This window comes from Dermacentor silvarum, chromosome 2, assembly GCF_013339745.2.
Source record: "Dermacentor silvarum isolate Dsil-2018 chromosome 2, BIME_Dsil_1.4, whole genome shotgun sequence".
NCBI lineage: Eukaryota > Metazoa > Arthropoda > Arachnida > Ixodida > Ixodidae > Dermacentor > Dermacentor silvarum.
In genome coordinates, this window is record NC_051155.1 from 27729888 (window position 1) to 27874066 (window position 144179).

At 47.3% G+C, this 144179-nt stretch overlaps 2 protein-coding genes across 4 annotated transcripts in view; one reads left to right on the forward strand and one right to left on the reverse strand.

Annotated features, from left to right (window-relative positions):
- The first annotated feature begins 4675 nt into the window (after positions 1 to 4675).
- On the forward strand, positions 4676 to 96233 carry LOC119441379 (solute carrier family 52, riboflavin transporter, member 3-B). 2 transcript variants are annotated; one of them, XM_037705990.2, is made up of 7 exons: positions 4676 to 5318; positions 70385 to 70687; positions 72527 to 72723; positions 82953 to 83163; positions 87262 to 87498; positions 93361 to 93591; positions 95309 to 96233. In XM_037705990.2, exons 2-7 carry the CDS (start codon positions 70427 to 70429, stop codon positions 95495 to 95497), a joined length of 1326 nt encoding a protein of 441 aa, XP_037561918.1. In that variant the 5' UTR covers positions 4676 to 5318; positions 70385 to 70426; the 3' UTR covers positions 95498 to 96233. The 2 variants fall into 2 exon arrangements, with proteins under 2 accessions (XP_037561918.1, XP_049517176.1); XM_049661219.1 differs by lacking the exon at positions 4676 to 5318 and adding an exon at positions 50442 to 51111.
- Positions 96234 to 134951: 38718 nt separating this feature from the next.
- Positions 134952 to 144179, reverse strand: part of LOC119441380 (uncharacterized) — a 24039-nt gene continuing 14811 nt past the window's right edge. Inside the window, exons 3-5 of one of the 2 annotated variants that reach the window (XM_037705992.2) lie at positions 142463 to 142681; positions 139071 to 139280; positions 134952 to 135486 (exon numbers count right to left, since the gene is read on the reverse strand). In XM_037705992.2, coding sequence (XP_037561920.1) covers positions 135091 to 135486; positions 139071 to 139280; positions 142463 to 142681 — 825 coding nt within the window. In that variant the 3' untranslated portion in view covers positions 134952 to 135090. The remainder of the gene's footprint in view (positions 135487 to 139070; positions 139281 to 142462; positions 142682 to 144179) is intronic. The other variant, XM_049661221.1, reaches the window with a different exon arrangement.

The following is a 144179-nucleotide window of genomic DNA, read 5'->3' on the forward strand; positions in this document are numbered from 1 at the left end:
GAGTTTCCCACTTTGTGGGACCTCAGCCGTGCAGATTATACGGACACCGTCACAATCAGGGAATAGTGAATCTCCTGCAAAGAAAACAAAATCTCAGTCAACTGCTCGCTAGCCCAGTGAACCATTAATGTACCATAGATGTCCATAGAACATCATGTTTGAGACATTGCACACGTCCTATAGATATCTATATTTCTCCAAACAACGTTACAAATACGTACCATGGATAATCTAAGTCCCATCCAGATCACGTTGCTCTAACGTTGAAAGGATGTCGCAGCTGGACATAAATAACCTCTAATAGATGTTCTTTTTTGGGACGCAGGACGTCCATAGAACATCTAGTGGATCTTTCCTGCTGTCCCTATAATGAGCTGTATACCTGCGAGTGCCACAGTAGATGTACTATTGAATACAAATGAAATACGAACAGCAGAGTGTGTGGCCAAAACGTAACTAAAAGCACAATGTGTGGCGTCGGCCAGCGATGATTGTACACATGCATGTGGTTTCGATGCAGAGTGCGGGGCTGCTTGTCCTAGTGCGTATTACGTCACCTGTATTTTGTTGGAAGTTTGTATTCTCACCCCGCCATTGCAGTGCCATTCCTATCTGTGATTACTTTTAAGGTGGCTAGCACTGTTGTTGCGCATCTAATGCAATACATTTTTCGTGCTATTCAAATTACGATTAGACACTGGCAGCTTTGATGGTGGTAACAAAAGCAAAGCAATGCACGTTAGCAAGCTGGGTGCATGTCAGCTATATCACGCTACAGATGTAGCGATGGTGCTAGTCACCATAACAGTGTACTGCCAGGTGGGTATGGCACTGCCCGAGGAGAGATGAGAAAACAACTTTCGGACAAAATACGGGTGACGTTTATCGCAATAGGGCGAGCAGGGCTGCACTCTTCCTTGAGAACTATATCCCCACGCACGTGCACAACGACAGGCCGACGACATACACCGTATACCTTTAGTTATGCTTCGGCCACACGCTCCGCTGTTCGCATTTAATTTGTTTTCGATGGTACATCTGCTGAGGCACACTAATGGCACAGTTACCCACATTGTCGGCATGTAGCTGGTGACTTTGCTTGAAATGTTTTGTTAACGTGTAAACGTGTGAATGTGAAAATATAAACTGCAACACTTAAGGTGAAATCCTTAGATGGCTCAATGGTCGAAAATCCGATGTCCAGCGTCGCAGCACCAAAATTCAATGGCACCAAAATTGGGGATTGAACCTTCGACCTTTGGTGTTAATTAGGTCAAAGCGAATTAAGGCACAGTTCATTAAGATAGAGTTAATTGAGGCACTCTAACCCACGGCCTTTGTTGGGAGTCGAAACCACTTGGAGATATGGGCGAACCGGCCACATCTCCAAATTATCTCCAAGTTGGATTCCAATTGACATGGTGAAGGTAGAGTTGAACCCACTACCTTGGGTGTTCATTAGAGTGAAGTTATTTAAGGCAAGTTAATTACGGCAGAGTTAATTAAGGCACTCGAACTCTCGAACTTTGGTGGAAGTCGAACCCACGACTTTTGGTGTTAATTAAGACAAAGTTAAGATACAATTAAGGCACTCAGACCGTTGACCTTTGGTGGGAGTAGAGCCTGCAACCATTGGTGTTAATTATGACGAAGTTAATTAAGGCACAGGTAATTAAGGCACTCGAGCCCACAACTTTGGTAGGAGAAAACAATAGAAGTAACAACGCATGCGAATGACAAATAATTTAATTAATGCTTCATGAGTGCGCAGGCTTCTGCCTTCATCCTCTTCAGTGTTCGCTAAAGTGACTGTCAACTTTTATATATAGTTCTAGCGCTCATCAAAATGCGAAAACTGTGATGAGAAAACTGTAAATCCGCATTTTGATCATTATGCATCATTACAAATCCTGCAATGGATAAATGAAAAATAGTGAGTTCAGTAAGCACTAGGTAAAGCACACCTGTGAAACTCACAATGTCATACCAATGTTACTTCTTTATTTATACAACTGATAAAGCTTTATTACAAAAATTATCGGCCCCCAGCCACGCACATGTATGAAATTATTCATTACATGTTCTCGCTGTACACAAACAGGTTAAACGCGGATCTACTAAAAAAAAAAAAAAAAAAAAAAAAAAAAAAAAAAAAAAAAACGTAATCCAGAACAGATTCTTGAAAATTAAACTTTATTAAAACACAAGTAACGAGTAGGCAAAAAATGACTAACGAGTAGGCACAAAATGACTAGTAGGCACAGTGCCACAATTATAATTAAAAAGACTAAAACTGATTAGTAAGAGGTAGTATCACATACTAATTAATGACCAAAAGTGCAGGGCCTGCTTGCCAGCAGCTGCTTCTGGGGCCACCGGATTCAAGATAGAAAGCCAGTACTTTCTAGCTGCATTGAAAAATATATGGTAAAATAAATTCCACGCAAGCAGAATCCAGAGATGGAATGTTCATCTTGATAGGCAACTTGGTCAGGCAGCTTCTCAGATCACAAAAGTGCCAACAACATAATGCTGCCAGGGACTTAGATATAGGCATTGCAAACGAGAAATATCCCTGACACTTGAAGAGGAACGCCGGAAACCAAGCGATACAAACATGTGCGAAAATTAACCATCAAAACATTGCCTCCAGAACATTCCCGTAAGCGCTCCGCAAGGCGAACAAACGTACCACAAATAGCAGTCAGAAGCACAGCTCTAAATTTCAGCACGCAACTGTACAGTTCTGCCTAGTATATACGTACAGTACTTGGGCCATGGTCAACCGCACAAAAGTCGAAAAGACACAAATAAAGCACACGCTGCTCGCGCCCGTTTCGGAACATTGCTGCGCACTTGCATCGAGGCGCGTGTTGCTGAATTGATATCAGTGGCGATGCGAAGTCAAAGCTATTGCGAGTTCAAGCTTCTTTTTTTCTTTATAAACTGTCGTAATACATCAGCAAGTTAAAGGTTACGTATTTTCAACGGTGTACTAATAGATATAACTGAAAAATAAATTATCTTTGTATGAGAAAGAAAATGACGTAACCGAGGCCGAAAGCATAGCGAAAAAATGGCGAAAGTATTGGCTTTTGCGCGCGGTGTCCAGCAGCAACGTTACTAGACCTCTAGCAGTGCGTGCAAAGGTCGTGCTAAATTGCAAAATAATTAATTTAATGCTTTTGCTCTCCTAGCTTCCCATTGTTAGGCATTAGAGACAATTTGCTTGTATTTCTGCGGCATAGTGCGTGCATCGACTCATAACGCACAATGTACGATCAATGCACGAGAGCCTTGAATGTGCAAGAGATGTCCAAATCATAAAGACATTCGACGTCCTCTGGATGACCCTTGACTGCCACGTACTAGTCGAACATACTATAGATGTAAACTGGACGTCGTTAAATGTCTTGGATATTTGGTCTTTTGTGGTACATCCAATGTATATTTGTGGTTCACTGGGAGCAGACTACAAAAAAGTAGGACGTGTACAAATACATCTGATATCTGGTTGTTTCAAAGCAGTAAATGAATAGAGTATCAGCAAAAACCAATCACACTCATTGGTGTAGTTAAGTATAAACAGATCAATATTATCTCATGCATGTTTATGCAGAAAGTCGGTGCCGACAGCACGGCCATACAAAACTTGTGCGCACTCGTGATACCCCTACCACGTGAACCCTCTGGATCTGCGTTGAATATTTCGGGCGCAATTGAGCTTGTACCCTACCACACGAACGCACTTAAAGACACTTGTGTAGCGGCCTTCGATCAAGCTCAGTTTTCAACCGATATACATTTACCATGGCGATCTCTGTAATAACTTGGAAACGTGTGATACTTACCTGAAGCAAGGTACCGCAGTGTGACCTGCAGCACGGTGTAAGAGTATATTTCTTAAACCGTGGTTTCCGCTGATATAGAACGGCGCATAACGGTATCCTCCCTTCGTATGCGGGGCCCCACGCGCGACAGCACTTGCAGAAACTTCTCTCTGCTTACACGAAGCAGCCTCCGATATTCGTCGAGGTCACTCTTCAGGAGCTCTTCGTAGAGCAGGTTTTGGACCCCCAATTATTTCCTTCCCATTCAGTCTTTCCGCCAACAACGCCGTTTTCGTGGAAACAAATCAAAGTCCTCGTCAATCTCGAACAGAACAACAGCCATCACGGCCAAACTATGGTGGCTAGAAGGGGCCAAACGTCGCTTTTTGCTGGCCGCCATTTTGCAGGAAGAAACTCTCAAACCTGTCTGCTGCTAGCCAGCGCAGAGGCTGCGGTCGAGAGTAATCCGGCTCGGTGGCGCTGTCGTCTGCTAGGGCTTCGTCCGCCGTGTGGATGCGCCTGCAGCCGGACGGTCCGTGGCATAGTCGTCCGCGTCCGCTAAAAATCCGGATTCGGTCCTTCGTCTGGATGCACCATTAGCTGTGGCACCAAGTGCCTATTTATATCAGAGGCTCCGGCAACAGTCACCAACGCCGCACGCATTTTGAGCGAACGCGGGCAAAACGCCGATGGCGTCGACAGCAGTTCTGCGTGTCGCCGATGCTGCTGCATGTCCAAGTTTATACAGCTGATAAAGCTAATATCATTACTCCGTATAGCTCTCTACAAGTTTGCTATCACAACTGATGCTTCGCCTTTCAGGTGAAACTGCGACAACTTTTTTTTTTCGGTAGCGTCTGTTGCGTTTATATTGCCTGTGGCTTCAGCAGCTTCCGAAGATCTCGATCATAACGACTTCCTTGTAGACCTGACCTGGCTGCACTTAATGCTTCTGTCTCGATTAAAATTTCACACGAGCTACTGTGCGCAAATATAACTAGTTCTTTATCACTCGTCCCGGAATTGTAGTAGTTGTTTCAACACGTTCTCCCATACAAGCGCTGATAACGCGTACCTCTGTGCCGTCCTGCAGCGAGCGACCTAAACACCTATTAAAGTATTTTCTTTTTTCCATTTTGTCTCTCTCGAGTGTGCAAGTAACGCAACTGCGTCAGAATGTTATCTACGATAAGCCGCTCGGCCATTTGGCATTCTTCCTTTTTCAGCTGCCCGCTTAGCGAGATGGCTGCTCCAGTGCGTTTACGGCCGCAATAGCCTCAGCGTAAGCGGTCGCAGGCTTTCCCGTCTCCGGGTTGTGATTTTTACGTTTCCGCACGTTCTCTGGTGAGCGCGGCAGGAGCGTCCACGCTTTCTTCAAAGCAACCAGAGTCAGCATCATCCCTAGAAAAGAATAGCCACGCAGCACGAAGGCCGGAGAGGAGAACCTGCCAGACGTACTGTGAGCGTATGCGCGGACCCGACGTCACGGTGAGTGCCTGAGCGAAATACAAGGTGCCCCCCGTCGAGGATTCAGGTGATAATGCGCTGTCGGTAACCGATATCCCGCCGATAAGTCGACTGCGCACAGGGTGTACCTCATACGGTGACGAAAAGTACGAGATAGCGCTCAAATGGAGCACAAACTCTGCCATGAGTGGGCGTTCATTTATCTTGCGGTCGCTAGGTGCAAAACGTTATTTTCGTGCGGATTATCGCAATGCTCGTACAGCTCGTATTGCAGCAATTTATCAGACAGAGCTCTTTTGTGGAATCAAGAAATTAAAAAAGCGCAAATTCTTTCAGGCTGAACAGATGTTTTTCGATCTTTTGGTTCTGGCTACTTTTAGCTGGGGACCAAGATTCGGTTTCGCAATGTATAACAAGATGGCGCCGGCCTGTCTTTTTGTTCAGTTCTTTTTTTTTGTGTGTGTGTGTGTGTGTGTGTGTGTGTATGCGGGTGCGCTTGAAGATCTGCATTAGGATCGTAAAACATGCACGTGTTTTCAGCCTTATATCTTCGCGCATCATTTTTTCCGCAAGTTCCTTTTCGCGGTGGTAATGCTGATAGAACATCATGCGGATCCCACGCACTGTGGGAATCCATGTAAGCGAAGCTTTCTGTGCTGTTTGCGTTGATTGAAGATAATTGGCAGTGACGTTTACGTTTGTAAGCGTTTAGTGCAATACTAGAGGGGTGAGTTGATGTTAAACGTAGCCTTGCGGAACCCACTTGTGTTTGTCTGCGCAGTACACATAACACAAAGCGAAACGTGTTTGCTTGAAGTGGTGTTGTGCGCCATTGTTCATAGCCTTCGATATAGTTATCACTGTCATTGCCTCAAGCCCGTTATACCTAGTGGCACGGGCTGGGGTACTTTGGTTTCCTTTTTTTTTCTTTTTAACCTTACCATATGATATTGTCACGTTCTAGGAGAACAGACGACCTGAAGCGCGTCTTCGGCTTTCTAATTATGTCCCACATGTTGCAAGGTGTGGCATTATTCTCCCTCCTCGGAAGAGCATCGACTCGATGCTAAAAGAAGCACACACACTACAGGAAGAACGTAGAAGTACACGCGTGGAAGACACATGCACACACGAACGCTGGCTGACGCGCAGTCATAAAACGCAGGGCAATGTCACTGAGGCAATGATTGTCCACGACAAAAAGAAATAAAAAAAGGAATGGCATGGTCCACAAACTATGGTGGTTATGGAGTGCGGTAAGGTTTCAGCCGCACAACGTGCACAATCTCGGGTAGTGTCTTTCGACGTCGTGTAGGTTGGCTGCCGTCAGGAAGAACCTCGTAGTTGATGTCACTCACTCGCCGCAGCACTTTATAAGGTCCGAAGTACCGGCTGAGAAGTTTCTCGGATAGGCCTTTGCAGCGGACAGGAGTCCAGACCAGAACCCGATCTCCTGGTTGGTACTCCTGTCCGCTGCAAAGGTACTCCTGTCCGCTGCAATATATATATATATATATATATATATATATATATATATATATATATATATATATATATATTGTCACGTTCTAGGAGAACAGACGACCTGAAGCGTTGAGGCGTTGAGCGTCGAGTCCCTGACCGCCAGCTGAACAAACGCAAAAGCTCAGGCCCCCGCGCGTTGATCGGAGTAACTTCGTCTGCCTCTTCGCTGGCGCCCGTCAAAGCAGGTGCCGGCGCATGGCGCGTGGATTAGCGCGCGTCTTCGGCTTTCTAATTATGTCCCACATGTTGCAAGGTGTGGCAATATGTCATTGCCTCACAATGCGCAACGCATCGGGGCAGAAGCGTTAAACTTTAATTAAACTATGGCGCTTGACGTGCCGAGCCCACAATCGGATTATGAGGAACGCGGCAGTGGAGGACTCGTTTTAATGTTGATCACCTGGGATCTTTTATTCTGCACCTAATTCAGGGTACGCAAGCGTTCTTGCATTTCGCCCACCTGGAAATGAGTCTCATGCGGTCGAAATCGAACTCGCGACCTCGAGCAACGTCATTGCCAAAAGACTACCCCGGCGGATACCGAAGTATTGATTTGGTGGGCGGATGCTTCCACAATGTCGTCGAGACGCTGCGGTTAGTTAATGCGGCTTCGCGCCTGCACGCCCTACGTCAGTTATCCGCTTGATAACGTTGCGCGGTGTTTATTTTTCAGAAATGGTAGAAACGTACTGAGATTAATTTATTAAGCGAAGCTTTATAGGCTCACAAGTGTCGGCGGCGGTGGTGGTGGTCGTGGTGGTGTCACGCTGAAAAGTGGGCCGATCCTGGTGATTGTGCAGAAAGGGTCCAAGCTCAATGGCACATACCAGGGACCAAAAGGAAAGAGAGAAAGAGACCGGCATAGAAAGAGAGAAACAGAAAGAGAGAGAGAAAGAAAGATAAACAGAGAGAAACAGAGAAAGGAAGAGAGAGAGAAAGAGATAGAGGGAGAAAGAAAAATAGAGAGATAGAGAGACAGAGAGAAAGAGAGAAAAGGGGAGAAAAAAGACATAAAAAGAGAGAGAAAGAAAGACAATCACTACGAAGGTCAGATACGCACACGACAAGCTTCGCTTACCCCCATTTTCTCGACAGGGGAAGGGCTGGTGATTTTTTATCTACTTTGTCCGCAACTGTTGCCGTGTCTAAGAGTAGTGTTTCCTTGCTTTATTACGTCGCATTTTCCCTCCCTCCCCCTATGTATGCGATTTTCGAATGAATAGCGGCAAGAAATGAGTTCACTCATTTCGTGACTACGTCGCTTCTATTCATTCTCTGTCTCATCTCTCTACCTCCTCTCTACCCTTAAAATCTACCTTCCATCCAGACCGTTGCACAAAAGGTGAGAGCTGCAGTTCCAGCTATGCTTTTGTGGGGGTGTATGGATAATTACAGCAGTCAAGAGGGTATTGCGTAGACAGCCGGAGAACTCCAGAAGGCATCGTGGCGACGCGATGGCAAGGTCCAAACAAGTTTCTCGCGTTGCCTTTCCTCTCGGTCGTGCTGCTTTCATGCATATACGCGCTCTGAACCAACTTCTCACGCAGCGGGACAGCGGCAGCAGCAGCAGAAGCAGCAGAAGCGTAGATGTCGAAGGAAGAGGCAATGAAAACTTCGCTTTAAACAAAAATTAGTAATCCCTCCCCTGTCGAGAAGATGGGGGCAAGCGAAGCTTGTAGTGTGTTTCTTCGGTATTCCTCCGAAGGAATTGCACTGACGAGCGCCACGTTGTGCTCAATCCACAACCGGTCACACATTCCGGTTGAGAAACTCGCGTTGAAACCGGGCCATCCCACCGGGGAAGTTGGCGCTAGCGTTGCCGAGGCGTGCACCACCGGTGTCGGGTTCCTGGAGGGCTAGACGACGCTGACATGTGTGCTCAGCATCGCGTTCCCCCAACTCGTGGTCCGCGGCTCTTCGATGACGTTTCGCCTGGGCTTCGGAGGCCCTCACGCTAGAATCGGAACGTCGACGACGAGGCCTTTGCCGAGCGCGTTCATTCTGGATGGAGTTCCATGAAATTTCTTCAAAGTTAAATCTGTCCTATAGCTTTGATGAGCCAGATAGATGTAGAGAATCCTGGGAGCCCTTGCTACTCAACGAAGAAGAAAATGCTCAACGACAAGTCATCGGTCTCGCCCTGACCGCCGCCGCGTCCCAAGGGATCCCGGCCGATGGTCAGGGAGGATGAGTATGGGTTTAGGCTGAAGCTACTACCCCGTCATCTATTTGATGGGTGCAAATAAAGTCACTTCTCTCTCTCTCTCTCTCTCTGTCCGTTACATAATAGATTGAATGGCTCATACCCCCTTAAGAAATGGCTCTTACCCCCAAAAACGTGGCCTCTCCATTACGACGACCGAAGAGAAGTGAAATTATGCGCTGGTATTATTAGCGGCGGTGGTAGAGACATTTATTGCCATTGATGGTGGGGGCGACGCCCCCTACATGGCACTTGGGTGCTCCCTTACTGTGAGGACGCACCCTTACAAAGCGAAGGAGAGCCCTTGAAGTCTCCTGGTTTACTGCAAAGTTTGCATGAGGAGGGGAATTGGTCTGGGTATCGCGCATGTAGCAGTATAGGGTATGGGGCAGTCCGAGTTTGTAGTCGTCACCAGTGCCCAGCCTGCGCTATGGTGAGGGATGGGGCTGGTTGTGTGTATTCCATTCGTTCGTCCCGGTAGTACGAAAGGATATCACTGAAAGAAAGCAGGCGCTCTCCGGCCCGTAGAGGGGGCTCGACTGTAGCTTCCTGCCCGGAATGTGAGACCTCGGGCTTGGGAATGAGCATCCTCATTGCCAGGAAGGCCGGCATGTGCTGGCATCCAGATGAGGGTTATGGGGCGCCGGGGCTGCCAGAAGAGTAGTAAGCGAGCAGCGGTGTGGAATATGTAGCCGTTGGCATAGTTGAGAATGGCACATTTGGAGTCGGTCATAATTTTGGTGTTAGATGTAGAGATGAAAGTAAGCGCGATGGCTGCCTCTTCTGCCTCTGTTGTGGAGTTGGTGATGATTGAGCTGGAGGTTAGAAGCCTTGCCTGATTGTAGGCTATCGCCAGGGCCATACGGGAGCATGACGTATATTCTGCTGCGTCCACGTAGACCACATCATGGTCCTCGCTGAACTGTTTGTGGTGGGCCCGAGCCCTTGCTATTCTGCGGTTCCCATCTCGCTCAGGGTGCATGTTCTTGGGGATGGGAGGTATGTTGAGGTTAGAGCGGAGGATAGAAGAAATTGGGACACCGTCGGTAGGGTGTGTAATTTCGGTTAGGCTTAATTGGGATAATAGAGCGCGGCCAGCGGCCGAGTTAGAAGACATGTTTGTGCCGTAAAGGTGGCTTCTGTGAGTACCTCAAAGGTGTTGTGGACACCGAGTTTGAGGAGTCGGTCGTTGAATGTGCTGGGGGGAAGGCGTAGAGCCATTTTCGTGCAACTCCGCAGGAGCGAGTTTACCCGGTCTGTCTCCTTCTGTCGGAGGGGTAGGTATGGAAGGGCATATGGGGTGCGGCTTATGATGTAAGCCTGGGTAAGGCGAAGTGCGTTTCGCTCACGTAGGCCAGCCCGGAGGTTCGCTATGCGGCGAATAAGTCGGATGGTCTGTTGAGCGCTGTGTTTGGAGAGTCTTTATGACTTCTCCGTGCGCGCCGTGAGAGTGTAGAACTAGTCCTAGCACGCGGATTTTGGATACTAGTGGGATAGATGGGTACCTAGCGTAAGGGAGATGGAAGAATGACTGAATCATGTTGCTTGGGGCGGTAGAGAAAGAGCTCTGATTTGGAAGGGGAGCAGGTCAGGCCGCGCTCCTGTACATATGTGTCGATTGTATTTAGTGCCAATTGTAGATGTTGTTCTATTTCGGCGTCACTGCCGTGGTTTGCCCAGACAGTGATGTCGTCGGCGTAAAGGCTGAATGGTTGTTGGGGGTTTGAGCCAGTTGTTGGGGTAAGTGTAGAAGTGTTATGTATGGATAGGGTTGTCCTGTCCTTAAGCTGCTTTAGGCTTCTTACGTCTACTTGGGGTGGAGTCCCGCTTTGGGAGGCGGGTTGCGTAATAATTGCGCCGGAACTCAAGATCGCTATAGCGGTCAGAAAATCCTTGGGTTAGCACGTCGAATCGGTGATTAAGAGCAGCATTGTCTCGTATTATGTGGATAACCGTGTCTGAGGGTTGCACATTCCTGGTTGATGGGAGTGATAGCGTCCTGCAATTTTGCCTCAAAGCGAGCAGCAAAGGACTGAAGCAGGGTTGGAATGTCGTCTAGTGAGATGGGGGTGGAGGGAGGGGCCGTTGTGCACGGAGTGAATTTGTAGAGGGTTCCGTGTCAGCCTCCATTGCTAGCGAATCAGGAGAGGAAGTAGGGTTGGAGTGGCTGGGCAAGGTATGGTCGGTGGGTGGGTTAAGGGGAGGAGGTTGAGGTGCGGTTGGAACGGGGGTGGGTGAAGTGGTAGATCCAGTGGCAAGAGCACTTATCTGGGCTTCCAGTTTGGCGATGCATTGCTGAAGAGCGGCGGCTTCTGCTCGGGCTGCTGTAGCTTCTGCTTTGGCCGCCGCTGCCTCCTACTGGGATTTCGCCAAGGCCTGTTGTAAACTGGGATTCACTGTCATGGATGTCGTGTGCTTGTGAGAAGAGAGGGGCGTGTTCCAGGCTTGTTTCAATGGCTCTGTCCAGGCTTGCTTGTGTTGGTTGGGCTGGGTAGGTCCGGATGACAATTGGGGAAAACTGTCCCTGGGTGGAACTGATTCCTGCTGCTGCGTTTCTGCGTGGCTTACTGTTTCCGTTGCTAGTGAAGGTTTCGTCCCTTGCATGATCCCGCGCCGGTAAGGTGAGGGCCCTCACACAGAATGCACTTGGGCGTACAAGGAGGGTACTGTTGCGAAGGCTGTGTTCCACAGCGGGGGCAAACATTGATATTGGGGCTTGCGCATACGTCGTGATGGTGACCCGGCTGTCTGCTACTTGTACAGGCATCCGGACTGCCGCCGTATAGCGTGCAGCGGTGGATGGCTCCCATGTACTTGATGGACTACGGGACTTGCGTTTGTGTCGAAGGTGATTAGGATTGAGTGCGTCTTTCCCGTGGGTCGGGCTGCTAGTATGGTGTACTCCGGGTGTCTTCTGACCAAGTCTTGGTAGAGTTGCGTTGGGGTCTCGTCGTCATAGGTGTTTGTGATGACTCCTCTGGTAGCCCCCGGTGGGGGCGCCACGTAAGCCGCGCAAGGGTAGGTTTGGTCTCCAATTGCGAGGGAGGTTAGCATCTTGAGAGTCTCGGCTGTTGGGAAGTGTGTTGTTCCCATGGTGAAATCATTGTTGGTCAGGTGGGTGCGCAGGCAGAAGTCGTCCGGTAGAGTGATTCGGAGCTGGGTCTTCACTGCCTTCCTGATCGTCACAGCAACTGCATCAACACCAACTAACCCAACTTTCTTCGTGAATTACTCCTCTTGTGGGGAGGGGGGGGGGGCACACTTAGCTGTTTGGAAAATGTGCAGCTTGAAATTTCTGCGTTGCTACCTCTGACTGACAGCTGTGACGCAAGCAATATGATTAGGGTGTGACAAAGCGCGTACATCTTCTGTTACTGATCAAACTGCATGCCATAAAATCATTTGCCAACTCATCCTTGTTGGATGTGCTTTAAATGAGCTATAATCGCATTGCCAGCTTCTTTTATTCTGCATAAAAACAAACCTATAGCATTTTTTCCCGAAACTGTGAAGGTACTCAACCCTATATTGCATTAAAAGCTTCGGGTGATCCACTCTGAACAAGGGACGTACTCTCAGACAACAGCTTTTGGCTATATCACTGTCAGTGCGCGCTTATTGGCTGGTTAAACAATGCGTCACACGAAGGCAATAGTATTGCCGTAAGTGATTATCCGAGAATATGTCCCCAAGTGAAAATCATTGCATCATTAGGACTGACATGAGCTTTGATGGGGATGTGTGTGTCCATTATATGAAATTGCAGAAATTCAACACTGGAGCTCTTATTCACTCTGCAGTTTATGCGTCTATATGTGGCACAATGGTTCAACGTCGTCATACAGCACATTGATTATGTCCTTGCATGTGCTACAAACGACCCATCATAAAATCTTGCTGTCATGCACGAGCTTTTGTATACACTACGACTTAGGTGCATGCACTTTGTATGCAATTCGTAGTCATCGGCAAAGATCTCGTTGCTCATATGACTACGGTGCGTACACATCACACGCTATCTCGCACACCTCGTACATAATCTCGTTAGGTTGGCGCAGCACATCGCACTCATCTCGCACATGCATTCACGTAGCAACTCGCATAGATCTCGTACACTTCGTGAAGTCTGCGCAGCTCATGCGTACAGATCTCGCACATTTTCTACGATATTTCGTTGAATATGCGCAGCATTTCGCACACTTCTCGTCAAATCTGTGCGATATGCATACATCTCGCACAATTCGCGTACAAATTTTTCAATTGGTTTAGACCACAGAAACTAAAGACGCCAGAAGAATAGCGTGAATATAAGGTAGTTGTGAAGTAGTAAAGAGTGTGGTGAAGTACATTTCACTTGACTCTGGTTTCACTCTTTCTAGAGCCACATGTGGGAGTTCAAGTGACGTCACAATGGGTAATCGTTGTGGGTGTCGTTTACAGCCTCTCTGTCCAACCACCTTTAGAGCGTGGATGGGAGCCACAGTTTTACTTTTTCTTTCTTGTCCCTGCTCACACCCGCCTATTCCTTGCGCATACCTGCATATCCAGTGCGGGTATACGCCACACGTAACTAACGAGCTTAGGATGTTATTATTGCGATAGTTATTATATGGACCCTCCCAGCGGATTTCTGCCATTGCCGTTGCCGTGAGGTTCCGTATAAAGTACAAGGGCGATAAAATCGTCGCGCGCGCCATATGTTGTATGTGCGAGTGAAAGCGCGCGAGGGACGCGCGCTTTCACTCGCCCGAGGGTTTCTGCGGTCGGAACACGGGTGTTTCAGCCTAGGCATAGACAGCTTCGCTGTAAAAATGTCTCTATTGGAATTGTTTATTACCACGCAATTGAATTCGACTTATATATATTCGACTAATTCGACTATATATATATATATATATATATATATATATATATATAACCACCGCACTGAAAGACTGCGTTCACAATTTCGCGGAATAATATTAATGATAGCACAACCGTAATCCGTATTCTTTGACATTTTTTTGAAAATAGCCGGTTGCCAGAGTAATTATACTGCCTGGGTAATATCTTAGGACACAGTAATCTAATATCTGTCTGAATTTTATAGATTATTGTTGATCCTGGTATTTTTCCACACTTCAGAGAAAGCACAGGGGGAATTTATTGTTTTGTTTATTTACACGTGGAAATACTTAGTTAAGGGGGGAGGGAGGCTGAAAATGGGCAAGAAGGTAACTTGCCGCCGTCGTGGTTTATTGCCCTCATGGTACATTTTATCGTATCGTTGAGAATAACAACTAATCGAGCTCCTCGGAGTCCGTAAGTCCTTCTCTCGCCCTCTACCCTTCATTTGTTAAGAGAGAGGGCACAAATGATTCAGAAAGATTGGAGAACGTTCTTCCTGCAGGTATTGCACTGATCTCTACGTTAAAACATAATACAGATGAAGGAGTTAATATTTAGAAAGGGCCATGGCTGACTTTGCATTTTGATGAGTTCTCTAGCCAAGGTTCTGCCACATTATTATTTGGTCAGAAAGTCGTTCTGAACGCGTCTAGGCGTAAAGCACAACTCTGTGCTGTAGCATGTGGCCGGAACAACTCATGGCGGCCAGTACGTTCACCCCTCGTTGTTTCATGTTCAGTCGTTTCCCGTCGCATTCTTTATTGCATACTGAGCGCGAGTTCTTTTTTTGAGCGTCTACGTCGATGGATCTCAGCATTCAATACTCCACTTTTTGTAATGCAACCTCATACCACCCACTGCAAGGTCGAAATAATTAGCTTTGATATTATGCTCGTGCGTTATGTTTTGATAGTATACTCGAAGCCCCAAGTTCTTAACAGAGCCTTCATGGTAACGAGGCACGCGCTCGTGCCACTGCTTCCGCGTTTGTCGTCGTCGTCTGCTTCCACAGCTGGCTCTGTTGCCGCTAATCAGAGACGCCGCGTAGGGGCCAACGCGAGCGGATGCCTGCAACGTCGGCTCCGGCAAATGGTACGTGCTGCTCCTACCCAATCTCTTCCACGGCCACTAATCTGCTCGAGAAGCGACATAAGTACCTAAGGAAGACAGGGGAACCGCCCATTCCGGGCGAAATCCGACCTTTTTTGTGCTGAGAACGATTATCGGACCGAGACGCTCAGCTGCCCAGTTAAGCCTCGCCCTGACTTTGCCTCTCCGCCGATACCGCCGGCGACGCCAGCCGTTATGATAGAAGTAATGGTTGAAGGCCACACCATAACCGCACAAGAGCCTTCGTCAGACGATTGGACACGAGTGCTGTATAATGCGTACGCCGCCCGACCAGCCAGTTCACCGAAACCACCTCACCACTCCGGCAACTCTACCTCCGAGGCAGCTAACCCGAACGCCAGGAACGCGGCGCACGAGGCAGCAGCCGCTACCCGCAGCGGCAAGACGCCGGCCCGCCTACCACCTGCGACCAAAGAGACGCGCCTCACAGTGCAGCGTAGCAAGCAGCTTCCACCAGTCCCACCCAACGCTATTCGAGTGGTCGTTCGCCCGCGAGGTGAACTACGACTTCTAGACTTCCCAACACCTCGACTCGACCCATGGCAGCCTGGAATGAACTGAATGAGTTGCTAGAGCATGGTGATGTCACGACCATCACATCACCATGCTAGAGCCAACATCACCATGCTAGAGCATGGTGATGTTGGGTACTTTTAGGGGCGAAGCTCCTTAGGGTGTGGGTCTGTCCCTCCTCTGTAGTAAGTAGTAGTAGTAGTAGTCGTCGTCGTCGTCGTCGTCGTGGTAGGTAGCCACGTCTACTTTTATGAAAAAAAAATTCCGAAAGTTGTGTCCGTAGCGCAGAATCAAACCAGGGACCCCTCGCTTCCGAACGCGCGGCGCTAACCACTACGCCACGAAGCGCACATGGACACACGCACCACGATGACAATAAATACCCAACATTAACGAAAGACTGCGCGTTTCTAACGCGTTTGTTCTAGCGCGTTACGGCCCGTGTAAGAAGCTGGTGTAAGACGCTGTGGCCTCTCCGCCTTACCCCCGTATTCATAAACGCTGATGGCGTCGGCAAACGCAGTGCACGTTCCGGCATGTGTAAACGGCTGCGTAAGACGCTGTGGCCTCTCCCCCTTACTAGAGAGTACTGCACGTTTCTAACGCGTTTGTGCTAGCGTCCCCTTAAGCGGGAGATGGTGCAATTATAATGAAGGGCGCTGTTATAAAATAGGAATGACGTCACATATGGCGCGTGTCATTGGTGGAAGTCAATCATTCGATTTAGTGCGGCGAGACATGGCGAATTACACGGAAGATTCACGGTTTACCGATGATTCACTCCGGAGCTTCGCCCACTCATCATCATTGACCCCGTGGATATGCGGTGTTTTTTTTTTTTTTCACTCGGAGTAGCTTACGCAACCGTAATCTTTACCGCGAAACATGCCGGAGAAGGAACGCTGTAAAGGACACCCACAACGATTACACATTGTGACGTCACTTGAATTCACCACACTTGGCTCTACAAAGAGTGAAACCGGACACACTGGTGTCACGAGGGTTTTCAATGACGTCAACCCCTTTCGAAGCAGATGCAAACCTAATCTTTCACAGTTTCAAACCTAAACTTTTTTGTCACAGTTGTGGTTATATATCGCCCACCGTTGGGAACAAACTGACGTTCTATGATTTCCTAGAACAGGTACTACATTTCCTGAGCGATTCGTCCTCCCCCTTTATCATAATGGGTGATGTAAATATAAATATGTTGTCGGACGACATATCATCCAGAGAGTTTGCTGGTCTCCCTTACAAAAATGGGTTTGACCTTTCAGTCACCCGCGAGTCACCAACCAGTCACCCCAGTCACCTCCCTGTGGACTCGTCCTTCCTGTATACCTAGTCTGCAGATTTTCTGCAGACTCCGTGCAGACAGCCTGCGGACTTGTCTGTATAATTTGTGTGCACGCCCAGTGCGCGCGTGTGTATATATACGTATACGAATATATATATTCTGAACCATGATAGGTTTTATCATTAAAAAGCGGTTAGTTTTGCCATTTTTACATTACGAAAACTTTGCCACTCATTATTATAAGCACAGTCTGGCAATGACAGTAACCTAAGGCAATTAATTAATATTAATTGAAATGAGGTAATGGCTACATAACCTGCATTAAATACAGCAGTGGTACTATGGGTCGATTCACAGCCTGGATTTAAGCGTACATATATACAGGGTGCCACACAACGCCATGCGATCACCGTAAACACGGTCGCTTCTGGTGCCGGCCAACAGATGGCGCCACCGGGAGCACGAGAGTGCCGGCAAAATTACAGCTGCTACTACTTTCCCGTCTTCATGCTGTCGGCATGTCGGTACATGTGCGTGCGCGCTGCATTAACACCGGCCGATGTGTAGTTTATTGGTGTGTACGCTGTGCCGACAGAAAGTGTGGTCCTTTTTCTGTGTATTAGTGATCCAAAACCCCTGGGACCGCGTAATGTAGCGTGCAGTATCCTTCGTATGCTACGCCGATGATTATCGTAGTTAGGCCCGTCACACTTTCTTTGTTCCCGGCTCGTGAAAAGCCTCAGGTACTCTCGCTACGCTCGCATCGGATCAGAGTGTACGGAAGAATTTGTTCAAAGTCGTGTTATCACGTGCTACTAGTTCATCCACAATTCTACAGTGCTTACGCTGGATGGGCCGTAAACCGACGGTTCTTGCCGCGGTACCTGTACGATGGCGCGGAACCTGTGACACGAAGGAGCGGTAGCCGAGTACGCCTAAAAGGTAAGTCGGGCGCTTGCGCGAATTCTTGTATTCCGTGAAGTGTACATTGTTACATTGATCACAAGATGAATAGTAAAGCGACAAAAATGATAGATGTGCTTTCCGAATCTTCGTTGTTTTGTGGCAGTGCAGATATTGCATACAGTTTCATGAAAATTGCCCTGATACGTGTTGATGTTGGCTAAAGCTTTATCGTTTATTTGCTTTCTTCTATGAAGTGTGCTAGCGCCGGGGATTATTTGATCTGAATGGGCACAAAATTCAATCAGGAAAAGTTACCGTTTGTGTCCGCAATTTCTCAGCGAGAAATATTGTATACGTATTTCTAGAAGTACGTCGATGTGTTGTCTTCACGGCTAACGACTGCGTGAGATTGCACCCGATTGCTTCGTCTGACGCATTGCCAAATTTTAGCTTATATACAAATTGTTCTATTTATAGAATGACGTCAGACAGCCTGCATTTCTTGTGTTGCATGTCCTGTGTGTTCTCGTGAACTTGTAAAGGTTTCTGGTGTTACTAAGACGCCGAGATTTCGACAGAAATGTTTCTTTTTAAACTGAATTTTTTTTTGTTCTCTCTCTCCTGAAAAGGCGGGGGGGGGGGGGAGGTCTGTTTTTTCAGCGCATCGTTCTTTGGGACAGTGTTTTGTTGCGCCGCATAAAGAAATTAGGTTTTCGAACGCTTTTCATGTGCTAAATAATTTTCTTCATAGTACGATTCACACTTCACTTACTACAGATCTGCGTTTGAGTGAAGCTTCTGATAGTAGATTCATGTTTGCTGCAGTACCATTTACATGTTAAATAACCGCCTGTGATGTAATAATCGGCCATTTGCACAGCCAGATGCAGCTTCCTGGAGCTGGTTGTACGAGACTTTTCAGAATACAACATGATCTTGTTAAATCGCAAGTTTGCAGTTAAAACAGAGATTATAACAGTAAACTGAAATTTTTTATTGTTTAGGAAAGTCACGATTTTGGTGAGCCAGAGGCATCTCTACACCCCTTACGAACCTCCGGCTCTTCTGCAACCTGACAACACGGCAAAGCGTCTGATCTGCATGCTGCGACAAGGTGTGTACAAAACGGTCACGGCCACTTACACGTCTCTAGGTTTTGGGTGGTATAATTCATACCTGGAAACTTTCCTGAGTTGCCCGACAAAAAAGCAGGAGGGCTTTGGTTACCTTTATTGTTACAATTTTTTGTAGACTTCTAACATCCGTGCCTGCACAGATTCTGTGTTCTTAATCGTATTTTCCTAAGTAGTCAAAATTGCGTATTACATTTTTTTGGTGGTGCGGTGGGTATTGATTCCCATAATACTACAGAGAAAGGGACCTCAGAACAAAAAGCCACAAAAGGTGGTTTAAAAGTGTTTGAAGCCCGGAATTCAACATTCCGTAATCCGGCACTCTGGATTCCAATTCATCGGTATTCCGGGTCGTCACTGTTGACTTACCAAAATTCAGGAAATTGTTCAAGCTACGTAACCATTGTATTTTGCCAATATACGGCAAGACATTGTTCCTGATAGTGTTTCAGGGTTGTACTTCCCAAGATATGTCCCTAAATTATGTCTCTAAAATTCACTCTCTTTCTTTTACAGAATATGCATGCAGCAAGTTCAAGTGCGCAGACCTCCAATTGAAGAGGGCATAGGCTCCATGCTGCAGAAAATTGGGTCCAAGAGCGACTCCTCTTCCAAGGAATCAATTGGCGAGTAGATATTCTGATTCACTACTTCATCGTTCGTTGTGCTGGGGCAGGCACTGTGACACGCAAAGGTAGTGGAACAAAAACACATCACAAGTGAAGCGCGAACTGTCAACTGAGTTTGGTGAACAAGGAAGAACCTATACCCGAAGCCACTATCATCAGCTGGCTGCAGGTTATATGTGCTAAAAAGGTGGAGATAAGATAATCAGAATGAATCAAAACTGACAAAACGACCCACTTGAATCATATCGAGCCGATAATATGTTGGAAACTGAATGACCATGAGGTAGAGCCACAGACGGCTCGCTCACGCAGGCGTCAGCACCAGCCACAACTGTGTAAAATGATTCCCATATCTCTCGTAACTTTGCACTTGCTTCTGAGGAGGATTTCCGTGCTTTGAAAAGATGGTGTGCAACCGCATCTCGTCCAGTGCATAGCGAAGTTGCCTGTGCATTTACTAGGCTGGGAGCATATCTGTGATCCCAGAGCTTCTGATTCCAGCACCGGTTCACAATGTAAGCGCAGTTGCATGTCAGCGGTACTTTGTAAATGACTCCCGCTTTGAATGCAACATGTCCCCAATTTTTCATGTGCGAAGAGGCAGTTGTTTATAATATACTGCTCGCATGGAACCATGCTTACGTAGGATAAATGTGCTGGTGCTTGAATCAGAGTCTCGGTGGAGGAGAGATATACTTTCAGCCTAGTTTCAGCCTATCACAGCACTTAGCTGTGCACTGTACCAGATGTGGTTACACACCGCCTTTTGAAAGTACGAAAATCCTGTTCAGAGCAAGCGCGCAAAGTGATGAGAGAGATAGGAAAAGCATTTTGCATGGTTGCAGCTGTTGCTGCAGCCTGCGTGAGTGAGCTATCTGTGTCTCTATCTCATCACCTAACTAAATTTATATCATATTGCCTCTATATAATTCGAGTGGGTCACCTGGTCGGTTCTGATTCATTATTATTATCTTTTCTCTGCCATTTCTAGTGCATGTAACATCCAGCTGAACCTAGCGGCTATGAGTATAAATACTTATTCATTAAGTTAGGCTGACAGTTTGCGCTCCACTTGTGTGTTTTAGCTTCCACTAACTTTGTGTGTCACAGCACAACAAACGATGAAGCTAAACTAGAGCCTTTTTAAGCTTTGCTTACCTTACTCACTACTTCATTCCTTGGAAGATATATTCTTGTTTCGAACCTGGCAGCCATGAAGAAATCACAGACGAATAAAGAGTGCAAAGAATACTATTGTGTCTGCTATTTCATTGCATGCGTGCATGCATGCCAGTTCCCGATAGGTGGGCTACACAGATTCTCCCAAATGTCTGCTCATTTTCTGCATCCTGTGACCACAGTCTCGACAGACTTTCTGCAGACATTCTGCATCCTGCGGCTACACAGGCTCTGCAGACTTTCTGCAGAAAGGGTGTACCAATTGCCCGCTGGGAGGTGACAGGAAGTGACAGAAAGTCTGTCACCTGTCTGCACGTATTCTGCATCCCGGGTGACTCAGAGTCTGTAAGATTTCTGCAGCAATACTGCAACTTTTTTTGTAAGGGCTAATCAATTCGTTCATGTGCAAAAACGTAATCTCGAAACCCACGAGGCTAACGGCGCAAACGGCTACTTTGCTTGATGTATGCATAACCAATGTACACCCAACCGACTGCCTTGCGGGACTCTTATCCGCTGATATTGTCACGTACGAGTTTGATCATCTGCCTGTATTTTGCTTCATTCCTTACGCGCACTAGCAAGGGGAAGGAGGAAAAAAAGCTCAGCTTCGTAGTTTTCACGCAAGTGCATTGGAAAATTTCCGTGCTCTGATCCTATCAACAGACTGGTGATGTGTATTTGAAAAACAAGACCCAAGTGCCGCATACGAATAGTTCTTTCATAGAATGAATACGTGCTACGACCAAGCGTTTCCGTTGAAATTGTGCAATCAGAGGAGCAAAAAAAATAAGAAAATCCTGGATAAATGCAGCTTTGTTAAAAATGATAACAAGAAAAAACAAGATGTATCACTTGTTCGTAAAATGCAGGAGTGCGAAATTGTTCACCGATTTCAAAAATACAGAAATAAGGTCACCGGTGAATTAAAGCAAGAAAAAATTAAGTACTATATGAACGGTTATTTGCTAAAATAAAAAATGACCCTAGGAAAGTCTGGAATGATGTTAGAGACTTAACATCAACGAAAAGACAGAAAACGGAGATAAACATAAAGACAGCCACTGGCGTGCTGACAGGCAGATAAGCAGCAGCTGCTCTGAATGAACATTTCGTCTCCAGTACGCTTCCCGACAAGGGGGAACCCATGGCCACTTATAGAGTAAACAAATTCAGTCTTACTAACTCAGTGATACTTACACCTGTCGCACCTGCTAAAGTTGTGCAACTACTGTTTAAAGTAAAAAACAACGTCTCTGCTGGGTATGATGATGTGAAACCAGTACCAATGAAATATATTGCGGATATAATTGTACCTGTTACTGTTCACATCATAAACAGAATGTTTGAAAGCGGCATATTTCCCGATTGTCTAAAAATAGCACGTGTATGTCCTATTTACAAAGGAGGTGATAAACATTTAATGACAAATTTCCGGCCGATATCTGTCTTACCTGTTCTATAAAGGTGTTCGAGAGTGCCCTGAATGTTAGACTACAAACATTTTTCAGTAAATATAATGTAATCAGTGACATGCAGTATGGATTCCAAAAAAAATCTTGCGAAGCAGCTCTTATTAATATCCCACATAAAATAATAACAAATATTGAAAATACATTGTATACATTAGGTTTAATTGTAGACCTTAGGAAAGCCTTTGATTCAGTATGCCACAGTTTATTAACTAGCAAATTGGAACAATACGGTGTACGAGGTATCTTATTGGAGCTTTCACGACATTACTTAACCAATCGCTATCAATATGTCAGTATAAATAATGATGTTTCATCTTACGCTGAAATCATGAAGGGTGTTTCACAAGGATCAATACTTGGACCTCTCTTGTTCATAATATATATTAGTGATCTGTGTGACATTCCCGAGTCTCCTGAACTAGTTATGTGTGCAGAGGATACTAACATATTCTTTAAAGCTGCTACTATAACAGAGGTCGAATTGAAAGTTCAACAGAATAAGCTACAAATTAATTCTTCCAAAAAACAAAATATATGATATTTGCTCCTACTAATAAACCACGTAACTGCAATGCGGCTATTCTATTTGAAGATAGGCTGATGCAGCAGGTAAAATGTCAAAAATTTCTCGGAGTGTGGTTCCAAGAGGATTTGGCCTGGAACATGCACATCGACAATTTTGCTATGGAACTAAGCAGGACTGTTGGTTGCTTATACAGACTTAGTAGTCTGGTTCCTTCATGGTTGAAAAGTTCATTGTACTACGCACTCTTTTATTCTAGATTAACCTACTTCATATTAATTTGGGGCACAACTTCGCAAAAAAATTATAATAAATTGATAGTACTGCAAAAAAGAGTCTTACGTGCATTCGAGGGATATTATGGCCTTGTACAAAACTTTAGAACCACACCATTTTTATAAAACATTCTATGTTAAAGGCAAACCAGGTATATTATTACAACTTGCTGCAAACAAAACAAATCACAGTACATCCTGAATGTACCCACCAATCCGCACTACAGCCTTCGACAACATAACATCAGAACACCAAAAATAAGAACTAATTACGGGAAACAACTAGTCAGTTACCAGGCACCTTCACTACTAAATCGCCTACGTGATTTCGAAGATGAAATTATGGAATGTTCGAATGAATCATACAAAACTTTTCTTATTCTCAACAATATTGAGTTTGTCTGATTAGAACCGCAGTATAAATGGTCAGTCTTTTGTTTCTTTTGTTTTCAGGTTGTAGTTGGTCTGAAACAAGATATATCGTACTTTGGGTATTCTATCGGTTGTTCATATTTCTTGTAAGGCATGTTCTGTTTCACGAAAATAATATTCTGTCTCGCGACACTCCAGTCGATTTCGGTATATTTGTATGATACATGTTGCTGCGTACGGCCTGCGTGCCGAATTGTTGTGGGAGCAGAAGCCTTTGTCAGGCCACATGGCCTTTAGCTTCTGCTTCCTTTCTGTTGTAAACAGGAGAAAATAAACTCATTCATTCATTCATTCATTCATTCATTCATTCATTCATTCATTCATTCATTCATTCATTCATTCATTCATTCATCTTTACCAAAACGCGTCGGAGGGTGCTCCCATTGTTCACACGCGCCTTATCATCCATCATGTGGTTTTGATGCTAGTTTTGTGGCTTTTCTTTTGAAAACGAATGCTGAGCTGTGCTCTGTATGCCTGATTTAAAAGGAGATATGCTGTTTGTATTCAATATTTGGACTGGCGTTTTGCGCTTACGCCGACACAAAATTTTCCTTGGGTGGTAGAGGTATACAGCTTCGCTGTAAAAAGAAGGAAGGAAAGAAAGAAACAAACAAGCAAAGAAAGAAGGAAAGAAAGAATCCGCGTGTGCCTCATACCGGGGTCGCACATTTCAGCTTCGCTGGTTTACCATCTGCACAGGGTGCATGGGCGGTGAATTTTTTTATTGAATGCCTGCAAAAATTTCAGGAACAATATGCAATTGTAATTTCACTAATGTACACGCGACCGTTGTGGAGCTTTGCCCGCTTAGGCTTCTCGCAGCAAATCTTGTCATTAGGCAAACTTTCACGGAATACAAAAGGCTGTGTTTGAAGCACTGTAGCCACGTCCGGAAATCCAACTGAGAAGTTGGAACAGCAGTATGTTTCACAGGCCTTTTTCTTCCTTTCCTTTCTTTAAGGTCCATTCGGCGTGAAAAAAAAACAGGTGGCACATTCGTCAACAAGTGAAAAAGCGGAGTCCGGTTCCGATCCCAAGTGCCGAGCGGTTTCCCCTGAGCAACACAGTCTCTAAGTTGCTTTTGCAGTATCTCCATAGAATGCACCTACATGCTCATACATAATTTCATTGTGAAGTTGTGTCACGTAGCAATGCAAGTGATTTCACATGAAAAGATTCGTGCTAGTGCGGGAGATGTATTTTTGCTGCATAATGTAAATGTCATTTATGCTTTGGTTGGTCGACGTGCACGAGCTTCTCATTATGCGTTCCATTGCCTTGCTATTCTTTACCATTATAAAGAGACGCTTTTTTTTTGCTCTTCCAATCAATTTACGGGTGTTGCTGTCTTACCGAGCATGAAGTTTTTTTTAATTCTGCGTTTTATTATTTAGGCAATGATAAATGAGGGACATCTCAGCGACTCAGGGCATTCTGGCATTCTATGTTCTTACCATGTTGTTCCATTTCTTTAAAAATAAGGATTTTAAGAGGCTTCTTGCAGAGATCTATTCGTTATACTGAACATTATTGTCGAAAATAAAGACAACACGAGAAGGACACACATACCCACACAAGAGGCCACTACCAACTGATTTAATCATTCGTTTTCATGATCGCGACCTAATGATTTTAGTTATCAGTTTAATGATGACGTGTCTGTCAAAATGCTCGATCAATAAAAATTCATTGAGCAATGAACCTCGGGGAACCAAGGACTTGGTTCCCCGAGGTTCAATAAAAATGTCGCAGTTTCGCCCGAAAGGCAAAGCATCGATTGCGGTAGCAAATTAGTAGAGAGCCATTCGGAGTAGGGACAGTGGTTTTATCAGCGGCATAAACTTGGACACATTCGCTTTCTTACTGAATTGACAAGCATGCTGTCAGCGCGCACAAGGCAACATGAATAGATCACACTGAATGACCGCAGACGACTGTCAAAACGCTGGCAGCAAGCGCATCCGCCGCAGCGGGTGAAGGCTCGCGCGGTCTATCGCTTCAACGGAAACTGAGCGGCGAATGCACAGCGCATACAAAGGTCAGAGCCGTGTGGAGATAATAGACGGTGCGGGCGACTGCCAACGCAGGGCAAAGTGCAGAGGAGTTCTGCAGAGAAGTTGTTGGCAGAGGAGAAGCTGCCCCTCCCTCCCCCCCCCCTCCTTCCCGCGCTGCCTTCCCGCTTTCTTACTTTCGCGTGGGAGATTGAGTGGCAAGATACGCCTTTGGTGCCGGAGCACAGCTCATCCCCGCCTCCCTCCCTCCCATACCCCCACGGCCTTTCGCGCGACGGTCGCGTTTGCTTTCCGCCGTGCGCTCGCTTTTCGTAATAGCGCGCGGGGGTGTTCGCCCTCCGTGATAGCGCGCGTCCCCCGCGCGCTTTCCCTCGCGCATACGGCGCGCGGCGACGATTTTATCGCCCTTGGAATCTATACGGAACCTCACGGCGACCGCGACGGCGACGCCGACGGCAGAAATCCGGTTGAAGTGTCCATATAATTGCTATCGCAATGAAAATTTCCTTTAGCCTGCCTGACAAAATAGTGTGGACGTCTGTGATGCAGAATCTTTTAGTTTTCACTCTTTTTTTCAGATCTTGGGGTATTACGCGGTAAAACCCCGATATTATTACGAGGCGCGCACCAAGGCGGCAAGGGGGGGGGGGGGGGGGGGCTCCGCACTTATTTTGACCACCTGGCGATCTTTAACGTGCCCCAATGCGCGGGACACGGGCACTTTCTTTTTTTACGTCGTGCCCCTATCGAAATGCGGCCGCTGCAGCCGGGATTTGCAAGGTATATCTACGCATGGTAGCGAAACTGCATTAGAAGTCCATACGTCCTGCAACGGCGGCTTGTGGAAGCACGGCTGTGCCATTTACCTTTCGCGGGGCCAACTTCTGGTTGGAAAAAAATCAACGTTTGCTGTTCGAGGCTAGTAGCACCAAGTCATCGACTGTGCCAGCTCACATCACATGGCATGCACAAGGGCTCTATTCTGGACATTTCGCCATTTTCTTCAAGGCGTGACGTAGGCGCGACTCTAACAAAATGGCACTGATGGCCCCGATTTGCTTTCGTAACGTGACGCAAATTTGACGTTTTGCCTAATAAACTAAAAAGAAGGCACTGAATCTCACGTTCCTGATAAAGCAAAACAGTATTCCTACTCATTAAAAAATTAGGGGCAGCTTCACATAAGTGGTGCGAACATGGGCAAGCAGCGAATCTGGCGATACCACCTAGCTTTATCTCGGTTCGGCCAAGTTTTTGCGTGGTTATGCGTAGAGACTCGGTCACGTTTTGCGCAATATAACCCCGCAATCATCGACAACCCAAGGAGCAACGAACGCTCGGTTGTTAAAGTATCTGTATGCTCAAACGCTTTTGCTCGGTTTCGCGGGCTCGTAACTCCGGATCTTCTGCGAATCGCCGCCGCATCGGTGGCGCGATACTCGGGATCGGACCGAAGTCGTCTCACTCGCTCTCGAGTAGCGGCGCGGCACCTTTCGCGCCGCGCTTCCTCTTCTTCGGGAGTGACGCTCTTCTTCGGCCGCCCAATCTTAGTGACGTTGTGCCCGGCGCGGAGACGGCGGGGATTTTGTGTCGCCGTGGCGGCGACGCGAAGCTATATATCCCGTGGGACGGCGCAGTGACGTCACGGCTTAGCTCCGCCTCTGCGCAACCGCGGCAACCACTCCTGTACGGCGTTGGGACGTCTTGGCTCGGCAAAGCTAAGGCGAAGCGATGCGGCACGCGCGATGACGTCATGGCTCCCGCAGCTGTGGTGAGGCTCGGCGCAGTCAGCGCAGCCGGGTCGAAGCGTTGCTAGGCGAGGCGTGGTGACGTCATCGCAGGTTTTGCGGCGTACACTCGACGGACCATCCTCCGAGCTTAAACAGCTTCGCTAGTTCACAGGGTTATGAGCCATTGCGCTTGGACCCTTTCTCCACTACCTCAAGGATCAGCCCGCATTTCGGGCGTACACCACCGGACTACCTTGTGACTACCAGTGAAGCTGTCGGACTACCGGCAGCTCCACTGTTAATAAAGCAGCTGGCTCAGACCGCGCGATTATTCCGTCGAAAACGCTTCTCGGTTCTGTCGTCTGATGCGAAGAATGCATCGTCTGTTTTGTTAGGTGTGGGACTCTATTCTGGACATTTCGCCATTTTCTTCGAGGCGTGACGTAGGCGCTACGCTTACAAAATGGCACTGATGGCCCCAATTTGTTTCCTTAACGTGACGCAATTTTTACGTTTTGGCTATGAAACTTAAATTGAATGGCTGAACCTAACGTTCATGATAAAGCAAAACATTTTTCCTCCGCACTAAAAATAAAGCAGCTGGTTCAAAGCGAAGGATCATTCCGTCACAAGCGTCTCTTGCTTCCGTCGTCTGCTGCGTACAGGCTGTTGTCTGCTTCATTAGCTAGGATGCGTTTCCCACGGGAAACGGAATGTGTCATTGTATATTGGCGCAAAAGCGCTTCTTTTCCAGCTTGACATAGCATACGCGACCAACCATGTGGTGATGACCACACGTTCTAGGCTGCGCTGTCACTATCTCGCGAAACGCAAGTGACTCAGCCCGAGTCACCTGGCTCAGAAGCGGTCGAATGTCACCGATAGCGTTGCGCGCGCCACAAGTAGTCGCTTGCGCGACGCAAGTGACGGCGCTGCCATCGGTCGTTCCCTTCGCTGCTTACTCGCACCGTGTGAGGAAATAAGGCACCGCCTTGCGTACATTTCGTTTGATAAATTAAAAAGCCGCCGTTGTCATCAACGTTGGTTGTCATAACCTCTGAGTATGTGAGAAGTCATTAATCATAATTACGATACGAACGCAGCAGAGTGCAAAACTTCGCAGAATGTTTGTGTTCTTCAACCAGTATAATTTCAAATAAACGCGTTTTACCGCTAAGCTGTTAGCCTCTGGGTGGTCGCGATTTTTTGTCTGTGCTCCCCCAGAAACAAACGATGGCTCGAAAAGGACTTTTTTTAGCTTCCGCATAACATAATTATGTTTTCATTTATATTCGAATTACAATGCGATGGTATCATGTCTGCATACTGTGCGTAAACCGTACTTTACGAATTTTCTGACGCATTTTACGTTGAGAAATTGAATTAGTTCAACAACGCAACTCCCTCTAGCGGTTCCTGGGATCTAGAGTGCCACACAAAATGCACGTTCTAGCACACCGACAGTGTCATTCTTAGGATTTACGCTAAGCAAGCGTGGGAGCTACACGGGAGCTACAATTTCTCATTTACAAATATTGTGTTTAAGAGTCAATAATGAAATTATTTTGTGTATACTTTAATTGGCTACCTGTATGTTGCAACTTCTCGTGCATTCAATTCCCGCCACGTCCCGAAATCCAACTGAAAAGGCGGAACATGTTTCACATGCCTTTTTCTTCCTTCCTTTTTTTAAGGTCCATTCGACGTGAAAAAGAACAGCTGGTACATTCGTCAACGAGTAAAATAGCGGAGACGGGTTCCGATCCCAATGCCGAGTGGTTTCCCCTGAACAACACATTCTCTAAGTTGCTTTTGCAGTATCTGCATAGAACCCACCTCCATGCCCATATTTAATTTCATTCTGAAGTTGGGTCACGTAGCAACGCAAGTGATTTCAAATGAAAAGATTCATGCTAGTGCGGGAGATGTATTTTTCCTGCATAATATAAATCTCATTTATGCTTTGATTGGTCGACGTGCACGAGCTTCTCTTTATGCGTTCCCTTGCCTTGCTATTGTTTACCATTATAAAGAGACACTTTCTTTGTTCTTCCAATCAATTTACGGGTGTTGCTGTCTTGCCGATTATGGAGGTTGCTGAGTAATCAACAAGGTTTACTGTTTATGTGCCCAGATAGACATCTTAGGCCTCTGTGCGAAAGTGTATGTGCAAGACGACAATTGTAAAAGGCCAAGTCAAAGAAAAAATTTCTCGTCCACCCGGCAGTAGCCCTAGGTACGCGCCAGAAGTGGACATGTGCCAATGTGATGCAAGGAGTATAGAAGTCTTATATGCATTCAGACATCTTTCGTGCTTCTTTGTGTGGCGCCCATCTCATCTACAAACTTTTGCCTGGACAACCAGACGCCCTCTTCGTCCTCCTGACGCACACTGCTAACAGCTACAGGCGACAAGGCTATGTCCGTGTCAACCGCTACTGCTGTTCACTCGGTAGCTCTAACGAGCTTCGCCTCATTTAGATTCCAACACTGCGATGGGTCCGTCCATTTTTGTTTATTTCGCGAACGTTTCAGCAGGAAACGTGGCTCTGAACGATGCACGTGGTTTCTGTCTGACAAACTCCACCAACTGAAAGGCCGGTAACACGTGGCATGTGTGCTCCACGGCTGCTGTATAAGTTATCGTCAGGATTTTGTTTGCTTTAGTGCAAGCGCTAGCGAGAATGCGGAAGCCCTTCAGAGAAAGTGTAGCAGCGTGACAATTTATCCTGCAGCCGCCAGGCGTTTACTCTGGCAGCGTAGAGAAACAGAGAGGGATTCGCTTGGCTATGTGCTTTCGTAGGTTTCCATGGCGCAAAACCAAAACGATGGGCAGAAAGTACACATTAGAAGCGCTAAAAATGCCACAATAGGAACGCCGAACCTTCAATTTATTTTAAGTTCATGGCTACGCACCAGTGGCAATATTTGGGGGGAGTTTCAGCCCACCTGTACAGTGACTCGCAAATGCTTGCTAAGAAATCAGCAAAGCTTCGCATCAATATGTTTTACCTTCTTTTATATTTTAGTTCACCTCCCATATACAAAACGGACAGGCCAAGCTGTGAAGATAAACTAATTTGATGAGTTTTTACGAAGTTCTAGGTTTGTTACTTCTAGCTTGTGTTTAAAATAAAGAGCCAAAAAGGTGTGTGTCGGAGGTAACGTCTTTTTTTTTTTCAGAACATAACAAGCGATGGTGGACGCCAGTAATGTTTGATATCCATTGATTAAAGTGTGTGATTATCTAACGTTTGCTAGTGAACTTTAACTATATTTAGGGCTGATGATTCAATTACGCAATTGAAGCTCGTCAGTGCTGAGTCGTGTTGACTTGGTTGAAGTCCTGAGAACGTCAGTTTGGAGATGATCTGCCTCAAGCTCTCGGATTACTTTTCTACTTATCTCAGAATCGGGACTAATTCCAGAATCTAATCGCAGCAACTAATCCCAGAATCAGGATTCCCACAATTTATACACGTTTGAAAATCCCACAAGCTTCATTTTGGCAATTGCTAATCCCACGTTAAGTTTCCTTCGTCGCGACTTCTCGTCAGCCCCAGTTCCTGTAAAACTACCGCTCTGCAAAATTCTCGTCCGATCCGAACTAGAATGCGCTAAGTGTATTTGTAATCCTCATTCTGCCTTTCTAATCACATCACCTAAAGGCATCCAAAAACACGCAACTCGTTTCAAACTAGCATTTATTATTGCGATAGCAATTATATGGACACTCAAAAGCAGATTTCTGCCGTCGGCGTCGCCGTCGGCGTCGCCGTCGCCGTCGCCGTCGCCGTCGCCGTGAGGTTCCGTATGACGTCATTTGGAGATGAAATCGTCGCCGCGCGCCGAACGCTGTATGTGCGAGTGAAAGGGCGCGAGGGACGCGCTCTTTCACGGGGAGTGAACGCACGGCGGAGAACAAACGCGCGTTCCGCGCCGTGCTTGCTTAAGGGCTGCAGAAGTAGGCGTCTCTTTCCTCCTTTACAATCACCATATATGTAGAGCAAACGCGCCTTCTTCGGACGCGCGAGAGGCCGTGGGGGAGGGGGAGGGAAGGGAGGCGACGTTTAGCTGCGGCACCAAGTGCCTATTTATATCAGAGGCTCCAGCAACAGTCACCAACGCCGCACGCATTTTGAGCTAACGCGGGCAAAACGCCGATGGCGTCGACAACAGTTCTGCGTGTTGTTGCTACCAAAGCCGCTCACCTTACTTCGTATGACATTGCTGTGTTGCTATCGCATTCATTGCTTCGCCCTTAGGGCGAAACTGTGATATTTTTTGCTTCGCCACTGCGAGTGTCTCTACCGTAAAAATACAGCGTTATCTTGCTGACCTTACACTAAGACAAGAGATAGCATCAGTTGTTCTATTTCACAAGATCTACCACGTTAGTACTCCCCCCGAGGAAGTATTATTCCCAGAACCCCACTACATCTCATCTCACGTCGTGCACAAAGTCAAGGTCCACGTCCCAAGCTGCCGTGCAGACCTTCATTTGTACTCCTTCATGCTAAGAACAGCGTGCAGTTTGAACCACCTCCCAACCTCCAGTGCCAGCTTATACAGACCCATCATCTTTTTAAGGGCAGTGAGATGATATATTTTCCTATTCAATTTGAAAATTAAACAAAATTCCTAGAAACCGCCAGTTTCGGTTTCTTTTCTCAGGTGGATACTGTGTTGTGACATCATAACACAGTATGCGTTCACGTGAAAGCAGGACATTGCGACATTTTGATGCTCACTCCGTCTCGATCAGTTGACTGGTAGGCTGCTACTCGTTGTGACGGTGATGTAGTGCCATAGCGGACGTCGCAATGGTGTACAACACCGTAGAAGCGAAACCAGAACTGGCTGTAGAAGACCTATTGTCAATTGTTTTGGGCACTGTGAGGTTCGACAGTATATTTGCTGTGGTTTAGAGGTATACTGGACCCTCACGTATATAGAGCAAATCCTAAGGGGACTACAAAATATTGTGCGAGTGCCCCTTTAAAACCACACTCCCTAAATACGTTCAGACCGCTATTTTCGTCGGTAACGCCATACGTGCCATTGAGAGTGTTGAAATAAATGAAAAAATAAATAAATGCGCATTTGACACCATGCAAATAAAAGACCGCCTCCTCACCACTAGGAAGTCCCATGGCATGGATTTTTTAGCTTTGAAGTACACTTGTTAAAGTTAGAGCGTTGGAAGCGCAAGTGTGCAAAAAAAAAAAAAAAAAACTGCGAAAGCCTTTATAACTCCGTCGCTACCAGGTAGTTCGCGATACCGCTGTCCTACAGCTGCGGTTGATGCCGGCATATGTGAATATTTTTCACTTTTCCCGTGCCGTCGATGACATAGCAGGCTTTCCTTTAGGGCTGCGTGAAACCTGGCGCCGTCTGCCATACCGTGCTTTGTATAAGTCGCAGCGCCAACAGCTGGATGAGATTGCATGGTTGGCACTGCATGTTAGTTTGCTATAGCGTTATTACGCTCGAATTTTGGTACAACATTGATACAGGTATTCACGGAAGAATTCCTTGGATAACCGATACACGTGAGTCTGAACTTGTGGCCATGTCGTCGGTTCGTGATCGTATCGTGCGACGCGCACTTTCTTTTCTGAACGGTGCCTCAGCTCGAATGGTGTAAATTGTGCGGAAGTCTTAGAAAGGGTACGCCAGCTTCCTGCTGTGTTGTATCGCATGGTTTTACCGCTAGGAGCGAGAGCGGCGCTGCTAAATGTTCTCCAACAGGCAGGCAAGTCATGTGCACAGCTCAATTCACCTCTTAAAAATGAACTGGATGTAACCCGCGTACGCGCGCCATATAGCATACGTTATACCCGCCTAGTACACTATGTCTGTCATATAGTATACTCTGCGAGAGTGCTACGACCGTTCACCTGCGATCAGTTGTACCGGACAAAAGTGTTGCCGTCACCAAATGCGTTTCTGTTCTTCCTGGCATGATGGGAGAGGTAGTCGATCGTTATCCGTGTGATTGATGCAGGTGTTCGTAGTGCGCTCTGAATACAGCTTTGTTGCCATTATGCCGTCAATATTTCATTTTGCAACAGAGTACCGCTGCATTGTGCAGTACGAAACGACTGCGATAAAAAACGGGCACGTTTGCACTCGGTCGTGCAAAGCTTAGGCACAGCAAAACTGTCGATCCTCAAGTCTTACAGGCTGCTACTGCTAGGTATTAAGTTGGTTGCTGCTAGGTCTTCACCTGGTTTAACTTAACTACGCATGTAGGGAAGGTATTCTCGAGTGATCATTTTCCGAGTTACCTTCCCTTTTGCGACATTTCGCGTGACCAGCGCTGGATGCGTCGGCGTCTACGAGCGACAGCGTTCCTGGCATGCCAGAAACGTAGGCAGGCTAACCAAGGTTGGCACAGTGCCAAGAACGCTGTTGCTTGGCGACGCCGAACGCGTTGGAGGCTAGTCACTCGATATCTAGCGAAAGTTGACACGACTTGGCGCAGCCCCTTTTATGACAAACTCCGAGGCCAAGTGCATGCACACTGGGCGAAATGTATGCACAATTTACGGGCGGCGCGCAGCAGACGACACGCCGGGATGACGTCAAGGTACATGCGCAGTAGCGTGCAGCTGCCGGGTGCGCGGCGGAGCCGTGTCTGTTTCGGGCGAAGCGAGCGCGCACCTGCGCCAGCGGTTACTAGGCAACGCGAGGTGACGTCATCGCTACTGCTTCGGCGCATGCGCGGCTAGGCAACGCGGGCCGCGTCGGCAGGTCGGCAGCAGCTCTGCGCGTTGCCTCGTTGGAGCTGCTACAATTTGATGATAAGTGGTTCTTGAAGGAAAGGGAAAGGTTGGCGCTATCTTCTGCAGCCCTTGAGGTAGGCACGGCTCAGCGCCAACGGGGAGGGGTAAGTGGGAGCGAAAGAAGGGATAGAGTGGAGTCGCCATGGCTGGGCGAAGCAAAACCGGCAGGCATAGGCGGCACGTATCAGGCCGAGATGGAAGGCCTTGGTGTGCTGCAGAGTCTGCAGGGGTGTTGTGCCAGGCCGGTCAGGCCCGGGGTGGGGTGGGAGGCCGTGAGGCCTTCCCGCTTGTAGAAATGTCCTTAGAGGCGTGCGGATAGCCCTGACGAGTCAAGGAACTCCACGACGCCTCGAAGTGCAGAAAGGTGGTGTCGGCCGGGGAAGAGGAGATCTTCCTCCTTGCCAGAGGGGAGGCCCAGGCGGCGGAACTCCTGCAGGAGTGGGCCCCGCTGCTGGAGGTACGCCGGGCAGGCCAGCAGGAGATGTTCGATCGTCTCCGTCTTCCCGCAGGAGCTGCAGGCCGGGGACGTCGCTCGTCCCAGTCGGTAGCTGCGTGCTGCCGTCCAGTTGCAGCCGATGCGGAGCCGGAGAAGGAGCGAGGTCTCCCTGCGAGCCAGGCCTCGCTGGGGGAGTGGTCGTGGGGGGCATCCCAGTGCCACCCGTTTGTCTGGGTGGTGGGTCGCCAGGTGTCGCCGCAGCCTCAGTCCTGTGAAGTCGCCCTCCGTCACGGCCCGACTGAGGGGCACAGTGGTGTGGTGGGCGTCCTTCGCCAAGGGTGTCGGCTGCCTCGTTGCCCGGGATCCCTACGTGGGCGGGGATCCAGTGCAGGGACACCGGGTGGCCTGCGTCCTGCAGCGCTGTCAGCCGGGTAGACAGCAGTGCGACTCCAAGGCTGGCGCTTTCTGGCCTCTGCAGGCCGAGGAGGGCTGCTTTGGAGTCGCAGAGGATGGCCGCTGGTACCCCAGGAAGCTCCTCGGAGAGTAGGTCGACGGCCAGGTGGAGGCCTGCCACCTCCGCTGCAGTCGAGCTGGCGTGTCTGGGCAGTCGACACTGCCTGCTCTTCTGCAGGGCTGGTGCCGCGCAGGCCGCCGTGGCAGAGCCGGTGTCCGGTACCACCGAACCGTCGACGTACACCAGGAGGTGGTCTCCGAGGGTCTCGTCCAGGAGGCAGGCGGCCGTCTGCTGCAGGGCGCAAGCGGGCGAGCGCCTCTTCGAAATCCCGGGCAGCTCCGTGGCGATGGGGACAGGAGGCCTCTGCGGTGGGGGCAGCTGTACCGCATTCGGTGGTGGGTTGCCAACCACCTCCTCGTAGAGGCGGCACAGCTGACCCATCCTTGTGGAAGGCCGGGACTGGAGGCGACGCAGCAGTCCTCTGCCATCAGGAGCATGGTGGAGGCGGTCGACGTGCCTCAGCCCCTGCTGCAGGAAGAGGAGCGACAGGGGCCATGCTCCAGCCTCCGCAAGGGTAGCGGCAATCTGGGAGCTCCGGGGGACGCCCAGGCAGAGTCGGATGGCCGCCCGGTGCTGCAGCTCCAACTTTTCGAGGCGGCGTGGTGGCAGCGCCACCAGCGGGAGGGCGTACCGCAGGCGTGATGTGGCCGCCGCCTCGTAGAGCCGCAGGGCCCACTTCACCGAGCAGCTCTCTCCATGGGCAAGGAGCTGCGACACGGCCTTGCGGACCCTGATGGTCTGGGTCTGCATGACCCCGACTGCCGGTAGCCAGGTTAGCCGGTGGTCGATGCGCAGCCCAAGGTACGACACAGTCGTACTCCATGGGATGCGCACGCCTTCCAGCTGCAGCCGGGGAGCTGAGCGCCATGCCGCTGCTCTCGGGTGGACGAGGAGGGCCACCGTCTTCCCCGTCGAAACCGAGAGTCCGATGCTTCCCAGGTAGGCGGCCGTGGTGTCCAGGGCTCTCTGGAGGGCCAGGCACACGTGGCGGCTTGACTGCGGCGGTCCCCGCACCCACAGGGCGATGTCATCCGCGTAGATGGAGCAGCTGCTACAATTTCTATCTCTCTCTATCTCGCTCTCATTTTCTCTTTCCCTCTCCCGAGCATTGCGCGCGCCGCGCGCATGCTCTCCTTATCTTACCATGTCAACGCAACAAGTGCACAGCACGGAGAGGAGGTGGGGCACACGCCGCTCCGCGAGGTGGCTGCTCGGCAACGCAGTGACGTCATAGCTCGGCGAGGTATTGCAGCAGAGGCGGCACTTTTTACGGTTAGCTAGAACAGCTTCGCTGTTGAATGTGCACGTAGCTGATTGTTCGTTGGATCACTACCAAGTACTCGTTCTGGATTCCCCTCAGATGTCACTGAGGAGTATCAGTGCTAACTGTGAGTGACGTGGCAAGATAGTACTGCCTCGACAGAAGACTAAGACACCAGCCGCAGCCTGCTGGCGTTGCAAGGGCCTACATACGGTTTCATCCAGCGCCCACCGCGCTCTGGCAATGCTGTGCGCCGGCATCCTGCGCCCTTGGGAAACTTCCGGTAGCGGTTCCTTTTGCTCGTTTTTGATGGTATTTGTTCGCTCTCGCGCTCGTCCTGTGCATATACTGTGCATATACTGCATATATACACTTCAACCGGATTTCTGCCGTCGCCGCCGCCGTCGCCGTGAGGTTTCCTATAGATAAAATCTTCGCCACGCGCCGTATGCCCGAGCGGAAGCGTGCTAGGACGTGCGCTATCACGGAGAGCGAACGCACTCAATCACCCACGCGCAAGCAAGGAAGCGGGAAGCCAGCGCCGGAGGGAGCGCGGGGGGGGGGGGGGGGGCGCACTTCTACTCCGCCAACAACCGTGCTCGTCGCTCGCTCACCCGCCCCGTCTCTTATCTCCACACGGCTTTTACCTTTATGCGCCGTGCATTCGCCGCTCAGTTTCCGTTGAAGCGATAGACCGCACGTACATTCGCCCGCGGCGGCGTATGCGCTCGCTGCCAGCGTTTTGACAGTCGTTGTCTCCAGTCATTCAGTGCGATCTATTCATGTTTGTTTGTGCGCGCTCGCACCACGCTTGTTCATTCAGTTAGTAATAGTCGGGCCACATTTTCCAACGCACGCTACACATGCAATGCTGCCCGGATCGGCAGTACAGCACTACAGGTGTGTCCCTTCGCACGCGCTGCCCACGGGAAGCGCTTCTCATCAACACCACCGTTTCACACGCGCCTTCTCGTGGTCATCGAGTCTCTCTTCATGTCGGTCTACTTACGCCGCAGCACACCTGCTTACTTAATCAGCTCATGTTTACTACAATTCATATTGCTACCAAAGCCGCTCACCTTACTTCGTATGACATTGCTGTGTTGCTATCGCATTCATTGCTTCGCCCTTAGGGCGAAACTGTGACATTTTTTCGGTATATCGATATAAGTGCGACTTTGGCATCTTGTGTGTGGCGTAACGGCGAGTGACCGAGCAACGACTGTTTTCATTACGTTCACTCCTCAACGGTGTTTTGCTGGCTGTTGATGTTGCTGGCTTGAAAATGCAAGGTACGTTACTACGTGGAGTGGCCGGACTGCTATTATGCGGAATAATAAAAGTGCCACTGCACGATTGTTCTGGCCGTATGTCGTGTAACTCACGCGAGAGCAGCTCGACTCTCACTCCGAGCTTGCCCGTTCGTCCCGTTTCTTCCCTCGGCGTGGAACGCCATGCTACGAACATGAGTTTGAATTATTGTTTAGCGGGTGCCATGCTGCCGCCGTTTTATTTTAATGTTTTCATATCTGGGGCACGAGTGCACTTCCGCAGCTTTACTACCTAGGTACATGTGCGCATTGGTTTATCTTGTCTAACGTCCCAAATCGACTCAGGCTATGACGGACGCCGCAATGGGGGGCTCCGGATAATTTTGACCACCCGTGGTTCTTTAACGTGCACTGACATTGCACAGTACGCGGACCTCTAGCATTTCGCCTCGATCGAAATGCGACAGCCGGGGCCCAAACGGCGTCTTGCGAGTCAGCAACCGGGCACCGTAACCGCTGAGCCACCGCGGTGGCATCTGAGCATTCGTATCGGTATCGCAGAGCAGAATCGCAGAAAAGTTAGCGATTTCCGTGCATGCATGTAGTAAGTTTCGGCTACATTCTAAAACCATTTACGAATTAACGGAGGCCAATTATGGATTACAATCTCGTGCACAACACTACAGGTTTCATTTTCTTAGAAATGAGATAAATTCGTGAGCCTTTAAGTTAGTCCCATTTCAGTCGACCTAGGCTTCTTGCACTAAACGACTTTTGAGAACGTACAATTATTTGTGAATGCATATTGAAAAGCAGAAACAAGGCATATGACGCAGAAAACATGTGCATGTACACATGCACAGCTTACCACTTCATCCTCCATCTTGCAGCAATAAAAGTGCCATTGCGAAATGCAAAAACGCCCGTGTGCTTGTGCTGTAGGGCCCGTTAAAGAACCCCAGGTGGTCAAAATTAATCCGGAACCCTCTACTACGGCGAGCCTCATAATCAGAACTGGTTTTGGCACGTAAAACCCCAGAAAGAAGAAAAAAGTACCATTAAAGTTTTTTCTAGTTTTCGGCAGTCCCATTACCTGCCTTGAAGACAACAGTCTGCGTTCATTGCATGTCCTCACTAATATGCTCTGCTTGTTGCTCCAGGGTTGTAACTGAGGGAAGGTGTTTCGAGCCCAACGAAAACCAAAATCGCACGACATCATCGTCCAGCGGATCGGGCAGCTCTCTGCCTCTAAACATCAGCTTTTGGCAATACCGATCTTTTGCTTCTGTGTTAAGCGCCTGAAAGTAGTCGCTCGTCATCTCGACAATATTCACGATGTAGAAACAGCTCATCACAGATTCCACCAAGCTGCGCAAACATCGACACGCCAGCCTCACGTCGCGCATGCCTTCAAACAACATAGCCGGGAGTGCGTCTAGCTCTCCTGCCGGAAGTTCCGATGGGGCAACCAATCAGCGGCAATCGAGGTTTGTTTGTAAACACTAAAACCGTCAAAGAAACTCATGGGAGCGGACAAGACGAGAAAGAAGAAGATGGCGGGGTCCAAAGGTGCGCGCGCTAAACAAGCAATAAAGAAAAAAGAAAAAGAAATATCTTGATTTCGTTCACATCGAATGCAATATTGGCCTAGATTTATCGGAACCTGTAATTCTATCTTTTGGAGCCTCCATTATTGGATTCAGCCACAGAAATGCTTGCTTGGCAATCCAAAATTATCTCATTGAATCAAATCGATTACCATGATAAACTTATTGTCACCTTTGCCACCATAGTTTTCTTTTATTCATATATTTCTTTTTTTAAGCTATTATTAATTAGTGTTTTTTTTCTTTTCCTCTCACAAAATTTTCCTGTCTAAACTCCAGTATTCTATTCGTTAATTCCCTTGTTTTTATACAGCGAACATAACCACCCGATTCATGGCCAATCCCCCACTGTGGGTATGCGCCACAACCCACTCAGGACAACAACAACAACATCGAATGCAGCTGTCTTGTCTTTGTCTCGTTTCTGCGACATAGTGCCGTGACCAGGAACAGCGGCTACTCCTCTTCCAACTGGTCACCAACTACCAGGACAACGGACTGGCCACAGAAGACTGACGAAGAGGAGGCCCGGGAGCGAACCAACGGCAGCGAGACGAGACATCGACAGCAAGGAGTGGCACGGACACAGAGTGTGACCAAGACTCGGATGACGTCTCGCCGCTAGAATCTGTAAGCGACGAGCAGTTTCCTCAGTTATTCAAGAAGAACGGTCAAGTGATTTTGAAGAAGCAAAAGACGCTGAGAAAAGAAATAACAAAGTTAGTGAGCCATGCTGCAAAGAAACTGGAGAAAAATCAGTATCGTACAGCGGTGTCGCTGATAGCCAGCCAGATTAAAGATATCGCAGACTCGCTAAAGAAAGCGGACGAGCAGATGGAGCAGTTCATACCAGTCGAAACAGCTGACTCGGAGTTTGCGAAAACCACTGAGTACGAGTTAAAGATAATAAGTGCTCTCCACAGCATCAAAGCATCAACGCGTACCCTTCTCGGCCAGAAGTACGGGAAACAGCGAGGGCGCAACCCTACCTTAATGGCGAAGCTAGAAAATCGCTTCAAGCAACAATAGTGAAGCTACAAAAGCTAGAAACAATGATTTTTGACGGCGATAAAATGAGATGGCAGAGATTTTGGCGGCAATTTGAAACAGCCGTTCACGAAAGAACCGACTTGGACGAAAAACAGAAATTTACCTACCTTCTGTCATCACTAACCGGAAAAGCGGCAGCTGCTCTGGAGGGACTACAGTTTTCAGTCCGTAACTTTGGAAATGTCATTGATCTACTCACGCAGAGGTACGCAAAAGATTACATGCTGGTAGAAATGCATATGAAAGAACGAACTTCAATACAGTAGCAAGCTGCAACGACCATGACAGTTTAAGAAAGCTGCCACAAAAGGTGCAAGGGCACATACGTGGATTAGAATCCTTAGGATTGAAAAGAGAGTCCTATGCATCGATGTTGCTTCCGATCCTGAAAACAGCTTTGCCAATGGATATGTACATTGGATTCCAGTTAAAACAAAGAGAAGTGATCAGCAGATCTTCAGCACGAGATCAGAATATGGCTTTACCTCAAGAAGATATTCAGGCGCTTGATGAAATACATAGAAGATCAAGTAGAGTGCAGAGAGGAATTGTCGACAGAAAGGAGAGAAAGCTACGGCAACAGAAGTGAAAGTAAGCAGCCGACACAAACTGTTAATTTTAAAAGTACAGCTGCAAAGTTTTGCGCATTTTGCGAGAATACTAATCATTAGACTGATGATTGTAGGAAAAAGATGCCGTATGAAGACAATAAAATGAAGCTCAAGGAGGCAAACAGATGTTTCCGCTGTACCAGACTTCGCCATACTGCTGAAATATGTAAGGCAAACATTACGTGCAAGATATGTCGAAAATGGCATGCGACGTCTATGTGCCGAAGCAAAGAACTGACGGCACATTGTACAGCATCTACTCTTTGTGAACATCAAAATCAGGAATGGAAAACGTCTACTTGCCAGTTTATGAACATTTCATCAAGTGTTTTTCTGCAGACTGCAGTTGCATTGGCAGAAGGTAGAAGGCAGTCATGTTATTGTCCTTTTCTGCTGGAAACTGGCAGCCAAAGATCATTCATACTTTTCTGAAAAGCCTATCTGATAAACTTGGCTGTAAAGTTAAAGGAAAAGAGTACGATAGGCTCATTAGGAGAAGGTCAAAATGAAAGAGTCATACATTTGGTTTAAGTTAAACTGAAAAGTGCCTACAGTAGTGAAGAAGTGTTATTAGAAGCACTGGAGGTAGACATAGTTTTAAAAGACAGATTACCGTTCCTGTCTATATCACTGAAAAAGAAGTATGAAGAGGGCGGATTCAAGCGGGCTGACGGTTCACGTAGAAGCACATCGTGCATGTAAATCGGAATACTTATTGGATCAGACCACTATTGGCAAGTAATAACAGGCGGGATCCAAAGACCAGAAGCGAGGTTGACAGCAGCAGAAACCATGTTCGGCTGGACAGTACAAGGTCAAGCTATCAGCAACAATTAGAGAAGTGATATCCTGTCAGACTTCCATCGAAAGATAACGTGGAACTTGATGAAAACAAGAAAGTAGCTATGAACAGATTACGACAACTCACTCGGCGGCTACAGAAGGACGAAAGCATACTCTGGCGCTACGACAGTGCGATTAGGGATTATTTAAATAGTGGAGTAGCCGAAGTGGTCGAATAAAAAAATGTCACAGTTTCGCCCTAAGGGCGAAGCAATGAATGCGATAGCAACACAGCAATGTCATACGATGTAAGGTGAGCGGCTTTGGTAGCAATATAAATTGTAGTAAACATGAGCTGATTAAGTAAGCAGGTGTGCTGCGGCGTAAGTAGACCGACATGAAGAGAGACTCGATGACCACGAGAAGGCGCGTGTGAAACGGTGGTGTTGATGAGAAGCACTTCCCGTGGGCAGCGCGTGCGAAGGGACACACCTGTAGCGCTGCACTGCCGATCCGGGCAGCATTACATGTGTAGCGTGCGTTGGAAAATGTTGCCCGACTATTACTAACTGAATGAACAAGCGTGGTGTGAGCGCGCACAAACAAACATGAATAGATCACACTGAATGACTGCAGACGACTGTCAAAACGCTGGCAGCAAGCCCATACGCTGCAGCGGGCGAAGGTACGTGCGGTCTATCGCTTCAACAGAAACTGAGCGGCGAATGCACAGTGCACAAAGGTCAGAGCCGTGTGGAGATAAGAGACGGTGCGGTCGAACGACGAGCGCGGTTGTTGGCAGCGTAGAAGTGCGCCCCCCCCCCCCCCCCCCCCCGCTCCCTCCGGCGCTGGCTTCCCGCTTCCTTGCTTGCGCGTGGGAGAGATAAGAGACTGTGCGGACGAGCGACGAGCGCGGTTGTTGGCAGAGAAGTGCCCCCCCCCCTGCTCCCTCGGGCGCTGGCTTTCCGCTTCCTTGCTTGCGCGTGGGAGATTGAGTGCGTTCGCTCTCCGTGATAGCGCGCGTCCCCGCACGCTTCCGCTGGGGCATACAGCGCGCGGCGAAGATTTTATCTATACGGAACCTCACGGCGATGGCGACGCCGACGGCAGAAATCCGGTTGAAGTGTCCATATAATTGCTATCGCAATAAAAGTATACCGATGACACACTGCTACTACATGCCGCATCAGGCAGTATTAAGGGAAGATCGACAAACCACCAAGATAAGAATTGTATTTGATGCGTCTTCATCGTCGACAAAAGAGTTTTCTTTAAACGATAACCTCGAAACAGGACCGAATATGAATTGTGATCCGGTGCATATGCTGATGAACTTCCGAAAGCATCACATAGCAATGACAGCTCATATAGAGAAAGCATTTCGGAGATTTCAATACATGAAGATAGAGACGCATTGCGTTTTCTTTGGTGGGACAGAATTCGAAGTGGTATCGACGCAACATTTGTGACATGAAGAATGTCAAGAGTAACGTTTGGAACAGCTCCGAGTACTTTCTTACTTGCAGGAACTGTGCAAAACCACCTAAGCAAGTTGGAAAATAGCTTTCCGGAAACAATTAAGCAGAAGAAGAAGATCATTTACATCGACGACGTGATACTGGGAGCCAACTCGCCAGAAGAAGCCGGCAACCTTTATAAAGAGTCAAAAGACATTTTTCAAGAGGCGTCAATGACACTCAGAAAATTCAAAACGAATGAGCCTCGATTAAAGCGAAATATAAACATACAAGAGAAAAACACAGGCATAGAAACCTCCAGCCAGATAAAGGTACTTGGCCTCAGATGGAATTACGAGGAAGATAGACTATACATCCCATCTTTTGGCATAAAGGACATCGATACGAGCGGTCCAATTATGAAGAGGCAAATGTTACAACTACCAGCAAGAATATACGATCCCTTGGGTGTATTCACTCCATTCACAGTGACAGCTAAGCGAGAAATACAAAACATGTGGAGGAAGGGAACATTTTGGGACGACCCATTACCAGAAGATGAAACGGCGTGATGGAGGAACTGGATTCTAGAGCTACGATTATTGCAACACTTCAGTATACCTAGGTGTTTTGATATTAGCCAAGGCAGCCAGCGTCTTCACACGGATCTTCATTTGTTTTCCGATGCAAGCCCGTATGCTTACGGAACTGCAGCCTACTTGATAAATACCCACGAAAACCAAAAAAAAAAACAGTCTGAGCTACTTATAGCAATAGGACGAATAGCTCCAATGAAATAAATCTATTTTCCAAGAGTCGAGCTAATGGCTGTGACGCTATCTGCATGCCTCTGTGATATCAGAAGATTACATGCATTCCGAAGATTTACAGGAGACGAGGGCTATATTGCACCATTTACAGTGACAACGCAAGGACGTTCAAGTAGGCCAACAGAGACATCAATGGTACGGTTAAAGAACTACAGGGAGAAGTCTCCAAAAGAGCAAGTCGAGGAGATCAAATCAAATGGAAGTACATAGTAGAACAAGCGCCTTGGTGGGGAGGCTTTTATGAGCGGGTGGTACGAAGCATGAAATCAGCAATGAGTAGAGTTATTGAGAAAAAACTGTTATCAAGAGAAGAGATGCAAACAATAACTGAAGTTGAAGCTGTCCTTATTACCAGACCGTCGCCCTATGTAACAGCGAACCGAATGAGACTCTGCCTATTGTGCCGGCTGATATAAAAGGCGGAAAGCCTACGATCAAAGAGAACCGAAGGTGAAAAAAATGTCAGCATAGAATTAATGTGGAGAAATAAGCAAAAAAATCACGAAAGATCGGTGGGAAATAAATTGGAAGACCGTAGAGGCTTGGGCTAGTCGGTACATACTCGAAAGGGAAAACAGCGCGAAAAAACACAAGAAGACAAGAAGGGGGACACACACCAGCGCTGACTGACGACTGAATTCTTTCTGTACTGGCACAACTTGGCCTTGCACTACAGTGTTTGTGATCTGTGCCGTAATCCGGGACTTGACTTTTCGCAGTGCATGATCCGCAGACGCTACCATGACGCGTGTGCCCGAGAAATCTTTGAGGCTGCTCCCATTGCAAGGAATGGCGCGTCTTGCGTCAGCACTCCGTCTGTGGCCTTGTCTGACGCAGAACTAACATATCTCCGGAACCGTCTTAATTCGCGGGAAATCCAAATCTAATCAGTGTCTATTTTTTGCCCATGCGCAGTGATATATATACCTTCTTTTCTTTCTTTTTTCTTTTTTGGTATATATGTGTTCCTTTCTGAATAAAGAATTCAGTCGTCAAATCGCGCGAGCCAGGCTAGCGGCCTGGCTCGCGCGATTTAGTGGGTGTCTACCTCTCCTCGTATGTCCTTCCTCCGCCGCCAGCGACCTTCGGTCCTCCCTTTTCTTAATAAAAGAATTCATTCATTCATTTCCGAAGCAGATGACCGAGCTTGGTACTATATACCTAGTACAGGACAGAGGGCGCTCTTTAGCACCATTTTCGCAGCGGCCCCTGGGCAAAGCAGGAGCCCCATAAATGCTTAGCATATGCTATCACTGTAATCTTAGCAAAGGCGAAGGGCTGTTAATTTTCTAATTTTTCTAATTTTTCTAATTTTCATTACCTGCTTTTAAGTAGCGCCTAAGCCGATGACGCTTACACATAAGGGGGGGGGGGGGGGGGGGGGAGCAGGGGCGATGCGGATATGGGGCAAGTTTCAGAACCGCACATGACTGCTGATCTCTGAGGCCCCTAGGCGCATTGCTCGCCCATCATTTGCAAGTTGATGGGTGTTTCTCTCAGCGTACTTTCTCAGTGCGCACGTGATTTGAGCTGTTGCAAGAATGCCGCCGCGTTGCGTGGCAGCCGGGTGCTCGAATATATACTCGAACACAAGCGATGGCTGTGCAGTACGCAACGCTGAGTAAACCACGTCTTTCCTGTCCCAGCTTTCAGAAGGCATGCGTGCACCGCGCCCCAACAGGCAAGTGTCACGCGGGTGAGCCAGCGGGCGCAACGCATGTAAACTGCACTCGACGAAGCTGCACAAACTACATTTCAACAGCGCAGTGACTTACCTATGCAAGAGCTGCCTGCCAAACGCTGTCTCTGGTTGACTGTAGATGATGTAAGCCGCGATGGCGCACGAAAAGCAAGTTGTATTCAGGGGCGATATGCGCGAGCGACCATTTCCGCTAGTGCATAATCTTCGAAACATTTCGCGCGTCCCAAAATCGGTCGCGTAGAAGTAGACGAACGACCGTAGGCGTATCTCATGGGGGGGGGGGGGGGGGGGCTCCTCCACTGTCAAAAGGAATGGGGGAGGGGGCAAAGTATGCAATCTCCTCCCCCCCCCCCCTCACACACACACAATTTTGAAAGTGGCCGCTTTCGCCAGCACGATGAAATGGCCAACAAATGTACTGCTGAAGCTAAATTTTCTTTCTAATAGAGTGGCCACGCAAGTAATGCTTTTCTTTACTACGTTTCCGCTGCTTGGACAGCGAGGAGCATTGTCTTTTGTGCCTCCTCGGGACGAGCTGTAGCGGACGACGCGCGGGATTCGGCATTCACGTTCGCGTTGCGTAGGCCTGGCGCTGGGAAGCTCCCGTCCTAACAAATGTGAGCTTGCGTTACTTGCATCATGCCCAGTTGTTTTGGGACCGCTATATCCGTATTTGAAAGCACAATCAGCTTGATATATTGAACCTACGGGCCAAGGGGAGGTCCGGATAATCCAGAGGGGGAGGTCCAGATATTAGCCGTGCCCAACGACTTGCGTGCCTTATGAATTCGTTGAATTATCAAATGCGGCAACTATTTTAACTCCATCCAGAGATAGCCTACATAGCATTGCAGTCTCAGTATCTTATCACAATGAAAAGTCTAATCAAATTTCGTGCCTGTCGGATTTCATTGTGTAATCACGACTTATCGTAGACATGTTCGGGAAAATGACCGTGGTCAAAGGTGCAGTGCCATAATATCTACACTCTTACTTGTTTCCCGGCAGGAGCAAGAACAGTAGATATTTCATATTTTTAAGAAATAAGAGACACTTTTTGGAGACGTGTACCGAAAATTTTAACTGCGTATATGTTGCCTATGTGCTCGGAAAACAGGTACTGAATACTCGCTTTGTCCAAATTTTTATCCGTTACGCACGGCATTTAGTTGTTTTCCCCCGGTATCCTCGGTAAACTATGCGGGATATAGTGTTTATATTAATTCGAACTACAAAGTGATGTTCTCAGTGCCGAACGATAAATGTTTATTCTGTGTAGGTTCATTACCGCTTTTGTAGACAGTTACTCAATAAAGCGTTTCATGGTGTCATGCTGTCGCTAATCGAAATGTTTCCCAAACTCCTAAAACAACCGCACAAGATGCAGATTTGAAATTCCGCGAGAATACGGAAAGTCATAAGCGCCATGCGTTGCGAAGCTCTCACTTTCCTGTTATCAGGGCAAGAGTTCAAGATAATTACTATGCCCTAATTTTTTCATGCGTTTTTGTGCGCCCTACGACATTCGTAGTTTGTTTCTCGGCTGCCCTCGGTGAGCAAAACAAGGCATCTTGTTTATATCTGGGGAAAATTAGTGGCATGGTGTGGGTAATGTGTAGGCAATGTTCCCAATGGGTGGGTTGCCTCTTCCAATAGAATACGTATACAAGTCAATAGCGTTATTAGTCTGTTTTACGAGCGGTGTAAAAGTTAGACGGTCGTGCTGGCATAATTACAACTGCGACTGAGGTCAAATTTGGCGAACGTAGGGAGAGAGAGAGAGAAACAACTTTATTTAAATAAAGATCGTGCTTGGTCACTGTGGGTGGAGCCCCTCTTCCAGGGCCCCACTGGCTATTGCGGCGCGCCGGGCGTGGTCAAGGGTCGCCAATTGGCTTCCCAAGTCCAGTTCGGAAAGTCGCGCCTTCCACGACCAATTGTTTAGTGTATCGTTAAGTAGCGGCGACGCGGCGTCTGCCGGACGCTGCGTGCATTGATAAGTGATGTGTTCTAGTGTCGGGACGGAGTCGCACCATGGACATCTGTCGCTGTGTTTGTTGGGAAATATTTTGTGCAGTCTATGTAAGTGTGGGAGGTGTTTGTCTGTATTCGGCGCCAGTCCCTCGCCTGTCGCCTGTTGAGCTTGGGGTGAGGTGGAGCTTTGGATCGTCTTCCTAGTCGTTGTGCCTCATGTATGTCTCTCGGTGTGCTGCCGGGTGTCGGAAAGGCGTCCGTTCGAGCGGTATGTATCGCGGCTCGGCCTGTTATACCTCGAGCCAGACGATCCGCCCGATCGTTGCCTTCCACTCCGGTGTGCGCGGGACACCAGGTTATCCCGTGGTCCATTTGGAGGCTTGGTCCTAGTATGCGAAGGACCCCGGCCGGTAGAACTCCCCGAAGGAAGAGGCGGCAGGCGTCTTGCGAGTCTGTGAGTATATAAGCCGACTGGCTCTTGGCGTCAGCGTAGGGGGAACAATACGCCAAGTTTATGAGCGATGGTAAAGGCGTGTTGGTCAAATACAGCTTTAAAACAGTGTAGGCAAGCATTCGAAAGTATCACGCTGCTGTTTTTAGCTAGGCTTCCCGATGTCCCATGAGAACTCTGCGTTTCAGATATTTTATACTTTGAAGGAATAGACATCATTTTAGGTACAATGTATCACGTTGTTTCACGTTTATGGCTTATTTAGAAGCACTACGAATAATTATTCTAAAATCCTCACTTTTTTCCCTCTTACTTTTCATGTCATGTGTGATATATTAGGTTCACCTGGTGTATTCACTGAAGTAAAGGAAACAGCATCGTTATGTTTGGGGACTGTAAGGACAAGATAATGTGTGATGAGCAAGTAAAGTTCAAAATAGATGGGTAATTGCGGCTTTAGTAATAAATTACGTATGCAAGCACTCTACAGTGTTATGAGTGTGTCTAACGAGTGGGGAACAATTGAGCCCGCTGCCTTGACAGATCTGTAAAAGCCACCAATACCAACTGTAGCGAAAATGGTGGCACGCTGTGGAAACTACCTGTGCGAAGTTAAATACAGTTGGATCAAACACAGCCTTTGTAAAAAATGCTCATTTAATGTTACAGCATGTGATATGACAGCTATAAGCTGTGTCCCGACATAGTTGCATGTTACAACACGTTTATATTTCGTGGAAAGGGGAAGGGGTCACGGTAAGTGCATTGAACGACAATATTTTTACGTTCCTGGTCCAGTTAGAAACGTTGCAAATAATTACTCAGCCGTCATATTTTTCCTCCTATTTTCATGCGTCATAAGACTTGCCTACTAGGTTTCAGCGATGTTCTCTGTTAACTAAACAAAACACTTTGTTTATGTTTGGCGAAAATAGAGGGTGCGTTATCGGCAATGTGTAGGTAAACTTTAAAGACATAGACTGATTATGACATTTGATGTCAATTACGCATGCAAGCGATCCAGAGCTTTATGAATGTGTTTTAGGAACAACGCGGAATTTGTTTTACGAACAAAGTAGTGCCTCGAGCGGCCGGCCAGTCGCGCGGCAATGTTGTGTGTATTCGCGGGCGTCTTTCACGTTCGGAAAAACACTTTTATGTAGCACGTATTGAGCAACAGAAAGCTATATCGGGAGCTTAGCTTTATAGGCTCACAAGTTTCGGCGGTGGTGCTGGTGTCACGCTGAAACGTGGGCCGATCCTGGTGATAGTGCAGAAAGGGTCCAAACTCAATGGCACACACCAGGGACAAAAAGAGAGAGAGAGAGAGCGAAAGAAAGAGAGAAAGAAAGAAAGAGAAAGATGGAAACAGAAAGAAAGAGCGAGAAAGAAAGAGATGAAGAGAGAGAGAAAGATAGAGATAGAGTGAGAGAGAGAGAAACAAAGAAATCATCAGCCCTTCCCCTGTCGAGAAAATGGGGGTAAGCGAAGGTTGTGTTTGTACTAGACCTACTACTTTCCCTTTCCTAGTACTTTTCGTTCCCTTTTGTGGTACTTTTCGTACCCTTTCTTTCTACTCTTGTTTCCTTTTCGTGCATCTTTTGCTTCCGGTGCGTTGTGCGTTTCCTGCCCTCGATGCATTCATTTTATAAACGTTTATGTTTTATTACCGTGACATGTGAACTTTACGTTATCCTGACGAAGGTCAGATACACGCACGACAACCTTTGCTTACCCCCCTTTTCTCGACAGGGGAAAGCCGCATGCTTTCGGCTGGTGAATTTTTCTTGTTGCTCTACAATTTTCTCATTTATACTTTTCATCTGACTATTATAATTGAGAAGTTCATTAATTAAATATTTAATTAGGATTAGATATGTAATCAGACGAAATAAAAAAATAATCTTAGTATCTCCAAGCGACTGCACGCAACATTACCTTGGTTCTGTCCAGCTACGTGGCATTTGCATATTGTTAAGCGTTGGTGCATGATATATAGATCACCCTACATATATATATATATATATATATATATATATATATATATATATATATAGAGAGAGAGAGAGAGAGAGAGAGAGAGAGAGATCAGATCATTTGCGGTTTTCCCCTCCACTCTAGAAACAGTTGGTACGTACGCCACTGCGAACGACAGCATATATATATATATATATATATATATATATATATATATATATATCGAGAGAGAGAGAGAGATCAGATCATTTGCGGTTGTCCCCTCCACTCGAGAAACAGTTGGTACGTACGCCACAGCGAACGACAATCTTTCTGACACAACGCCCGAAACACTGTCACCAGGAGCCGCATGCTGTGTTGTCACCAAGGAGAACACGACGCAGCGGCCATCGTGTAGACGCGGCGGCAAGCCATGTAGCAATGCGATGCCGCCAGCGCGAAGTGGGCGAAGTGGCCGTGCCGAGCCTCAGCGGCCTCAGCTACTTATCATAATTTACTACAGATGGCGGTAGTTGTATGGTCGCTCGACGAGTCCGGCGTTTCCAGTGTGCCAGGTGAAGTCGGAAACGTCATGCCGGAGGCGCTAAAGTCGCTATAATTTACCCTGCGCTTTAAACTTTTAACGTCAGCCGCATCAGTGCGGTGACCAGTTGTTGCTGCAGTACAAGTGCACAAGTGCGCGGCGAGCGAGCGTTTTGTTGTTTGTCGAAGGTGCAAACTCAACACGCGCGCATCAGTGAACTGTAAGTAGGCCAGCATGCTTCTGGTGAGCCAAGCTAGCGTGCGATGCACTCTGCTCCAGCGGCTGCGTCCTGGGATAGGATATGCTCCAGCTACTGTTCCCGCGCCGCCAGCAGACTGTAGAGCGTCGAATTTTCTCCACGTAGTGTAACTGCGCCGCGCGTGAATCACATCCGCGTTACGGCGGAATATATCCCCGCACCTTTAGCTTAGCCACCCCAATGCGCTTTTCTTCTCCGGACGGAGACAGAACACATCGAGGCTATGCTCATTGAACGTACACAATGAGATGCGGAAAACCGGTTTGACTCTGTGAGTACCTCGCATTAAAATAACATCGCGGGCGCGCAACGGCGTTGGCACAGTGCACGAAGCAGCTAGCAGAGTATACAACTCTGTGGCTAGCGGACGTGCGGAACCTGTTCGCTAAGAAACGGGAACGGCATACAAGCAAGGGAAGCAGACGACCCTCGCTGGTTCTCTACAGTCAGCATAGTACGTCACTTCCGGTGAGTGGTAATGGCAGCGTTTCGTTTTTTTGTTTTTTTTTTCTCTATGAAAAACATCCATTTTTGCGAGCGTTTTGTGACGCACCCACTCGCACTTCATGCGTAAATTTTTGCAAAGAGGTTAAATTATCTGAAACGGGAACAATTTACGCGATCCAAAATTGCGTTGCAGTTGGCCAAACTGCACGTACGCGTGCCGGCGCGTGATAGCTCGCGCCAGTGCGCCTCAAGGCTGTTTCACATGCTGCGAGTGGAGCGAAAATAAGCGGTGCACTCGCACGCGTCGGAATGCGATTTTTAGGGGGCTCATTTCACACGATTGCGATTTTAACAATGCGATTGGTGCGACGCCCAGTGTTGCTTGCTGCCAGATTTTGTTGCATACGCCGCATAATTTTTAACATGGAATGAAATAACTTGTGCGTTACAACATTATTGATCAGTCTTTAATAGGAGCGAATAATAGGCGTCCTACGTACTTTAAAAACGCTTCGACGTCTAAATTTGTTATGGAGTGCGCAATATCGTTTCCTGAAGTTCAGTGTGAGGCGACATGGCATGGCACGGCATGGTAAGAACTTTATTTTGGTCCAGAGAAACTAGGGCCCGAGGGCAAAAGCCCCCAGGCTAAGTCGGTGGCTCCGCCCACGTAGGCACCGGTAGGCCAAAGGCTTTCCCGATGTCGTGAGCTCTCCGGACGGCCAGGAGTTGATCTTGGCGCCATGGAATAGGCAAACTGTTCTCTATCTTCTAAACTTTCAGAGTTAAATTTAATTACTCTCAGCGTCAGTCGTCTCTGCGTCCGTCGCAACATAGAATCCCTAATGCTCTTGCACTCATTAACTCATCGAACTCTTCTTCCCTTAGTACATAGTACATACATACAATTTCCGGAACGTTCCTCACCTAGGAGGTATCACCATCATGTTGCAGTCTATCGGTCACGAAATGATGCGTTAAATATAGTTTTTTTTCCCTTCAACCATTGAATATTGGAACTCGCTGCCGGGCGCCATTCGTTCTCTTCCGTTGGACGATTTCTTGCTTAAACTTGAATGTTGTTGATCTATTTCCTATTGCTGGTTTAGGTTTTTCACTCTCATGCTGCTTATATCTGGGCTTTTTTGTATCCTGTACAACTGTATACTAGGAGAATGCCAGCAAACTTGAAAGTAGAAAAAAATCGAGAAGCAGACATAAACAAAGTGACAGGAAGGTGGCTGGATTAACAACTGTTTGAGTTGTTGTTGTTGTTTGAGTTGTTAATCCAGCCACTTTCCTGTCACTTTGTTTATGTCTGCTTCTCGATTTTTTCTACTATCAAGTTTGCTGGCATTCTCCTAGTATAAAAATGTACCAACTAGCCCAACAAGCCACTCTCAAGTACAACTGTATAGTATAGTAAGTACAACAGCCCCACTCCTGTCATAGACCTGACGGGGCTGCAGTATGTAAAAATAAATAAAAAACGCTGTTCTCAGCTGGTCGCTCAGCGCTGTGTGCTATCTCGTTTGCCCTCTGTGTCCGTGTGGTTCTGCCTGCGCTACAACAAATTACAGGAGGACCTATCAACAAGCCCATATAGCTACCCCCCCCCATCGCATATGCAGTATTCACAATTTGGCTGCAGCGAAGTCTTCATGTCAGCGTAGAGATCCCTTCGCGCTACCCGAGCTTAGCGTCAGCTTCTGAAGAAAGGATGTGTGTATATTGCTCGTAATTGTGCATAAGCCATTCCTGCTTCTAGCCCTATTCTTGCACCAAACTTAGCAGCAAGCACAAACCCAAAAGCTCACGTCTGCCCCTTATAGGAGCCGCAAATCATCTGTGTGTGATTACTGAACGTGCGATGGAATTTGTGTTGCGAACTTAAATCTTAGCGCTCGCCTGGCTCGTCCATCGCTGCGCGTGTGCTATAATTATCTACAAAAGTTATCTCTGAATATTTCGGAAGGTGTAAAAGCCGACACCACAATTTTTTAGGAGCTGCAGTCACTTGTGTAGGTAGCATCACAGCATTCTAACAGACAGGGGCGTCGTCTACTTTGTCGTCCTGTGTATCGCACTGTTAGTATACTGCGAATCTGTATCAAGAAGCTTAAATCAATATGCTTGAGTACGTAGCGCGGCGGCGTATATCCACTCTGCAAACGTTAAATACGTTGTCAGGTTTACATTTGTATATTTATTAACAAAATAGAGTGCTAGAATTTTGTATTTGTAGTGGAAAGCGTAAAGTAGGAACGCAATCGTAACTATCGGCCAACCTTGTTGACATGAGCGTGCCTCTATCTGCTTCAGCACATTATCCTGAAAGTGGGGCTGAAAACCCTAGGTTACCAAAATTCTATGGAATTGGAGCAGTTGTTATGGTTCCTTTATTGGAAACTAAAACAAGCATCCCAATCTGTTAAGCTAGTCTTCTGGTTTACCTGTATTAGACCAATGATAGAGCATGCTAATTTCAAACTAGTATATTCTACAAAAAAATAATAGAGTGCAAGGAAAACGTCAAGGTACTATCTAAATATTGTATTCGCAAAATTTTATACCTGCCTGCATTACCCAATGGTCTAAAAAGTGAATCTGAATCCTTTCTTTTTTGCTGTTGAATAGTGGCTTGAATGTCATTAGCATACTACATATTGTGCTGAGGGAAAGTGTTCAGCATTGACAGTATCTCTAAGCTTTTATGTGAGCTTTCTTCATGAACACTATTGAAATAAGGCTGTCTAACTTTGCAAGTCTTAGAATCTAAACATTGCAAAATTTTTGAGGAGACCACATGGAAATTTTGAGCTACACAATAAAAAGTGTGCCTAAGTACAAGTACCGACTCAACACACTTAAGTGGTTCAGAGGCCGGCAGCAGAATGCAACAGCTTCCGTAGCTGCCACCTCGAGGTGTCTCCTAGGTTCCACGTATGCTTCTCCTATAGCCCGTGGACCCGGCAAGCAGCATGATCATGCGTGGTCTCATTGCAGTGTTGGCCTGTATTTTTTTCTGTGCAATAAATGGCGGCCGACTGATTCTGCATGTACATGTATTTAGCATTCGTGTGCATCTTATTAAGCGCATGTGCTTGTATCATCTTCTTAATTGTGGTACTTGCAGTGATATGTTTATTCTTATATGTTGCACTACAGTAATTTATTAAACTTTTTGTTGAAATGTACAAAATTTGGCCACCGAATAATGGCCAAGATAGCTATCATCGCAGAAAATATGATGCTGATCCAATGCAGTTGTTGGAATAGTCATGAGTCGAAGCTTTCACGCAACGGCCAATTAAAATATATAAAATCAACGGCAATGTGTGCAATCCTCTTTATTTACATCCGATGCGACAACGACTCCTACACAGTGTTTGCTAATGCACCGCACAGGTCACAACTTTAATACCGTATAATATATACATAGTTCGGTGAACTCAAACGTCAGCTCACTAAGACTTGGACCGACCCGTGAGGCTGAGTTTGTGTGAGCCATGGCTGAGTATAAATTTGGTGATTGTGAGTCAGAGCAAGCTCGGCTGAGCAGAACTTAGGTGAATATGAGCCAGAGCGAGCTCGGCTGAGTAGAATTTTGGGGAATATCTGTCGGAGCAAGCTGGGCTGAATATAATTTTGGCAGAGCTTGAGTTCGCGTGAGCTAGGCTGAGTAGAATTTTGGGAAGTCTGCACACTCATGCCATTAAATCACACCATGGAATGAAGCAATAAGCATCTGCATCCCGACCTATGCCTTGTGATACACCTGCACACTTTATTTATAGTTGTGGATGTACAGCTAGAACCATCCGAACTTGAAAAGATGCTAGCATTTGCAGGAAATGATGCAACCGGCTCACTTCACCACACAATTTTGATTTGCTTTTGCTTAAGGTGTTATCTACTCTTTAAAAAAACACCGCCCAAGCACTGCGAACAGATGGTTAACCAGCGAAGCTGAAACGTGCGGCCCCTGTCTTTAGTAGTGAGTTAATGCCGACGCTGTATTGAAGCGTTTCTCAATTATTGGTTACAAGTTTGTGTTTCTAGTGGAACGCAAGTGCCAATGGCGGGTGGATGCTGCCATTGGCACTTGCCATTTTTTTTAGTCCACCCCCACAAGATGTAGTATAATGTTGGTCTATCGCCCCACCGCGGACAAATATCCAGGTAGACCGTCGGATTAAATTTGTTTAGCTCTAATAAATTTGGATAAACGTTTGTTTGAACTTTTTGGAGGTCTGCGGCCTCCCCACCTTTGAGGAATTTATGGGGAGTTCCGTATCTGTATCAGCGAGATTTCTCACGCAATATTCGATCTATTGTATACAAATAAAAAACATTTACTTTTTGTAGAGATGCTTACTCACTATCTTAGATAAAAGGAAAATATAAAGTTCGAAGTATATAGCATCAGTGAACACCAGATGGTCCGAGTGAGTGCGAGTCAAAACACACGCTCTATCAAAACACATCTGGCGGCCGTGGTTGAAGTGAGGCCACATAGGTGTGATTATGAATCTGAGTGGGTCGAGGTGGCGTTGTACTGACAATAACGCTATTCATATTCAGCGAAAGGATAGTGCAAGAAAGATTAATTTCCTAGACAAAGATAAAAGAATATCCTTACTAATCCCGTTACCGCCTTTTTCTCACTCTCCGGCATCTTTGTCAGAGAAGAGAATCCTGGGACACTGGTTCAGACAGGACTCATCACATAAAGCTGCAAACGCGTTGCTGCGATTGCGGAGTATTGAGGTACTAGTTTGTTCATTTTAACGACTGTTTACTAACAGCGCAGCACAAAACGATAGCACCTAGCTGCATGTGTGAACCATGGTTTCATTCGCTCAAGATAATTGGAAGGAGCAGTAACGCATGCGCACGAGAATATATTACACTAAGAAAAGAGGTAGCGTCTGTGCCATTTACACGACCAGATCGTTGATTAGCGTGGAAATGCTCTTTCTGGGTTACGGTAATCGAAAAGCGCAAAAGGCGGGACATAAATTAAGATGACAGTCACATAGATGTGTTTGTCGTAGATGTATTCCCTTCTCCATGCACTAACCAGCCCAATTTAGCACACTATTGCAGTTTCTTCCTGGATTATATATTGCCTTTTGATCAATTCTGTGTGGGTGTGTGGGAGGGGGGACGGGGCGGATGCTAGTATGTATTGTCACCGTACGCACTTGCGCAATGGCTCTTGACCATGCAGTATATCTTATAACGCCTTAGGTTACAATATACACCTTGGTAGTCTGCGTTTGAACTTTCTTCATGTATCTCCTTGTGTGTTGTCCCTTTTCTCGGCTTGCACAATTAGTAAACAGTCCGCTACTTGACAAAATGTGAACTGTGTCAAAGAGTCTAACGCGCTCCATCGCCTTTATATGACCACCATTTTTCCCTGTACATATTCTATTTAGTCTCTACTTGTATGACCTTTAGTTCTCTTTAACGTCTTTCCGTGGCAGAAGGGAACCAGCCAGCCATTATTGCCGTGGCTAACCTCCCGGTCTTTCCTTCTCCTTTTCCTCCTTTTCTCTTGTCAGACTCCACCAGCCTCGAGGAGTTATTTACACAGGGCACCGCGCGAAGGACAAAAAAGCAAATTTAATGCGCAAGGCATTGTAATCGACTGCCGATTCCCCAGAGCGGGTGGCGCCTATTCACTGGGGAACAACAATACCGCAGCTGAGGAGAACAGATGAGTTGAGGAGAAATGGCGAAGTAAACGTTGCACACATGTGTTTTCATTCTTCAACATGTACTGATATAATCTCGACCGGGTGAGGTGGGTCGCCACCGCAGGAATCAGGAGACGGCGATGAAGGCGGGCATCGTGATGATGAAAAAATTAGAAAAGATTATATTCACTTCATTGGTACATGGTTTTGACTCTATCCGAGTCTCGAGCGGTTCCCTTAACATGGGGGCCAGGACGGCCTTAAATAACCCCTCGTGGTCTTGTGGTAGCCGATGCTTCCTTCGGGGAACTTGTGGAAGTGTCAGTCCTCTGTCGGGTGGTCAAGTTGACGACCTCCTCCCCCTAGGGTCCTCTCCTTTGGTAGCTCGCCTTTTTCGTCTGCTCAGGTCGTAGATGTGTGACGCTTTCTCGGGGATGAAGGAAATTATCTCGTCACGGGAAAGGCGCTCGGGTTGGTTTCCCACATTTGAGAGGTACAGTTTCCAGGAAGATCATAACCGCCTCTTGGGGATGAAGATAATTTCCCCGACACGGGGACGTGCGCGGGTTTGGTTTCCCGCAACTGAGATGCAGAGTTCCAAGCCGATCATAACAGTGCCATGTTGGCTTCGCTAACTCAGCAGTTTTTGATATAGTGTGGTTCAGGCGTAGTGGGTATAGGAAGGAGTTACCTACTACGACGACCGTCCCTGCCACTCTTTGAAGGACCCCGCAGGGGCGTCTGCGTAAGCAGGCGTTTGGTGCGTTGCGACACCACGTACCCGAGCACATGAGGGTTGGACCCTCCCGCGTGTAGCCGTGCGCGGCTTAGCCGTGTCCGGGGAAAAGGGGATCCTGGGGGTTGAGCCGATGCCGGGTGTTTGGACCTTTACGGCCCCTCGGCGGAGGCAACACACCTCTTTGGCCTCTGCTTCACGTAGACGGCACCCCCGGACTGACCCACCCGGGGAAAACCGGTGGTCGCCTTTTCCTGTCCCCCTCTCCAACCTTTTGCTTTCCTATCTCCTTTCTTTTACTCTCCTATCATCTCTTCTCTTCCGTCCCTTCCTAATTTTCACAGGCGGCTTGGGTTAACCTTGTGTATGTGCCCTCCCTTGGGTATAATATATTAGGTTATAGTGGCAATGTACGGTTGGCGCCTGCAGCCTTACGCGTTAAGTGCTGCAGCGTCCCCTAGTTGGGCTCCGTGGTGGGTGGCCGCCATTGCCGCCAAAATAAACCAAACCAGTATGGGAACGCCTGCATTTCCCCGTTTACTTGATCGTCACCCTCACAAGAGGGGACGCACCGAAGAACTATTAAGCTTATTCAGACCAAGAGAAATTTTCCCCCGTTACCAAGTAGTTCACAGTGAGAAAACCGAAAAACCAGCAAGAACCGTATCCCCTTTTCTAGTCGCAAAAGGCTTGACGGACGCCCTTGGCCCAGGTTACAAAGTCACCAAAATGGCGAGCGGGGACCTCCTCCTTGAGATCCGTGATAAAGAGCAGCACAATAAACTCAACAAGCTTGTGGCATTTGGAGACATTCCTGTTACCGTTTCACCTCACCGTTCTATGAATACAGCACGCGGAGTAATTTCTGATGCAGATCTCATTGACTTGTCCGAAACCGAATTATTGGAGGGCTGGAAAGAGCAAAATGTAACCAACGTACAGCGTATCATTATCCGACGAGACAATAAAGAAATTCCTACAAAACACCTGATCCTGACCTTTGCCACTTGCGATCTGCCACAAACAATAGAAACCGGATACACTAAGATAGCTGTCAGACCATACATTCCTAATCCCAGAAGATGCTTCCAATGTCAAAGATTTGGCCACGGCTCGCAGAGCTGCCGTGGCAGATTGACATGTGCGAAATGTGGAACCCAAGGTCATGCCTCAGACAACTGTGAAGCGACACCTCACTGTGTAAACTGTGATGGTGAGCATCCAGCTTACTCCCGGTCTTGTCCGAACTGGAAAAAAGAAAAAGAAATCATCACTCTCAAAGTCCGTGAAAACATATCGTTTAAGGAAGCACGCAAAAGGTGCTCACCATTCCACACGACCACTTACGCTGATGCGGCGCGTCAAGGGGCAGCGTCGCAGCGGCTATTGCCACCTGCCCAGCCTGCGCGCAGCGAGCTGTCGCTTGTGGCTCCTGCCCCTAGGGTGGAAGTAGCGAAGTCTACTCCACCCAACCAGCAAACAGGCCCGGTTACCCTAGGGTTGCCGGCACCACAACAGCCCTCGGTAGCAGCCTGCGCTACGCGTAACGAACCTGCAGGCCCGCCAGCAGCTCCCACGGTGGGTGCAGTCAAGGCTGCCTCACCCTCACGGGCCCCTGCTGGCGCAGGCAACAGCCGGCGCAGCTCAGGCCCAAAGGCAACCCCATCGACCTCCGGGATGATGGGCGCAAATGTCTCGTCCTTCGCGGCGAGACTTTCTCGTGAAACTTCTCGCTCGCAAGAGCGCGTGTCCGGCGCCTCACAAGAGGCAATGGACACCACACCCATCCTGACGGCGCACCAAGCGCCTAAGGAGCGGCGAGGTTCGCTCGACCGCTTCAGAAAGGACAAATCCCGCGTTACAGGGCCTGGAAAAGGTTCTGTAATCTAAGGCAACACTTCCTTTTTGTACACACAGCACCAATTTTACTTTCAGTATGGATATACAAATCATACAGTGGAACGTCCGAGGCATTCTTAGGAACCTCGATGATGTGCAAGAAATTCTCCACGAACACAATCCAAAAGTGCTGTGTGTACAGGAAACTCACTTAAAATCGGAACATGCAAACTTTCTTCGACAGTATGTTACGTTTCGTAAAGACCGCGATGATGCTCTTGCATCTTCAGGCGGTGTTGCCATTATAATTCAGAAAAGCATAGCGTGTCAACGTTTACCGCTGCAAACGCCCCTCGAAGCAGTGGCAGTTCGACTTGTTCTCTTAAACAAACTCGTCACCATTTGCTCGCTTTACATACCCCCACATTACCGCTTACACAAACATGAATTCCAGTCCCTAATAGACGAATTACCAGAACCTTATCTTGTTCTTGGGGATCTGAATGCACACAGCGGACTGTGGGGCGACTCTCGCACCGATGCTCGAGGCCGTCTAATTGAAGGCTTTCTTTTCTCATCCGGTGCATGTCTGCTAAACAAAAAAGAACCTACATATTATTGTCTTGCAAACAAAACTTTTTCTTCTATAGATCTCAGCATAGCTTCTCCATCCATATTTCCTGAACTTGAATGGGAAGTTATAAACAACCCTTACGGGAGCGACCATTTCCCCATACTGCTGAGAACACCAAGACAATACGAATCTCCACCACACGCTCCCCGGTGGAAGGTCGATGCAGCGGACTGGGAGAAATTCCAAAAACTTACCAGTACGCTCTCGTGGGCTGACATTTCATCAGTCGGAATTGACGGTGCCGTCGAATATTTTACTAATTTCATAATTGATGCAGCTTTTAAATGTATTCCCCAAACAAGTGGACTTTCTAGCAAACGCCGTGTTCCGTGGTGGAATGAACAATGCCGGAACGCACGTAGGCAGCAGAACAAAGCATGGAGGCAGCTTCGCGATTTTCCTACTACTGAAAACCTCGTCAATTTCAAGAAAACAAAGTCCCAAGGTAGGAGAACGCGCAGACAAGCCAGAAGAGACAGCTGGCAAAAATTCTTATCAAGCATCAATTCGTACACGGATGAGGCCAAGGTTTGGAACAGGGTCAATAGAGTAAGAGGGCGACAAACACATCCGCCTCCCCTGGTACACACGCAGGGAGACAGCCTGGAGGACCAAGCGAACCATCTGGGTGCACATTTTTAACATGTGTCCAGTTCATCACACTATTCTCCAGCATTTATGAAATACAAAACAGCAATAGAAAAACAAAAACTAGACCGAAAGAGCACCGGGAACGAGCCATACAACTTACCTTTCTCTCTAGCAGAACTGCATGCATCACTCACCTGCTGCAACCAATCTGCCCCAGGCTCTGACCGCATACTATACGAAATGTTGAAGAACCTGCCCTCCGAAACGAAGAAAACCCTTCTCTGTCTGTATAACTGTGTATGGACCTCTGGCAAGATCCCCTCTGCCTGGAAAGAGGCCATAGTGATTCCTATCCTGAAGCAGGGCAAGGATCCATCGTCCGTATCGAGTTATCGGCCCATAGCTCTAACAAGCTGCATCTGCAAAGTCTTCGAGAAGATGATAAACCGCCGTCTGATACATTTCCTAGAATCAAACAAGCTGCTTGACCCATACCAGTGTGGATTTCGCGACGGCCGATCCACCACTGACCATCTGATACGCCTAGAGGCTCAGATTCGTGAGGCTTTTGTCCACAAGCAATTCTTCCTGTCTGTTTTCCTCGACATGGAAAAAGCATACGACACCACCTGGCGATTCGGAATACTAAGAGACCTCGCACACTTTGGAATACGTGGCATTATGCTGAATATCATTGAAAGTTATCTGTCCAACCGCAGATTCCGTGTCCGTGTGGGTAGCGCCTTATCAAGACGATATGTGCAGGAAACTGGAGTACCACAGGGTGGTGTGCTTAGTTGCACCCTCTTTATCGTGAAAATGAACTCTCTGCGTCTGTACATCCCACGCAACATATTTTATTCAGTATATGTCGACGATGTACAGATAGGGTTCACGTCATGTAACCTTGCAATCTGTGAGCGGCAGGTTCAGCTTGGTCTGAACAAACTGTCTAAGTGGGCAGACGAGAATGGGTTTCGGCTTAACCCACAAAAGTCCACATGCGTCCTCTTCTCCAGAAAGAGAGGTCTGCACCCTGATCCCAACATCGAGATACAGGGTGAGGGTCTACCTGTAAAAACGGAACACAAATTCTTGGGCGTAATTCTAGACCCGAAGCTAACATTTATCCCACATCTAAAGTACCTAAAAAACAAGTGCATGAAAACAATGAACATCCTGAAAGTGTTGTCTCGCACTGCGTGGGGTAGTGACACAAGATGTCTATTGAATCTCTATAAGAGCCTCATCCGATCCCGTATAGACTACGGTTCCATTATATATCACTCTGCGACGCTGAGCGCCTTGAAGATGTTGGACCCTGTCCACCATCTGGGTATCCGCCTTTCTACGGGTGCGTTCAGAACAAGCCCCGTAGAAAGCCTGTACGCTGAATCAAATGAATGGTCGCTCCATCTGCAGAGAACGTACTTATCCTTTGCATATTTCCTAAAAGTGAACTCAAACAATACGCACCCTACCTACACAATCATAAATGATCTGTCCAGTGCCCAAACCTTTCAGAACCGCCCCTCCGTGAGAAGGCCCTACGCACTGCGAGTAAGAAGTCTTGCCGAAGAAATGGATGTGTCGCTCCACGAGCACAATGTCATGCCCCCTCCTGTACAGCTGCCGCCATGGCAGTGGCAGCTGATTGACTGTGATCTGTCCTTCATTGAGGTTACAAAGCATGCGCCGGTCGTACATATCCGCATGCACTTCCTTGAATTGCAGCACAAGTACTCTTGTCCAGAATATTTTACTGACGCTTCAAAGTCGCTCGCTGGCGTGTCTTACGCGGCGGTCGGTCCATCCTTTTCGGCTGCGGGAGCTCTACACCCAAACACAACCATCTTTACAGCGGAGGCCTACGCCATCCTGGCGGCGGTTAAACACATCAAACAGTTAGACATACCCAAGGCAGTCATTTATACTGACTCTTTGAGCGTATTGAAATGTCTAAAAACTCTAAGTAGGCACAGAAACCCCGTAATTGTAGCTCTTTATTCCACCATTTGCACCGCGTATGTATCGAAGCAGCAAATTGTGCTCTGCTGGGTGCCAGGGCACCGCGAGATCGAAGGGAATGAGTTGGCCGACAAGCTAGCCACATCCGTTCGCACAGACGCTGCCACTTCACCCATAGCTGTCCCTGTAATGGACCTAAAACCCTTTCTCAAGAAAAAGGTCAGGGCCTACTGGCAACGTCTGTGGGACAGAGAAACGAGCAACAAATTACACACTATAAAGCCTCAACTCGCTCATTGGCCACCAGAATCGAAGACACGCCGCACACAAGTTACACTTTGTAGACTCAGAATAGGACACACATACAGTACACACGCATACTTATTGTCCGGTGGCGATCCGCCTGTCTGTGATAAATGTGGCGAGCCACTTAGTGTACTTCACGTCCTCCTGCAATGCCCTGAACTGGAGCCTCAGAGGAAAAGACATTTTTCATTATCATTACGGCAGAATCTACCATTGCATCCATGTATGTTTTTGGGCAATGAACCTCTTTTTAAATACCAATCCGTTATCGCGTTTTTAAAGGATATACCTAACTTTCGTGTTATATATCCAGGTGACTTGTAGCACGGCCTCTCTGGAGAGGCCGCTGCTGCGGTATTTTATTAAAGAAAGCACGTGCCTCCGGGTCTTTGTGTACAAAGGCTTCCGGTAGGCGTCGTGCTACTTTTATACTCTTAATACTCTAAGCACCATGACCATTTCTCATCCATTCACTACCCATAGATCATTCCACACGTCACTGCCATAATTCTATTCGATATATGTTTTACGCTTCTATACCGCGATTTGTTCTTAGGCCCCTTTACAGCCACATTGCATCCCGTCATCGGAACTCACTGATCATGGCAAACATACCATTCATTGTCTTGGCGCTCTTTGGCCACATTTGGCCCTTGCGCCACAAAACACCAAATATCATCATCATCCATTTGAAGGAGCCACCACTTTCTTCGTGCAATGAAGTTTCACAATATTTTTAGTCCTATCATGTCGCGATTTACAGCAAGAAAGGCGCTGTAGGTGCCTGGATAACACGGCTACCAGTAAAGATAAAGGTACTGTGAACGATCCGAACTAAATCCACGGCGAAAACTAAACCGTCTTTATGTTTATTACGCTACAACAAAAGACAATGTGCAACCGAGCTGTCATCATTATAAAAAAGGAAACCTGGTTGGTTGGTTGTTATTAAGCAGAAAAAAAAGCCAAACCCGGAGATTTGGTTGTTCCTAGTGGGTCAAGTCGACACTCGAGACACTTACTCAAAAGGTGGAAATCTCCCGCTTAATTCTGGACCGTTGGCAACCCTATTTCTTACCCACCACTGTATGCACCGCGGTATCCCGGTGTTCATGGCGTTGCGCTAATGAGCTCGCAGGCGCGGCAGCCTACTGTCGGTGGAGACGAAATGTCAAGACACTCGTCTACTGCTAACGCTAAAGAAACCTCAGATGACCAAATTTTTGAGGCAACCCCGACTACAGAGTGCTTCATAATCATATTGTGCTTCTGCCGCATCAAATGCAGAATTTTTTTTTACCTGCCCCTGCAGTGGATATCCAGCTTATACGAGACCAAACAGCCACATAATTTTTATTGTTCTCTTCTCATCGAGCTGGTGTCATTTCCGCAACATTGTGTTCGCTCAAAGTTACAGGGACGAAAATTAGTGACACTGATAAGAGTGAGCAAAAATACACTCACAAAACAAAGATACTACTGGCAAATCACAGCGACATGCGTATTATTATGGTGGCCTTGTTCTCACACGCGTCGTAGACATTCCATGGCTTCAAGCACGGTGTCATCCAAGGGCTGACTCCGCCGCGAGAACGTAATGTGAGTGCGCTTCTGTCGGGGCATCTCCGTCACTATACCCATCAAGCAACGTGTTGCTGGGCGAGGTGGTTCATAGCTGCGTGTACTTAGCACGAGGTAGAAAAACACAGACAGACACAGGACAGCCGCTATTTGCAACCCGCAATTTATCATGGCAGAGAACATACCTATAAACCCGCCGCGGTTGCTCAGTGGCTGTGGTGTTGGGCTGCTGAGCACGAGGTCGCGGGATCGAATCCCGGCCACGGCGGCCGCATTTCGATGGGGGCGAAATGCGAAAACACCCGTGTACTTAGATTTAGGTGCACGTTAAAGAACCCCAGGTGGTCCAAATTTCCGGAGTCCCCCACTACGGCGTGCCTCATAATCAGAACTGGTTTTGGCACGTAAAACCCCATAATTGTAAATTTTTAACATACCTATAAAGACATTAGAAAGTTATGCAACAAAAGGTGGGGTAAGGGGGAGGGGAGCAGGAGGGCAAGGTTACCTCGCATAAGCCCTAATAGATATTTAATCATCTCCAATCCATTGATGCATTCTAACCTGTCTTCCATGCTGGGCACCATTTAAATGGGTCTTTATAATTGAAGCCTTCCTATTCATTTTCGTATAAAGTGCTTCCATTGAAAAATTCTTCGAGCAATTTTTTTGCCGTGCCTCTCAGGGTGCCGCCTCGACATACAGAGCACCACCTATGGAATTGTTTCTCATAATTAAATATACAATAGCGCGACTTTGTACTAGGACGTTAGCCAAAGAATGAGTGAATGAATGAAAAACTTTATTTTCACAAAGGAGGTTTCCCAGCGTAGGTGGAGCCCTCAGTCCAGGGCCCCTTTGGCCTTTGCCATCTTGCGAGCTCTGTCGATCAGCTTGAGCTGTTCTTCAGGCTTCGAGCAGGATAGCGCAGCCTCCAACTGCTCCGGTGTTGGTGTTTTGTGCACTGGCGTTACCTTTGGTTTTTGGCAAGCCCATGTAACGTGGTAAAGCGTCGCGTGTTCCCCGCATAGCAGGCATTTATTGTCATAAGTTGCCGGATAAATTTTTCTGAGCAAACTCAGATTGGGGTATGTATTAGTCTGCAGTTGTCTCCAGGCAACCGACTGCTCTCTACTAAGGCCTTTGTGGGGAGGGGGTAGATCCTCCTTAGGGCTATTTGGCTTTCTAAAATTGCTCCATAGCGTCTGGTGACTGTGTCCGGTTCCCCGTCGTGGTGCGCCCCCCGGTTGGCGTATGCATGCTCGGGCGTTGGCTTCGGCACGCTGGTTCCCTGTCACAGTCTGATGGCCTCGTGTCCACGTAATGAAGCATCTCGAGAAGGTGATTTTTCTCGTCTTGAGTATGCGGATGGCCACAGCAGATATGCGTCCAGTGCTGTATCTTCTCCACGCTTCTTGCCAGTCCGTAAGTATTTCTGTAGTGGCCTCTTCGCCCTGGTGGCTTATAAGCTTTCCTAAAGATTGCCTCTAATTGTTCCTTTTCCTGCTCGAACGGAGTTTGATAGGGGACACTGTATACGATCCTACTGACCACGAGGACCTGTACTAGCCTACACGTGTCCTCTTCCTTCATAACTCGTCGTCCGTTTGAGATTCTTGCGATCATCCTCGTGATCTGCGCTGTGGTGTTTGCGAGCTCTCTGATCGTGCGATCAACACGACAGTTGCTTTGTATCCACATGCCAAGCATCTTAACTTGGGATACCTCAAATCAAATCAAATCAAATCAGTTTATTTCAGCATCAGATGAGACAGTACAACAGTCACAACAGTGATACTGTGGGGTGAAAGCAAAAAGCCATCAAGGCTTGACAAGGGCTTTCACACCATTTCACACCAGTTCCGGAGGGATACCTCCGGAACCTTCTTCACCCCTATGTAGATGTCTATGGAGTTTTGCAGATTGTATCCTCTTCCGTAGACTCTGAGCACTTCGGATTTCTCCGGGGAGCATGCAAGTCGGCAATGTTCGGTGTATGCGTGGACTGTATCAGCTGCACGCTGCAGAAGGTCTTGTTTTTCTCCTAAGGATCCCCTGGTCACCCAGATTGTGACGTCGTCTGCGTAGATGGCATGCCTGAGTCCTTCACTTTTTTCGAGCTTCCGTGCTAAGCCGATCATAACAATGTTAACAAGCATAGGGGATATCACAGAACCTTGCGGTGTTCCCTTTGGGGGCGTGTTGAAGGTGTCAGTCCTGATGCCTCCTATACCAATGGTGGCGGTTCTGTTACGGAGCAAAGCTTTGACGTAGTTGTGTATTGTGTGCCCGCAAACAATGTTGCTCAGACCCTCCAGCACAACGCTATGACTTACATTGTCGAATGCCGCTTTAAGATCGAACGCAAGCACGATATTTTCTCCGTATTTCGGCATGTTAATAAGCACCTCTTCCTTAATATGCAGGAGGATGTCTTGTGTTGAGAGGCATTTTCTGAATCCAAACATAGTGTGCGGCAGGAGCTCGTTATGCTCCACGTGAGTCTCCAACCTCTGAAGCACAATTCTCTAGTATACTTTTCCCAAGCAGGACGTTAGTGAAATGTGTCGCATATTTTCCAGGCAGGGAGTCTCCAGTCGTCCGGGATGGTCCCCCGTTCCCAGTGTTTATGACGAATTCTGTAAATCGTTTGATCGAGTTTTCGTCCAGGTTCCTTATCATGGCGTTGGTGATGCCATCCGTCCCTGGCGTGGTGTTCTTTGTGGTAGACATCACAGCGTGTCTGACTTCTTCTGTGGTAATGGGTTCATCTAGAGCGGGATTTACTTCACCCGTGTAGGCCAAGTTGCAGTTGACGTCCGTTGTATCCCCAACATAGCGCTGCTTGATGTTGTCTGGCATTTCCCGATCTGTGCCTTGGAATCAGTGCGCGATCCATTGGGTCGTCTTACGATCTTCGGACTTGGTCATGGTTGGGTCTATAAGCGCCCAGGGCCCATGTCTTTTTCCAGCCTAGGGTCCCCTGTAGCTCGTTGCATTTTTTGTCCCAGTTGCGCCCTGAGAGTTCTGTTGCATACTCTTCGGGTTGTCTGGTGACCTCGACGATCTTAAGTCTGAGTTTCCTGTTGTGCTTCTGCCGTTTCCATCTTCTTAGTAGCCCACGTCGGGCGTCCCATAGGTGTAACAGATGCTTATCCACCTCGGGTGTGTTGGTGGTGAGGGCTAACTTTCGGGTTAGCCTTTTGCAGTCTGCCTTGATTCCTGCTACCTAGCTCGTAATGTCTGTGATCTCAGCGTCTTCCGACTCCGCCCTAGTTTTTCTATAGGCTACCCAGTCGGTGAGCCTAGCCTGGCCAAGTCTTTTCCTGATCGGGAGGGTTTCTATCTTAATGCGCAAAATACAATGGCCGCTGCCGAGCGTTTCCCCGTCATTTTCCCATCGAGCATCCCTTGCCCCTCTGACGAATGCCAAGTCTGGGCATGAATCTCGGTTGATACTGTTCCCCACTCGCGTGGGTTGGGTGTGGTCTCTGATGAGACGTCTTCTGCGGTCCGCTTCTCTAGCTGGATCCCTGCCTTTTTGAGTTTCCTTACGTAGCCCCAGCTTTTGTGCCAGGTATTAAAATCCCCCAGGATGACGTGACCATTCTTGCCTGCTGTTTGTTCTGCCTTGCGTAGCAGGTAGCCGAATTGCTTTCCTATGGCTGGGTGGGCTGTAAATGTTGAGGAGAAAGATGCTTTCTTGGCTTCTTTTTTGGGTAATGATTTCAATAAAGACGTGGTCAATGTACGTTGCGTCGATGTCGTGTCTGACTGCGGTGACCACTTTGGCAACCAGCGTCGCGACCCTACTTTGCCCCTGCCCCTCATAGACTGAGTAGCCCGCAAGGGTGGGTGAGCAGCCGGTTTCCTGTAGGGCGATTATGTCTGGCTGAGCTCTGCAATCAGTGATGTGCCGCGGGTTTTCCTTAGCCGAAGAAAAGACAAGGACAAGCGCTCACTTTCAACTGGAGTCTTAATTGCAAACGCATCATGCGGAATCAAGTAGCCCAAAATCTTGACTTTCTCTCGAGCACCCTATGTCACCGGGCTATATTAAAAGAGCTGCAGGTGGTTAGGCATTACCCTGCTCTCAAGCTGGGCCGTTCCCTCTCAACCCGAATTTGGTGCGGCTAGGGCTATGTCCCGCTTTCGCATAAGGCGCAACACCGTTCGGTGATGGGAGTGTTGTCGAACTACGGTCGACTTTGGCCTAATATTTTTTGTTACTGGGGGACATTGGTCTGAATATTAGGTTTTCAAGCAGCACTCGCTTTTCGTGAAACGTGCAGTCGAGGCAGTTTCCTCAATGTACACACTTGCAGCGTGAACGTAAACGCTGGTGCCATTCATGCTTCTGCCGCCTGAAGAAGACGTCACTGCACCTGTGTCCATCAATTTAAAAAAAAAGATTACCGATGCCCGTGCAACCGGTGGCCGTACAAAATTTTTGAATTGAATTTTGTGGTTTTGCATGCCAAAAGCATGATTTCACTATGATGCACGCCGTAGTGGGAGACTCCGGATTAATTTTGACCGCCAGGGGATCTTTAAGGTGCCCCGAATGCACGGGACATGGGCGTTTTTGCACTTGGCTCCTATCGAAATGTGGCCGCCGCGGCGGCGATTTGATCCCGCGACTTCGTGCTTTGCAGCGCAACAGCATAGCCGCTAAGCCACCGCGGAGGGCGCAACAAAGTTTTTCTCACATGCGGAAAGGTCTTAGTCGGACAAGCAGACCCTTGCATCAGTGATCAAGCTGTGTAACATCAGCTTCTTATCAAGAATCTGGCCATGTCGCATCTCTATCAGTATACCTACGGTATGTGAGCCTATGGTCCTTATATAGAAATCGAATTGGGGCTAAAAGTGAAGACATACTTGATTGAAAATTATTGCATGTGTTTTAGATTCAATGACTGAGAAGGCTTTCATTACTGACACGTTTGTCACGTTGCCCACATGTTAACAAAACTTACGCGAAACACTTGTGATTAGGCTTCGTCGAATAATTGAAAATAACTGTAGATATTCATTCACGCTTATGCGTGGTGCATTTCGTGTACACTCCTTATTTATTCATGTTCAGTTGTCGTCTCATATGAATTTACTCTAGTTCCGTGTAGGGCCTGTCCTATGCCTATCTTTCTTTCGTCCTCGTGCATACTGAGTGTTTGTTGCAATATGCAAGCATCGATTAATTTGCTAGTAGGTGTAGAAGTAAATTACCTTTAGGCCGCCCTTGCTGTGATATAATGGCCGTGTCGTGACTAGCACGTGCCCGGAAAGCTAACTAAATTAGAGCAGTACTTGTTTCATTTCTCAAAACAAGCTCGGTAAGGAACCTTCATTTTCAGGTGTTTCCTTGAACAGCGATATTCTTCCCTCGCCACGTAGAAGTTCCATACTTGTTCTGTTTACCCACATTGCTTGCTATATCCTGATTTACAGGTTCCCGAAAGGCGAAAGAGAAAAAGCAAGACGTAAGACGTACGTTAATCTTCTCAACAACGTCCGTCAAAAATCTTGTCGACAAAGCTTTTCTGTTGATTTTCTGTTGAATAAACAGCTTTTCTGTTGATTTCCTCAAGCACCATAGTCCCTACCCGAAGTTGCATATCTGGTTTTTGTTACGTGTATGATTCCTGGACAAGACTTTCCACTCTCCGTAGCCCATTCTATTAATTCCCACACGGGTCAGCGTAAGGAGGCGGTCAGTTTACAGAGTCGTTATCGACTAAAATATTGCACTTACTTTTTTTGATCAATCAAGAGGAGGCAGAGATTACAAGCGTCAGTCTCTGACAGAGGTCTCTGCGCCCCCGTACTTTTAGGGGCAACTTGAATGAAATAATAAATAATAATTGAATGAATGAATGGTTTTAAATTGAGGGTTCATGATGTTCTTCTCCTAATAGAGTTGTTTACCCGCAGCCATCAGGTACGAGCTGAATAGGAAGGATCTAGGAGCTCGGCATGGACCGGCCTCCTCCAGCTTCTAGCAGCATGGAGCCCCCATCCTCCGGGCCGAGCGGGTGGCCGCGGGTGCTCGTGTCGGTCTGTTCACTGCTGTTCGGTGTGAGCGCCTGGGTGAGCGTGAACGGCCTCTGGGTTCAGATGCCGCTGCTCGTGCCCGTGCTGCCCGAGGGCTGGAAACTTGGCTCCGTGCTCGTCATCGTCATCCAGATTGCCAACGTGGGACCGCTGGCTTACACGCTCGCACGCAACCATCTCGGGGTAGGCCACCACGCTCACACACACCGGCAGTCTCTCTGGGCCGCGTCTGCGCAGTGCTGTAGCACATTGTCGAAACGCATACGGCATCTTCAGATGGTCGTTTCTGAGCGCTCTAGCGCGCTCCAAGACGGCCGATCGTGTTCGAGTGGTCAAAAAGGGGCGCACCGGCTACATTTGGATGACTCTTTCCGATCGCCCGACTCCGAGATCAGAGCACCGAGGGGCGCTGCCAGAACTGCCGTCGGAGCAGCCGAGAAATCTGGTTGCTTTTTCGTCACGTGACTACGCCCTTTCCCTGTGTTGCGCTAGCGAACTCTGGTCCGTTCGCGGCGACGACGATTATCGTTTCCGGCATCGCTGGCCGCGTTAACGGAAGTTCCCCGTTGCTTTCGCTTCCTTCCCTCTCAGTGTCGCGAATAGCAGCCGGCTGCTCGGTTGCCTGCAAGATAATCTCCCACGTGCATCCAGAGTGCCTTCGAAATGCGTCCCCTCGAATTCAGACGATCACAGCGACCATCCGAAGATGAGATTACATAGTTGAGTGGATCAGTGAACCTTCTTATTTATCAAATAATACTTTAATTGCCAGTCATTCTTCTGGTCGAAATTAGTTGGGTCAGGTCCCGAGTAAGTTCAGACAGATCTCTACTCTTGCTCCACAATGAGGAAAGCAACGACACAATGACATCAATGCTCCGAATAAAATGACGCATGTGGGCCTGTCGGGGCGGAAGTCACGCATAGGCACCAGCTCCGAGTCAACGGAGGGAAAATACAGCATCAATGTAGTGCCTCTTAGGTGCTGTTAGCATGACAGTCAACCCGCGAAGCAATTCTTTACTATACTAGAGAACGTTAGCTAATTCCTTCGCCTCCTAAGCTGCGCCTGCGATTGCATTCGAGTGAGCTTGGTATGCTTGTTATGCTATGTTCACTCACGAAACTGTCGCTGGCAAGCAATAATCAATTAAAAAAACGACATTGTGAGTTGATGCGATGTTTATCTACACAAATGGCCAGTTTTGTTGATGTTTTCTTACTTCACGAATGCGAATCAACATATCAGATTAAGCTAAGAATCATTGCATTAACGGTCATTACTTGGTTTAGAACTTTTTAGTCGATGTTGAACCCAATGCTCGGAATATATATATATATATATATATATATATATATATATATATCTTATATATCTATCTTATATATATATATATATATATATATATATATTGGTAAAATATTGCACCTTTATATTATACTGCCGATAGGCGTCGCCTTGGCTCTTGAACACTGCGAACACTGACATGGTAAATAAGTTAATGATAAGCTGTAGCAATTACCCGTTTGCATGCACCTTGTGTTGTTCTCGAAAAGAAAGCATTCTTTGCTTTCCGGTGATACCGAAGTTTCCACCGTTTCTATACGCAGTATGGTGGCAAACTGAAATCTATGCACCTGCTATCCAATATTTTCTCCCCTTCATTTTTAATAAAAGCCAAGATTATGCATACTGCTTTCTCCTCCACACTTCAACAAGTCTAGTGGCATCTGCATAACGTTGACTTCTCGTAAATAAGACGTCCCGAAGGTCATGAAAACAATGTAGCGGAAGAGCCCAATCAACCCAATCAAGATAAACTGTTATTTCATATATGTACTGTCGTAACGTGAGGTTCTTTGCACGGATGCCTGCGCACGATTGCAACGCTTTTGTGTGTGCCAGGTGCGCCTGATGCGAATCTTTTTCAGTGGCTTCGTTTCGTCTGCGTCGTAGCGCGCTAGAAGCTGCCCACCAGTTGAGATATGTGCAGTAAATGTGGACGTGCCCTGTCGCACCAGATCCGTTCCTCGGTGCACGCGACGCTGCTCGTGGGGCTGACGGCGAGCGTGCTGATGGTGTTCCTGTGGCGGCGCACGGTGGGCGAACACAGCGTGGCCTTCATCGCTCTCGCCTTCTTCCTGTCCTGCGTTGACTGCACCAGTTCGGTGCTCTACATGCCCTTCATGGCCCGCTACCCGCCGCAGTTCCTTTTCTGGTACGGTGCAGCCCACGTACCCACATACACAGTGAAACCCGCATATAACACGATTACGCGATGAGCGAAAACTTGCTTGATATGTGCATCTTTGTTACCCCTTTCAGGCCACTAGTTAATTGATTAATTTAAAGCTTCATTTCACCGCATTTCTTACATCTTCAGAATCGCAGGAAGCGTACAGCTATAGAATAGAATAGGAATATTCGATTGCTTAGTGAGTTTTGTCAAGTTTACAGAATGTGGTTTCCGTGCGAATACTGACTACAGGAATACCAAGTATAAAAACATCCGCTATTTCTTGTCTAGAAGGCCTAATATGCACCCATACAGCCACTTAGGAAACTATTCCTGGTGCAACACATTGTGAAAAACAATACAATACTCAATCGCGCTGCACACAACGACATACTGACACCGATAAAAACTACCCAATCGCCTGCTTTACCTCATGTTTTACTAAAAGATATTGCCCATTTTATTCACGTTTCCAGCACACTTCCAATCACAAGTACTTCAAGATATATGTGACATATTTTCAATATTATTACTTTCATCAATGATCTTGCTGTTGATGCATAATCTTGGTGTAGTGTAAACAGCGCCTTAAAAGGTTAAGACTTGATGGCGGATTTGTTGGTTCAGATTCACAGTGAACGAATAACGGCGCGAAATTGCGAGGACGAGAAGGCGATGCACACACGTGCTAACAACTGTCACAACAGCTGTAAGTCGGTACCTGTGTGTGTCCCCGTCCCCTCCTGATTTCGCACTGTCATTGGTTCCCTTGGTGTGTACAGTATTCCGTTGTACTCTAACCCGTAGTTAAGGAATGTTTTTTCATAAAGGGTTATGAATTCCTTGTACGCGTGTTTGCCAAACTATACAGGGTGTTTAAGTTAACTTGGGGCAAACCTTAAAAATATGCAAATGTACGTAGCTGGCCAGAACCAAAGTAATGTTGTTTGCCGTCGCTTGGGAATGCTCATATTATTTTTCATTCCACCTAATTAGATAGTTAGTCTTCACTAAATAATCAACTTCTCAATATAATTAGACGAGAGGTGTCAATGAGAACATTCTCGAACAACATGAAAAACTGCCGATACAGCTTTCTGTTGCTCAATACGTGCTACATAAAAGTGTTTTTTCGAGCGTAAAACAAGCCCGCGAATACACGCGAAGTGCCTCGAGTGGCCACTAACGCGGCAATTTTGCGTGTATTCGCGGGCTTCTTTGACGCTCTAAAAATCACTTTTATGTAGCACTTATTGAGCAACAGGAAGCTGTATCGGTAGTTGTTCATGTTGCTCTACAATGTTCTATTGACACCTTTCGTCTAACTATAATTTTTAATAAGTTGATTATTTATTACGACTAATTATCTAATTAGGCGGAATGAAAACATAATCTGAGTATCTCCAAGCGACGGCAAACAACATTACCTTGGTTCTGACGAGCTACGTTCCATTTGCATATTTTTAAAGTTTGGCCCAAGTTAACTGAAACACCCTGTATATTAGTTGTGGACACGATGGAATGCAGATATTCGCGCTATTTTTTCTTATGCGTTACCGACATGTTCACCTTTGCACCTTGCTGCGTTGAACACAATCATCTTTATATTTCGCGTGCGGCGGTCACAGTTTACAGCAAGTCACATTTAATTTTTTTACATTTCTCGCTAGGCTTTTGCTTTCGTATAACCGAGCAGAAATGATGACTATGATTGAAAATTGTTTTAGAAAAGCACTGCAGGAAAATACTTCTGTAAGCACAGTGAAGCGCGGAACTTCAGCCCTCAAATAACTCGGCTGCTCCAATCCTTATGGTGCCCAAGAAAACTGGTGACTGGAGGTCATGCGGTCACTACCGGGGTCTGAACACTAAAACTGTTCCAGGTCGGTATTCTTTGCCCGACATTCAGGATTTCCCCAGTGTTCTTCACGGCGCCAACATCTTTTCGAAGATTCACCTTGCCCAAGCATAACACAAGATAACCGTGGCAGAGCAAGATATACCGAGGGCAGCTATCACGACACCCATGGGACTCTGAGTTCCTGCGAATGCCGTTTGATCTTCGGAACGCCGCCCTGTCATTCCAACGTTTTATTGGCTCGGTCACGCGTGGTGTCCCCTTCGTCTTCGCCTGCGTGGATGACCTGTTAGTGGTGAGTTGTTCCGTCGAAGAGCACTTGCAACGTCTACGCCTTTTGCTCCAACGCCTATCTGGACAGCCGGTTTGGCGTTTCAACCCTCTATTTTCTCGGTCGTCACCTGCACTGGAATGGTATTCGCCCATTCTCTTCGAAAGTGCAAGCTGTAGACGCCTTCCCCAACCAGCTACCACCACAAAGCTGCGCCAGTTCCTTGGCACGGTATAAGCTTTTAGTTCCAATTCATAAGCAGCTGTGCTGCTCTAGTGGAGCCCTTGGACAGCCTGCTTACAAACAAGAGCATGAATTCTTGCTGTCTCGTGACGCCGCCGTCGAAGATGCCTTCAACGCATTCAAGAGCGCTTTGGCCTAGGCCACGATGCTCGCAAATCCCAAACCCGCAGCGCCACTGGCACGCATGACTGGTAGGTCCAGTTAGACCGTGGGCGTGGTCCTTTAGCAACGCATCAGCTATTCCTGGTAGCCACTAGCCTCTGTTTCTAAAAAAGTTGTCGCAGTTTCACCTGAAAGGCGAAGCATCAATTGCGATAGCAAATTTGAAGAGAGCTATACGGAGTAATGATAGCAGCTTTATCAGCTGTATAAACTTGGACATGCAGCAGCACCGGCAACACGCAGAACTGTTGTCGACACCGCCGGCGTTTTGCCCGCGTTCGCTCAAAATGCGTGCGGCGTTGGTGACTGTTACCGGAGCCTCTGATATAAATAGGCACTTCGTGCCGCAGCTAAACGTCGCCTCCCTTCCCTGCCCCTCCCCCACAGCCTTTCGCGCGTCGGAAGAAGGTACGTTTACTCTACATATATGGTGATTGTAGAGGAGGAAAGAGACGCCTACTTCTGCAGCCCTTAAGGGAGCACAGCGCAGAACGCGCGTTTGTTCTCCGCCGTGCGTTCACTCCCCGTGAAAGCGCGCGTCCCTCGCGCTCTTTCACTCGCACATACAGCGTTCGGCGGCGCGCGGCGACGATTTCATCTCCATTGACGTCATACGGAACCTCACGGCGACGGCAACGGCGACGGCGACGCCGACGGCAGAAATCTGCTTTTGAGTGTCCATATAATTGCTATCGCAATAAAACATTGTTGCGGGGAAGAGAATGATGAAGGTGTCCCGAAAACAGGACGAAGAGTCTGGCTGCAGCTGCTTGAGCGCCATTTTTATCGCATGTAAATACACTCCTGTCTGCATCTGTGCGCCTGCCTCTTTCCTGCATCATTTCGTTGAGCTGTGGAGTACAAGTACGGAACTTCGCAGCGGACGTCACCTACCTGCCGCCTCGATAGTGGACAAAGCGACAACACCTCAGCAGTCTGTGCCTACGGTCATCTGGGCCCATCCTGGAGATCTGGGAACATTTTGTGGCACGAACGGCTCTGATATCGAGGACTGGCTTGACATGTACGAGCGAGTCTGCAACCACAACAAGTGGGATCAGACGGTGATGCTCGCGAACCTCATATTCTATATTCGAGGAACCGCGCGGTAATGGTATGAGACGCATGAAGTCAACTTAACTAGCTGGGACGTCTTTAAAGAGAAACTGCGAGACCTGTTTGGCCGACCTATCGGCCGTCAGTTGGCAGCGAAAAAGGATCTTGGATGCCGTGCTCAGACTTCAACAGAATCTTATGTTGCTTACATACAAAATGTGCTAGGCCTCAGCCGCAAGGCCGACAACAACATGACAGAGGCATACAAAGTTGGTCGCATCTTAAAAGGCATAGCAGACGATGCCTTCAACCTTCTCATGTGCAGGAACTGTGCGACGGTGGATGCAATTATCAGAGTGTCGGCGCTTTGAACAAGCGAAGAGTCGCCGAATCGCTCCAACGTTCGACAGACTTCCCAATACCAACGCAACGTCTTCGTGCGAAGGCCCACCGCGGTTAACTCTGGTGCCGGAGTCGCAAGGCCTAACACGCATTATTCGCCGTGAGCTAGAGGCCATGTCTCCGGCTCCAATTCGGTCTGACTTACGGGACAGCCTGCCCTCCATCGCACTGATACAAGCGGTTCTTCCTGAGGAGATACCAAGTTTTGCGCTTCCGTCTCCCTGCCCGGTGCGCTCTTCCAACGCTTATCAGGTTCCTCGGGTTGTTCACCCCGCACGATGGGACTCTATATCGTCGCAGCGTCCACCCTGATGGTCCCGAGCTCCTGCAAGTCGTTCCAAGGCACCTCCGACTCGCGGTGCTCCAGCAGCACTACACGACGCTCCCACTGCTGGACACCTGGGTGTAGCTCGTACATACGACCGCGTGAGACGCCGCTTCTTCTGGACCGGAATTTATCACTCTCGGCGCCGTTATGTCGCTGCTTGCGATCTGTGTCAGCGACGAAAGACGCCTGCATTGCCTCCAGCTGGTTTCCTTCAACCTGTTGACCTCCCCACGGAGCCATTTTCACGCGTGGGGGTCGACCTACTTGGCCCTTTTCCGATTTTCCTACCAGCGGAAACAAGTGGATTGCAGTGGCCACAGATTATGCAACCAGATATGCCATCACGCGAGCAATTCTATGCAACCATCTGCGCGGCAGATGTCGCCGACTTTCTGCTCCACGATGTAATCATACGCCCCGGAGCCTCTCGCCAGTTACTTACGGATCGTGGCCGTTACTCCCTATCGAATGATCTGAAGTGAAGGCGCGAAGACAACGATGGACGAAGAGAGAAAACACACACAGGGCGCCGTCGTCGTCTTCGCGCCTTCACTTCTGATAATGCCTAACCAACACGCCCAACTATTCATTCTAACTACCTTTCGAAGGTCGTCGATGATCTGCTCCGCTTCTGTGCTACTGAGCACAGATTCGCTACCGCCTACCACCCCCGAACGAATGGCCTCACCGAACGCCTCAACCGAACGCTAGCTGAAGAGCTTGCCATATACGCTTCCGGCGATCACCATGACTGGGACGTTGCTCTGCCCTACATCACCTTTGCTTATAATTCCTCTCGTCACGACACCGCCGGATTTTCACCGTTCTACCTTTTCTTTGTAGGCGACCCTTCATTACCCATGGACACGTTACTTCCCTACGACTTACAGACACCAACCGCTTACGCCCGTGATAGTATTGCCCTGACCGCCGAGACTCACCAAATCGCTCGTGATCACCTTACTGCCTCGCAAGGTTCCCAAAATTGCCGTTACGACCGTCGGCACCGAGAAGCCCATTTTTCCCCTGGTGCTCTTGTGCTCTTCTGGACACCTTCGCGTCGTGTCGGCTTGTCCAAAAGGTCTTATCGCGTTACTCAGGTCCCTACAAGACCTTGCGCCAACTCTCTGACGTGACGTACAAGATTGCACCGGCAGGCGAGTCTTCAATGCCTCCCAACGTAAGTAGCGATGTTCTGGTTGCCCGACTCCAGCCCTATGTACCGACCCTAATTGACGCTCCATAACCTGCACCGGGACGGAGCTACCCCGCCGGGAGGGTTATGTTGCGGGGAAGAGAACGATGAAGGTGTCTCGAGAAGAGAAGGACAAAGACTATGGCTGCTGCTTGAGCGTCATTTCTATCTCCTGTAAATACCCTCCCGTTTGCATCTGTGCGCCTGCCTCTTTCCTGCATCAATATCACTCCCGCTCAGGCCCGCTACACCAGTTTCGGTCGAGAGTTCCTCGGCATTTACCTCGCCGTCCGTCATCTTTGGCATATTTTCGAATGCCGTACTTTTACCATCTTTCGCAATCAAAAGCCCTTATGAGCTTCGCCGATCACCGTCGACATATACGCCGCGATAGGTCCCCCACCTCTCCTTTATGTCCTACTTCTCTACTGACACGTCAACGGCGACCAAAATGGGTGTGCTGACGCTCTCAGCCTTGTGGACACCGTGACGTCATAATCTATCTTGGCACCGCTGTAAGTGCAGACCCTCGCCAGGCCTCGCAATAATCTAATGATTCCGAACTCCATCAGCTCCGCTAATCTGCTACATCATTGTAATTCGGAAATACACTGCTTGATCGCGTCTCACTCGTACTGCGTACTTCTCCAAGAACGCCGAGATGTTTCGTCTCCAGCATGCTGCGCAGACAGCTTTTCAACCTACTGCATGCACCAAGTTGCCCGTCCCTGCGTTAATTCCACGTTTCGCTTTATTTGCTCGCATTACGTGTGGCCGCGGATGAACGCCGATGTACTATCGCGCTCAATACGAGCTGTAACACATGAGCCGTGGCCTCAGCGACGCTCTAGCGGAAAAAGTGAAGGGGTTTGTTGTGGCTCGAGGTGGCGTTCAGGGCCAAGAACCCACCAAGCCCATTGATGAGGGCGTCCAGTGGTAGGAAAAAGGAAATATGGATTAGTTTAGATTATATACACTGGTGGTGGCGTCGAGCAGAGGTAGAACACCCGACCTCAAATCGGAAGGTCGTAAGTTCGAATCCTACTCCAGTCCACTACATATTCAGGCGTGGAGTGGTGCCTGACACCGGCAAATATACAGGGTGCCTCAGCTATCTTTAGCCAGGGTTTAAAAATACTCCGATGCACCCTAAGACGATGCGACCAAATGCATTTTTCTTACCATCGTATGGAGTGAGTCAGACTATTTCTTGTGTTCCGATTAATTGGTTTACTAGTCAAGATTAATTAATTAACTTCCAAAGCAACAGCGTTAGGCAAGTAATTCCTACAGAAAAGAAGTAGTCAAACGGCCAATAAAAATTTTCTAACTTTCTCTATATTCTTAATTGGTGTTTTCCAGATTACTGCAGATGCCCGCGAAATACAAAAAAAAAAGACACGTGGCATACGCGCTTGCGCGCCGCGATTGCAGTGCTCTCAAACTTCGCGCGTACGAACGAACATCGCATTTAGCCGGGTGTACCGCCGCTTAATCGACGACAGGTCGAAGGTGAAGACGTTCGTTATGTGATTTACGCCAGCGATATCGCTTCCCTCGCGGCGGTTCATGATTGCGATAAGCACTGCAGACACATCGAGTATCGTTTGCGTTGCCGTAAGGAACGGTTGCGTCATTTCGCGATAGCTGTAAGGACAATAAATATGCCCGAAAAAAAACTTTCAAAACGCTGACAATGGCGGAATAACGGACACCTCAATGGCCATAGACTTTTTTTTTATTGATGTTATGTTTATTAGGCGACATGCGCTTTCATAACACGTACTCCAAGAGGTCGCCTTGTGTTGCGATACAACACTGGGACCTTTTGAGCAAGTTTGTTGTCGCTGCCTTGAGTACGATCGGTGAAATGTCGCAGCATACTTCAGTTATCCTCTCCTGTAAGTCTTCTGGGGTCGTCGTTTCCGTTTTGTATACGCGATCCTTAATGTAGCCCCACAAAAAAAAAAAAGTCAAGAGGGTTAAGGCCGGACGACCTTGCCGGCCACTGAACGGGCCCGTTTCTCCCAATCCACTGCCCTGGGAAGTTCTGATCAAGCCATGCGCGTGCTTCGCTAGAGCTGTGGGCTGGCGCCCCGTCATGCTGATACCACATCGCGCCAAGCCGAGCCAGCGGCATGTCGCAGCGAAAGTCTTCAACAGGCCCTTTAAGAATCTCACCTACCTCCGGCCGGTCAGTGTGTTGTTGAAAAATAGTGGGCCAATGATTTTGCTGTCATGTAGGTCCAGGAAAGTTTTCATAGCAGTAACACTTGCGGCGCGAGAGTAATTAGAAAGGATGAAACGGGCGGCTCGGTTTTGAATAGCTTCAAGAGAGGAGGTAAGCGAGGCAGAGTGAGGATCCCAGATACGGGCGGCATATTCGAGTTTCGACCTTACAAGTGTTTTATACAATAACTGTTTTAAAGAGCCACTTGTACTTCGGTGTATGTTGTTCTCCCTGATATTGGACGGGGGGCGCTCGTTCGCGGAGCTTCACTACAGCACTACACTCCGCCTCCCTTGCGACTTCTCGCCGCCGCCGCCTTCCTTTGCTCTAGCCACTCACGAGTATGTGCAACGTCTACAGAGCCTCTTCCGTGATCTGAAGCCCTGCCCGACACGCCAAATCCCCGTACATACACCCTCCAGTACAAGTGACCTCTCCAAGGCTACTCACGTCTTAGTGCGCTAGAGACAGGTTCAGCCTGCTCTGCACTCACAAAACCTCGGGCCATTTCCTGTACGGGATGAAACTCGCGAGTTCACATACGTCGTGGACATCCATAGGAAACCTGACGCCGTCACTCTTCAGCGGCTCGAGCCTGCTTATTGCGAGCCGCCTCCTACAGTATCACCTCAAGTGTAAGCCGTGGATCTCGCTATTGCTAGTCGTGCTGACTCATCTCGAGTACGCTGAGTTTCCCGGCGTTGCTAACATCACCCGTTCGCAGTCCACGCTGCTTTCTAGCATCGGGGAGCCCTGTAGCGGCAGCGCCATCTTTGTGACCGTTGAACCGATATAGCGTATGTACTGGCATTTTGTAGCGATGCCTTTTCCGGATATTATTGCCTTTCGGCGCTTATCGCGTTCTTGAGTGGTCAAATCGACGCTTTGCCCAAGGCCAAGTGTCGCTTTGACCACTCACGAACGCGAAAAGCGCCAAGAGGCATTAGCATCAAAACATTAGTAGCCCTTCCCCTGTCGGGGTAATGGGAGTAAGCGAAGCTTGTCGTGTGTTTCTTCGGTGTTCCTCCTCACGAATTGCACTGACGAGTACCACGTTGTGCTCGAACCACAACCGGTCACATGCACTGCAGCTGGCTCCGAAGTTCCGGTTGAGAAACTCGCGTTGAAACCAGGCTGTCACACCGGGGAAGTTGGCGCTAGCGTTGCCGAGGCGTGCACCACCGTTGTCGGGTTCCTGGAGAGCTAGACGACGCTGACGTTTGGCCTCAACATCGCGCTCCCTCAACTCGGGGTGCGCGGCTCTTCGCTGACGTTTCGCCTGGGATTGGGAAGCCCTCACGCTATAATCGGCACGTCGACGACGAGCCCTTTCCCGAGCGCGTTCATTCTGGATGGATTTCCATGAAATTTCTTCAAAATTAAATCTGTCCGTTACGTAGGACAATAAGTGGCTCATACCCCCTTAAGCAATGGCTCATGGCCTCCCCATTACGACGACAGAAGAGAAGTGAAACGTTTACGCTGGAATGTACTGATGCGTCATGCACTGATGCGTCATGTACTGATGCAAATAAACATCATTGTCATTGTCATTGTCATGATTAGCGGAAACGCGGCCAGCTGTGGAAGCAGACGACGACGACGAACGCGGGAGCAGTGGCACGAGTGCGTGCCGAGCACGAGCGCGTTCCGACCGCGTGTGAAGCTGTGAGAATAGCTGGTTTTGTAGCGAAAGCTACACTGGCCACATTCTCGCCGTTTCGCTGTGGCCGGTGGCAGCACCGCGAGCTGAGCCGTTGTCCAGCAACCGCCGCAGCTGGCAGCGTTTCTTCCTCTATGGTCTGACCACCCCGCGTCGTCTTACCGGCGTCTGACCTCGCGGCAAGCGGCGTCTGACACGCGTCTTTCGCCCGCCGAACTGCTTCACTGGAGAGGGTCCGGAATGCCAAGCGCGCGAAGCTAGCGTCGGAGACTGAGGAAGAGCTTTACACCTTGCTTATATCGATGAGTGTATACTTAAGCATAATAATTACAGCTAAATCAAAGACTAACCAAGTGAAACCACGACTTAACCAGGCTAAACCAAGCTTTCGCTTTGCATATCCAGGGTTAGCTGAGCTAAGCCGCAGCGATTTTTTATCCTTAAATCGCTGTCGCAGGCTAGCGTATACAAGCTTCGCTTGAAAAGGCTCCGCTACAGAATACCGGCGCTGGTTGGGCCGCGAGTGCGTGGAGCGCTCCAGCTGGCGCACCTAAACTGACCCGTGAAATAAAGAAAGAAGAAGGGATTACTCGCAGAACCCAGTGACAGATGGCAAACAAATAAACAAACAAACAGAACGGACCTCTCGTCGGGTCTCCGTCTCGCTCCACAGACACGACAACTGCATTGAGCTGGTGAGATGGAGTACAGATGTAGGCTGCATGTGTAGAGTTCCGTAGAATGTCAAAGTACACATATGAAAAGCCAGCGCGTTTATATGTCACGTATGATCCGTGCTCTAGGTACATGGTCGGCGAAGGATTGAGCGGCCTCGTTCCAGCTGCCCTTGCCCTGGCACAGGGAGTGGGCGATCTGACGGCGGACAAGGTGGACCCTCCACGGGGCCCGCGCTTCAGCGTGGAGGCATTCCTCTCCGTGCTATCTGTCATCGTGGCACTAAGCTGGCTGGCCTTCGCCGCCCTCGGCCACTGGCCTGTAGTGACTGCGCTTCAGGTGAGAGTGGCAAATGGGCTCTGTCGGTGGACAGGTTTGTGCTCATCTCCTCTTCTACTCCAGCTGCGGTGGCTGAGAGCGGCCGTGCGCATGCTATCTTGGAGGCAATTGGCGCTGGGTTCAAAGGCTAGCCCACATGAGATTGCTTCGTGTGCCCTGTGTTCTCGCACGCCTATTTCACGTTGAAGCGAGAGGCGGCACGAAGCGGGATTCGCTTACAGATGCTGCCGCACTTCATCACGCCAGGGTTCTGACAGCGAGTCTCCGCGGTCATCGATTGAGAAGCCTTCGTGTTTTCCTGTACGATCGTGACAACGTGCTTGGTAATTTAGTTGGTGAGCGAATTTTTACAGCAGTTTATGCAGCTGATAAAATGACTAACCGTACATCGTATAGCTGTCTGATATTTATCTATCGCAATTGAGGCTTCGCCTGTCGGGTGAAACTGTGGCTTTTTTTCGTCGTTTGGTTTTGTAATGGTGATGAATGCCGATCCGAAGGAAGCGTGCGTCTTCTTCGATACAACGTCCAACACCAGCATGTATGGTCTCTAAATATCAGCGACTTGGATTGTTCTAATGCTTTTTATCATCATCATCATCATCATCCTATATTTATGTCCACTGCAGGACGAGCGCCTCTTCCTGCGATCTCCAATTACCCCTGTCTTGCGCTAGTTGATTCCAACTTGCGCCTGCAAATTTCCTAACTTCATCACCCCACCTAATGTTTTGCCGTCCGCGACTGCGCTTCCCTTCTCTTAGTATACATTCCGTAACTCTAATGGTCCACCGTTTGTGCATCCTACGCATCCTGCCCAGCTCCATTATTATTGCGATAGCAATTATATGGACACTTCAACCGGATTTCTGCCGTCGCCGTCGCCGTGTGGTTCCCTATAGATAAAATCGCCGCGCGCCGTATGCCCGAGCGGAAGCGTGCGGGGACGCGCGCTATCACGGAGAGCGAACGCACTCAATCCCCCACGCGCAAGCAAGGAAGCGGGAAGCCAGCGCCGGAGGGAGCGCGGGGGGGGGGGGGGGGGGGGCGCACTTCTACTCTGCCAACAACCGCGCTCGTCGCTCGCTCGCCCGCACAGTCTCTTATCTCCACACGGCTCTGACCTTTATGCGCCGTGCATTCGCCGCTCAGTTTCCGTTGAAGCGATAGACCGCACGTACCTTCGCCCGCTGCGCGGCGTATGCGCTCGCTGCCAGCGTTTTGACAGTCGTTGGCTGCAGTCATTCAGTGTGATCTATTCATGTTTGTTTGTGCGCGCTCACACCACGCTTGTTCATTCAGTTAGTAATAGTCGGGCGACATTTTCCAACGCACGCTACACATGCAATGCTGCCCAGATCGGCAGTGCAGCACTACAGGTGTGTCCCTTCGCACGCGCTGCCCACGGTAAGCGCTTCTCATCAACACCACCGTTTCACACGCGCCTTCTCGTGGTCATCGAGTCTCTCTTCATGTCGGTCTACTTACGCCGCAGCACACCTGCTTACTTAATCAGCTCATGTTTACTACAATTCATATTGCTACCAAAGCCGCTCACCTTACTTCGTATGACACTGCTGTGTTGCTATCGCATTCATTGCTTCGCCCTTAGGGCGAAACTGTGACATTTTTTTCCGCCTAATGTCAACTAGAATATTGGCTATCCCTGTTTGTTCTCTGATCCACACATCTCTCTTCCCGTCTTTTAACGTTACTCCTAACATTTTTCGTTCCATCGCTCTTTGTGCGGTCCTTAACTTTTTCTCCAGCTTCTTTGTTAACCTCCAAATTTCTGCCCCATATGTTAGTACCGGCAGAATGCAATGATTGTACACTTTTCTTTTCAACGACAGTGGCAATTTCCCAGTTAGGATTTGGTAATGCCTGCCGTATGCACTCCAGCCCAATTTTATTTTTCTATAAATTTCTTTCTCATGATCAGGGTCCCCTGTGAGTAATTGACCTAGATAAGCGTACTCCTTTACAGGCTCTAGAGGCTGACTTTGACCATTTGTTACTGCATACGCTATTGTCAAGTGTGGTGGAAAGAATAGAGGAAATGGGGTCAGGTTGAACTGTGGGCGTGTATACTGGTTAAAAGTATGCGTATATGCATGGGACATTTTGCGTGGAGCGTTTCTTACGTAACCCTGCGTTACAAGATGTGTCAGCGGCTCGCTTCAGCGTCTTCACTGTACCTAGTGCATCTGTCTAGCTGGTGTCGCAATGAAGTGGTGCAGGGGTCCGGGGGCGTCTGTATGGAACCTGCTCCCAGTACTGCCGGTGACAGCACACCAGCCGCACGGAAGAGACGCGAACAACACCGCCGCTTATCGGCGCATTGGGGATCAGACTTACTACAGAAGTACGGCCTATACCTTCCACACGAATATCCCTAGTAGGTATTTCGCTATTCTCGCTGGAAAGCGCGTAGCATGCTAAAATAAAAGTTTCACCGGCAGACGGGGGCCTCGGGAAAGCACCTGGAATTAAAATAAAAGCAGGCGGCTAATGACTTTCAAGACACCCGAGGAGTATCGGGGGGATCAAAACTGGAACCACGATAGTCCGTAGGCTTGGGGCCATTGAGGCCGTATAATATGGGGGATGGTATCCCGGACGTACATCCGATTTTATACACCCCTGGCATCCGGAAATCTTTGGCGAGACCCCAATCCGCAGACCAGTCAAGATTCAAGCTTCCATGTCCCCACTGGTGCAGCCAAAGTGAAATAGACACGTAGTTTATACCTGGTCCTCGCGCAAATGCGTATGGGCGTGCACACTAGGGCGTACCTCTTGACGAAGCCTGATCCCAAAGGCGCAAATAGGCTGCGACAGGCGGTGCGCTTTCCGTCTTGTGCGTGTGACGGCGCCGCAGTCGCCGGTTGTACTGGGGGCACGTTGGCAAATACGAATACGTCACTGAGGAGCAACACCCATACTGATCTCTTGTCTGCTGTGGCTCCAGGTAATTTGCCGGCAAGTACGACAGATTCAGCGCAGGAGTACGTTTATCTAGGTCAGTTACTCAAATGGAACACTGATCATCAGAAGGAAATTTACAGAAGAATAAAAATACGTTGAAGTGCATACGGCAGGCATTGCCAAATCCTGACAGGGATCGAGCTTACCACTGTCGTTGAAAAGAAAAGTGTACAATCATTGCATTCTACCGATGCTAACACACGGGGCAGAAACTTGGAGGTTCACAAAGAAGCTCGAGAACAAGTTAAGGACCGCACAAAGAGTGATGGAACGGAAAATGTTAGGCGTAACGTTAAGAGACAGCAAGATACCGGTGTGAATTAGAGAGCAAACGGGCATAGCCGATATTCTAGTTGACGTTAAGAGAAAGAAATGGAGCTGCGCAGGCCATGTTATCCGTAGGGTAGATAACCGGTGGACCATCAGAGTTACAGAATGGATACCAAGAGAAGGGAAGCGCAGTCGAGGAGTGCACAAAACTAGGCGGGGTGATGAAGTTAAGATATTTGCAGGCGCAAGTTGGAATCAGCTAGCGCAAGACAGGGGTAATTGGAGATCGCAGGGAGAGGCCTTCATCCTGCAGTGAACATAAAGATATGCTGATGATGATGATGAGGATGATGGAGATTCTAAATAAAGCGTATGAAGTTGTAGTTTTAACTGTAAATTCCGACAGCCTTGCTCAGAGAGAAAGCAAGCTATACGGGTTAACTATTCATATGTGAAGTGGCATCGTATTTCAAATTTTGATGGAAAATGAAACTCTAGAAGAAATCCTTGGGAACGACGAGATAATAAAAAAATTACTAAAAATGCCAAAATCCTGTTGCAGAAAAATGTTGTCAGAACACGCATTGATAGATGTCAACTCACCAAACCTGGACTTTGTATGACCTGTGTCACAAAAAGACAAAAAAAAACACTGTCATATCACGCACAGCATCAAGTAGTCGTCTGACAAGGTCCATTCATGTATCCAAATGTTTTTTAACACTGATATGCGGTACCGTGCTCTCGACTTGACTACAGGAGATAGCCAGGCCTGCAACACATCACATGTTTCCTTCGCAGCGTTCTGTGTCAACCTCGTTGGTCTCTATGCTCTCGCAGGTTCCCGACAAGAAGAAAGGTCTGCGGTACGGCGCTGCCGAGAATCGTGGCTACGAGCCCGAGAATGGAGTGGCCACTGCCACCAGCGAAAATAGCGCAACTGGAGTCCGGCGCTCTTCGGGCGAGAGCTCTTCGCTGAGCAGGATAGGCCGCCTCAAGCGCTCGCAGTGGTGGCTCGTGCTGGGCTTGCAGGCGGTCATCGCCTGCCTCGGAAACGGCGTCCTACTCGCCATACAGGTGCACACTTTCCCGCCAATGTGACCGCTCGTGAGAGGGGTGGAGACGTAGCGAAGTAATTTCTCCGGTCTAGCTCAGCTAAACAAACGGGCTATGTGCAGCACTGTGAATACATGTAGCGGCGGCTATGCTGCGGACTATCTTGGTTTAGTGCCTCGCGTCCCCCTCATTCTCGTGGCCTACTGAGTTCCGCCGCCACGCAGCGTGGCGCATGTAGTGTGTGGCTATCCTTTTCTTGAATCGCCGTCGATTGCTGACTAGTGAATATTTATTTATTTATTTATTTATTTATTTATTTATTTATTTATTTATTTATTTATTTATTTATTTATTTATTTATTTATTTATTTATTTATTTAACGGCCCCTGAGAACCGTAGGTTTTAGAGAGGGGAGTGGTTAGGGACGAAAAATAATACAAATAAGAAGTAACAGTAGAGGAAGGAAACACACAGTGCGTTTTCTACTTATACAGTGTCAGTTAATGCATTTTAAGCAGATGATGGTCCTTGATAGCGGCTGTCTCTACGGGAAGGCTATTCCACCCTTGGGAAGTCCGGATTATGAATTACTATGAGAAAGCGTTAGCTCTGCGCAACTACGTATAAGTTTAATGAGGGTGGTCTAAGCGAGTCTAAACGAATTCGAGGGCAACATAGGCTCATTCCAGAGTTGTGGATGGTGAAACAAAATTTGCACTTTCGCCCGAAGGGACAAGCACCAACAAGGCTTAGCGTTGCGCTTGACCTGAACGGTCCGCGTTCACCGATACGCCGGTGCGACCATGCGCGGGTGCGCCGGAACTTTTTGCACCCTTGGAAGCTTTAACACGCCATCGCACAGGCGCCAATGCACTGCTCGTAAAGAGCGGTGCCAGTGAAATTACATCACTTTAATATTCTGAGCACTAATATTGTTTTCAGCTTTTTTCATAACATGAGATTTAAGGTAAAGGACATTCACTGTGAATGAAATATGCGCGCTGCAATTCTCCAATATTTTGAGGAATTAATTCGTCAGCAGCATAAGACCTGGTTTGAACAACTTTGGTGGTAAAATAGTCTAACATCGACCTTGCATATAAGGCATGGATATTCATATAGCATAGTGCTGTGATACTTTTTTACTGGCCACGAAACTTACCCGTCACGCTATGGGACAGCTACATACGCTGCGATACGTGACCACGCGGCGCCGCCGCCGTTTCAGCGGGAGCACGTTGATAGGTACTCTGCAAGTGGTGCAGCAGCTGGCCGAGGTGTTCTTGTGATTTTGTAGCAGTTTTGCGCGCTCTTTCTGCGTTTTAGCTTGTGCAGAGAAGCTCGAATGGTCCTCAGGAGCCTGAATACTATATGTGGTGAAAACCCGATGTGTGCAGCAGTGTCTCTCCGGCTACCCAGGTTGGACAACATGAACTGCCAACTTCGTGAAATCAACCGCTGAGAAAGAACATCGCACAAGCGATGCGATTGCTGCAGTATTTGTCCTTGTATACGAGTATATACTGAATATCCCAGCTGATGTTAGCCAAGATGTTAAAAAGAAGGAAAATGAAAGGGAGAATAAGACAGGGTGCCAGATACGATGATGAGACCTACGGTGCTCGGTCATCAGACCTTGCAACAGGATACTAGAGATGGCAAATCAAGTGGGGTGTCGAACCGAACCGGAGCTGACCCGAAAAGTGAAGCTGAATCATTATATTCAACTGAACCGGATCCGAACCGAACCGATATATTTTTATGTCTCCTTGGAACGGAACGCGAACCGGAACATTTCGCAGGAATCAATCCGAACTGCTTCGACCAGAAGTTCGGCCCATAGTCGCTGTTGAAATTCTACTGCCGTGCATGCCGTTCCGTTGTCGAAAGCCGACGACCCCTTCTACGTCACATCTACGCGTGGCACTCAAATCAGTGTGGCTCGGGAATAGTTACGTATCTCACCACAGTAATCTCATTGGCTCACTCATTTGCGCACATGGTTTGCTCATAATACACAATGGTCGGCGCACTCTGTCTAGATAGAGCGTTGTCGACGCTGCGCGGCCTGGAGGTTACCTGTGTGAGTATTAATTGAGGTCGGAGCGGCTGCTGTGTTCAGAAGCGCACTAGTCACGCTCTCATATCAACCGTTTTATCCAGTGCACTGCCATATTGCCTACGCCATCTATGAGCTGTTGATTTCGCCGCCATGCTGAATTGGGCAAATTCTCTGTATTTTATGCTAGGCCTCAACACTAGTGGTCACGGCGGTTGAAAAAACCACATAACGCATAATATTTGTGCTTTAGCACAGTGTCTTTGCCCTGCAATGCAGAGATATCAAATGTGCAGCACATAAAAAACAATGTGAAGGTGCTTTATGAAGAAGCAATTTTCGACAACCGGGAGGGTGCGTCGGAGAGAACAGAACAAGAGTGAACAGAAACATCGGTTTTCATCGCACTGCGCCTTGTGCGGCATGCTGTTGTTGCTACCCATAACGATTATATTCGGGTGCAGAAGTAGTCTACAAAAACAGTTGGACCACTTGTCAATGTAAACAGCAGAACTGCACTCACACTGTTAAAATCGTCTCGTACAATAAGAAGCCAACAAACACTGACACCAAGGACAACATAGCGGAAGTTACTTGTACTAAGTCAATTTATTAAATGTTAAATTGATTTAAATTATCATTATTTGACAAATTATACAAATGATTAAATTAATGAAATGACAAGTTTATTTATCAATTATTTAATTCACTTAGTCAGTACAAATAACTTCCCCTATGTTGTCCTTGGTGTCGTTGTTTGTTGGCTTCTGATGATGTGATTAATAAAAACCTGGCCCCTCGGTCTCCCTCCCCCCCCCCCCCTTTCTAATCGTATCGCATGTCTCTCGAGCTACTTACTCGGGCTAAGGTACGGGCTAGGTGAACCACAGGGATAATGTTGAAATGATGGTACATTTGTGAAACGAATGTTTATAACTACAAAACTGTTCACAGAGGCCGATTGTAGGGACATGCGCGCATATTTTGCATTGAGTGCTGCGTCCGCCTCACAGCAGCAGAGCAGATATTCTGGGCATGTCAAGTTACGTCACTTAATATGTCTCACAGAATTTTGCCCAACGTAAACGACATCAGGTAAGAAGACCGTGCCAGGCCGATAAAAACCACCAGCAACGGTCACCGTGCGTACAGTGCACACCATCAGCCTCACACACGAGACCCAACAAATTCGATATGCGTGAAAGCGATACCGTTAGTCCACGCAAGTACACTCACGATTGCCGCTTGGATGTTTCAGGGTTGCACTGAGTTGACCGTACATGAGCAATTTTGTGTTTTGGTTCCAGCGCCAAGCGTTCATATCATAAATTGTGTTTCATTTCTTTTTTTTTTTTTGCAACTCACGCTGGCAATCCGCAGACGCCGCTCCTCTTCGTCGAGTGGGAGTCAATGCAACCGAAATAGTTTACAGCCACACACCGCGGCTGGTGAGGCATGTTGCAGCGTATCTTCAGTGACAGCCGTCGATTCCGGAGTGCTCTAAAAACATCTGCCGTGAGTCCTCTAATTGCGGGCCCTCAATGGCATAGGTGCAGTATTTAATTGCCACTTCTTCCGTATGTGCTCCTGGCGAAATTTTAAAAACGATTTACTTGCGGTGATCTCCACATTCTCAAAGAACTCGGGACTTTCGACAAAACATTTTTTTAAATTTTTGCCAAGTCATATCGCTACAGAAAAACTTCTTGGTATTGCTCCATTCAAAATGTTTACGTTATGTTATTTTGCAAACAAAACAGGGCCCAGTGACTAATAACGAACGAATTTAATTAAACGTAAATGTTTTTTTTCTAAACAGCACAAACAGGCGCGTTGTTTACAAACAGGCGCGTTGAACTGTGCGTTGTTTACCGAGTCTTTTCAAGCTGTCGGTGATAAAAACTGTGTTTTCAGTAGCCTTTGTCGTTGTTTTTCTAAAGCGTTTCGCTTTGCTAACCACGGAATTAACTTGAAGGTATTGTATAAGCTTCCATTCTGGCGTTGTTTCTACGCATTAATTAAGCGACTGTCCATGTAATCGCACACATGCAACTTGGCAAAGGAATTAAGAGTACGTTTAGAATAAGCATAATCTCGGCTCCACCGTTCAGTTAGGCTTAATTTTGGTTCCCTTTCTCATCAACATTTCTGTGAGCGTATCTCCCAGCATTTCTGTTTTCATGTATTGGAAATTGCAACTTCCAAACTTGGTACTTTCAAACTGAAGTTCTTTTTGGTATCCATAGATAGCAGGGATTTAATTGATTGTCGAACCAGCTGCACCTTGGTGGCAGCGTATACCAACATTGACGGAAACTTTCGCAACGACTGTACTGCGACAAAGAACTAGAATAATCTGCATGAAAATTGGTTTCATGAACCCGTTTCGGAACTATCACTTTTTCTTGAAACGCTTGTTTGAAGGATGTCCTTAACATGTTAGGAGCCTGTATTTTGTATCTGTTCCCTTGCCCTTTGCTCTCTCCGTCGGGCTACTTCATTCAGCTTCACTTACAGTGGTGTAAGGAGCACGATTGCAGCTGCAACTGTACAGCCCGGTGGTTGTTATATTTTGAAGCCATACTATGCATTGGACGTAAAAGTTTAGTTTCCAACAATATACAGCTTTAGCAGAGCGTTGCTTACGCTCTGCTCAGCCAACATTTTATGCACACCGCTGGCTGCATGAACTGCGTTGATTTCACTTGTTTGACAAGCCCGTCTTCCAGAGACGCCGGTCACGCGCGCTCAGCGTGGCTGCAAAACGACAAAGCAACCCGTAGACGCACCTTAACGCTCCGCCAACGCCTCCTAAAAAGACTTTTTAGGAGGCGTTAGCTCCACTCACACGGCTTCGTAGCCGAGCGTGGGCAGCGTTCTTCGTTCCGCTGGCGTTGTGAGCGTTGTGCGCATGCGCATTAGCGTTCCTGCTAGCGTTCCGCTGAGCGGCTGTGGGCAAATACGATGGTCTGAGTCAACGCCTCCTAAAAAGACTATTTAGGAGGCGTTGTCTGAGTGGAGCGGACCGTGAACGCTCTGCTAAAACTGTCTAATGGCTCATTCGCGCACGAACGTGTGTACAAATATTAATAATTTGTTTGCACAAACACACTCTTTTCGGGAGCCTTCCTATCTCACTCTCAATTACGATATAGTGCATCCTCTTTTGTATATAGCTCATGTAAGTGTTATGAACATCCACGTGGCTTGTGTTCTTAAAATATTGAATCCTCTTCTCCACAACGTTCTTGGTCTAAGCTGAAAAAGGAATACTCAAGAAGCTCATTGATACCATTTCCACTTACGTCGTTATGCATTTTATGTGTTTTTATGTATTTATGTACTTTATGTGTGTTGCTTTTCGAGAAGTATTTGTTTGCATCGTTTTTTTTTCGTTTTTTTTTTTTTTTACTGACGTACTGTTTTGCTGCATAAAGTGTTTCGTACGCATTCTTCTACGAATGCACTAGTAATGTCGAGCAATGCTTTTATTTCCTGAGATTTCTTTTATATTTCTTTTCAACTTGTAATTTCTTGACTCTACACGTAACCTGAATGTTTCATCGTGTACTAGTGTGCGTGCCTTTTTTCTGGCATGCTTGCTTTCCCATACGCTAATCTTCGGCCATTTGCTACACGCTTTCTATGACTTTCAGATGCCCACTGAATTGCGTCAATAATATTGCGCGCAATTAAATGATTATTTTTACTTCGTACCAGTAACAGCAGCAGTGATAGAGTATGGGTGATAGAGTGATAGAGCAGAGTTGTAAAGTATTGTGTTGGCCACTCCAACAGGAAAGTGTGTAACGCTTATTCACAGACCTATTCGAGCCTTCCGTACGGCCAGCTCGCGTACCACCTGGCCACCAACCTTGCTGTGATCGCCAACCCGCTGTCGTGCGCCGTGGCTGCTCTTCTGCCCCTCAAGAGCCTCGGGGGACTCGTGTTCATAACGGCCGGCGGACTCGGCTGTGCGGCCTACATCCTGCTGCTCGCCGTGCAGAGCCCAAACCCCGTTCTCGTAGGAACGGTCGCAGGAGCCGCCATCATGGTGCGTATTTCGGCACCCTCCTCCCCCCCCCCCCCCCCGCTTTATTACGCTGTTCGAGAACGAGAATTACAGTGCTGCAAGAACGAAATTCTTGTGAGTCGCTGGCATAGTGCTCAGGAGCCGAATTCACAAAGCTTTTCGTATGCAAGAGCTCTTTGCCGGTTAATATGTCCAGTATCAGGAGTGGCAGAGTTTCTCTTGCGAACAATTGTAGCGTGACAGGTTCTTTTGGATGCAGCCTCAGAAGTTTACATCACGGAACACGTCTGCGCCACCCCATATTGAGGGCAGCTCACCGGAAGTCGATGTGTCATTCCTACTACATGGTTTATATTCGTAATCAGTGGACAGCACACGTTATTGCTTCAAACTGCAAAATCGACAAATCATAAAATTTAACTTGTCTCGATCTATGTGCAACATCAGCTTCATTTAAAGGAGTGGTTATGGCTACCGAAAAGCTTACACTCAATTATTTTGCTTGTATTGCTATTCTCAGTTCTTAAGCACTGCAAGTGCCTTTGTCCAATGCATTGAAAAATATTCTGAGTAAAAACTGACGCAAAACTATTTTACTGCAGAAGCTGCTTTTGATTAGGCGTTTTGTAAACTTCTGATCCAGAAAACCTACTTCGTAACCCGGCGTGTCGGCGCTAAAACTACCCGCTCAAAAGAATTGTTTGCAGTAATGATGTTAAAAGTTCCGCCCTCTCGCCTGTTATCATCAGGGAGCAGCCATTCTGAGGATCCTGCTGCACGTTCTTTGTACCAAAGACTCGGCAATGAGAGTTTTAGCATTGGGGATACGTATACAAACGTGCAAACGTGCAAATAGCAGATGACATGTTCGGCAGTATAAAAGCGGGGAGAGCCCTTCTGACGCAGTGATCAGTATTGTCGTTCTAAACGCGTCGCTGCATTATGCGGCTCTTGTGTTGAAAACAAAATACACGTATTATGCAAAAACTTTTGTAACAATTTTGCAGCTACTGACACACCCACGTCAGCTAATAAGTGTAATAAGTGGTCATTGCAGTAAATGTTGCACCTCAATTTTATCGAACACAGTGCTACTGGATGGCCGCAGGATAGCGCGCAACACTGTCACGAGTGCTGCACCACGTATTCCGGCATTCCGTTATACATCTCATGTATGCTATTGCTTGATTTAAAAAAGGACACTGGTCCTGGCACTCCCTAAATTCGGAGAGCCAGACGAGCACAGTAGCCCTAGAAGAGACAGAGAAAAAATAACATTTATAAGCCCCAAAGGAACTAAGGCCCCAGTCCGGGCCTTCTGTTAGGCTTATGTCTTCCGGCCCAGCACTTACTTTACGTGCTGCACCGGGAGAGGGGCCACCATAGGTTTTCAAACTTTCGTGGGGGAGTCGGCCGCTCCTCCCAGCTGCCGGGACGCTGGTTGTGTGGTCGTTTAGAAAGTATTCTCTTTCTGAAGATGGAGTTGGCAGGGCACTCCCACAGGTTGTGTTTATTTGATGGATAGGCCCCCAACTGTTTGCAGGTGGGAGAGTCTGGGTCCCTCTTAATATAAAGCGTATAGCGTAATAGAGTATGGCGATAGATCTTGGAATTCGCGGAGTCGTTCGGAAGTTTTTTCACAAAGTCTGCCTGTTGTGCAGGATACATAATTTTTAGACAGCCAGAACTTCCAATCTAGCTAGTCACGACCTGTATCAATCTTCTCGTCAATGCGCAGGTCTCGGCGTGGGTGCTCTTCGTGTCCCTCACGACGTTCGTCAAGTGCCGCCTAGCAGCGGGCACCATGGCGCACGGCGGCGCCCGCTCACTCCTGTGGTATGGTGTCGCCACCCAGGGGGGCTCCTTCGTCGGCGCCCTGGTGATGTTCGTGCTCACCAACTACACGAACATATTCAAGTCTTCCTGACCGCCGCATACTCCAGATGGGAACAATGATGCCTGACGCACAATTTACGTGACCATTTTGACTCTACTCGTGCCGCGGGTCAGTCGCGCAACAACGACCTGCCACCATGTTTCGCGTACTATTTTCTGTGAACTTGGAAAGCAAGCAATGTGCTTGGAGGACCTCCCTGATTAGGAAACCTGTAGTGACTTGAGAGACGACTGGATGTTCGCTCGCGCGCGTGTGACGGCAAGGAAGTCGCGCCACGACGATCGGTGCCAGCGTCGACCGTTAATGTCTGCCCTTAAATTGGCGCTATGCAACATGGAGGCACCACTGCTGCTGACTTGTGGTAGCTGGTACACCACTTCAAGAAAGTTCTGCTTCACGAACGCAGGAGTGCTGACAACGCTGACAAAAGAATCTATAAACGGGTGAGTAGGGAGCGCGGATACTCCCCCTGGAAAGAACTCGCACAGCGCCACCACGAAATGTGCATCAATGAAGCCCAACACTCGTCTCCTGTTTGCTAGGAAGCGACTATTGCAAGTCACAGCTTATCACTGTTTCTCATCTATGCTGAAGGGTTTTTGGTATGCAGTGCCGCTTTGCGTTCATTACCGTCAGTGCTATACTATTGGTGATTTGGAATACCCTCACCCTTCGACCCCTCGTTCTTAATTGTCTTACCTACTTTGACGGATAACGGTGATTTTTTGTTAAACTAATAAATACATTACATCGTACGGGTGTCTTGCTTCCTTTCTTCAGGTAAAAAAAATCTCTCAGTTAAGTCTAAGGGGTCACTTGCTAGAACCCCATGTAAGAAAACATGTTATACTGTTAGCGCTTACCTTTTTGTAACCGCACTACCGACATGCCCTTATTTGGTATCGTTCTGTAGATGAAAGAAGCCAATACTCGATCATGCATATGGCGCATCCGCAGATAAGGCGCCGTTGTTGCGCCATGCATGACGCAATCGGCAATTAACTTGCCCTGTCGCTCGGACTCCAGAGAGGCATATCTCGGCAGTACGTTTGTCGATTCGAGGGGACTTGTCGTGCTTGAGGACAGCTCACTCCGCCATAGTAAGTATAATCCATCAAACCAAGACCTGTGCTCATAATGAGTTATAAGGCCTACAAGTGCAGAAATTTCACACTTGCACGGCTATGCCGTCCCCGCGTTCGACAAGTATAGGGTCCAGAAATGGCGCGAATAGATTCGGACCAGACGACAAAGGGATAGCGACTGAAGGTGCCAGAGGTTACAACTGCGAATCCCCTTTCTTTATCGGCCTGCAGCACACATAGTTCATTATCCACAAAGTACCGCAACACGCGTTTTACAGGAAGCGAAGGGGTTGTCTGCTTACATCGGTTTAGAATGTCCCCACCTTGGGAAATGCAGTTCCGGGCTTCGTCTCTGGGAGCAAAATGGGAAACCTGCCGGACGTAGGAAAGCAGATCTGGTGGTGTCGTTTTGTCTTGCACGGCGAATTTTGGTCCAAGGCCTAGCACTCGATGTACATCATTCGGCAGATGCACTTTTCAGAAACATGGACCGGACAGCTTGGTGCAGGTCGTTCCTTTCGAACATGATTCCGGAGCTGTCTCAGTTTTGGCTGTGACCCGACAGATTTTAGCCGAGAATCCGCAAAAGTTCTTGCTCTCGCTGAGAAATGCCTGTACCCATTGCAAATCACGCATGAACTTCCGAGTGAAGACAACATACGTTTTCTTGATGTCACGTTCGTTTTTAAAGAAAACCACGTGTGCTGGAGCTATAAACCACGAGCAAACAAGCCCCTCCTTCCGTTGAAATCAGCCAATTCAAAACTAATAAAAAGGGCAATCGCCAATCTCTGCCTTAAGAACGCCCTGAAAAAATCTTGCCCGCACATGACGAGTCGAAGTTTGGGCCAGCAAACTTCACGCCTTTTAGAAGCAGGTTACCCGAGGCACCTGTTAGTGTCCGTAGCGGAGAAGCTCCGTAAGAATATCAGGGCATCTGGCTCCACCGTGCACCCCACCTCCCAAGAGATGGAGAAAGAAAAAAGAAAGTTCACTGTAATCCCATACAATCATAAAGTGTCACACAACATTAAGAAGATCGCCAAAAAAGCTAACGTTTGAGTCGTGTTTCCCGCACCGAATAAGCTTCAAAGTTTTGCAAAATGACTAACCCGAACAGGAAAAGAAAAGAAAGCACGTGGCAAGAATCACCAAAACAAAAATGAATTGGTGAACTGTAATGTAGGCGTAGTATATAAGATACCTTTATCATGTAAGCGTTTTTATGTCGGACAAACAGGCCGTTGCATCAACGACCGGCTCCGTGAGCATGCAAACAACGTAAATAACAAGACGGCAGGGTGGCTGGCACTTCATTGTGATGAATGCGCCTGCAGACTAGGGTTCAAAAAGTGCATGATCGTTGAAAAGTCGAATTACATGACACGCCTCATTAGTGAGGCCCATATATTGCATCACAACTTTAAAAGACAAGTGTATTAGCATGGCCTCTATCAGCTTATCAGCTAAGGAAATGGCGTATTTCAATGGCACGTCATGCGCGTGTTGACATTTTTTTTTTTTTGTCGGTGTGCTTCCGCCCTTGGTGTAATGCGCAGTACGGCCTGTGGCAAGGTATAAATATGGTCACGTTCGTCTCGCAATAAACTGTTGATAGTTTGCGCTACGTAATACGTGTTCCCTCTTTTATCCATGTTGTTTGCGCGCAATGCTACACGTTCTTAATGGAAAACCAACAAACCCAAGTGGAAACCCTACTGATCATGGAGCAGGCCATAGTGGGGGACTCCAGAATAATTTTTACCAACTGGAGTTCCTTAACGTGCACCTAAATCTAAGTACACGGGTGCTTAAATTTCGCATGTCGTACCCATCGAAATGCGGCCGCCGTGACCGGGATGCGATCCCGCGACCTCGTGCTTAGCAGCCCCACACCATAGCCACTGAGCAACCATGGCGAATTGAGACATGAGCAATAACTTCGTATCCACATACCCCCCCCCCCCCCCCGAAAAAAATCGAAATTGTGGATAAACCCCTGGTTACAGCGACGTTTCACTTCGTGAGTGCGGGTTTCGCGCAAGTGTATGGAAGCCGCGAACATGCACAGCGAGCACCGCATCGTCGAAGCACAAACGGAGAGGGCGCGAATGCGGCCATTATCTCCTCCACCTTAGGCGCCTTCTTCTTCCGGCGCTCGCTTCCCTCGCGGCGACAAACATAATCTCGCCGATTCTACAGATCTACGCTTGCGCGTAAAGAACTCCTCGTTGACCTACGAAAACGATGACTCGCCCGCAAAAAAAAAAATGTCGCTGGGCTCAAAGAAGCATGCTTCGCATTAAATGTTGTGCAGAAACCATCGACGATGATTGTCAATGTCAACGAACAAACGATCCAGCAAACAAGCAACCGACCAACCACAAGAACAGGCGAAAGAGGTAAAAAACGATATTCGCTTTAAAACGAGCCTGTCAAAAATAAAAGTTTAACACTACACGAGACGTACGAATAGTCAGTTATGCTTTCACAGGAAAAAAAATTTTTCCGACGTTAAAGCGATTTCGAGAACATTAAGATATAATCTGAGGGCTAACAAATTAAACTTTTCGTAATGTTAACGCGGCAATGGTATTGTGCCATGGAAAGATATGTCAGTGTGTACGTTCTGTATTTGAAACCCAACACAGGGGGCCCCGAAAGATAGAATAACACGCGAACTTCAGAATGTCTCTTTTTTCTCTTGGCGCTCAGTGTAAAAACGTTTTACGTTATCTTTAATATGCAGACTTGCGGATAGCAGAAGTGGCGGCAAATAGTGCCAATAACAAGAGAAATATTATTTGCTGCGGCGACGATATGCGGTAATCCTTAAAGAAAAATGTAAGTAATAAATATAATGGACAAAGAAAGACAACAATATTTTAATAAGCTTTCAAATTATGTTTCTGTGTCTAAATTTAATTTTTTCTATATTCGGCTCACTTATAGTTTTTCTGCACACGGCTCCTAGGATCAAATGCCATATGTCTACTCGGATGAGCTGCTTCAAGTGTCCTTGTTCTGCAGCCTTGTCGAGTGGGAAACATTAATACGTAGAAACCGTTCGCTCTTCGTCAAAATCTGCGCAGGATCAGCAGGAACGGGTTCCTTTCTTCTCGTTCTTCATATATATATATATATATATATATATATATATATATATACAGTGTCGTACTATCATGCACCAAGGTTTAAAAATATGCAAATGCTACGTAGCTGAACAGAACAACCAAGGTAATGTTGTTTGCTGTCGCTTGGCGCTACCCAGATAATTTTTTTGCTTTCCGCCTAATTACATAATTAGTCCTAATAATTAATCAACTTCTGAAATTTTATATATATAATTAGATTAAAAGTGCCAATGACAAAATTGGAAAGCAACATGAAAAACCCCCGATACAACTTTCTGTTGCTCAATACGTGCTACATAAAAGAGTTTCCGAACGTGAAAGAAGCCCACGAACACACGCGAAGTGCTTGCAGTGGCCAGTTGCGCGGCACTTTTGCGTGTATTCGCTCTACACCCCTTTGATTATCATCATCATTATAGAGGTGATGATGACTTTCAAACCATGGGCCATACCCACAACGGGGGAGTGGCCAAGAAGTGGGCGGTACATTTAAAATAAAATAAGATGAAATGAAGAAATACGAGGCAATATAAGAGATAAAGCACAGTAACAGAAGATCAATCATGCAGTATTGATTTAAGATGAATGAAATAAATATCGTAATGTACATGACAAACGTTCAAGAAAGAAGAAAGATAATATAAAATTAGCACTGCAATCTTTTTATGTCGCAAATCAAATTGCAAATGGCAAGGCAACATCTCTAGCCGAATCTAAGAGCCGAGGCCTCGATAGAAATGATAATTTGAGAATTCAATGGAAGTCCGAGTTCGGTGAAGCGGAATCTCAAGAATTTTTTTCTTTGTATATAGCGAAATAAATTATCGATTGTGTCCGGTTCATTACAGATGTGACAGAGAGGGGAGTGCTTCAGACCAGCCCTGTGAAAATAAAAATTCAACTGTGGAATGCCGCATTGCAATCTCGTAAATGCAACTTCATATTAATGTGGTGGACGCCTTTGATCCCTCCAGGGGAACTGCATATCCTGGAAGTCACAATGCGAGAGTATTGCTTGTTTTGTGTACTCTTGATTAAGGCAGAATATTTTGTACCTTGTTGAATAAACGTACGCTGTAACCGGCAAACCGGAAGCTTTGGAAAGTCAGCCTGCTTGCCATTTCATTTAATTATAATCCACAGTGACCCGCCACCTAAATTAAGTTAACTACTTGTAAATGTGGAGGGACGAAGCAATGAAATCGAATCTGTTCTCCCAGTAAGCGCTGAGCACAGGGCTTATGAATCCGTTAAAATACGAGATGTCGGCACATTGTATGGCAGCTTGCACAGGGCTAAAGCAATGCCCTAAATATAGGTGTAAAATAAGGAACGCGGAGAGAGAAAGAAGAGCAAAGATGCGGAGAAAATTTGCCCACTCCTGGTTTGGCGCCTTCCCCTCAGTGCTTTTATTGCAATGAACCCGAAACTATGGACCATTTCTTTATAGAGGGTCGTAGGTTCACCATGCATAGAAAACGACTTCTAGAAGGTCCCCTCCGCCAACTTGGATTGACCGTTACGCTACCTATCATTCTATCTCTGGGGGCGTCGGCACTAGGACACTGTAACAGGAACGTGTGTGATCCCATATTTAATTTTGTAATGGAAACAAGGAGACTGCCATGCTTATTTTTTTTCACAAGACAACAAAAATATTTGCTTCAAATTTTCAGACGCTATAGCAGGAAAATTAATAATAACGATTATAATTCATTTATTATCTCATTCTTAAGTAAGAAAATCCCATTTAGGTATCCTTCATTTTTCTTCCCACTGCCGCCCGATTCATGGCCAATCCCTCGTAGTGGGTTGTGCTATTTCTATAGGCACCAAACCAAACCAAACCTGCCCGGTCGTCATGCATGGAAGCATCAGTCGCAATTATATATTAAATATGGAGATACTTCATGTGACCTTCTAAAAAGCCACATAAGTAACTCCTGGGAAGCAGCCTACCATTTTTTTGAAAAATATCGGGAAACTGACAGGTGAGAGTTTGTGAAGGGGTAACTTGAGGGACGACGCTGCGGATATCTATGTCGAGTATTATTTGTTGTGCTTGCACAAGAAGAGACCTGTGCACCTCAAAAACATCGTTCAATTCACTAATAAACACATATTTCGGTCTTCCCTGAGGACATGCAAACAATTTGAAAAACGTCTTTACAGTGAACACGCGGAATCTATCTCCTAAAGTAGGCAAACGTCCTCCCTGGTAAAGTACATTATTTTCCCCAAACGTAAGAAGTCCCAGGCAATCTCGCAACTCCTTTGTTTCTATTACTGTAATGGAGTTAATTTTGTACACTAGACCACCACAAAACAGCCCACAACAAAATTCTAATATAGGTCGAACAAACATTTTGTTGATCATTATGCAGTATCGTTCTAAAAGGGTATGCCCTGTGTCACAGCCACTGAAGGTGAAGAAGAAGAAGACCAGCGAGGCGTACAGCCCACTGTATTCTAGAATCAAAATTTACACAGCTTGGTTTAAGCTTTTCTATTCTAAACATTCTTTCTTTAGGAGCCTCCTCTCTTGGAAAGTGCCACAGGGATATTTGCTCAGCCATGGAGGAATTTATAAATGCTTCAAATAGATTTTCTTGAGTTCTTAAATATTTTATTTTTGTTCATTTTCTCCATTTAGCTTTACCGATTTTAGTATTAAAAAGATTGCCTAATCCCCCCCAAATCTTGGCCAATCCCCCGCAGTGGGTATGCGCCATCAGATAAGGCATACCATACCATACCATACCATACCATACCGTACAGCTCGGAGTGGACGCCAGCGGCGCCAGCGTCCCGTCAATGCGCAGGTACGGTGTAGCTGTTGCAATAGCTAGCGCCATCTTCCTATCTTAATTTTAGCAAAAATTAACAGAACCGCAGGAAGACTCACTTGCTTCAACTACTGCAGTTCTTGGGCTCAGCTGATGCCATGGGCTTCATTTTGTTTCGCTTCTGCACGTAGTACGGTGTCGCAGAATCAAGTCGCCCACCGTCATCACAGCCACGGTGACAAGCGTCGATTCGTCACTCGCCCGCGTCACTTCATATCCCACGTCTTCTATTCGCTTTTCCTAAAGACCACATGGGAGCCTAACATTGGAGTACAAACAAACCTGAACAGTTAGTACGCTCTAATCCAGATCTATGCAACTGCGCCAGACTTACAGCGTGGTACTAGGAACATTTTAAATTTAAAAAGAACGTAATTCAGGGCTAACAAGAGTAGATTACAAGGCAAGCTCTTCTATCAAAAAGACACTTCCGGCAGAACCCATCTCACAATGACTGTCGACGTTAACACGATAAGCATTCGAGCAATGTAGTGACACGTTGTGTTGCTGAAGGCACCTTTATTTGGAATCTGTAGTAGTCATTCGGAGATTTCCATTGCTTCGGCTATATGCGACAGGCAATTTATGCGGGATCGGCCCACTTTGCTATGTTTCTGGCTCGGCAAATGTACAATCTAACGGCTTTGCAGCATATATGACTTGTCGTTGGTGGTGCTGGAAGCTTTGTACACACCGGTGCAGCGCACTGACATAGCTTCAGCCTGCGCTAGTGAGAGTGGCACATTAGATAATTTTTCCCTTTAACAGTGGACTTTGACAAATTATTCATGGTTGATAGTGGGAGCGATGTTTTACGACAGCTATTCCAAAGACAGACTGTATCAGGTAGCGGTGAGAAACGGAATTGATAAGTCCGGGCGTGTAGTGGCTCTAATTTGTGGGTATAATCGAACTAAGAAAATTCACGACTGGTTGGTTTGATAAAGAGGGGACATTTTTGATATGATAAAGCTTATAAGAAATGACATCATTGTCATGGTCCTGCGATTCTCAAACAAAATTAAGGTTAAGGGTGTTTTTATTTCCGTTACTCTCAATGTGCGTGAGTAGTTTTCTGCACTATGACGAGCAGCTTTGTTCTGAAGCAACTCTAGTTTCTAAATGGGGTATGTTTGATGTCAATTGAAATTTATTAGGCCGTATTCTACTTTCGAACGTCCTAACGTATTGTGCGGATGAAGCTTCGTGTCGCGTTAGCTGAGTGCTGGTTATGCTCAATAAATCCAAATGCGGGAAAATGTTTTACATTTTGGCGCATGGCAATTTTAGAATAACTCTTACTGCAAATGATACCTAAATACCTAAATTACTTTTTAATCCAGTTTTTTTTTAATGTGTGTGGCACATTCTACCATGTTCTTGAACGTAAAGTAAGTACGACAGGTCTTGTTTTAAATGCACACATTTGCATTGCTGCGGATGATATATCGTGTTCTAAGATTGTCATGCAATCTTTGTAAATGAAATGAGTCTATAATTTGAAGCCGACAAAGGCCGACCAGATTGATGCGTATACCAGAATGACGTGAACAATTTCCCACCTATCGGGGGCCGTATTGACAAAGATTTTTGTGCCTTTTATTAGCACACGCACAGTCTCCGAACTCCTTTATTCTCTTTTTTTCTATCCACACAGACTCTGGGATAGATTTGAATATGAAGGTATTTCGCCGAGTCCTGTTAACACGATCGTCTACAAATAAGCTTGACGGTTCTGTTTGTTTGCTTGTGTGTGTGTGTTCTTGTTTGTTTGTTTGTTTGTTTGTTTTTTAATCTCTCAGATTTTGCAACGATACATCCCACTCTACTCACTTCTTCTCGGATGCCTTTGACAGCATCTAACCACCCCTTTAAATCGAAATACGTCGCTTCAAGTCAATAATACCTGTCTGTAAATACATGTACGTACATATATAAATACATATAGTTACAGGCGAATATTGTTACACAACCATGCGCCTCCCCCCCTCCCAAAAAAAAATATTCTTGGCGCAGTAAACCGCCTTAGTGTCCCTGATGAATTCTTGCTCTAAGCAAGAGGTCGCGGGTTCGATTCCCGGTCTCATTCCGATGGGGGAGATATGCAAAAATGCTCCTGTGCTTATACATTTATGTGCTCCTTAAAGAAGCCCAGATGGTCGAAATTAGTTCGGAGACCTCTCACTACGGCGCCTCTCATCATAGCCTCTGAGTTGCTTTCGGACGTTAATCTCCATAATTTGATAGCCGGTGCAGGCACGGTATTTAAATATTATACCCCAACACGACCACTGACGGCATGGTTACCTGCACAGTTTATTTCCTTTTTATTGCGATAGGAATTAAATGAACACTCCAAGGGCATGTCTGCCGTCGCCGTGATGCTCTGTATCAAGTCCAAACACGATAACCTCGTCGCCGCGCGCCGTACGCTGTATGTGCGAGTGCAAGATTGCGAAGGTCAGCGGAAGATCGCGGCTCAATCTCGCGCGCGCGAGGGAGGAAGGCGGGGCGGAAGCGCGCCATCTCCCTTGCTACCCCGGCGGCTGCTGCTTACGGCGCGGCCGCGCGGGTGCCGTATCTTGAAAGCTATCTGCGAAGTGGGCAAAGTGCGCGCCTGCGCGGTCTTCATCTTCAAAGCGATCGGCGATGTGGACAAAGTACACCACGCCGAGTGCCCGTATGCGCTGTGCTTTCGACGTCTAGTTCGCGTTGAAGCAAGAGACAGCACGCAGGGTAATTCGCTCGCTGCTGCCGACGCGCTTCCTCACTCCGGCGTTTTGACAGCGAGTTTCCGCGGTCATCGAGCGAGATCTGTTCATGTTTACCTGTGCTCGCGTGACACCGTGCTTGTTAATTTAGTTAGTCAGCGAATGTTTGCAAGTTTATACGGCCGATAAAACTAATATCCTCACTTCGCAGAGCTGTCTACTAATTGCTATAGCAATCGATGTTTCGCCAATCTGGCGAAACTGCGACATTATTTTTTTCTAAGGAATAAACTTCCTCGATCAAAGTCTATGAATTGCCATTGATCAAGTCAAGGGGACCTATGTCGACTAACTGTTTGGAACCAAAAGTAACGTGACTGATAATAACCACACGAGCATCCCGGCAGAGCGTGCATCGCGAAAACGCAGCACGTACCATATTGAGAGCCTCGGCTTTTACGTCATGATTACTGATGATTACGCTACGTAATTATGAGTGTTCAGTATACCATGCTTTATAGATATAAGTACACGATGGGGGTACGCTGCCAGCTAGCTTGTATACTTCACCCATTTTCAACTAAACACTGGCCCCTTCCCAATACACAGGATTCTGTGAGACGCTTGCCAGCCAACGGATGAGGACAGCCAGCGACGGGCCGCGGCTCTTGCTCCTGCTACTGCTGACGGCAGCGCCGGCAAGCGGGCGGCCGCAGGAGAGCTTGGTTGGTCATGCAAGCCAGCACCAAGAGCTGGCGGTCGTGGCGGGCCGCAGCTTGGTTCCCGTGCGCACGCTGGACGGCGACGTGGCCTGGGTAGAGGCGCGCTTCCTGAACGAGACGCACGTGAGGAGCTTCAAGCACCAGTCCAAGCCGTTTGCAGTCGTCGAGAAGCTGTCCATCATCATGCCCGTTTTGACGTTCCTTGTGCCTTTCCTGGTCTGGGTGTTCTGCATGGTGATCTGCCTGCATCGGTCACACCACAGGCACTCCTACTACTGAAGATGCGCACAGGATTGCGCAGAAACAGTTTCTTAGAACAGTGCGACCACACGCGAAAAAGGGCGCGCCAAACCGCGTGTTGCCGCTATACCGTCAGGTTACCGAGCCAAGCAGTGACATTGTGCAGGACCACTTATTTGGAAGCCCCGCATGCCGGAAATCCCCCACTCTCCCCCTATACGTAATTGGTTGGTGTCATCAATGACGCTGCTCCCGAAGAATAAAAGCAAAACAACCCTTGCCTCATTTTACTGAAACATTGCAGCATAACAATCTATCGCTCGTGTCACGCGACACAACGTAAACGTTGAGAAATGGGGCACGATATTTTTTTCGCTTGCCTACTACGGCACTCCGGCCACACGAGGCGCCCTGACACTTTTTCTGGTTTGTCCACGCCAGAGCGTGGGGCAGAGGTGAGCTGGAGAACTGAGACACATGCTGAAAGAAAACTGCAGGCGCCGTAGAGCAGTGCCACAGCAAGATCTATTGATGTCTCAGTATCCCTTGCGGACCAGAGCACGAAAGATGCAGGTGACCATGCAGCTGAGCCAAACGAGGGAGGGCACTAGAAATACGCTCACTGGCAGGAGTACCACTACCCAGTCCTTGAAGCCGTACGGCCGGGCATGGTGAATGTGTGGCGATTCATTCATTAACTGAGCCTCGATCCAGCCCTTATCCCTCTCGAATGTCTTCAGATCCACCACCTCACCCGCGGGATCGTATGCGCGCCAGTCCAGCTTCTGGATTCTGCTCGTGACCGGTGGCGTTTGGTGGCGAGAAGATGAGCTGTAGCCTTTTGCGCACGTTAAGATACTGACGCAACCTCTCGTCCTCGCCGCTGATTTCGTCTGCAGGAGGGGGCCGCCTTCCGGAGGCCGTGCTCCTTGCGCCGACTTCGTACGCCGGGCCGGGCAGTGAGCAGGCACGGCAACGCCAGGAGCTCCAACAGCCACAGTGCCGCGCCGTTCGGCATGTCTGCACGGGGACGCAGCAGTCCACGTACACGTTCAGTGATGTCGAATTGCACTGGCACCCCACGTATCATTATCGCAAATCATTTCGTAAGCATTACGTAAAAAACTACGCCGACGATTTTTGCCGCTGATTTTGAAGACGGACATCTCGCAACTGGTGATACATTCACAGTATTCCTATTAACCGGACACGGTAGGCTCCGATTCCGCAATTATGTGTTTTCTAATGTTATTTATTGAAACGTTATAGTAAAAGTTATTTAAAGGGGTCATGAAACCATATTTTCGCAGTGCAACTCTTCATCTCACCGTCTTCTCTGTTCATCAAACGACCACAATGTGAAATATGAGTGAATTTCATTGTATCAACATTTATTTATTTATTTATTATTTATTTATTTATTTATTTATTTATTTATTTATTTATTATTTATTTATTTATTCATTCATTCATTTATTTATTTATTCGTGAACGCCTTGGTAGCCTCGCAGATTACACATTAGCGACTCATATATAGGCCTCGGCCAGCTCCTCGCGACGTCTGGTCGCTTGGCAAGAAACACCAACATTGCTTCGCTGAGAATAAGTAGCTTGTTAACTCAACAATGCCTACGAATATAGTCAAATGTCTCTCAGAGAAGCACCAATGATACGCATCCGGAGGACGTCCTCATCATGTCCCAATGTCCGCCCAGTGAAAACACTTCGTCTGTAGGACATCCGAATCATGTGCCTATGCACCGTTTCGGGAGCAAATAAGACATCTGCCGGACGTCCAGTTTCGGATATCCTACTACGGATGTCCCAGGGTTATCCTATATGGGCCTTTTTCCGCATGCACGTGGATATTTTTCTCCAATTGAAGCTTAGTGTTTGCGTTAGCTCGTAACACAATTATGCTTTCTCGCAGTGTTCGAATCAAAATTCGAAGCTATATCGTGTCTGCGGCACTTGTGTACGTCGTACTTTGTGAATTTGCTGACAGAATTTACTTCGAAAAGTTTAGTATTAAATTCAATGAGCGACTTGCGCGTGGTGGAAGGAGCAATATAGCACTTCCGCTCGCGTACGTGCGCGCGTACACATGCCCATTGGATCTGTCCGACAGCGCGTGCTGCGAACATAACAAACAATAGCAAACACTGTTCAAAAGGGCATGGCATATATCCATAGAACGTACGCAGCATGCCCCCATGATAACTCTCGCGGCTCACCGCAGGTAGATGAGCACTATATAGCGAAGTATGGTTGCAGTCTTTATCGGCGTCACTGGTAAAGGGTCGCGAAACAGTGATTCGCTCTGCTTATCCTCATCTTTGAATGACCTAAAATGCTACCCTACCAAAAAGGGCCTCGACTTATTCTAAGTATTCGCCTTCTTCTAAGCGTATGAACATTCACTTTCAATTATAAATGATCTGGAGCTAGAAATTAATTCAAAATGGCGCCATTTTCCAATTTCAGTTTTTAGCTATGAGACAGACAGAAAACTTCGCGGCTTTCATCGCTAGAATGGACGTGAAATTTCTACATCCGGATACCGAGGGGTTAGCGCAGCTTATCAAGAATTGTGCTGGTCAAGCCTCGGTAACCTTATTACGAGCGCTCTTCAAGATGTGTCGATGAGCGACATGTTAGATGTATGACCATAGCACAAATGAAGCCTCTAAGGACGTCGTTTGCGCCAATATTTAGAGGCAAACTTTGACTGGTGCTTACTGCCGATGCGCTGGCGTGGGAGCAAGTACATGTGAAGGTTCAAAAGTAAGGCGAACGCACCAAGCAAGAGCCATCGCGAGGTTCGTGAGAATCTATCGATACATAGGCGCTACCACCCTGCAAACATTCAATCGAGACATACTTGGAAACGTCGTGTTTGATACAGTTATGGACCATATTTTAGCCGTGGGCCGCTGAAAATTCGCATGTAGTACATGTGCAGTCCTGGGTGTCTATGCATTGCAGATGGCGCTCAGGGCCGAGTGTTCTGCAGTTATAGGGTGGATACGAGTGTGCAGCGACTCGATACGTCACAAGCGGCATATCAACATGGCGGTATACGCTGTCGGTGGGAAGATGCTTCGAACTTGTTATTCGAGAGAGCTCTGAAACTTATTGATTGGGGTTGAACGCGCTCCTGCACTTTTGATTTCATTGCAAAATGCCGATCTGACGGCCGCTACCATACCATGGCTTAACTAAAAAGCTATTGGCGACTATCGCACAATTTTTGAGGTCCGCCACTGGTTCTGTGTGTTTGCCAGCAAAGCTTACATAGGTCTTTCTCGTGAGGCTCGCGACACTCGGGTCATCGACCCGAGTGTCGATGATCCGACAAACGTGTGTGAGCACATGTTAATTAGGAAAAGTTGTTTTTAATATCTTTGATACAGTTTCCGTATGAAAGATAAAGCTGAATAGGAGGTACAAAATGAAGGTAGTACAAGCCTACGCCCAAACATCAAGTCACGATGATGAAGAAATAGAACAGTTTTATGAAGATGTTGAATTACCAATGAGAAAGGTGCAAACTCAGTATACTGTAGTCATGGGCGACTTCAATGCAAAAGTGGGGAAAAAGCAGGATGGTGAGCAAGCAATTGGCAACTACGGCATCGATTCTAGGAATGCAAGAGGAGATATGTTAGTGGAATCCGCGGAAATGAATAGGCTCCGAATAATCAATACCTTATTAAGGAAGCGCAGCAACAGGAAGTGGACCCGGGAAAGCCCTAATGGAGAAACAAGGAATGAAATAGATTACATACTCTCTTCCTATCGAAGCATAGTGCAGGATGTACAAGTGTTAGGTAACGTGCAGGGACCATAGGTTAGTGAGGTCTAGGATTTCTCTCAATTTGAAGAGAGAAAGAGTGAAAATAGTCTAGAGGAAACAGGCCAACCTAGAGGCCGTAAGGGTAAAAGCAGACCAAGTCAGGCTGGTGCTCGACAACAAATATGCAGTTTTAAAAAGGAAGATAAAGACAACATAGAGGTAATGCATGAAACCGTAACTAGGTTGATCTCAGAAGCAGCAATTGAAGTGGGAGGTAAGGCACCAAGGCAACCAAAGGTAAGCTCTCCCAAGAAACAAAGGACCTAATAAAGAAATGACAGAACAAAAAAATGTCCAACTCAAGAGATCAGATAGAATTCGCTGAACTGTCAAAACTGATCAACAAGAAGAAAGTAGGGGATATTCGAAATTATAACGTGGGAAAGATTGAGGAAGCCGTAAAATATGGACGCAGCATTAAATCAGTAAGAAGGAAGCGTGGCATAGGACAAGGCAAGATGTATGCACTGAAAGATAAGCATGGCAATATCATCAGCAATTTCGATGACATAGTAAAAGCAGCGGAAGAATTCTATACTGACCTGTACAGTGCCCAAAACAGCCAAGCTACTTTCATTCGAAATATTGATGAACCGGATACGGCTCCTTCTATAACTAACGATGAAGTTAGAAGGGCCTTGAAAGACATGACCAGGGGAAAAGCTGCTGGAGAAGATGGAATAACAGTAGACGTAATCAAAGATGACGGAGATATGCTCGAAAAGCTTGCGGCCCTTTATACGCAATGCCTCACAACTTCAAGTGTACCAGATAGCTGGAATAACGTCAACATTATACTAATCCATAAGAATGGAGACGTTAAAGAATTGAAGAATTATAGGCCCATTAGCTTGCTTTCAGTATTGTGTAAAATATTCACTGAGATAATTTCCAATAGAATCAGGGCAACACTTGACTTAAGCCAACCAAGAGAACTGGCGGCTTCAGGAAGGGATATTATACAATGGATCATATCCATGTCATCAATCAGGTAATCGAGCAATCTGCGGAGTACAATGAACCTCTCTATATGGCTTTCATAGATTATGAAAATACATTTGATTCAGTAGAGATACCAGCAGTCATAGAGGCATTGCGTAATCAAGGAGTACAGGAGGCATACGTGAATATCTTGGCAACTATCTACAAGGTTTCCACAGCTACCTTGATTCTTGGCACAGTAAGGCAAGAGTGTATGACGAACATAAATGATAGGTCTTGATATAAATGTCATGACATGCTTGTCATGTAGGTCATGGCAATGACCACGCGAAAATGATTAACACTCAAAAACTACTTAAAAGGGTTCCGATGTGGGTATTAAGTGAAAGAAACACTAAAGGATTATGGTAGATGTAATAGTCATGAGCATGATTCAGCAAAAATGACAATGACTCAGCTGAAAAAGATTAACACTTAAAAACAATGAAATGGGCTCGGACGTGGGCACTAAGGGAAGGAAACACTAAAGGATGATTGTAGAAGTCATTGTCATGAGCATGGCTAAGCAAACATGACCATGACTCACAAAAAAAGATTAACACGCAAAAGCGACTGAAATTGGTTCTGACATAGGTACTAAGTGAAGGAAACACTAAAAGATGATGGTAGAAGTCATAGTCGTAAGCATGACTCAGTCAAAATGATAATGACTCAGCGAAAAAAGATGTATACTCACAAAACACTCAATAGGTACGGACGTGGGTACTAACTGAAGGAAACACCAAAGCATGATGGTAGAAGTCATAGTCATGAGCATGAGTCAGCAAAAATGACAATGACTCAGTCAAAAAAGATTAACACTGAAAAACCGCTGGAATTATTTTTGGCGTGGGTACTAAGTGAAGGAAACGCTAAAGGATGGTGGTAGAAGTCATAGTCATGACCATGACTCAGCAAAACAAATTAACACTCAAAAAACACTGAAATCGGTTCGGGCGTGGGTTCTCAGTCAAGGAAACGCTAAAGGATGGTAGTAGAAGTCATAGTCATGACCATGACTCAGCAAATATGACAATGACTCATCGAAAAAAGATTAACACTCAAAAAAGTTGTCGCAGTTTCACCTGAAAGGCGAAGCATCAATTGCGACAGCAAATTTGTAGAGAGCTATACGGAGTAATGATAGTAGCTTTATCAGCTGTATAAACTTGGACATGCAGCAGCACCGGCCACACGTAGAACTGTTGTCGACGCCGTCGGCGTTTTGCCCGCGTTCGCACAAAATGCGTGCGGCGTTGGTGACTGTTGCCGGATCCTCTGATATAAATAGGCACTTGGTGTCGCAGCTAAACATCGCCTCTCTTTCCTCCCCCCCCCCCCCCACGTCCTTTCGCGCGTCCAAAGAAGGCGTGTTTGCTCTACATATATGGTGATTGTAAAGGAGGAAAGAGACGCCTACTTCTGCAGCCCTTAAGGGGGCACGGCGCAGAACGCGCGTTTGTTCTCCGCCGTGGGTTCACTCCCCGTGAAAGCGCGCGTCCCTCGCGCCCTTTCACTCGCACATACAGCGTTCGTCGGCGCGCGGCGACGATTTCATCTCCATTGACGTCATACGGAACCTCACGGCGATGGCGACGGCGACGGGAACGGTGACGACGACGGTGACGCCGACGGCAGAAATCTGCTTTTAAGTGTCCATATAATTGCTATCGCAATAAAACCAAACTAATGGGTTCGGATGCGATACCAAGTGAAGGAAAAGGCTAAAGGTTGATGGTGAACATAATAGTCATGAGCATGACTAAGACTCTTGCCTTAAGGTCTCTTAGGCATAGCTAAAGGGACGCCTGAGGACTCATGACATGAATGTCATGAAATGCGTGTCATCTAGGGCATGAAACAGCCACGTGCGTCTTGGTGCTCTCATGGTTGTGTTGTTAACTTGGTAGGCTCCCCGCACACTGCTTCGCATAACATCGATTCCCACTGGGCGTGGTATCTGCCGGCTTTTTTGTAAAAACTGAAGGGCCTAACGTAAAGGCAGCACTTTTCGTGTGCGTACCAAAAAAAATCTAGCTATGCATGCATGTCAAAAAAACAGACATTCGCTGCTCTCATCTATCATATTTCCTTTCCTGAGATAAATATAATAATTTTTCAACTTTTTAAAATTCTATGCAGGCGCCGACTTTCTGGGCACTCCGCAACATGGCACTCGATTTCAGAATGATAATGGCGTATACCTTTAATTACATAGCATGCTTCAAAGAAAGAGTCGTAGGTAGTAAGCTGACAGCTCACAAGCTCGCCATATTTATTTATTTATTTATTTATTTATTTATTTATTATTCATTCCCACATTCGCTCAGAGAGCATTACAGTGCATTACAGCTCCCGCTGAAATTGCACGCAGAGCTCCCGGAAGCTGCATGTCATAGACGACCTCCATGCGCCTGCACTAACATATTTACCCTCCTCGACCTACTCTATTGACTCAGTCGTGCGGCAGCCGCATAGGTAGACAGCGTATGGAAGGAGCAATCGCAAAAAAAGGAAAGAAATACCTGTAGAAAAACTACCAGTCGGGAGATTTCTTACCTGTCTTAACCACGTGCCCTTTACACTTTTCGTGAAGCTCCCGCTGAAATTGCACGCAGAGCTCCCGGAAGCTGCATGTCATAGACGACCTCCATGCGCCTGCACTAACATATTTACCCTCCTCGACCTACTCTATTGACTCAGTCGTGCGGCAGCCGCATAGGTAGACAGCGTATAGCAACGGTAATAAAACTTTCCGATGGATTACAGCAGCGAACCCTCCCTAGGGTGACAGTCTGGCTGCACGGCGGACAGCATGAGTCAGGAAAGGGGGGAGTGACCGCAAAGTGGTCAGAGACGTCATTGCGCAGCAACGTCACGGTGCAGGTGTCGCTTGAGCTGAAAAACACGTCAGTTGCTGGAGACTACAGCACATCGCATAATCATTTACCGTGCACGGCAATCAGCGAATCTTTCTTGCTTTCTTTCTCTTCTTTTTTGTGTGTGTTGCTTTGTTTTGTTTTCTCTGAGCTTTGTATGCCCATCTTGCATATCTGCTGGCATCTATATCTTTCGTACCGACTCCATGGCCCTCGTGTACACCGTCTATACAGAGAAAGTGTAAAGGCATTGTGGAGTATTTGTAACAAAACTGAGATATGTCAGTATGACAAGGTAGCCATCCTTGTTTATTGCAACTTCTTCCTCTTCTCCACTCCCTACCTTTTCTCTTCTTCTTCTACCTTACACTCCCCCTCTTTTATGTCTCACCCCTCCTGGGGTGATAGTGAAGGACATTGCTCACAGCTGCAATCTCTACTGGTTCATTGTTCATATACCCAACCGTCTTGAGTACGCCTTGGGCACACACGTTTTCACGACCTGGAACGCACCAAGAATTTTTACGTTGTTTAACACAAAGTTTAGCCCAAAGTCGTTTAACTTGATATCAGGTATATGTCCACAATATCTCTTGTCGAACTGGCGTTTCATCGCTTCGCGATACCTGCTGCGCTCCTCGATTGTTTTTGGGCTTTCCGTTAGCTGAAGTTTGTCTGAAATTATAAGTTCTTTGTCGGCGGACAGTTACTGCACTACACCATACGCGGCGATTGGCTACATTCAAGGCTTCTGGTATGTGTCGTGTTATGGTGTGCAACGGCAGCTTCTAGGCAGCACTTCCATCCTCCTCAGAAATTTGGATACATTGACACAAACTGCTTTATATGTCATGGATAACTCTCTCCGCCAATCCGTTGGCTTGGGGTGATATGGAGAACAGCAACGCAGCGCAACCTCGGGACTTTCTGCCCACTGCTGAAACTTGTTGCTCATGAATACACGTCCATTGTCACAGACTACGACCTTCAGCTTCGAAAACATCACTGGGTCAAAAAGAGCAATAACCCTATTTGTATATTCTTTTCCAGGGCGTCCAGCTACCATTCTTCTGCATTGGTCGATTGCCACACGAAATGACTGTGTCTGTCGCACACCTTCGCTCTTCTTTTGCAAGTCAGCAAAGTCTGCATACACTAATTGGAAAAGTGCGTCAGGGTGAAGCAGTAATACGAGCTCGTCCGGTCGTGGGTGGTACTTTGCCTTATTGACCTGGCACAAGTGGAAAGACCGAACATAGTTTTCTACATCGCTCTTCAAATTCTTGCACGGGAACCTCTGTAAAAGCTTATTAAAGGTTCGCCAGAAGCCATCATGACCGCCACAGTCGGGAGTGTCGTGGTGCATGTGGAGCACTTTTGGAACGAGGGTCTCCGGCACAATGAACCTTCCATTGCCAAACTGTAGACCTTGGCATCGTTTTGCAGGCTGCTCCACAAATGCCTTAGGTATGTGTGGCTTTTCAATGAAGCCTTTTCACGCCAATGCTTTAGTGAGCTGCGCCATGAATGCACTGGGTATGTGCCGCTCTTCAATGAACCGGTCACCATCTTGAGTCACTGAGGGTGTGTTCCAATACTCGCCTTAGACGGCTAAATAGACAGCTAAGCGGACGGCGGCCATTTTAAGTCTCGTTCCAATTCTCACGAAGATGTCAAAGTAGACAGCATCGCGAAGACAGCATCAATGTCAAGAACGATGCAGGCTACTTTCCTGTCTAAACAAGATGGCGACTGAGCAGGACGTAGAAACTCGTCGGGAAGGTTGTCTGCGCACACAGAAACGCAGACACGCTTTTCTATACCCTAAATGTAAGTCACATCATGTTTTTCATAGGTTCGCAGGCGAAAATACTTAAAATACAGAACTAATGTGTGCTTTTCTCAACTTTCTTTTTGTCGCCGGGAGGTGGCGTCACGTTGCAAAAGCGTCTTCCAGACGGCTCGAAACGCTTTTCATTACTTGGCCTCGAAGCTGTCTTGGCTGTCTTCGTAGACGTCAAAGTAGACTGTCTACGTTGATGGAAAGAATTGTAACACAGCTTGAGTATACGCCACTGAGTGTGCGGCAAGCAAGGGAACATTTCTCAGCGTTCGCAGGCAATGTTGCGCCACGCTTCTCGTCTCGGAGGCCGCACGCGAGTTTCTCTGCTCTGCCACTAGACGGCGCAGCGTATTTTCCTGCATCTCTAAACAAACACGGCGTGGCTGTGTTGCAGAAAGCATGAGCGTCTGTTTGTGCGCTGAAATTAATTTATCTATCAGCAGCAAATAAAGATAACTGTGTGTTGCGGAATGTTTTCTTAGCTCATACCATTACGGCGAAAGGTGCTCTGTAGCGTGCAATTGATGCCACCAGCGCAATTGCGCCGCTGGTCGCGATGGTCAGCCTTCTTAATTGACGTCGGCAACCTGGCCATCTTCAGCATGTCCACCAGCTGCAAAAGCATAACTGCGATTAGAAACAGTACGTAAAAGAAAGCACCCATTCCATGAATTCCATGACATACAGGGCCGGTTTTCTCGGCTGTTCACTGTCGTGGATGTATACTTACTTTGGCAAGATTTCGCGTGAAGCACAGGACACGTCAGCATGTGCAGGTGAGAGCGCTGTCAGCGCTTTGCGATGACAGCGTTCAATTTTGGGGATGACGTCACCTTCAGAAAGTTTTGCGTGCAGCACTAGATGCGCGATGCCTATTACACAGTCGCCAGCGTCCCTTCCCCAGTGCGAAAACACGGTGTCAGCAATGCTGCTGCCCCGTAGACGCCGACTCGTCTCCTCCCAACACCTCTCAGAACCGTCTTCCAGGCCTGCGCCCAAAATTTCGACGTCACTTCCAGCTAGCCTATTGTTCCACGAGAGATCATCCTGGACGCCGCCCGACCTCTCACACGACGACGCTTTGCTGGTGTGTGTGTGGGTGCTTTGGAAATTGTCGAGCATCGCTTCTCCGTTGCCGGATTAACTCTGCGTGATGTGAAAAGTGGAAGGTGGAATGCCGAACACGTGTTGCGTGCCAGAATTCACTGGCAATTATCTGCCCGGGAAGAAAGTGCACGCATTTTCACTCTCGAAAGATGAGAGCACACACAACCAATAAATCCGAACCACACCTCGGAAATATTTTCTACCGGCATCGTACACAGAGGTAAGACTATATTGCAGTCCATTACTTCGGTGAGCGCTAATTCTCATCACTCATGTCCTCTATTTTTACTGCGGTGTTTTAGAGCTATCATTTTTATGGTTGTTTACGAAAAACATTCACCGAGGATTACGATACTCCCTAATGCAAAATTTCAGCACAGCTGTATACGTGTTTTCACTTCGCGATATATTGGCAGGCGTCGACAATCTGCGCGTGCGGCACGTTGCAAATGGAGTGAAGTGTGACGCGACAGCCTCGCTAATCTGGAGATCGGGAGAGCCAGCGTAGAGGAGATCCTCGTAGAGCCCGCGTTCCTATGCAGTGCCACGACATGTGGAGAACGTCTGCTCCAGGTCACGGTATTTCAAAAGCTGCGTTTATGAAAAAATGTAGTTTTTATGTAGAGCTCACTCATGTTTTACATGATTATCCGAGATGGTGACGCGTGGGCGCGATTCACAGCACCCGCAGCAAACAGACCTCCCAGGCAACGCGCTTTTCTGGCGCCATCTCGTAGTGATCGTCGCCGCACTATCCTTTTCATCTCACGATATCGCCGTACCCTCCTGCGCTTCCCTTCTCATGGTTTCCGCCGCACCCTCCTCTCCACTTTTCTCCTTGCGCATCTTTCCTCTCGCCGCTTTTTTTCATCCCCCGCTGCACTTGTTCGCTCTCATCTTTCGCTCAGTTATGACGTAGGGTACCTACGCTCACCGTAGGAAAGAGCACCTAGAGCTGCGCTGCAAGAAATTCACACTAGTGGTTCGAAGTCTGAGCAAACAGCGAAACTGGTGGCCCTTTCCTAGCTTAACTTGGCTGTTCTTAGCCCAACTTGGCTTTTTCTTAGCTAGACTTGGCTTTTCTCATAGCTTTAACCTAGCTTTTCTCATAGCTTTAAGTGACTTTCCCTTAGCTTTAACTTGGCTTTTTAGATAAGATAAGATAGGATAAGATAAGATAAGTCAACCGAGCAGGCTTTACTGGATATTAAAGATCAAATAATTGCAAACATCGAACAGAAAAAGTTAACGCTTGGCCTGTTTTTGGACCTGAGAAAGGCGTTTGATTCGATTGACCACTATATCCTTGCTGAAAAATTAGAAAGATACGGAGTACGAGGCGTTGCAAATGACTTGATAAAAAGTTACATATGTAATAGAAAACAGTTTGTGCAGATGGGAACTACTGCATCTGACATGCTTACCCTACATCAAGGTGTCCCGCAAGGTTCAAAGTTAGGGCCGTTACTATTTCTAATTTATGTTAATGATATTACAGATTTACCAGGTTCCCAAACGTTGGCAATGTATGCAGATGATACAAATGTGTTCTTTGCAGCCGATAACACAACAGAATTACAGCAGTGTGTAAATGAATATGCAACTTTGTTATCTGACTGGTTGACGACCAACAAACTCCAGCTGAACGCAACTAAAACAACCTACATTATATTTAGAGCACCTAATAAAAGAATTGAGGGTAGAATAGAAGTAAAATTTAACAACTTCCTTATTAAACAGGTCAAACAACAAAAGTTTCTGGGAATTCATTTTAGTGAAGAATTGCCGTGGAATACACATGTGAATTACCTTTGCGGTGAATTATCAAAAAACATTGGTGTAATCTATAGAATTGCTCACCTGATCCCTTTATGGCTGAAAAAACAACTGTATAATGCAATTATTTATTGAAAGATTTGCTACGGGAATTTGGTTTGGGGTACAACCACCAGAACAAATTACACAAAATTGATTACCTTGCAAAAAAGAGTTATTCGCTTATATGCAAATTACCATGGCTGCTTTTCAGATCTAAGAACCGGTCCACTATTCCAAAAATATGATATGCTGCTTGCGGACAGGATATATACAATGTAGTGAACGTAACCTCTCCGGATACTTCTTGCGACACAGCACACGATGCACACCAAAAGCAAGGACCAATTACGGGAAACAAACATTTGTCTATCAGTCCACAACAATAATGAACAGATTCGGTGCATCTGTATCATTAAAGACTTCTTTAAGGATATTTAAAAAAGAAATACGAGACTGGTTAGATAGGGAAGATATATACTTTAAAATTGAATAAATGACTGCATTAAACGAAAAATGTTTCTGCCATGAATTACATGTAATTTTTTGCAGGATCCACATGATGTGATTTCATGTCATATTTTTGCGTTTTGTATTAACACAAATATGTTTTGCATCCAGGTCATGTTTCAACTTTTTATTTATGTTTTATTTTTTTGGCACACAATCAGGATGTCTTTCTTTTTTTTTCTTCTTGCGCATGTCGTTACTCTATATTACTCTATCAATTCGCTGACGTTTATTTTGTGCACCATTAGAATCTGAAATGCCTAGTTGTACTTAGCTGTTGCTGTGCTTTTTTTATATATATAAATTTGAAGAGTCTAATGACCATGGACAGTGCAACCGTGAACTTTCACTGCAACCAACGCTGTTGTAACGCGCAAAATTGTGCATATGTGTGTGATCTGCTGTCAACCCTGTCGTTCGTGGGGGCTGATACCTTTGTTAGGCTTTATGCCTTTAGTCTCAGCCTACCCTCGTTTGAATGAACGAGAAATAAAATTCAATTTCAATCTAAAAATGGCCTCGCCCATCTCAAAGCCACAGCCCGTCTTGTGTTCTACCCAGGTAGCGGGTATGTCTTCGCCCAACATAGAGTACACGTTAACTCCCCCGACGGGCCTGTCCCAGCTATTTTCGTCGGCACTAGTCAGGAACTAGCGGGCAAACTGTCCGTCGGCACCCGCCGTGGCTCTGCGCACTTGCCGCTGGGAAATTACCCAAGGCTCGCAGGCCCGGATCGTTTGGGCCCGGATCACCGGCTTAAACAGCTTCGCTGCTAAAAGTTCGCGTGTATTAGCCTCATGCGCGTACGAGGTGAACGCGAAGACAGATGGCATCTGACGCGTACGGCGTCGGATGAAGAACCTCCAGACGCGTCTTGCGCTGATTGCCGATTCTGCGAAACCCGGTGCTTCTACTTCAATGCACTGAAAAAAATACGCAAATTATGAAAGCAGTCCTGAAAATAAACGATGAGGAACAGCCTCAAGAGCGCCTTGAAACATGCCACTCGAAAAGGCAAGCGCGCATTGGAGACCGTTGCATTGCTACATACCCATAGCGAGGAAGTTAATCATGTTCACTTGTTCCTCACATAGAGCGAGTGTTCTGCTTTTGTGCAGCTATCCGTCGTACGGTTTGCAGCTACGGGTTTGGAGCAGGAAACCTCTTACACTGATACGCGGACAGGAAGAATTCTGGAGGTGGAGTTGCTGGCACTCCGCTTGCGACGCGATGCTGCACCAACATTGTGCCCTTGGGTCCCTCGTACTTTTCTAAGCCAGAACAAAGCCCACGCGAAGCCCCTGATGTTTGTGAAAGGAAGCCAACAAGAGACTTCACAACTTGCTCGGGCGTTCGAGTAATCTGTGACAACCTACGAGGTGCCGCAGGAAAATGGGCGTTTCTCAACACTTCATGAACTGTATGTGCGCCTGAAAACAACGTTGCTGCCCGATGTATGGACTGTAATTCAGAAGAAGACGTGCACTGTGTTTCCGAACATTGTTGATGAGTGCACGCCACGTGTGAAAGCATCTTTCACAAGTTTCAATGCCCTTTCTCTGAGTCCGTGCTATTTGTGAGCCCAGATTAGCTGATTACGTGACAATGTTTTGCCAAACTGTATCCATGATGTGAATGTTAACACGAAGGTGTTTTATTCTGGGTTTCACGATTGATTTCCGGCAAAGGATCGGCTCCAGCGCCGCCATCTAGGAGCGGTGAAGCGAAATACTGCATCTTGACACTATAGCGCAGCGGAGGCTCCAACGCGGTGTAGCCATAAAATAAAGAATGAAGTGTTGCCTCGTTCTTTACCTGACTTCCACTGTATATGGCTCTGTACATCGGTACTGGAAAAATAACATCACACAGGTCACTGTACATTTTCTTTCTTTTCACGCTGAACCTATAATCATTCGAGAACCGAACAGACAAAAAACGAACACTGGCTACTATCTCCTTGAAGTACCCAAACAGAGTACCAGGCATAATTTCGCTGCTGATAACAAACTCTGGTAGCGCATTACAAAGTCTCACTTGACACACAGATCTTAATAACGGGTCTTTGACGTCACGAAAGAAGAAAAAACGGTTTACAAGCCGCCGCACGAAAAGGTGTGCCAGACCCAGGCCTCCCTCTTTCACTCGCCGAAAAAGATTCGTGCGGCTGCAGCGCTCCCAGCTGGAGACCCAAATAAAAACTGCAAACACTCGGTGCTACTTCTGCACATGCACTCGCGAACAATACAACACTTGCATAATGTACCATAATTTACTAACAAAAAATAAATTGCAGACTGTCACTCTGGCGAAAACTGATAGGTGTGCACCTTTCCATCTCTCCGCCTTTTCTCGTGTTTCTTTGACTTCTTCTAGCCAGAAATCATCATTTTTCTTGTAATTTTCAAGGGGAATGCCGAAGTACTTCACTGGGGTTTTGACCCATTTCACGTTGGCGAATGTGTCTGGTGTTGACTGCCACTCTCCGTGCCAGAAGCCCAGACACTTTCCCCAGTTCACAAAGCTCCCCGTTACTTCTCCGAACCGTCTTACCACAGCGACTGTCTCTAGCAGGCTCTCCTTTGAGGTACAGCACACAGCTATATCATCAGCGTACGCTAAGAGCTTTACCTCGGACTCCTGCAATCGGAACCCATGAACATGATCATTTTCAATTATTGCTAGACACAAGGTTTCAATATAAATACAAAACAAAAGAGGACTCAGTGGGCACCCTTGACGCACGCTCCGCTGGACGTCAACGGGGGCCCCCAATCTATTGTTGACTATGAGGCGCGTTTTGCAGTTTTGATAAGCTATGGATATTCCGTCTATGATGATTGAGCCTAAATTAACATGTTCGAGTATGGCAAGCAAAATTACATGAGATACACAGTCAAATGCCTTTTCTAGGTCAAGCTGGAGTATTGCGACAGCCGACCGAGAGGCGTCACAACACTCAAGTACACACCTCAATGAATGAATATTAGTAAAAATAGAGCGGCCCTTAATACCACAGGTTTGGCGGCCTCCAAGAATCTGCATCATAACAGTCTGAAGTCTACTTGCTAATACTTTGATAAATATTTTATAATCACAGTTAGTTAGTGAGATTGGTCTGTATGAGGTCACCAGTCTTAGCCTATCTTATTGTTCCGTTTTGGAATGAGCACAGTGTGTGCTTGGGAGAATGACTGGGGCAACGTTCCCACCTCAAATGCCTCATCTAAAACATCTTTAACTGACAGGACAAGTCTTACTTGAATGCTTTGTACCAAGTCGCGCTCAGACCATCATCCGGCCCGGGCGACTTTCCAGGGTTAAGATCATCTATCGCCTTTTCTATTTCCGCTATTGATATCGGTTCTTCAAGAGCTGATTTTCTTTCTTCTGACAGCCGAGGCATTCGCTCTAAAAAGGCTGTTTTAAACCCTTCTACATCTACTGATCTATGGGCAAACAGCCCTTCGTAGAATCAAAAGAAAGCTCGCCCTATGCCCTCCGTATCTGTTATTTCAACACCATTTTCTTCTATCACATCGATGTGATTACGGCGGGCGTGCGCCCTTTCGATTCCCAGCGCTCGCTTTGTGGGCGTCTCCCTGGCCGCCCATGCCTCGGCTCTGGCCCGCACTATCGCTCCCCGATAACGTTCTTCATCTGCTATTTCGAGTTTCTGTTTTATGCTACGTATGTCGTCTTTAAACTTGCCCGGCTCACGACATTCAAGCTTCACCAGCTTTTCAAGCATTGCTCTTAAATTTCTTTCTTTGACTTTTTCCTCATACTTGAGGCAGCTAGATCGGTCTATGGCTTTCATTTTGACATGTTGCTTAAATAAATCCCATTGCGCTCCAACACTGGGCATCTGTTTGGATTTCATTTCATCTATCGCCTCTTTCACATGTTGAATAAAGCATTCGTCGCTCAGAAGCTTTACATTAATTTTCCACAGATCCCATGAAAACTTGTTTTTCCTTGCTTCCCACCATACATTTAACGAGACAGTGGTCCGAGAACGACACGGGTACTACATGGTACTGTGTGCACAACGGTAATAATTCTATAGATGCATAAATCAACAACAATAAATCTAGCACTTGGACATGAATGAACACTCTCTACATCAAGCCCCGGTAACTTTTTCAAGGCGAGCGTGACTCTGACTTTGGAAATGGGTAAACTGCACTTCTCTCGCTACCTCGAGACATTCTGCTACATCATCTATATCATGTTCTGTAATCAACCGTGATAACAGCTGACTACTTCTGTCTCTATACCCGTGTGCGTTGCTTCGGTCCCGAGTGCTTAAAACGCAGTTGAAATCTCCTAACACAAGAACATGTTTGCCTACAGTCAGACACGGCTCAATGCTCAGAAAAAAAATTATACCTCTCATCTGTACCGTTCGGTGCATAAATACATATTACTCTCCAGGTAACATCACTGTAATAAAAATCAACAACAATAAATCTAGCACTTGGACATGAATGAACACTCTCTACATCAAGCCCCGGTAACTTTTTCAAAAATAGCAGGCATCCCGCTGACTTGCCCACTGCATGACTCACTGCCACGTAGTAGCGAGACGTGAAGCGAAGCATCATGCTCCGGGTCTGCTCCTCCCCTTCAACTTTTGTTTCTTGCACTGCCAACATGTCGAGGTCATGATCCGCCAACAACCGGTGTACTTGGCTCTGCTTTTTCTTTGCGGCCAGACCTCGCACGTTTAAAGTAGCCAAACTAAACGACGCGTTGCCTGCCATGTTTTAACAGGAGGTAGCGGGACCCGAAGCATGACGCTTACCTTGCACGTCTAGCGAACGGCTAGACGTCTTCGGATCCGCCCGGTTGCCCGATGTCCAGGTGCTGCCTCGGCGGCTCGTCGGTGGCCTTCCTCTCCGATTCGAGATTTGGTCGTGGCTTAACGCTGGGCCGTCTCCCGGAGGACGCCTTCTGGTCCGCGGTCCCTTCAAGCGGACGCTTGACAGCCGGGTTGGCTCTGCTGTTATGGGCTTGGCTCCACGGCAAGCGCGGCTTCGTTGGTTCAGCCTGGGTGCCTTCTGTATCGCTGCTCTCCAACGTGTTGTCGTCAGTGGGGACGGGCGTTGCTACCAGTTCGGTCAATGTCGCTGGCGGCTTGGTTGTAGCCTCTGTTGTCAACTGGCTTTGCTTGTATTCTGGCGCCTTTTCGCTGCTCGGTTCCTCTTGGGTTTCCAGGCTTCCGCTTCCCTTTGCTGCCTCCTCGGCTTCGGTCACGTCCATTAAATGCTTCTCGGTGTAGTCGCTCACTCCTCGCCCAGTAGCTGCGGCGTAGGACCGCGTGCACTGAGAGTCTTCGTGTCCAAATCGTCTGCATATCGAGCACCGGGGCCCTTTGCAGTCACGCCGAACATGTCCAGAGCCCTGACAGCGCAGGCACTGCATTGGTCGCCCCGGAACTACCACTAATGCTAGTTCTCCGGCGACCCGTATCTGGTGCGGTAGGTCTTCCAACTTCAAGCCAGTTTTCAACTTCATCAGCACCGTCCGGGCAGTCGAGTTCTTTTATTGCGATAGCAATTATATGGACACTTCCACCGGATTTCTGCCGTCGGCATCGCCGTCGCCGTCGTCGTCGCCGTCGCCGTGAGGTTCCGTATAGATAAAATCTTCGCCGCGCGCCGCATGCCCGAGCAGAAGCGTGCGGGGACGCACGCTGTCACGGAGAGCGAACGCACTCAATCTTCCACGCGCAAGCAAGGAAGCGGGAAGCGAGCGCCGGAGGGAGCGGGGGGCGCATTTCTACTCTGCCAACAACCGCGCTCGTCGCTCGCTCGCACCGTCTCTTATCTCCACACGGCTCTGACCTTTTCTATGCGCTGTGCATTCGCCGCTCCGTTTCCGTTGAAGCGATAGACCGCACGTACCTTCGCCCGCTGCGGCGTATATGCGCTTGCTGCCAGCATTTTGACAGTCGTTGTCTGCAGTCATTCAGTGTGTTCTGTTCATGATTGTTTGTGCGCGCTCACACCACAGTTAGTAATAGTCGGGCCAGATTTTCCAACGCACGCTAGACATGCAATGCTGCCGGGATCTAGGGTGCCTCGATGCCCAGCGCCGCCGTCCAGGGTGGAGACAACCCCGCTGGCGCCGCCATATTGTGTCACACGAGCTGAGACTCAGCTACGCTAGCGTTCATAAAGTGTTACTCGCGGCGCGCTTCCAAGTGCTTTGCCTTGATGAGGATTTTTTATCGGTGTCCCATCTGCATATCATTATAACCAATAGCCGTTAACTCGTCGAAGGTCGAAGACGTAAGTGTATGGCGCCGGGAACATGCCCCAAGTTGCCTAATTCAATCACATTTAATATGCCGTGTGTATGTTTAAAATACGCACTATTTTTTTTGCGCTTCGATGCTTGGTATATAAGGTTTGCGACCCCCTGTGTGTGGAAGGTTTTCTTTTTCGCTGTTGTATTTTGGTTTACACGTCACGCCTCCTTTACCGTAGCCAGCCACTCGCGCACGGCGGTTAGTTTCCCTTGCGTTGCGCGTGCTCTTCGCGTTCGTTGCGATTATTTGACGATATCTACGCGCAATTTTTGCTTTTTTTGCCCACAAAACTGTGTGCTGACAGGATTAAGCTGGTGTAAAAATAACTGCGATGTGAAAATAAGGTTTAGTTAGTGCTGTAGAGAAAAATGTAACGTAACTTGTCTGTGTCAATCTTGCGTAGTACACACAGGAAATCAAACGATGCACAAAATACATTTACTTATAATGTCTAGTACAATCAATCATGAAAGAGATATGTACATGAAAAATTATATGTACTGTGTGGCGCCTGAAGGTTATGTTGAACGACGAGATAAAAAAATTAATTCGCAAGGTAGGCTCGACACACAATTCGGGATAGAGAGAGTTTTTTTTTTATTTATTCATTACATGGGGGGGGGGGTTCAAGTGAGTACATCAACCTTATTACACACAATATAAATAGAAAACAAGAATGCAAACAAGAAAACGCAACCGCGGGTAATATTATTCAAGATATCCAGCCAGAATACATACATCAGCTACCATCAAATACGTCGCATCAGCCAAACACATCGATGGCGAGTACAGAACATTTCATAAATAACCATTAGAACACTGATAACTACATTGAAAAACTAAACAACACTGCATACATATCACGTACAAAAACCGTAAATGAAACTAAGACAGTCAAATACAGATTAGCAATGTTTTTCACTTCGAAAATATAGTCCATGATGATGTAGGGCTGTTGACGTTAACAGACGGCGCCCATCCTGTCGATTTCCCTCGTACTGGTCCTCTTCAAAGTGTTTCTAAGTACAGGTAAAACAACAAAAGTGATTATTGATATGAAAAGTTGCCTTGTAAATACAGAGAACCCATTACAGTTCTTAAAAATAAATTTTAGCAGAAGCAATGCTGTATTACCTCGCTTCACACGTTTCGAAGAAATGCACAGGCTACAACAGACACCATGCCAGAAAGCGCCGAAACATTTTGGTCCCATGATGCCCCTTAACTCTACTACACCTGGGCATACCGTGCACAGGCATTTAAAGACCGTCACAGTACCCACTACGATCGGGAATGAGCACGAATGACCATCGGCTTACGATCACCACGCTACAAATATGTACAAGTCTAAAAAATCAGCTATGTAACGTAACACCCTGAGGTCCGCAAGATATCTCCTGAGAAATCAGAGAAAATCACAATGTTTCGCTTACCACGTACAAAACAGCCGCTCTCCCCAGACGAAGCACTGCGTTCTTTAGTCCCAAATAACCAGTACCGAAAAAAGAAAAACAGAAGAAAAGAAACAAGAGACACACACGATGTGTGCTTCCCGTCAAAAAGGAAAATAGGTGGCTTACGTGACGATTCGTAGCTAATGTAAGACTATTTCGCGGCTAAGCATCTTCGTCAGTCCTTAAAATAAGGGTACAGACTGCGCCCATCAAAACGAAAAAAGCATATGCGACGCGCGCTCGCAACCCATACGCTACTCAGACAGCATCGGTGCAGTGCTTACTTAGTTCGTGAGCGAACGTAGGTACGTGAGCGAGGATCAGAGAATACTTTCTTATTTAAATGAAAAACACGGTGCGGTAGTCTAAACATTCTTGACACTTACCTCGCAAATGCAGGAGTTATCCGTTGCCTTCCAGTGATCGCGCTTTACTTGGGCTTCCCATCTCTTCCGTCGCTCTGGGTCCCAGGGGAAGCGAAAACAACGCAGTCCTTTACGCGTCGATCCGGCGCACTTGGGAACACAACAGCCCGTCATGTCAACACGATGCACTTGATAGCTTGTCAGTCATGCGGCTGAACACTGTCTAGCAAGTAGAAGCGTCCGTGAAGCATCCGCGCGCACTGTGCCTCGAACTCAGCACCGGCACCAAGCAATCGCAACGGCTCGCTGTGACACAATATGGCGTCGCTGCGAGAAAGCGGCGGCGCGGGGGCGGTCAAAGGTTGGCACCACCCTGAACGGCGGCGCTGACATCGAGGCACCCTACCGGGATCGACAGTGCAGCGCTACAGGTGTGTCCCTTCGCACGCGCTGCCCACAGGCAGCGCTTCTCATCAACACCACCGTTTCACACGCGCCTTCTCGTGGTCATCGAGTCTCTCTTCATGTCGGTCTACTTACGCCGCAGCACACCTGCTTACTTATCAGCTCATGTTTACTACAATTCATATTGCTACCAAAGCCGCTCACCTTACTTCGTATGACATTGCTGTGTTGCTATCGCATTCATTGCTTCGCCCTTAGGGCGAAACTGTGACATTTTTCTTGTACATCCGGCACCCGCCAACGCTCACGCTGTACGTCCGCCACCTTGCCGTAAGCGGCTAGCGCTATACGGACATCCTCGTCAGCTACGCCTTAAATAAGCCAGTGAAGGCGTAACTTGACTTGGCGGTCCTGTGGGTCCACGACGACGCAGCGCCGTCCCTTCACTGCCATTTGCATACGGTCACATGCACCGACGCGCGACATAAAACGACATTTTGAATTCATCGTGGGCAAGCCAGTGCATTGAGACGCTTGCCGCATTTCGATTTGGCCGCCTCGACAAGCTGAACTGTTATAATTATTAGCAATCGTGCGTGTTCGCAGCGTCTTGTGCACTTTGAAAAGTATAGATTTCTCTGAAATTTACGGCAGTGAGGACATGTAAAGCGCAATAAACAAGGCCACAAGAACGTTTAAATCCACAAGCACGAAGATCGGACAAATCCATGTACTTCTGTGGCCTCGTGTAGGCAGCAAGTGCCGGATTAGCCTGTGGCGCCTCGTCGCCTACGGACTGTGGCTTCAACGTGCATCAGCAGTGCATCGCCTACTGCTTCGCTTGCGATGGCACCACCTAAGACAACTGCTGCTCTTAAAGGCGCAGAAAGGCAACGACGTCACCGGGCGAATCTCGCTTTGCTCCGGCGAGAGACACGCCAGCGTGAAGCAGAATACCGTCGCGTGTTCACCGGCGAACGGTGCGAACTCTGCCACTGGCATTCCTGCAGCTGTGCGCGTCGCAGCTCGACTGGCTGCCGTAGTCACTACGGAGCCGGACCAGAATGATCGCACCTTCGCCGAAACCACTCGCCAACAGGACGCCGCGCGCTAAGCAACCCTGCAACATGGTCGCCGGCCCACAAATCGTGCGCCTCTCGCTGCAGTGGACCGTGAGTTCACGAAGCAAACATGCAACAGCTTCTGTGAAGACACGTTTCACTTTCGTGTTCTACTGATTCCTATGAAAGTGGGATCAACCATAATTTTTTACTCGATGGTTCAGCAAAGCTTCGCATGCCGTCCGATCAACTAAAAAATGTCACAGTTTCGCCCTAAGGGCGAAGCAATGAATGCGATAGCAACACAGCAATGTGACATGAAGTAAGGTGAGCGGCTTTGGTAGCAATATGAATTGTAGTAAACATGAGCTGATTAAGTAAGCAGGTGTGCTGCGGCGTAAGTAGACCGACATGAAGAGAGACTCGATGACCACGAGAAGGCGCGTGTGAAACGGTGGTGTTGATGAGAAGCGCTTCCCGTGGGTAGCGCGTGCGAAGGGACACACCTGTAGCGCTGCACTGCCGATCAGGGCAGCATTGTATGTGTAGCGTGCGTTGGAAAATGTGGCCCGACTATTACTAACTGAATGAACAAGCGTGGTGTGAGCGCGCACAAGCAAACATAAATAGATCACACTGAGTGACCGCAGACAACGAGTGTCAAAACGCTGGCAGCAAGCGCATATACGTCGCAGCGGGCGAAGGTACGTGCGGTCTATCGCTGCAACGGAAACTGAGCGGCGCATGCACAGCGCATAGAAAAGGTCAGAGCCGTGTGGAGATAAGAGACAGTGCGGCCGGCGAGCGACGAGCGCGGTTGTTGGCAGAGTAGAAGTGCGCCCCCCCGCCCCCCACTCCCTCCGGCGCTGCCGTCCCGCTTCCTTGCTTGCGCGTGGGAGATTGAGTGGGAAGTTCCCCTTGCGCTCGGTTGCAAGATAGGCCTTTGGTGCCGAAGCGCAGTGTCGCCCGCCTCCCTCCCATACCCCCACGCGCGACGGTCGCGTTTGCTTTCCGCCGTGCGCTCGCTCTCCGTGATAGCGCGCGTCCCCCGCACGCTACCGCTCGGGCATACGGCGTGCGGCGATGATGTTATCTATACGGAACCCCACGGCGACGGCGACGCCGACGGCAGAAATCCAGTTTAAGTGTCCATATAATTGCTATCGCAATAAAAGCTGTTCTCGCCTCTTTGATGTCATTTTACATCGCGTCCAAAATGTAGAAAGCTGTCTTAATGAGCTTTAAAAAATTCAACGACGATTACGACACTCCCTAATGTGAAATTTGAGCGCAACTCTATACGTGCTTTCATATCGCGATATATTGGCTGGGGCGGACAATCTGTTTCGTGCGGCACGTTGCAAACTGAGCGAAGTATGGCGCGACTGCCTCATTAATCTGGATATCGCGAGAGCCGGCGCGTTGGTGACACGTGGGCGTGATTCAAAACAGCCACCGCAACAGACCTCCCAGGCGACGCGCGCTACTCTGGGGGCCTCTCGTAGCCATCTTCAACGCACTACGCTTTTCTTTTTACGCTTTCGCCATACCCTCCTCCGCTTTCCGGCTCAAGGTTCTGCTGCACCCTCTTCCTCCGCTTTCCTCCTCCCTCTTTCAACTTTCGCTGTGCTCGTTCGCCCGGTTACACCGACGCTTGCCGCAGGAACAGGTACCTAAGTTGCGCTCTAAAAGCAGACAGTATAATTCCTGAAAGAGAAGTTACTGCTTGTTGGAAAACAGCGCGTTTAGTGCAGCTCGCATGTCATGGTACTTGCATGCATCTTGCACACATTTTCAGCGCACGTCTATTAATTTCTGCGAAGGACCATTGCTTTTACCTTGCGTCATCCCAGCACAATAAGAAGTGTGTGCGTGTCTTTCAAAATCTCCCCAGAAAATAAGTGCACAGACAGGGACTTTCTCGGTTATGCTGCACAAAGAGTTAAGCAACTAGGGGCTCATGAGCACTGTTTAACCCTTATGCTCGATGAAATATACATCAAGCCTAGCATAGAATGTTGGGAAAATATGTGGTGTTGCTGCTCAAAGCAAGCTACGCTCATTTCTAGAAGTTGCACACATTCTGCCTGTACATACCTTCACTTGTGATGAACTCCATGCTTTGGTAAAAAACGTTGTCTTTCAACTAAAACACATTGGGTACAAACTTCTGGCCGTGTATGGCGACAACAGATCCCTCAATAGAAAGGTGATGACGTCGTTTTCCAAGCAGCATAAACTTCTTATCTCTTACTCACATCCAGCTGATAGTTCTAGACCACCTTTTCATCTGTTAGATTCCGCGCACTTGCCGAAGTGCGTACGTAACTGAATTATTCAGAAAAACTCTTGTACGTGCTTTCTCACTCCCCCCCACATTGATCTTTCGTAGAACACTGTTCACCCTGAGATGATCAAGATTGCCTTGGCCAAAGAACTGCGAGAGCTGCACAAGTAAGAAGCCTCAGAACCTTTACAGTCAGAGTTTGGCGTAACATCACCGGGCCGTTAATCCCACTAGCTTCGAGCGCCAAAATGTGAAACTTGCTTTGCAATGTTTGAGCTAGAACGTATCAGAGGATCTTGAAGCTCGGAAGAATCCAACTTTTTTTCTATCACGCAGAAGCGGCATAAAATTGTATCAAGTACTAGTACGGTGGTGGAGCGTCATGAATGTTGTAACTCCCATCACGGGCATAGAGCATCGAAACCCATATGAAGAGCCAATTTCGCGGCTAGAAGCGGACCCATAAATAAGTTTCCTCTCTTCGTTCATCACGTGGCTGAACGCTTGGGAATTCTTTAAGCACGACACCGGTGTGCTGACAAAGGAAACACTGAATGCTCTACCGCTTCAAAGTACTCCATGACTGAACTTCAGCACAAAATTGTCCTTCTCGGAAGGATTCAGGCTGGTTCACTGGAAATGCGTTTTGGGCGGTATACAGGCAGACGGCAAGCAATCAATATTACATTTCTGCGCACCGGCTCGATGAGACGGAGAGAAGAATTTGTCTTGAGAACACTTTACCTGTAATGAGTCTTGAAGACATGACAGATATTGACAACACAGACACCCCTAAGGAAACGGACGAGACAATTGAAATAACAATAGTAGGTGCAGATCTTCATGCGTTGAAGTCTCACATGCCTGTGAGACTGTTGTTCCCATACTGCTTTGAAAGTGCTGAAATGTGACAGCTGCCGAGAAAGCTCAATTGTTGACAGAGCTCAAGCCACGCAACGCGATGGCGCGGTGGTTTTAAGTTCGCATCTCCATTTGCTGTCACATTGGCTTTATACGCGGAAGCTTTTGTAAAAATATTTTCGGCGACAAAAACTGTATGCAATTTACTGTATTTATTTTATTTTATTATTACTGTAAGACTTGACAGGCTCTTACAGAAAACTTCTGACAGGATCCAATCAATTTTTCTTAAGCAATCGCTCACAGTACGTTGTTGCCAATAATTCCACCTCACCGTCGTCTCCTGTTAACTGTGCCGTGCCCCCAAGGTTGTGTATTGGGCCCTTTACTTTTCCTCATCTATATTAATGATTTATCCGACTGTATAGGCTTCTCAATTCATCTTTTCGCAGATGACTGTGTTGTTTACCGCGAAATTCCAACTAACCTAGACCTTAGTTCTCTGCAAAACGATATCTCTAATATTGCTCATTGGTGCAGAACTTGGCACATGGAACTTAACACTAACAAATGCAAAGTTTTACGTGTTTCACGCACTAACGGACCCTCTGCTACCTATACCCTCGATAACTCTACTCTAGAATCTGTTCTTATATATACTTGGGAATTCATATCACATGTGATCTAAGCTGGAAACATCACATTAACTACGTTATTAACAATGGTAACCGTATGCTGGGGTACCTATGACGTAACTTTAGTAGAGCTCCTGCAAGTGTGAAACTAACAATGTATAAAACACTAGCGCGCTCAAAACTTGAATACGCATGCTCCATTCGGAACCCCTTTCAATGGCACATAACTTCTTCTCTTGAAATGATGCAGAATAACACAGCACGTTTTGTATTATCCAACTACAATCGTACTAGCAGTATCACGTCGATGAAACGCACCCTTTCCTTGCAGTCACTTGTTATACACGTCGTAAAGCATGTCGTCCTAGGTTTTTCCATAAGATATACCATCATCCAGTTTAAAAAACCCAGTTTTTTACGACCCCATCTTATCGTTCAGTCCGCTTAGATCACCACCATAAGGTACACGTTACTACTTTCCGAACTAACACTTTTTTTTTTCTTTCGTCCCACGCACGTCCAGTGACTGGAACCACCTTCCCTCAGAAATCGTTTCCATTGCGGACCATGATCTATTTTGTGCAACCATATACAATTATTTATTTGATGATGCATGAAGTGTTTTTTTTTTAACGCGGTTCTTCACATTGTGTCTTCAATCGTACTTTTTGTTGTATTAGGCTAACATTGTCTCGTTCTGTGTATTGCAGATGTTATTACTATTGCACATATTATTACATTTTTTATTTTTTATTATTTATGTACCCCACTCCCCTCTGTAAAGCTCTGTGCGCTTGAGGGTAAAATAAATAAAGGAAAAGTGTTAGCTAAAGCGGCAGTTCCAGCCAGTCTTCGAACAAGTGTCAACATCTGAATGTGGTCACACATGTGAGTTGCTAGTACGGTTAGGGATCAATTGTGTTACCAACGTTTTATTCAATAACTTATGTAAGCAGAGGAATGATGTCGCTCGTGGTGCACGGGAAGAAAAGTTAAACAAAAGGAAGGAGGCTTTACTTACCCTCGCACAAAAGTAACGTTAGGTCATTGTCGTTTTGACATTTCAGTATGTGCTTGTCATTGTATTTATGGCATGTTGAGCTGGTATTGCTGCATACGGATAATGTATGCTATAATCCAAAAAGGCTATCCCAGACGTTTATATTATGTGCCCTGTAAACATTTCAAAACTTGGTGGAAATTAATATTCTCTTTCACTTTCCAATTTCATTTGTTCTATACATGGACGCCTTTCTTTCACTCAAGCGTAGCGGAGGTTGTTCACATTTGCGATCAACCGTTAACCAGTTAAGCCGGGCAAATATGAAGCAGTTTCTACTGGCTTGTCAAGCTGTAAGGTGGGTATTAGAAAAATGTGGAAGCGTCGCATTGCGTTTTTTTTTATGTCTCGCAGTTACTGAGACACATTAAGCCCATCACATTAAGACATGCTGTCGTTGGCCCGGAGCAGCAAGCGGCCCTCTTTGTTGATGACGCCTGTTTTCTCACATGCTGTATTTTATATTTGGCTACCACATTGGTTAAAACGGGACAACCAACATTAGAAAACAGCTGCTCAGATAAGCGTTCAAAGGATTTTTCGACTCGTGCCAAAGTTAAGGAACGGAGGTTTTCTTTTCTTTTAGGGGCGAAGCTCCTTAAGGCGGCACCCGTTCGTCCCTCGTCGTAGTAGTAGTGTGTAACCAGTCTGAGAAAAATGAGAAAAAAAATTCCGAAGTTGTGTCCATAGCGCGGAATCGAACCAGGGACCCCTCGCTTCCGAGCGCGCGGCGTTAGCCCACTACGCCACGAAGCACACATAGACACAAGCACCACGATGGCAATAAATACCCAACATTAACGAAAGGCCGCGTTTCTAGCGCGTTTCTAACGCGTTTGTGCTAGCGCGTTACGGCCCGTGTAAGAAGCTGGTGTAAGACGCTGTGGCCTCTCCGCCTTACCTTCAACGCGTTTCGAACGCGCTGCCCAAGGCGGTGGCAAGTCAAGTTCAAGTCGAGGAGCGTTTATGAATACGGGGGGTATACTCTCTCAGCAGTCATGTGATGGCGTCGGCAAACGCGGTGCACGTTCCGGCATGTGTAAATGGCTGCGTAAGACGCTGTGGCCGCTCCCCCTTACTAGAGAGTACTGCACGTCTCTAACGCGTTTGTGCTAGCGTCCCCTTAAGCGGGAGATCCGATGATTCCCTCCGGAGCTTCGCCCACTCATCATCATTCACCCCGTGGATATGCTGTGATTTTTTTATCTCTGAGAGGGTAAGCACCCTGTAAATCGGCACCCTAATGTAATGGGATACATTTTTCCGGCGCCATCCTGGGGCCCGTGAATATATGATGAGCAAACCACAGTGTTTGGCACAAGGAAGCCGGCACCATATTTACTGCACCTACAACCGACCACACCACATGTTGTCCATCAAGCAGCGTTTCCTTTGTTCAGGTACTTGAGGGCACAGCGGGCCCCGAGGTCTCTGTGCAGAGTCCACGAAGTCACTGCAGGCCGACCTCGACGGCTAGCGCGTCCCTGGAGAGGAATCCCTCGCGAAGCATGCGCTGCTCCGAGATGAGCACGGCGAAGCTGACCACGCCCAGGGCCGGCCGCGAGAACCAGTAGCGGGGCACGGCCAGCTCCGACGAGGAGAAGGTCTTCACGAGGTGGCGCTCGCTGCCCGACCGGTCGAGCAGGCGTAGGAAGAAGTCGAACTTCTTGGAGCACTTGGCCGAGTGGAGGAGCTGGAGGCCCAACTGCACCGCGTCGCCGGCCTCCTGGCCCGCGGGCACGCCCAGGCACGCGACGAGCCGCAGTACGCACCGCACGCTGCCCTCACGCTCGATGCCGAAAGGGCGACTGTACAGCCGCGGCTGGCCGTGGCGCTGGCTCTCGTCCTGCAGGGGAGCACGCACGAATTTGCACACGCATTTGCTGACCCGCAAACAAACTGCGTAGACTATTTTACGGGAGCGTTTCAGTGCCGCCACCTCTATCTGTTAACACTGCCGTTTTAGATCTGTAACCAAATCCATGGTACGACAGTAGATTCTCATGCATGAAAAGGATTGTACGGATGCGTTTCGAGTTCCATGACCATGTTGGTTTGGCCTCCCTGCGCACAAAATTTAGGAATTCTTTGTGTAACAACACAAGATGGCGACGCGCATAAAACGAAAATCGCCGTAAGCAGCCTAGGGAAGCCTCATATGTTTCATTACCGGTCATTGGGGCCGTATTTAGATTGGCAATTCAAGAAAGCACCCGCGTACAGATATTCCAGATCTATATTACAAAACTTTCCTTACATAAATGCCGTCTGCGTTTAGGCATCGCCATGGCATTTATGTCGTTTTCACATCTATCACTATTTTTCAGTCCGATAACGAAGGGGTGAAAAAAAATTATGCGCTTGTGTTGTTCAAACCCTGCTTGAATCCTGCGCTTAATGTAGCTCCAGTGCTGCTCAAGTTCTGTGCTTGTGTAGTTCAAATCCAGCGCTAATGCAGCTCCGATAACGTGAAACCTGGAGAAGTGCGAAGCCGGTGTTTCCCTTAAGTTAACTCACCGTTGGTTTGAACTACACAAGGGCAGGATTTGAGCAGGATTGGAGCTACATTAGGCGCTGGATTCAAGTTATGCGCTTGTGTAGTTCAAACATAGCGCTAATGCAGCTCCATTAACGTGGAACCTGGGTAAGTGCGAAGCAGTGATTGGCCGGTGTTTCCCTGATGTTATTCTTGTGCTATTATTGCACAAGTAAGGAGGAATCGAGCACTTGTCAGGTGGTGGCGCTCTTGCGCTGCGCTGGTACCAGATTGGCGTTTCAGAAGCGATTTTCATGAGTTTCTGCTAATTCCCGCATATCTCCGGCTCATACCCGCATATCCAATGCGGGTATGAGCCGCAATGTATGACTAACATGACTGATAGGTCATGAGATCAATAACATCAAAAGCTCGTCAGTTACGTCACTATTAACAATAAAATGACGTGTGGCGCATATATACCCGCATCGGATATGCGGGTATGCGCCACACGTCATTTTATTGTTAATCGTGACGTAACTGACGAGCTTGTGATGTTATTGATGTCATGACCTATCAGTCATGTTAGTCATACATTCGTACCCTTCCATGCCAATTTTGGTGTATACCAAGTGAACGAGATGAGAGTTTTCCGCAGATCTTATTTTGTGCGTGACCACGACGACATGACATCACATTAGACGCCGACAGCCCAGGCCCCTAAACTGCTTCGCACTTAGAAAACGGTAAGCGACCCTAATCTTTGACTTAGGTGTCTCTTAGTGGCACTCGCACCTCGGCGTTATTGTTCTTTAGATTAGGTTTGTGTATGTAGGTTTTGAAAGAACGACACAGACAGAGAACTATCGTTTGAAGGTCTGCTCCTTCCTGTGGGTAGGCTGGGCTTAGCCTGGCGGCTTCCACGTCGGCCACCTCCATGGCGAACGCAACGCACGAGCCCAACTCGAAGGAGCAAGTGAGCGAATGTCTTTCCCCTGGCACGATATGCAGGTGAGGAGTGAGGGAGGGTAAGCAGCACGCAGCGCGCCACCTGGCGCGGCGTAACCCCCTAGCGAGTGGCGCACGAAGCGCATCTTACGCGCCATCTCCGGTGCTGACGTCAGAGCATGTGACGAGCGCACGAGAAAGTGCGCGCCGGGAGAGGACAAGCGAGAGAGGAGGGAGTGACGTCACATCCGCTCTGCTAGGCAGATGCTCATTATATGCCAGGCAACTGTTTTCCATTATTTACCGGTTAAATACCATGTCACCTTCTTGCCACTGACATCATTAGTGATGTTATTACTACCGCTTTCTACTTCCGGATTTCTAGGAATTTCGCCAAAGTCGTGCTCACGTGGCGGGTGTCTAAAGTCTACGATTCTGTGCTTTAGTATGCGGTAATCAGTGATTTATAATGATTTCTATTCATTCCAGACACTTTAGTAAATCAACTTGTAACTAAACTTATGCTCTGATATCATATCTATAATGAAACCTATGAATTTTGTACTGTGCTATTATTTTTCTATTTTTCGGAGTTATTTTGAATTTCGTCCCCAGTAATCAGTGACTTCCAATTAATTTTAACTATTCCAGGCACTTGAGTAACTCAACTTGTCACTAAACTTAGGCTCTGATATATCTATAATGAAACCCATGTATGTTATACTGTACTGTTTTTCTATTTTTCCGATTTATTTGAATTTCGTCCCCGGTAATCGCATTCCAGACACTTCAGTAACTCAACTTGTAACAACACTTATGCTCTGATATTACATATATAATGAAACCCATGAATTTTGTACTGTACTATTTTTATGTTTTTTTTTCTGATCTATGTTGAATTACGTCCCCGGTCGTGTCAAGAGGTGAATCGGAAGTAAGTTAATTCTAAATATTGCACACTTCAGTAACTCAACTTGTAACTAAACTTATGCTCTGATATCATATCTATAATGAAACCCATGAACTTTCTACTGTACTATTGTTTTTCTATTTTTTTCTGATTTATTTTTAATTTCGTCCCCGGTCGTCCCAGGAGGTGAACCGGAAGTGCTGCGCAAGAAACAAAAGTGTCGCTCGATTTGCGTGCCACTAATAAGAAAGCACCCGTATATCTATATTCCCAGATCTATATTACAATACTTTCCTTGCGTAAATGCCGTCTGCGTTTAGATATCGCCGTGGCATTTATGTCGTTATTACACCTATCACTATTTTTCAGTCCGATAACGAAGGGAAGAACAAAAAAAAATAACGCACTTTCTGCATTTATCTTTCGTATAACGTTGTCGGGTGCTGCAGCGTTCACGTGGCACTGAGCGATGACTGCGCACCGACGCTGACCGATATGTGCTTTACGTGCTTGCTGAAACAGAGGTCTGTATTTAGGCGGCACAATAATACAATCGTGTGGTATGAAATGAACCCGCCAGCGCTCAACGGCACTGTTTCAAAAATAAGTAATAAATGCGCTATATACGGTGGCAGGCAGTTCATTGCGGCTTCGTATCGACTTTCTAAGATATCTCGAGTTAGAGATATCTTTCGCTTTCGCTTTCGAGATACCCTTTCGCTTACCGAAAAGCTGCACATTCGCTTCCTGGAGCAAGGTAAGGCCAAAACATATCAATAATATGCTAAAATGATGAGAACTGCCCCATGATCATAGTGCGAAGTGACTAGACGTGTTGCGGGCCCTACGGATAGGTGGTCTTTTATAAGCTATCCGCATGACGCAGAGATAATTTTTTTAGAAAACAGACTCTGAAAGCAGAATCGTCTTTTCGCTAACTGAAATACAAGTGCTTATTTAAATGAACAGTTACCAACCGAAAAGTGTTGTGTACTTGCAAACTTTACGTTTGAAATGTCTAATTTGTCAAAGTTCTCGAGATATAAGAGAACGTTGATGAAAACACCGTCATCACGTTCTGTAAGGCACATTTCACCTTCAACCTTTGGTACCCTGACAGCACCCAGCGGAAGGGTGCGTCCCTGGAGCTCCTCAGCAGGGGCAGCTCCTGGAAGTGCTGCATCGGCGACCATGGCTCCGCCTCATCCAGGAGCCTCTGGCGGCCGTCTGCAGCCTCCTGCGCCTTTTGCAAGTCTGCCAGCCGGTCACCTAGCGCCGCCTCCAGACGAGTCTCCAACATGGCCTCCTGTGAGTTCGCCACCAAGCTACAGAGAACGCCTTCGCACCGTTCGTCGATCTTCGCGCTTATGACACCCATCGTTATGGGTGCTCAGCGTCGTTTGTCCGTAACCGACTAGCATGGAATGTACTAAGTCGTGCCAATGACAACCAGCATTCATACAGCAAAAGTATATTCGTGCCAGAAACATACGTCACCATTGCTTTTATTGAACACGCCAGAGGCTGGAAAAGATGCCTCGACACTTTGCCCTGAAAATGGTCTCGACTGGAAACTTACCCCCTTTTCAGAAATGTTCTTTGTGTTGAAGGCCATGTTTTACTTCATCTAAATGGCATCTGTAGTGAACGCGCTGAAGGATACGCAATGTGCGTCCTGGGCACGATCACGCCAGGCGTCATTCAGATATAGTCAAGCGTGGGGTTCAAATTAAGCTGCGGTTATGGATACGGGGGTTAGACTTAGGCGAGGCGGCAAGGCAAGGCACCTCATATATGAGGTCTTAACTGGGAGGGCGCATTTTCATCGTGCACTTCTTATTCCACACGTCTACCTACACTTAACAGCGAGAAGTTGAGAAATAAACAGGTAGAAGACACTTTTTTTTTTTTGCTTATTCCAGACAATTTTCAACACCAAAAAAATCATGAAGATTTAACGCACATGTTGGAATATGAGAAGCGAAGCTTTTGTCAAGCGGTTTAAGAAATGTTATGCATCTAATTATGTTCTGCACAGCGTCTTGCACCATAGCCATTACCTGCCTGCCACTGCAGATGGCGCAACGCGGGACCGCCACCATGTGACCCTCGTGACCACGCAGTATACTGTCTCCTGGATTGGTCCCCTTTGCATTGACATTGTATCCAGAGTTTGTGCGACCGCTAGAGCGGGCCGATCCTGGAGATAGTTGCGCAATAGTAAAGTTCATTTTGCTTGGCGAAAGGCTGGCATAGCGGATGCACCCAACACTAAATCCTAGGATAGTGGGCATAGAAAGGTTTGCTTTAAGAAATTAATTGTGCTCTTGATGACGTACATTTGTTGGAATGATGATATTTAGGCACCATTTGTTTCATCACTGCACAATTCCATAGAAAACAAGGACAGCAGTGAGGACACATGTAAGGGTGTTATATAGTAAAGACTGTAGGGCTGTCCTGCGTTGGAGCTATTCGGCAAGAGAGGAGCAGCACCTGCGCTAAGGAAAGCCGGGAATGGCGGTTCTTAAAGAAAGCTTTGATTTTGGGTCACGCTTGTAAGCCAGAAACTATTTCTTCTATCCTTGGTATAGCGTGACCTGCACTGACGGGCCCTACTTTGTGTGACCTGTACTGTGTGTTCTACTTTATTCTTTGAGATTGGTCATCTCACACTTTCTTTGCTCTTTCCTCCGCTCCTTCCTATCTTACATTTCTATGTTTCTGTCTGCTCCTTTCTGAATAGTAGGCAGGCGTTGTACCCCTTCCGATGGCAGTTGCCAGCCTTGCTCTTCGCTTTCCCTTTCCTGTGTATTTGTTTTCAAATCAACTAATAAATAATAATTTGCTTCGAAAATGCCTTGAGTGGTGCAATATAAACGGCAATTGTAAGGCCATTCTTCAAAATAGCATGCAAAAGCACAATACGATTGAAATAAAGCAAGAACTTATTGAAACATTTACTACCTATACAAACGAGATTATGGACATTACAATATCTAATAGAAAGCAGAAACTTGAAACAGTTCCGGAATTGCACCAATAATGCAGAAATGAACACTGAGATTTTCAGTTCTACTGTGCTGTGAACATGTTTCCCCTTTCTCCAGTGCAGGGCAGCCAACCGGCCTTGGTCTGGTTAACATCCGTGCTTTTCCCTTGCACCCATTTTTTTTTCTTATCTTCAATTCAATAAGGGGTATTCTAAATACACAGTGGTCTGCTATTACTGGCCGCGTTCGTCATCGTCTCTGGAGCGCAGTTGCAAAGTGTCTCTTTGTTGTGCGGCTCGGCGATCATCGCCGTGTGGCTTTTCAGGACTCTACAATATTATAACATTCAGCTTCATCGTCCAGCGAATAATAAACCACGAACTTTATTGTGCCGCTGCTGAGCTGCCGTGAAGATGTCTAGCACAATGTGCGCCGACGTAGCCCCCCGCCCCCCTCCCAGTTTTGAAAGCGAACATTCTTTGCCTCTTCCATTGACATTAATGCTACTGCTGCTGCGTATAGAGCTGCTGGCTGCTGTCCTGCAGTGTAGCTCTTGCCGAATGCGTTGGTCATACTAAACGTAAAGTCGTCGCCAAGCCGTCGTCGTGCCATTGTCATTCCTGCTGGCTACAGTCTTCTAGAATTGGCCGCCACCGGACATCGTGCAAATAAGCGCCACAGAGAGAGAGAGAGAGAGAGACAAACATTAATGGCGATTTAGCGGTACATGCGAGAGAAATGCGTTATCATTACGTCGCACCTCTGTTAGGTCCCGGATCTATGATTTACACGGCGTTCACCGCATTGCAAAATGTTTCTGAGACGCTTACTCTACACACGTTCTCCCTCTTGCAGTGCAACTTACAGAGGTCTGGAGCAGATAGCAAGCAGTTGCACGTAATATATACATATATATATATATATATATATATATATATATATATATATATATACATACATGAAGCTGCTGAAGGTTACTATCCTTATCACTTGATTCTGAAGGTCTTAGATAGCGGACAAGAGTGAGAGCAGCAGCTATGCAAGTATAGCTATGCTGTCGAGCTACCAGTTTTCTTTTGCCGTGCTCTACGCAAGATGGAAGATGACGAGTTGCCTGAAGTCCATAGATGGCGCTTGTCATTTTGTATATCTGCTAGTGCATTTAGTGCTGCAACAATACCAATTCTTTCGCAGACAGCTTCCATTGTTTAACTGCAGCACCGAGCTAACTGTCACGAGTGAGTTGTCAGCACGCTTTTGTTTACGCGGTGTCGCTGAGTACTATGTGGCGCGAGTTAGCGCATAGCTAGTTCGTCTGCTTCATGTTATCCGAATTTTTTACTTTGCGCAACAGTGCGTCGGATTATGTAGTTTGCGCGTGCGCGCGCGCGTGAGGCATAAAAACGAATCATTGCAAAATCGGAGCGCAGGCATGCTACAGGTGTTAATGATGACCGCAAGAACATTGAGCAGCTTTAATTTTGTTTTTTCTTACCTGCTGTTTGGCGAGTGAATCGAGTGATTCCCGCACATGGCTTTCAAGTTCCTCGTTCCTCTGCCGCAGCGATTCCGCCTGCTCGACCGGCAGCCGCTCCAGCTGAGCGCGCAGCCGCGACTGTTCCTGTGCCATCTGACGCACTGCGTCAGCCGCTTTGAGCGCTTCGGCTTCGGCGCGTTGCGCCACATCGCGCAGATTCTGCCGGTCCTCCTCAATCTGCGAGATGACATAAAAGGGACGCATAACGGGCGAAGTTCAGCTACTTCTCACGTCTGTATAAAAATTTGACGTCGGTATATAAAAAAACATTACGTCTGTATATACAGGGTGTTCCTTTTTAAGTTTTACGAAATTTTTAGAAATTGCCTGTGGCAGATAGCATAATTCTTATCATTGAGCTCGGTTATTCGATGAGGCGGACATTAGTAGCACGAGAAATCGAAACACACATTCAACTAATTAACAAAAAAGCAGTACTTAACTTCTTAGTTAATTACTTTACGTCACATATTGCAATTTACGAATTGTAGCCACTGAGCTTGTCAGGCGCATCCAATTGGAATGAATTTCCAGAATCACACCATGGTGACACCAATAACCTCGTTATTTGAGGTGATCCTGTACTGCGATAAGAAAGACAGGCAATGGCCATGTGTATACTGAAGGTCGCTTTTGGCAAACGTTCTCGCATAATCTGATGTTGGGAAAGACTCGTCCTATTCAATATGACCGGCTGTCGCTGCCGACGTTTCTCCTTTACTAAGGAGCGAAACTGGCCGCTGGCAGTTCGGCTCAGTCACCATTTGACCGGCTGCTCTGGCGAAGTTCACAAAATAGCATGAACAACAACATTTAAAGTTCATCGCAAAGCACACCGTACAAAAAAGTGCATGCTTAGGTTTCGCGCCCGGCAGAAAAACGAATTTCCAATTTACGCAGCTTTTTCGCAGGCTGCAAAGTTACCGTATGTGGCATTATATTAGGTTTTTACCGTTCTGTCTTTTCGGGGAGAAAAGCTCACTCTTCTGAGCTCGTACTGCTCGGCACGCTACGCTCAAGCTACTCATTTGGTCTGAGCTACTGGCGTGTCATACTGACCATACACTAACTTCTCTGCGACTATAATATGCTAAAGCAACCATTTCAACAACACGCCTAATTATAATAGTATATTCGAATTTAATTTGTTGGTATTCTTCGGTGGCAAGTTTCCGAAAACCTTCCAAAAAGTCAACTGTTGCAATCCAGCTATGAATCGTCATTGTAAGCGGCCAGTGTAACTTGTTGTTCCTACATTGTGCACCTAAATTGTGCACATCACATCAACTCAATTTTGTTGATGACCATTCCTCTTTTCCTTCCAGTCTCCGTTAGATTTTCGAAGAAAGCGCACTCCACAAACATTTGCGCCTGTGACCCGCCGTGGCAGCTCAGTGGCTATGACGTGGCGCTGCTGAGCACGAGGTCGAGGGTTCGATGCCGGCCGCATTCCGATGGGGGACGAATGCAGAAACGCTCGTGCACTTAGATTTTAGTGCACGTTGTAATACAGAACCCCAGGTGGTCAAAATTATTCTGGAGTCTCCCACTTCGGCGTGCACTTCATAATCAGATCGGGGTTTTGACGCGTAAAATACCACAATTTATTTTTTTAATTTACTCTCTGCGAACATGCAGACACATATATATCGAATTATATAAGGCCAGATGTGAA

Coding starts and splice junctions, on each gene's coding strand:
- LOC119441379 (XM_037705990.2), top strand. CDS start 70,427: ATGGACCGGCCTCCTCCAGCTTCTAGCAGCATGGAGCCCCCATCCTCC. Junction 70,688..72,526: donor TCGCACGCAACCATCTCGGG/GTAGGCCACCAC, acceptor CTGTCGCACCAG/ATCCGTTCCTCGGTGCACGC. Junction 93,592..95,308: donor TCGCAGGAGCCGCCATCATG/GTGCGTATTTCG, acceptor GTCAATGCGCAG/GTCTCGGCGTGGGTGCTCTT.